Source organism: Schistocerca piceifrons, chromosome 9 (assembly GCF_021461385.2).
Source record: "Schistocerca piceifrons isolate TAMUIC-IGC-003096 chromosome 9, iqSchPice1.1, whole genome shotgun sequence".
Classification (NCBI taxonomy): domain Eukaryota; kingdom Metazoa; phylum Arthropoda; class Insecta; order Orthoptera; family Acrididae; genus Schistocerca; species Schistocerca piceifrons.
In genome coordinates this window covers 172435021-172579199 of record NC_060146.1, presented here as the reverse complement: position 1 = coordinate 172579199, position 144179 = coordinate 172435021, and positions in this window count along the sequence as shown.

Here is a 144179-nt window from a genome sequence, read left to right as displayed (position 1 = left end):
CACCTTCTACATTAAATATAGATATTTTGGTATTGCTAGTGTTTATTCTGAATCCGCAGATGAAACTTCAATTTAATGGCAATTACCGCAGAAAAAAATTGAAAGGGAGTTCTGGTATTCAAATGCATACCCCGCTAAGCAAACAGCTGAGCTACCTTTTTAAATTTCTTTTGTTTCCAATTAAACATAAAGAAAGAAAAAAATATGTAAGCACGAAGTCAAATGTAGCGTTCGTAGTAGAATACAGTGTGACATAAAGTGAAACGTGGATAATCGAATATTACAGGCACTGGAATCAAATGCTCTGATTGATTTCTTGATTTACCTGTAGGAAAATCCTCCATAACACCACAACCTGTAAAAATAATACGATAAACGTGTAATCTCAATCATCGTTAAATATTTCGTTCTCATCGTCTATAAACGCGCAAAGGATTATGTAAATCATTTGCTCCAAGTGTTTGTCTTCTTCGCCACACATTCTGAACACGATAACAAAAGTTTGAAAAAAGACGATTTTTTCCAGTGATACCTCTACTATCATCTACAAAAAACTACGAAGCCTGCATACATTTCCTGTCAGAGAGGTCACATTTCGTAGTAACTGACGGAAAGTCATCGAGTAAAACAGAAGTGATTTCTGGAGATAGTGTTATAGGCCCTTTCAAATGGCTCTGAGCACTATGCGACTTAACATCTGAGGTCATCAGTCCTCTAGAACTTAGAACTACTTAAACCTAACTAACCTAAGGACATCACACACATCCATGCCCGAAGCAGGATTCGAACCTGCAACCGTAGCGGTCGGTCGGTTCCAAACTGAAGCGCCTAGAACCGCTCGGCCCCACTGGCCGGCTTATAGGCCCTTTTCTGTTCCTTATCTATATAAACGATTTGGGAGACGATCTCAGCAGCCGTCTTCGGTTGTTTGCAGATGACGCTGTCGTTTATCGACTAATAAAGTCATCAGAAGATCAAAACAAACTGCAAAACGATTTAGAAAAAATATCTGAATGGTGCAAAAAGTGGCAGTTGACCCTGAATAACGAAAAGTGTGAGGTCATCCACATGAGAGCTAAAAGGAAATCGTTAAACTTCGGTTACACGATAAATCAGTCTAAAAGCCGTAAATTCGACTAAATACCTAGGTATTACAATTACGAACAACTTAAATTGGAAGGAACACACGGAAAATGTTGTGGGGAAGGCTAACCAAAGACTGCGTTTTTTTGGCAGGACACTTAGAAAATGTAACAGACCTACTAAGGAGACTGCCTACTCTGTGCTTGTACGTCATCTTTTAGAATACTGCTGCGCGGTGTGGGATCCTTACCAGATAGGAATGACGGAGTACATCGAAAAAGTTCAAAGAAAGGCAACACGTTTTGTATTATCGCGAAATATGGGAGAGAGTGTCACAGAAATGATACAGGATTCGGGCTGGCAATCGTTAGAAGAAAGGCGTTTTTCGTTGCGACGGAATCTTCTCACGAAAATTCAATCACCAACTTTCTTTTCCGAATGCGAAAATATTTTGTTGACACCGACCTACATAGCGAGGAACGATCACCACGATAAAATTAGGGAAATCAGAGCTCGTACGGAAAGATATAGGTGTTCATTCTTTCCGCGCGCTATACGGGATTGGAATAGTAGAGACTTGTGAAGGTGGTTCGATGAACCCTTTGCCAGGCACTTAAATGTGATTTGGAGAGTATCCATGTAGATGTAGATGTTGATACCTGACACATGTTTGATACTGCGGAAAATCATAACTGGTGTGACGTACTATTACGTCCGCCGCACATTCCCATTTCCCACAAGCGCCGCAATACACTGAGGTGAAAAAGGTCGTAAGATGCGTCCTAATATTATGTTGGGCCTTTTTTGCCCGGCGTAACTCAGTAACTCGACGAGGCATGGATTCAATGAGTCGCTGGAAGCCTTCTGCAGAAATGTTGAGCCTCCACAGCCGTCCATAATTGCGAAAGTGTTGCCGGGGAAAGGATGTTGTGCATAAGCAGACCTCTCGATTATGTCCCATACATGTTCGACGGGACTCCCTCGTGTTATCCAGAATGTTCTAAACCAATTGTAGCCCAGTGACTCGATGCATTGTCATCCATAGAAGGTCCACTGTTATTTGGGAAAATGAAGCAAGTCCACGAATGGCAGAAAATGGTCTCCATCTAGCCGATCATAACCATTTACAATCAATGATCGGTTCAGTTGAACCAGAGGACCTAGTCCAATTCGTGTACGCACAATGTAAGGCGTGTATATTTCTATTGTCAAACCACAATTTGTGAAAGATGTTTATATTTTATTAATAGGATTAAGTAGGAATGATTAATATTTGTCATGTTGGAAATATTGTTGGCAGGAGAGACCGCACATTGATATAATTTTAAAAAGGGCGGGACAGACCGCGCAGAGATACATTTTAAGAAAAGAGAGGGAAAGACCGCGCATTGATACATTTTGTAATTGTAGCAGGGATTGTCTGCACCAGAAAACATTGTTAGCGGGAGAGATCGCACTTTAGCGTTCGTAGGAAGTCAGTAGTAAGCGAGAAGTGAAGCGAGTCGGTAGCAGGTCTGAAGCGAGAGGTTGAGAGGAGCGGTGTGCCTCCCAGCCACCAGCTATGATTTACAAGAGATTATAAAATGGCTCTGAGCACTATGGGACTCAACTGCTGTGGTCATAAGTCCCCTAGAACTTAGAACTACTTAAACCTAACTAACCTAAGGACATCACACACATCCATGTTCGAGGCAGGATTCGAACCTGCGACCGTAGCGGTCATGCGGTTCCAGACTGTAGCGCCTTTAACCGCTCGGCCACTCCGGTCGGCACAAGAGATTATAAACGGATGTACAGAGACATCAGCTAACTATTATCATAAGAGGAACTAATATTACTGAATTTTTTTTTAACCCAAGACTACTCAAAGTATGTTTTCGCAATGCTAGTTGTAAGATTATTGTAAAAAGTAAGTCCCATTTGAACGTTTTTAAAATCATTTCATTCAGAATATAATTAATTTTTGCCAGCAATATTCCATTATTTATTATAATTCATCCCAAAAATCATCAACGTAAAACTTTGCAAAATTTTATTGTTGTCAAGAAAAAGTTTAACTATAAATTACGTAACTTCAGTCAAATTAATTAAAGAATAACGTCAGTTTTGCTATTAAAGGCTAACGTCAGCTTTGGTCATAAATACAGCCACTTATGACAGCCCACCAGCAGCTAATAGAGTATAGTAAAGCAGAGCAAGTACACTCCTGGAAATTGAAATAAGAACACCGTGAATTCATTGTCCCAGGAAGGGGAAACTTTATTGACACATTCCTGGGGTCAGATACATCACATGATCACACTGACAGAACCACAGGCACATAGACACAGGCAACAGAGCATGCACAATGTCGGCACTAGTACAGTGTATATCCACCTTTCGCAGCAATGCAGGCTGCTATTCTCCCATGGAGACGATCGTAGAGATGCTGGATGTAGTCCTGTGGAACGGCTTGCCATGCCATTTCCACCTGGCGCCTCAGTTGGACCAGCGTTCGTGCTGGACGTGCAGACCGCGTGAGACGACGCTTCATCCAGTCCCAAACATGCTCAATGGGGGACAGATCCGGAGATCTTGCTGGCCAGGGTAGTTGACTTACACCTTCTAGAGCACGTTGGGTGGCACCGCATACATGCGGACGTGCATTGTCCTGTTGGAACAGCAAGTTCCCTTGCGGTCTAGGAATGGTAGAACGATGGGTTCGATGACGGTTTGGATGTACCGTGCACTATTCAGTGTCCCCTCGACGATCACCAGTGGTGTACGGCCAGTGTAGGAGATCGCTCCCCACACCATGATGCCGGGTGTTGGCCCTGTGTGCCTCGGTCGTATGCAGTCCTGATAGTGGCGCTCACCTGCACGGCGCCAAACACGCATACGACCATCATTGGCACCAAGGCAGAAGCGACTCTCATCGCTGAAGACGACACGTCTCCATTCGTCCCTCCATTCACGCCTGTCGCGACACCACTGGAGGCGGGCTGCACGATGTTGGGGCGTGAGCGGAAGACGGCCTAACGGTGTGCGGGACCGTAGCCCAGCTTCATGGAGACGGTTGCGAATGGTCCTCGCCGATACCCCAGGAGCAACAGTGTCTCTAATTTGCTGGGAAGTGGCGGTGCGGTCCCCTACGGCACTGCGTAGGATCCTACGGTCTTGGCGTGCATCCGTGCGTCGCTGCGGTCCGGTCCCAGGTCGACGGGCACGTACACCTTCCGCCGACCACTGGCGACAACATCGATGTACTGTGGAGACCTCACGCCCCACGTGTTGAGCAATTCGGCGGTACGTCCACCCGGCCTCCCGCATGCCCACTATACGCCCTCGCTGAAAGTCCGTCAACTGCACATACGGTTCACGTCCACGCTGTCGCGGCATGCTACCAGTGTTAAAGACTGCGATGGAGCTCCGTATGCCACGGCAAACGGGCTGACACTGACGGCGGCGGTGCACAAATGCTGCGCAGCTAGCGCCATTCGACGGCCAACACCGCGGTTCCTGGTGTGTCCGCTGTGCCGTGCGTGTGATCATTGCTTGTACAGCCCTCTCGCAGTGTCCGGAGCAAGTATGGTGGGTCTGACACACCGGTGTCAATGTGTTCTTTTTTCCATTTCCAGGAGTGTATATTCATATCGCAGTTCGATGTAGCAGTCAGATGGCGATCCAGTAACAGTAAAAAAGGTAAGGAACAGTTTTTGGTTATTGCAGATAACGACTGAGGGCCACGACGACGACACATTCTATGTTTCGTCGAAATAATCAGCAGCAATTAAATTTGTATGGGAAGATTGAGAAAGAGAATAAATTTCAAAGGGAAGATTTCATTTGTTATTATTAAGCAAGAGATAAAAATCCTAAGGGAAGGTTTCAGAGGTTATTGTGGAAGGGAAAGTTGCGTAACAAAAGAGATATAGAGGAGACGGGAAGGTTTCAACAGCGCACATCATTATAGAGCGACGGCGAGCATGCACAGTGGCTTGTGGGTTCGTGGGGTCTGCCACACACTCGAGGCATATCACCTGCTCTTACGAACTGAAATCGGGACTCATCTGACCAGTCCACCGTTTCCCAGTCGTCTACGGTCCAACTGACATCGCCACGAGACCAGGAGAGGTGCTGCAGGCGATGTCGAGCAGTCAGCAGAGGCAATCTCGTCGGTCGACTGCTGCCATAGCCCATTTACGCAAAATTTCGCCGCACTGTCCTAATGAGTTCGTCTGTCGTATACCTAATACGGCAAGAAAGGAAGAATGAATTGATGGATTGTTGGTGTTAATAACACTCATCCTCCTTTACCTCCTCTGCGTTACTGCAGATGACGTGTCGCTGAGCACATTTGTTCTGAGCATGCAGTACACGTGAGGCGCCTAGCTGTTTCCACTGCACTGTGTCGAATACGAAGGTTTTGTTATAGTTCACTAACCTGCCGTCTTCAAGTTGATGTCACCAGCGCAGAAAACAGCACGCAGGTCGTAGGTTCTGTATCTTGAGGCTTAAACTGACTTTTGGCGAGGTTCTGTTCTGAAATAATTTATCACTTCTTTGGGATGCCACTCATGTGTTTTAATATAGCCACAAGAGAAGACTACATGATCTTAATACCATACCTTCTGATACAGTAAAGTACATGATCAAAAAAATGTTTACGAAAATGTATCTTTACACTATTTGTGGCACGTGTCTGTGCCTCATGACTACCGGAGTGAATCTTTCAATACTGAATACTGGCAAACACATCCTGCCACAGACATGACTGTACGTCTCGACTGCCTAATCAAGAGTGACGAACAGGAACTAAAACAAAAACTGGAAGCACATCTTACGACAGACAACATGTCTGTTCTTCTCGACTGACTAATGCAAAGTGACGAACAGCCCGGAGCACTTCGCGCGCCATACCAGAAAAGGCCTGACCCGAACGCTTCCTAAGTTTCTCGTCTACAAATTCGTCAGTCTTTTGTTTTTGATTTAAACTGTTTTTAATAATTCTAAAATGACTGATTGTTAGTCAGCTGTTGAGAGATATTTATATTAAAAAGTGAAGTCATTCCAATGAGTAGTTTAACTAATAATAATAATAGTTATACTATAACGTTTTGGCGCCCTTGCGCCGAACAAAGCAGCCAATCACAGGGCAGTAGCATTATGCAGGCGGTCTTTCTCACGGGAGTGGTACCAAATCTAACATCTGTCACAGGTACCTCACACCACACTTCGCCATCTATATACTTACAATGAAATGAACACCCTGAGCTGCTTACAGGCGTTGACATACGTCTACGGGGATAGATGAAAATGTGTGCTTCCACTGGGACTCGAACCCGAGATCTCCTGCTTACATGGCAGACGCTCTATCCATCTGAGCCACCGAGGATAGCGCGACTGCAGGGATTTACCTCTGGCACGCATCCCGCGAAACCCACATTCTCAACATATTGTCCCGCAGTATATTCGTAGTGCCCCCGCCAATTATACTCATTACTCGCGGCGCGTTGCCGATTTCCGTAAGAATTCGGGCACTGTTTGTGCATTCGCACAGAAGAAGAAGATGGTCAAGTGGCCGGTGAGCCTTAACTACATATATACTAAGAAGGTATCTTTTCTTTCGGACATGTCCGAAGGGACAGATACCATCTTAGTATATATCTATATACTTCTTGCATCTCCACTGCTCTGGGAACAGCTTCTTGGAGCCTAATATGATGGCTGACTAAGCCAGAAATATTACACTACACTGATTTTTGTGGTTATTTCACGCAGTGTTGCTTGTCTCTTAGCACTTAACCCTACGCAAACTCAGCTGCTCTCCGTCGTTAAGTGAAGGCCGTCAATCACTGTGCTGCCCACGGTGAGAGATAATGCCCGAAATTTGGCATTCTCGGCATACTGTTGACATTGTGGATCTCGGAATATTGAGTTCCTCAACGATATCCCAAATGGAATGTCCCAGGAGTCTAGCTCCAACTACCATTTCGCTTTCAAAGTCTGTTAATTGCCGATGTGTGGCCATAAGCACGTCGGAATACTTTTCACACGAATCACCTGAGTACAAACAACAGCTCCGCCTACACACTGCCCTTTCATACCTCGTGTATGCGATGCTACCGCCGTGCTGCAGCTCGCGTTGGTGCTGTTTGTAGGTTTCCACCGTCTGTTGGAGGCCAGACGGTATCGTTTAGTTGGCACGGTTGTGGTTGTTTGTCTTCTTTTCGTGTTGACTGCCGCCACTCGGTTCCGCAAGCGTTGCCTGTCCGCTAGTGGCAGCAGCGGCGGTTATCGATATGTAGACAGTTGCCCTGTCTTTGTGGCGACGTCGTTGTTTTGCCGGCTCGTGTGAGTGTGGCAGTTCGGTTGGGGACTCAGGAGGAGCCAGGTCCGGCAGTGCGAGAACACGTCGGGACCGCTGGCAGAGCGCGTGGACTGCCGGATGGATGGGCTGTGGTCGCGAGGGTGCACGACTTTGCCGTAAAACGGATCCAGCAAGCTTAAGATGAGTGCATTTCAATCCAAGTAGAGAAACCTCCACCATTGTGACATCTCGCGCTTCTCCAGTGACTTGGTTTCGTGTTGCTGCTCGTAGTGTCGCCGAGGCGAAGAGCAGCGAGTGGAGTGCTTGGGGAAGGCGGATCTGATCAGCTTTCCTCGACTTCTTATTACTATTTACTGCGTTCAACTTGTTACAATTTGTTAAGTTCAACCAGAGGTACTTTTTCTAGCCTGGTAGCCGCTAACGCCCCAGTTAGCTGCCCTGTCGGTTAGTGTATGTAACGACAGTGTACGTTTCCTAGCCTTGCCGCTGCTGTCCGGTAAGGCGTGTACTTTTGACAGCTTTCTTGATTGTAGACCGGTTGGGTAGTAATGAGTCCTTTCTCGTTCCGGGCACTCTAAGCACAGTATTCTGGGGGTGTAGTGCGGTCCGCCGGTTCCGGCTTTGGTGTGCTGTTCCATTCTTGCATTTGGTTTAGTAAACGTCAAGCAGCTTCAGCAAGATTATCAGTAGTCATTCGTTAGACTGCCAGTAGTTTGAGTTACCATCTAGTGAAGTGAATCCAATTCTTGGCTGCCTATCTCATCGCTGGCGAAAGTGTTTGTTGCCGGACCTCCTCAGAGGTCGATTCCTGGTGCACCGTCTGGATCAGCTGCTTGTTTTTTAATTAACCTTTGCTATTGTATTCGCTGTTTCACAGCAGGTTTCAAAATTTTCTAATATTATTGGCGTTCCTGGCGAGTAAGGCCTTCAGCCGTGATTCTGGTGATTTGCCTTAAAATTCTAATTTGGTATTTGTATTTACGGAGTAAGCCTTTAAAACCTTATTTACTGCCATTCCTGGCGTCTGATGCCGTCTGCTGTGTTTGTGGCGACTTGCCTTTAATATTTTAAAACCGGTAATTTGTAACTTGCAGGAGTTTTAAATAATTCTTAATTTATTGCCATTCCTGGCGTGTAAGGCCTTCTCTCCAGATCACAGTGGCTTGCTTTTAAAACATTATCTGCTGTATCTGTATTTAATGGTGATTTGCTAAACTGTAATTCACTGAAAACACTATTGTTGACACAGTTGTTTATTCCTTCCTTAATAACGTGTGGTATTTTTTATTTATGGTTGAGTCTGGAATTACTAGTTTAAAATAAATTGTGTGTAACTGTAAAAGGCAACCAATAGTAACTGATTACATCCCCGTCTACAATGGTAACCGAATTCTGCCTTCCCCTGACTACCAGGTTTCATTATATGTGTATATCACTATTCCCCGACTTTTGTTACCTGAGAGTATTACGTCAGCCGCATGCCAAATCTTAAAGAATCGGTTGTTTACTGGGTTCAGAAGCAAAATATAATTACTGAAGAAGAAAGTCACAAGTCAAGATGTACACTTATTTAGGAAACAGTTTTTTTACGAGAAAGCTGTCACTGGGTTTATTTGCAATTATAGCAAATAAAGATTCCATTGGAACTACTGACGGCCGTGGGAGAGCCAGTCCTGACAAAACTCTACCATCTGGTGAGCAAGATGTATGAAACAGGCGAAATACCCTCAGACTTCAAGAAGAATATAATAATTCCAATCCCAAAGAAAGCAGGTGTTGACAGATGTGAAAATTACCGAACTATCAGCTTAATAAGTCACAGTTGCAAAATACTAACACGAATTCTTTACAGACGAATGGAAAAACTAGTAGAAGCCAACCTCGGGGAAGATCAGTTTGGATTCCGTAGAAACACTGGAACACGTGAGGCAATACTGACCTTACGACTTATCTTAGAAGAAAGATTAAGGAAAGGCAAACCTACGTTTCTAGCATTTGTAGACTTAGAGAAAGCTTTTGACAATGTTGACTGGAATACTCTCTTTCAAATTCTAAAGGTGGCAGGCGTAAAATACAGGGAGCGAAAGGCTATTTACAATTTGTACAGAAACCAGATGGCAGTTATAAGAGTCGAGGGACATGAAAGGGAAGCAGTTGTTGGGAAGGGAGTAAGACAGGGTTCTAGCCTCTCCCCGATGTTGTTCAATCTGTATATTGAGCAAGCAGTAAAGGAAACAAAAGAAAAATTCGGAGTAGGTATTAAAATTCATGGAGAAGAAATAAAAACTTTGAGGTTCGCCGATGACATTGTAATTCTGTCAGAGACAGCAAAGGACTTGGAAGAGCAGTTGAATGGAATGGACAGTGTCTTGAAAGGAGGATATAAGATGAACATCAACAAAAGCAAAACAAGGATAATGGAATGTAGTCTAATTAAGTCGGGTGATGCTGCGGGAATTAGATTAGGAAATGAGGCACTTAAAGTAGTAAAGGAGTTTTGCTATTTGGGGAGCAAAATAACTGATGATGGTCGAAGTAGAGAGGATATAAAATGTAGGCTGGCAATGGCAAGGAAAGCATTTCTGAAGAAGAGAAATTTGTTAACATCCAGTATTGATTTAAGTGTCAGGAAGTCATTTCTGAAAGTATTCGTATGGAGTGTAGCCATGTATGGAAGTGAAACATGGACGATAAATAGTTTGGACAAGAAGAGAATAGAAGCTTTCGAAATGTGGTGCTACAGAAGAATGCTGAAGATTAGATGGGTAGATCACATAACTAATGAGGAAGTATTGAATAGGATTGGGGAGAAGAGAAGTTTGTGGCACAACTTGACCAGAAGAAGGGATCGGTTGGTAGGACATGTTCTGAGGCATCAAGGGATCACCAATTTAGTATTGGAGGGCAGCGTGGAGGGTAAAAATCGTAGAGGGAGACCAAGAGATGAATACACTAAGCAGATTCAGAAGGATGTAGGTTGCAGTAGGTACTGGGAGATGAAAAAGCTTGCACAGGATAGAGTAGCATGGAGAGCTGCATCAAACCAGTCTCAGGACTGAAGACCACAACAACAACAACAGCAAATAAAGCAGCCTAAGCTGATGACCGACAGAAATTGGCAATTGCCCATGAAAGGTGGAGGTGTGAGGTTCGAGTCCCGAACCCACACAGTTGTAATCTGCCAGTAGGTTACAAGGTTTCTCTCTTATAGGAAAGATTTCCTTGGGATTTCCAAGCTTCATACTGATGCTCTTTATTTCCGTCGTGTTTTTTCCCCAGAGAGACGTAAAATAAGTGCTTCGAGTATGAAGACCAGCGACATCCAGTGGAGAGGAACAGCTACTCGCGCTACGCCGTCCAGTTAAGCCGCGGCGTGTGCGCACGTGCAGGGGACATGCCACCTGCTGGCGCCAGTCCAGCAGTCACCGGCCAAGGCTGGCGGCACAACTGGCACGCCACTAGCCTACCTGCAGGTGCCCCCCCCCCTCCCCCCTCCCCACTTCTTCTACGTGACCACTTTCATGTGGTGCTGCACGTAACCCCTATACTGCCTAGTTTTCTTCTGATAGTGTGCAGATCTTAATACAACCTGATGTCTCAAACATTATTACCAATGGCCCCGGTTCATCACGTGGCTGTCATATAATGCGCTAGATCTGTGGTCGGCAAACACATTGCTCAAAGGAGCTAAATGTCAACAGTACAATGAATTCTGTTAGCAAAAAGGTGAATGGCCATTCAGATCATGATGCACAAATTTTAACTCTAAAAGACTTTTGTGCTGCAACACATGTCAAATATAGTTATCAACTGTTTAGGAAAGCTGATCCAGTTGCTGTAGAGACCTTTGTAAACCTTATCAAGGAACAACAGTGGCAAGATCTTTATAGCGCTGATACAGTAGACGATAAATATAATGCTTTTCTCAAGACTTTTCTCGTGCTCTTTGAAAGTCGCTTTCTGTTGGAACGTTCAAAACAGGGTACTAGCACAAACAGGCAGCCTGGGTGGCTGACTAGAGGGATAAGAATATCTTGTAGAACAAAGTGGCAATTATATCAAAACGTTAGAAACAGGCAAAATCTAAATGCAGCAACCCATTACAAGCAGTATTGTAAGGTGTTTAAAAATGTTATTAGGAAGGCAAAAAGTATGTGGTATGCAGACAGAATAGCTAAGTCTCAGGATAAAATTAAAACCATATGGTCAGTCGTAAAGGAAGTGGCTGGTCTGCAGAGACAGGTCGATGGTATAGAATCAGTGCGTAGTGGGAATGTCCGTGTTACTGATAAGTCGCATATATGTACAGTACTTAATAATCACGTTCTGAATATAGCAGGTGAACTAAATAGAAACCTAGTCCCAACAGGGAATCATATAGCGCTCTTAGACAAAAGTGTTCCGAGACTGTTACCTGAAATGCTCCTACATGATACTGACAAGACGGAGATTGAGTTAATAATTAAACCACTAAAGACCAAGAACTCTCATGGATATGACGGGGTATCTAGCAGAATACTGAAGTATTGCTCTATGTATGTTAGCCCAGTATTTAGCCATATCTGTAACTTTTCATTTAGGAGTGGTCGGTTTCCTGACCGATTAAAGTACTCGGTAGTGAAGCCACTTTATAAAAAGCGAGACAGGGATAATGTTGACAATTTTAGACCTATTTCTATGCCATCGGTGTTTGCTAAAGTTATCGAGACGGTTGTATATACAAGGTTACTGGAGCATTTAAATTCGCATAATTTGCTGTCAAATGTACAGTTCGGTTTTACAAATGGTTTAACAACTGAAAACGCTATATTCTCTTTTCTCTGTGAGGTTTTGGACGGATTAAATAAAAGATTGCGAACGCTAGGTGTTTTCTTTGATGGCTTTTGACTGTGTTGACCACAAAATATTACTGCAGAAGTTGGACCATTATGGAGTAAGGAGAGTAGCTTACAATTGGTTCGCCTTTTACTTTAAGAACAGAAAGCAGAAGGTAATTCTCCGCAATATTGAGAGTGTTAGTGATGTTCAGTCCCAATGGGGCACTGTTAAGTGGGGCGTTCCCCAAGGGTCGGTGCTGGGGCCAGTGCTGTTTCTTATTTGTGAAAATGATATGCCTTCTAGTACTACAGGTGATTCAAAAATATTTCTGTTTGCTGATGACACCAGCTTGTTAGTGAAGGATCTTGTGTGTAATATTGAAACAGTATCAAATAATGTAGTTCATGAAATAAGTTCGTGGCTTGTGGAAAATAATTTGATGCTAAATCACAGTAAGACTCAGTTTTTACAGTTTCTAACTCACAATTCAACAAGAACCGATATTTTGATCGGACAGAATGGGCATATTATAGGCGAGACGGAACAGTTCAAGTTCCTAGGCGTTCGGTTAGATAGTAAGCCGTTGTGGAAAGCCCATGTCCAGGATCTTGTTCAGAAACTAAATGCTGTTTTATTTACCATTAGAACAGTATCTGAAATAAGTGGCAGCTCAACACGAAAAGTAGTCTACTTCGCATATTTTCATACACTTATATCGTATGGTATTATTTTTTGGGGTAATTCTTCTGATTCAAAGAGGGTATTTTTGGCTCAAAAACGGGCTGTTCGAGCTATATGTGGTGTAAGTTCGAGAACCCCTATTCAATAGTCTGGGAATTCTGACATTGCGACAGTATATATTTTCTTTAATGTCGTTTGTTGTTAGCAATATTAGCCTATTCCCAAGAATTAGCAGCTTTCACTCAGTTAATACTAGGCAGAAATCAAAACTGCATGTGGAATGCACCTCCTTGTCTCTAGTGCAGAAAGGAGTGCAGTATTCTGCTGCATCCATTTCTGCTACCACAAGAACTCAAAAATCTTAGCAGTAGCCCAAACACTTTTAAGTGTAAACTGAAGAGTTTCCTCATGGCTCACTCCTTCTATTCTGTCGAGGAGCTCCTGGAAGAGCTGAAAAATTAAGCAAATTCCAGTGTTACATTGTTGATTTTCTTTATTTAAACTAACGACTTGTCGCCTGAATATGTTTCTTGTATTTCATTTTATCTGTTTCTACTATCGTGTTATAATTTCATGTATTGACTCGTTCCATGACCATGGAGACTTCTCCTTTATATGGTCCCACGGAACAATACATAAATAAATAAATAAAAATAAAATAAAAAGCAGAAAATACGGTGCGGTTGAGAGAGAGTGCGCATGTTGCATGATGACCTGTACACCCTTCCAATGCCACTTCTTCAAAGCAGATTCGCTCAGTCCGAAAACCTATTTGTGTTTGATACTAATAGACTTCTCTTGGCCAGGGATGCCATTTTTTGCCAGTGCTAGTTTGCTTTTGCTGTCCTCCTTGCTCCGTCTGTCGTTGGTTAATTCACTGCCTAACAGCAGAATTTCTTAACTTCATCTGCCTCGTGAACACCATTGCTGTTGTTAAGTTTATTGCTGTTCAGAGTTCAGTTACTTCTCATTACTTTCGCCTTTCTTCGATTCACCCTCAATCCATATTCTGTACCGTCTAGACTGCTCTTTACATTCAGCAAATTGTCTGATACTTCTTCACTTTCACTGAGGACAGCAATGACATCAGCGAATCTTATCTTTGATATCCTTTCACCTTGAATTTTAATTCCACTCTCGCACCACTTGGTATTTTTGAACGCTTTATCAAGATCGATAAATATTATAAACGTGTCTTGATTTTTCTTCATTCTTGCTTCCATTATCAACTGCAATGTCAGAATTGACTCCCTGGTGCCTTTACCTTTCCTAAAGCGAATCTAATCATCTAACTGATCCTCAGTTTTCATGTCCATTATTCTGCATATTAATACCATGGAAGTAATTGATTGACGTACCCGCCAGGTTAGCCGAGACCGCTAATGTGCTGATTTCTGGTCTCGGGTAGCGGCGCCGGCCCCTGATCGAATCAGCCCGGTGGATTATCGACGTCGGTCGGTGTGCCAGCCACCCTAGACGAGGTTTTTAGGCGGTTTTCCACATCCCGCTAGGTGAATTCCGGGCTGCTTCCCACGTTCCGCCTCAGACATCTTAACACGTTCGCCCTCTTCCATGGATTACGCTAGATGCAGACAGCTGGGGTACACTAATTCTGTCCCAGAGGGTACGGGATGGCGGCAGGAAGGGCATCCTACAACCCCATAAAACTAACCTTGCCACATCTGATCCTAGCTGTGCCGACCTGCGAAACTGTGGGACAAGACATTACCAAAAGAAAGAATGAAGGAAGGAACTAATTGACTGAAGTCTTTATGTGTCTCCTACCATCTTCTCTCTTCTTTTTGTCAGCTTGTTCCTTACCATATTTTCTTTGCCAGTTCTTGTGAGTACTTCTTCATTCCTCATGTTATTAGTGCACCTAATTTCCAAATTCTTCTGTAGCATCCCATGTCAGACGCTAGATTGTCTCCTTTTCTGGTGTTCCCAGAGTTCGGGCTTCACTTCCATACATTTGAGTATTATAAACGTCCATTCTAATCATGATGATGTTTGGTTTGTCTCGCGCTCAACTGCGCGGTCATCAGCGCCCGTAAAAAGTCCCAATTTTCACACAGTCCAACTTTTCACATTCGAATCTAACCATTGTCACGAATGATGATATGAAAGAATGAGGAGAACACAAACACCCAGTCCCCAGGCAGAGAAAATCCCTAAACCGGCCAAAATTGAAATGGGGACCCTACGATCCAGAGGCAGTAACACCAGCCACTAGAACAAAAACTGCGAACAACGTCCATTCTGAGAGGTTTGTTCTGTATGTTAAGCCCGTTGGTTGATATTCGTAATATATTTCTGTTGCCCAAGAATACCCGCTTCTTCTCTGTAGGGGTGCTTTTTATTTCATCTTTGCTTTGTCTGACATTTTTGTAGCTATCAGAATTCCTCAACTTCAACTACTTGATGATCAACAGTTTTGATGCCGGAGTCTGAAGCTAATCTCATTACGCTGTTCCTCAATACTTTTTGTGTTTTCTCGGGTTACTTCAATCAATATTGTACACTGAAGCGCCAAAGAATCTGCTGTAGGAATGTATACTCAAATGCAGAGATATGTAAACAGGCAGAATACGGAACTGTTGTCGGCAACGCCTATATAAGACAGCAAGTGTCTGGCACAGTTGTAGATCGGTTACCGCTGCTACAATGGCAGGTTATCAAGATTTAAGTGAGTTTTATCGTGGTGTTATAGTCAGCGCACGAGCGATGGGACATAGCATATCAGAGGTGTCGATGAAGTGGGGATTTTCGCGTACGACCAATTCATAAGTGTACCGTGAATATCATGGGTCCGGTAAAACATGAAATCTTCGACATCGCTGTAGCCGGAGAAAGATCCCGTAAGAACAGAGCCAACAACGGCTGAAGAGAATCGTTCAACGTGACAGAAGTGCAACCCTTCCGCAAATTGCTGCAGATTTCAATGCTGGGCCATCAACAAGTGTTAGCTGACGAACCATTCAACGAAACATAATTGATATGGGCTTTCGGCGCCGAAGGCCCACTCGTGTACCCTTGATGACTGCACACCAGCAGGGAACTATTCAAGCTGGTGGAGGCTCTGTAATGGTATGAGAACAGTGCAGTTGGAGTGATATGGGACACCTGATACGTCTAGATACGACTCTGACATGTGACTCGCACGTAAGAATCCTGTTTCATCATCTGCATCCGTTTATGTCCATTGTGCTTTCCTACTGACTTGAGCAAATCGAGCAGAACTGCTATGGCGTAGCTTCAGGAACGCTCTCCTGGGTTTAAACACTTCTGCTGCCACCAAACTCCCCAGACAGGAACATTATTGAACATACATGGGACGCCTTGCAACGTGCTGTTCAGAAGTGATCTCCACCCCCTCGTACTCTTCCGGATTTACTGACTGCCCTGCAGGAATCATGGTGTCAATTCCCTCCAGCACTATTTCAGACATCAGTAGAGTCCATACCACGGTGTGTTGCGGCACTTGTGCATGCTCGCGGGGGCCCTACACGATGTAAGCAGTTTCTTTGGCTCCTCAGTGTAAGTCAACACGTCCTGTAATTTTTCTGCACTTTCATTCAGGGTAGCAATGAATCAGAGAATGTTATCGTTCATAGCCTTTCACCCTGAATCTTAATTACGCTCTTCAACTTTTCACCTATTTCCGTCATTGCTTGTTCAACGTGTGGACTACTCATTAGGGGCGGAAGTCAGTTTTCCTGCGTTACAGACTTTCTGACCCCACGTCTGAAACTTTCAGCGATTTGGAAAAAGAATAACGACATATTTTACATATCTACATAAGTAGCCAACATACTTGTGATGTGTAATGTATGCACAGTAAATACCAAATGCACGCTTCGCAATGTTATTGTTGTTTTTCTTGTTGTTGTTCAGTCCTGCGACTGGTTTGATGCAGCTCTCCATGCTGCTCTATTCTGTGCAAGCTTCTTCATCTCCCAGTACCTACTGCAGCCTACATCCTTCTGAATCTGCGTAGTGTATTCATCTCTTGGTCTCCCTCTACGATTTTTACCCTCCACGCTGTCCTCCAATAATAAATTAGTCATCCCTTGATGCCTCAGACCATGTCCTACCAACCGATCCCTTCTTCTAGTTGTGCCACAAACTCCTCTTCTCCCCAATTCTATTCAATACCACCTCATTAGTTATGTGATCTACCCATCTAATCTTCAGCATTCTTCTGTAGCACCACATTTCGAAAGCTTCTATTCTCTTCTTGTCCAAACTATTTATCGTCCATGTTTCACTTCCATACATGGCTACACTCCATACACAAACTTTCAGAAACGACTTCCTGATACTTAAATCAATAATCAATGTTAACAAATTTCTCTTCTTCAGAACTGATTTCCTTGTCATTGCCAGTCTATATTTTATATCCTCTCTACTTCGACCATTATCAGTTTTTTTGCTCCCCAAATAGCAAAACTCCTTAACTACTGTAAGCGTCTCATTTCCTCCCTCAGCATCACCCGACTTAATTCGACTACATTCCATTATCCTCGTTTTGATTTTGTTCATGTTCATCTTCGATCCTCCTTTCAAGACACTGTCCATTCCGTTCAGCTGCTCTTGCAGGTCCTTTGCTGTCCCTGACAAAATTACAATGTCATCGGTGAACGTCAAAGTTTTTATTTCTTCTCCACGAATCTTCTCCCTGAATTTTTCTTTTGTTTCCTTTACTGCTTGCTCAATATACAGATTGAATAGCATCGGGGAGAGGCTACAACCCTGTCTCACTCCCTTCCCAACCTCTGCTTCCCTTTCATGTCCCTCGACTCTTATAACTGCATCTGCTTTCTGTACAAATTGTAAATAGCCTTTCGCTCCCTGTATTTTACCCCCGCCACTTTCAGTATTTGAAAGTCAGTATTGCAGTCAACATTGTCAAAAGCTTTCTATAAGTCTACAATTGCTAGAAACGTGGGTTTGCCTTTTCTTAATCTTTCTTCTAAGATAAATCGTAGGGTTAGCATTGCCTCACGTGTTCCAATATTTCTACGGAATCCAAACTGATCTTCCCCGAGGTCGGCTTCTACCAGTTTTTCCATTCGTCTGTAAAGAATTCGCGTTAGTATTTTGCAGCCATGACTTATTAAACTGATAGTTCGGTAATTTTCACGTCTGTCAACACTTGCTTTCTTTGGGATTGGAATTATAATATTGTTCTTGAAGTCTGAGAATATTTCGCCTGTCTCATACATTTTGCTCACCAGATGGTAGAGTTTTGTACAAACCCTCTATATAATCCTTACACCTTTCTGCTTCCCTTCTTTGCTTAGAACTGGGTTTCCATCTGAGCTCTTGAAATCATACAAGTGGTTCTTTTTTCTCCAAAGGTCTCTTTAATGTTCCTGTAGGCAGTATCTATCTTACCCCTGGTGAGATAAGCCTCTACATCCTTACATTTGTCCTCTAGCCATCCCTGCTTAGCCATTTTGCACTTCCTGTCGATCTCATTTTTGAGACGTTTGTATTCATTTTTGCATGCTTCATTTACTGCATCTTTATATTTTCTCTTTTCATCAATTAAATTCAATATTTCTTCTGTTACCCAAGGATTTCTACTAGCCCTCGTCTTTTTACCTACTTGATCCTCTGCTGCATTCACTATTTCATTTCTCAAAGCTACCCATTCTTCTTCTACTGTATTTCTTTCCCCCATTCCTGTCAATTGTTCTCTTATGCTCTCCCTGAAACTCTGTACAACCCCTGGTTTAGTCAGTTTATCCAGGTCCCATCTCCTTAAATTCCCACCTTTCTGTAGTTTCTTCAGTTTTAATCTACAGTTAATAACCAATAGATGTGGTCAGAGTTCACATCTGCCCCTGGAAATGTCTTACAATTTAAAACCTGGTTCCTAAATCTCTGTCTTACCATTATATAATCTATCTGATACCTTCTAGTATCTCCAGGATTCTTCCATATGTACAACCTTCTTTAATGATTCTTGAACTAAGTGTTAGCTACGATTAATTTATGCTCTGTGCAAAATTCTACAAGGCGGCTTCCTCTTTCATTTCTTAGCCCCAATCCATATTCATCTACTACGTTTCCTTATTTCCCTTTTCCTACTATCGAATTCCAGTCACACATGACTATTAAATTTTCGTCTTCCTTCACTATCTGAATAATATCTTTTATCTCGTCATACATTTCATCAATTTCTTCGTCATTTGCAAAGCTAGTTGGCAGATAAACTTGTACTTCTGCAGTAGGCGTGGGCTTCGTATCTATCTTGGCCACAATAATACGTTCACTATGCTGTTTATAGTAGCTAACCCGCACTCCTATTTTTTTATTCATTATTAAACCTACTCCTGCATTACCCCTATTTGATTTTGTATTTATAACCCTGTATTCACCTGACCAAAAGTCCTGTTCCTCCTGCCACCGAACTTCACTAATTCCCACTATATCTAACTTTAACCTATCCATTTCCCTTTTTAAATTTTCTAACCTACCTGCCCGATTAAGGGATCTGACATTCCACGCTGCGATCCGTAGAACGCCAGATTTCTTTCTCCTGATAACGACGTCCTCTTGAGTAGTCCCCGCCCGGAGATCCGAATGGGGGACTATTTTACCGCCGGAATATTTTACCCAAGAGGACGCCATCATCATTTAATCATACAGTAAAGCTGCATGTACTCGGGAAAAATTACGGCTGTAGATTCCCCTTTCTTTCAGCCTTTCGCAGTACCACAACAGCAAGGCCGTTTTGGTTAGTGTTACAAGGCCAGATCAGTCAATCATCCAGACTGTTGCCCCTGCAACTACTGAAAAACGGGGAGGGGGCGGGGCTTCGCAATATCACAGAAACAAAATGGTATTCGTGTGTGAAGCCTGAGTACGAGGGATAATCCGAAGGTAAGATTTGTCATTGTTTGCACACGGAAACTTCAGTGTCAAAAACGAATTCGCCATGTCATCATAATCCTTGACATTTGTCGTAGCACGCAATCAGTTTGAAGAAGACACCCTGGTAAACGTCAGTACGCTGCGATAAAATGGTCGTATAGCTTGCTCCATCTCAGCGCTGGTTTGAAAGTGACGCCCAAAGAGTGTGGCTTTCGATGCAGGGAAAGTCCGATGGGGCAAGATCGCGGCTGTAGGCTGGGTGATCCATTCTCTCCCATCCAAACCAATGAATCTGATGTCTGGGCCTTGCTGTGACTGGTTTTGAGTTATCGTCCGAGAGCACAACACCTTCACTGAAGAACCCTCGTCACTTTCGTCGAATGGCGGACCTGCCTTTGGAGAGGGAGTCATACTAGTATGCGGCGTTGATGGTTCCTTACTGGAGCAAATAATGGAGAATCTCACCTTTCACGTGACAGAACACTGTGGCCATAACATTTCCTGCGGTAGGTGACACTTGGATGTTTTGCATCGCTGGTGAACTGGGATGCGTCCACGTCATTGAAGCGGTCTTGATTTCTGGGGTAAACTGGTGCATCCATGTCTCATTGCCTCTGACGATTCTGAACACGAACTAATTTCCCTCTCACACGTACCGCATCAAGAGACCGAGACTGATTCCCATTGATGCACTCCTGTGATTCGGGGTCATGTTTCCCTGCACCAGTGTTGCAACAATCATGTAACACGTGAACGGCCTGAGCACGGCCAATACATATTTTGGACGCCACGACTGACACCGTTACGCACCAGCCCCAGCCCGCCAACATCATGTCCTGTACTCTACCAATGTTGTTTTCATTCGTGGATGTGGAGGGACACCAGATACGACCTTGATCCTCCACACCTTGCATCCTTCTCTGATCATGCCTCACTAGCAACCAATCATTTGAAGAGACATGACCTCTTCACCGGCATGAGGATGCAGAATGCAATGAAAACCGCTGCATTAAAGAAAGGTAACGTGTATCCACAAGACATGTGGCCTGTTATTGAAGAAGTGTCATGATGATCTCCCCATTGGCAGAAAATTCCGGAATAGTCTCCCATTCGGATCTCCGGGAGGGGACTGCCAAGGGGGACTTTACCATGAGAAAAAGATTGAATAATCAACGGAAGGATAACGTTCTACGAGTCGGGTGTGGAATGTCAGAAACTTGAACGTGGTAGGGGAAACTAGAAAATCTGAAAGGGGAAATGCAAAGGCTCAATCTAAATATAGGAGGGGTCAGTGAAGTGAAGTGGAAAGTAGACAAGGATTTCTGGTCAGATGAGTAAAGGGTAATATCTACAGCAACAGAAAATGGTGTAACTAGAGTAGGATTCGTTATGAATAGGTAGGGCAGTGAGTGTGTTTCTGTGAACAGTTCAGTGAGAGGGACGTTCTAATCAGAATTGTCAGCAAACCAACACCGACAACGATAGTTCAGGTATACATACCGACGTTGCAAACTGAAGATGAAGAGATGGAGAAAGTGTATGAGGATATTGAAAGGGTAATACAGTATGTAAGAGGGTATAAAAACCTAATAGTCTTTTGGGCACTCGAAAGCAGTTCAAGGGGAAGGAGAAGAAGAAAAGGTTACAGGAGAGTATGGGCTTGGGACAACGAATGACAGAGAAGAAAGAGTTCAGTAACAAGTTTCAGCTAGTAACAGCTAATAACCTGTTCAAGAATCACAAGAGGAGGAGGTATACTTGGAAAAGGCCGGGTGATACGCGAAGATTTCAGTTAGATTACATCATGGTCAGACAGAGATTCCGAAATCAGATACTGGATTGTAAGGCGTACCCAGGAGCAGATATAGACTCAGATCACAATATAATAGTGATGAAGAGTAGGCTGAAGTTTAAGACATTACGCAATACGGAAAGAAGTGGGATACGGAAGCAAGGAATGATGAGATACGCTTGAAGTTCCCTAAGGCTACAGATACATCAATAAGGAATAGCTCAGTAGGCAGTACAGTTGAAGAGGAATGGACATCTCTAAAAAGGGTCATCATAGAAGTTGGGAAGAAAAACATAGGTACAAAGGAGGTAACTGCGACGACACCATGGATAACAGAACAAACAATTCAGTCGACTGATGACAGGAAGAAGTACAAAAATGTTACGGGAAACTCAGAAATACAGAAATACAAGTCGCTCAGGAACGAAATAAACAGGAGGTGCATGGGGACTAAGACGAAATGGCTGCAGGAAAAATGTGAAAACATCGCAAAAGATATAATTGTTGGAAGGACAGACTCAGCATACAGGAAAGTCAAAACAACCTTCGGTGACATTAAAAGCGAGGGTGACAACATTAAGAGTGCAACGGGAATTCCACTGTTAACTGCAGAGGAGAGAGAGGATAGGTGGAAAGAATACATTGAAAGCCTCTATGAGGGTGAAGATTTGTCTGATGTGATAGAAGAAGAAACAGGAGTCGATTTAGAAGATAGGAGATCCAGTATTAGAAGCAGAATTTAAAAGAGCTTTGGAGGAGTTAAGGTCAAATAAGGCAGAAGGGATACATAACATTCCATTAGAATTTCTAAAATCACTGGGGGAAGGGGCAACAAAACGGATATTCACGTTGGTATGTAGAATGTATGAGTGTGGCGACATACCATCTGACTTTCGGAAAAGCTTCATCCACAGAATTCCGAAGACGGCAAGAGCTAACAACTGCGAGAATCATCGCACAATCAGCTTAACAGCTCATGCATCCAAGTCGTTTACAAGAATAATATCCAGAAGAATGGAAAAGAAAATTGAGGATGCGCTAGGTGACGATCAGTTTGGCTTTAGGAAAAGTAAAGGGACGAGAGAGGCAATTATGGCGTTGCGGTTAATAATTGAAGCGAGAATAAAGATAAACCAAGACACGTTCATAGGTTTTGTCGACCTGGAAAAAGCGTCTGACAATGTAAAATGGTGCAAGATGTTCGAAATTCTGAAAAAGCAGGGGTAAGCTATAGGGAGAGACCGATCATATACATTATTTACAAGAGCCAAGAGGGAATAATAAGAGTGGACGACCAAGAACGAGGTGCTCGTATTAAAAGGGGTGTAAGACAAGGATGTACCCTTTCGCCCCTACTGTTTGTTCAGTCTGTACATCGAGGAAGCAATGATAGAAAATAATAGAAAGGTTCAGGTGTGGAATTAAAATTCAAGGTGAAATGATACGATTCGCTCAAGATATTGCTATCCTGAGTGAAAGTGGAGAAGAATTACATGATCTGCTGAACGAAATCAAGAGTCTGATGAGCACACAGTATGGACTGCGAGTAAATCGAAGGAAGACGAAGGTAATGAGAAGTAGTAGAAATGAGAACAGCGAGAAACTTAACACCAGGATTGATGGTTACGAAGTAGATGAAGTTAAGGAATTCTGTTACCTAGGCAGTAAAATAACGAATGACGGACGGAGCAAGGAGAGCATCTAAAGCAGACTAGCACAGGCAAAAAGGGCATTTCGGGCGAGCACAAGTCTTGTAATATCAAATACCGGTCTTAATTCGAGGAAGAAATTTCTGAGACTGTATGTCTGGAGTACAGAATTGTGTGATAGTGAAACATGGGCTGTGGGAAAACTGGAACAGAAGAGAATCGAAGCATTTGAGATGTGCTGCTGCAGACGAATGTTGAAAATTAGGTGGACTGATAACGTAGGGAATGAGGAGGCTCTACGCAGTATCGGAGAGGAAAGGAATATGTGGAAAACACTGATAAGGAGAAGGGTCAGGATGATAAGACATCTGTTAAGACATGGGGGAAATGACTTCTATGGTACTAGAGGAAGCAGTAGAGGGCAAAAACTGTAGAGGAAGACAGAGATTGGAACACATCCAGCAAATAATTGAGGACGTAGGTTGGAAGTGCTACTCTGAGATGGAGAGGTTAGCACAGGAAAGGAATTCGTGGCGGGCCGCATCAAACCAGTCTGAAGAGTGATGAAAAAGAAAAACACCTCTTCGCCATACATGGTCTATGGACGTTCATGGATAAGAGACACAGTAGTCCCACATGCCGATTCATTCCAAACAACAGCAAAAACTTCGATTGGTGACCACGTTGGCAGTACACGTCCGTCTGCTAACGTGATGTGTGCTCGAATGACCCCTGGTACACCGGTCTGCTACTGCTGCTCTCCCTTCTTCAGTGCTCTGCAGATGAGTCGTTCATCCCCCGCTGATGACCATTCCGTCATTGAACCAGCAACCGGTGTGGATTCATGGGGCATTTGTGTAACCCGGTGTACCATCTTCTCTTTCAAAATCAATGACGAAAGATACATTCGGAACGCATCTTATACCTCGATCTGCGCTGGGAAGCTGCAACACTGCGTTACAATCTTCTTAATGTGAATTTATTTTCTTTTACTTTCCCCTCTCATTACCTCCACTTCGTTTTCTGTAAAATCTGTATATTCGCATGATCTCTCGAGCTCTGTGCTTTTCCTTTTCCGACTTCCTTTTAGCTTGATATGCAAGCAATCTCCTTCCTAGGACTAACTTCTATTTATATGCATAGCACCTATTACCTTGTAGGATAACGTGTATTATTACTTGACTTACCCATGATTATTCCCCTCCTCTTCTTCTATACTTAACTGTTTCACTATTAGCTGAAAGAAATTTCAAATGAAACCAGGTAACTATTAAAGAGAAGGCGGCAGTTTCAGTCAAAGCATAATGGGATTAAGAATATACTCGCTATGAATCGAACAAGACGCCTCGGAGCTGCCAGTGGTTTGTCATACGGGTCTGAGACATGGACTTTTAAAGCAAAGGCCACTGAAAATCAGAAAGCTCTTCAGTGGGAAATGAAGAAATTCACGATTGGAATAGATGAGAGGGACAGGAAAGCTATCAAAATATCAGGGAACAGAGTGAATAGAAGTTATGGTGATCGGAGTGAGTAATTGGAGTTACGGCAGGACATGAAGCCAAACGAATACATGCTACATGGACCTGGCAAGCTGTTTGCTGGGTTCCCAGGGGTCAGAAAAGACACAGGTGTCGACATAACGGAAGGCACACGGCGGACGATATGAGGTGACATTCAGGAGAGGCGTGCAATTTTATTTCTGGTCGTCAACACATAGAAAAGTCTACGCAAGACTTGTACCCAGTAGTGGCTATGAAATGGCCAGTGGGGATAGTGATGCCAATGCGTCTATTAGATTGTATAGCACAACATGAAGAGTACTTTATTTATTTAATCGTATGGCTAGGGCTCCCCCGTCGGTTAGGTCGTTCGCCAGGTGTCGGTCTTTCAATTTGACGCCACTTCGGCGGCCTGCAGTCGATGGGGATGAGAGGATGATGATGATGATGATGACAGCACAGCACCCAGTCCTTTGGAGGAGAAAATTCCCCGACCCAGCCCGGAATGGAACCCGGGTCCAGAGGATTGACAATCCGTCACACTGACCATTCAACTATCGGGGGGCGGACATGAAGAGCACTAAGCAAACTGAACAAAATAATGGTTTAGTTACTAGTTATGTAAGAGTAAACGAGAGGACTCTAAAAGCAAGTTATCCCTAATGACAGGCCAAGTAAGTTTTATTAGATGTTGCTCTATACTACTAAGCGACAGAGGTACACGTCATAATTTCTCAGCGTAGTCTCTGTAAAAAAGCAATCGCAATATTCCCACAGGAATTGTACTAAACCGTGTAGTTCAACTCTGGAGTAGTCTCCAGCTGCCGCTCCGTTTCGCCCCCTGGCTATGATGCAACTGTTATCAGTACCTCAGCAGAACTGTGCCTGCTGAAAATTAAGCACACATACTCTAATCAGACAATGTGACACATTTTTGTACATGACTGTAGCGACTGCAAATGGCCATAACTAATTAACACAAGGCGAAACAGCGATACGAATTACAGTAAACATGCCGGTTGGTCAAATTGATTCCGTATTTTTAGATTTCCAGAAGGCTTTCGACACCGTTCCTCACAAACGTCTTCTAACCAAACTGCGTGCCTATGGAAAATCGCCTCAGTTGTGCCACTGGATTCGCGATTTCCTGTCAGAAAGGTCACAGTTCCTAGTAAGAGACGGAAAGCCATCGAGTAAAGCAGAAATAGTATCCGGCGGGACCCAAGGAAGTGTTATAGGCCCTCTATTGTTCCTGAGCTATGTTAACGACATAGGAGACGATCTTAGTAGCCGTCTTTGATTGTTTTCAGATGATGCTGTCATTTACTGTCTTGCAAAGTCATCAGAAGACCAAAACGAATTGCAAAATGATTTAGATAAGATATTTGTGTGGTGCGAAAAGTGGAAATTGACTCTGAATAAAGAAAAGTGTGAAGTTATTCAAATGAGTACTAAAATAAATCAGCTAAATTTCGAAAATTTGTCTTTTTAAAATTCAGTCTTGATCACACCACGTATGTTACAAAACATGTTCTTGTCACATACATGGTGTGATCAAGACTGAATTTTAAAAAGAAAAATTTTAAAAGTTTTTGATCACTGTTCTAAAAATGTTTATTAAAATAGATAATTTCGATTACGCGATAAGTCACACAAATCTGAAGGCTATAAACTGAACTAAATACTTAGGGATTACAATTACAATCACCCTAAATTGGAACGATCACATAGATAATGTTGTGGGTAGAGCCAACCAAAGATTGCGAGCCGGCCGCGGTGGTCTCGCGGTTCTAGGCGCGCAGTCCGGAACCGTGCGACTGCTACGGTCGCAGGTTCGAATCCTGCCTCGGGCATGGATGTGTGTGATGTCCTTAGTTAGGTTTAAGTAGTTCTAAGTTCTAGGGGACTAATGACCACAGCGGTTGAGTCCCATAGTGCTCAGAGCCATTTGAGCCAAAGATTGCGATTCATTGGCAAAACACTTAGAAGGTTTAACAGGTCTACTAAAGAGAATGCTTACACCACGCTTGACCGCCCTATTCTGGAGTATTGCTGTGCGGTGTTGAATCCGCATCAGATGAGACTGACAGATGACATCGATAAAGTACAAAGAAGGGTAGCTCGTTTTGTATTATCGCGAAGTAGAGGAGATAGTGCCACAGACATGATACGAGAATTGGAGTGGCAATCATTGAAACAAAGGCGTTTTCCGTTGCGATGGGATCTTCTCATCAAATTTCAATCACCAATTTTCTCCTCCGATTGCGAAAACATTCTGTTGCCACCCACGCACATAGGGAGAAATGATCATCACGATAAAATAAGAGTCGGCCCCAGTGGCCGAGCGGTTGTAGGCGCTTCAGTGCGGAACCGCGCTGCTGCTACGGTCACAGGTTCGAATCCTGCCTCGGGCATGGATATGTGTGACGTTCTTAGGTTAGTTAGGTTTACGTAGTTCCAAGTCTAGAGGACTGATGACCTTAGATGTTAAGTCCCATAGTGCTTAGAGCCATTTGAACGATAAAATAAGAGCAATCAGGGCTTCCACAGAAAAATTTAAGTGCTCGTTTTTCCTCCTGTGCGCCGTTCGAGATTGGAACGGTAGCGAGACCGCTTGAAGGTGGTTCATTGAACCCTCTGCCAGGCACTTTATTGTGAGTAGCAGAATAATCACGTAGATATAGATGTAAACGTTGATGTAAATGTTATAATTAAACAGTGTTCCAAGAGCTGCAGTGCGGGCTGTATGCATCGCAGGGTGCTGAAACATCGTAAGTGTTTTCGTTAATCAGTGTGATAGCGAAGTACGCTGAAAAATAATAGTTCCACTTTCCACCACCAGGTCAAGATATGGCGCTGTAAACAGTCAGAATGTGAAATGTTTTCTGTTTTGACGTCAGTATGCTGTTTGTTGATTGGCGGCGCGTGTTGATTTCTTTTGTGGAGTGATTGTTGGTGAAAAGCGTTCAAGTTCACCGTACAGAACGCCGTGGCTATTGAGAAGAAAGGCCGTGCGCTGCTGGTGAAGTTGTTATATCGGAATGATAACAATAGCAGCGCTGCATCGCGGTAATATCTCCGAGAGAAAGAAACGCCTTAACAACAAATAGGTTAAGGAATATGATCAAGATATTTGAAGAAACAGGTGAATTAGATGGTCAGTGGGGAGATAGTAGGCCCGCCGTCCCCGTGGCAGTTATCGATGAAGTTGCTGTGGCTATAACGGATCGTGTTGCACATGCCTCAAAACCTGCAGCCAGTGTTCGAGCTGTGTCACGGGAATTGTTTCAGCCCTGGTCAACAGTTCCAAACATTTTTCGGCGCATTTCACACTGGTATCCTTAGAAGAGTCAGGCTACAACGCCATGACTTCGCCATTCGATTTTTGGCTAGCATGGAAGTGGACGACTTTATGAATATTCTTCAGACAGACGAGCCGCATTTCACTCTAAACAGAGTCATGAATGCACAGAATTGTCAGACATGGGATTCCATTCCGCCGCTTGTGCAGGAACATCTACCGCACTCATCTTATATCACTGTGTGGTGTGGTTTCACAAGCTCCTCTATTTTCGGTCCAGATTTCTTCGAGGAGACGATACCTTGTGGAGCTGTTAGGTATAGAGTGACATCTGCACGTTATAAGGACCTCCATGTGCAACACTTGATTCGAGCTTTGGAAGAACGCACCTGCGTCCACACCACTATTTTCATGTAAGACGGGGTGACACCATACGTAGCTTGCCAGGTGAAAGATTTGCTTCGCGGAACCTTCGGTAACGACTACATCACATTACAAAAAGTGTGGACTTTCAGATCCTCAGACTTAAATCCTGAGCTAATAGTTAACATCGAAACGGATACTGGGACTTATGAACACAGGGCTATCGTAGCGAGATTGAATATTGTAACCCCTAAATCCTCCAAAAATAAACGAAAAATAAAGTTATTAAAAGAAGCAGATAAAAATTCTCTTGACGCGTCCCTGAGAGACAACCTCCACTCCTTCCAAATTAACAGTGTGAGTGTAGACCAGATGTGGCTCGGACTCAAAGAAGTAGTATCGCAGCAATTAGGAGATTTGTACCAAGTAAACAACGGATCTGATCTTCCTTGGTACTCAAAACACAACACTGTTGCAGAAACAGCGAAACAAACATGCCAAATTTAAACAGACGCAAAATCCTCAAGATCTTTTACACAACTCGAAATTAGGGGCGGACTTCAATGCGAGATGCTTGCAATAGTTTCCACAACGAAAGTTTGTCTCGAAACCAGGCAGAAAATCTTGAGATATTCTGGTCGTATGTGAAGTATGTTAGCGGTAAGATAGTGCCTTCTCTGTGTTATAACAATGGAAATACTATCGACGACAGTGCTGGCAAAGCACATTTACTAAACACAACCTTTAGAAATTCGTTCACCAAAGAAAACGAAATAAATATTCCAGAATTCGAATCAAGAACAGCTGTAAACATGAATAACGTAGAAGTAAATATCCTCGGAGTAGTGAAGCAACTTAACTCACTTTGAAACCTTCCCATCTCCTCTATATCGCTCTCGTTACGCAACAACCGTCTCCTCTATATCTCTTTTGTTACGCAACCTTCCCTTCTACAATAACCTGTGAAACCTTCCCTTAGGATTTCTATCTCTTGCTTAATAATAAGAAATGAAATCTTCCCTTTGAAATTTATTCCCTTTCTCAATCTTCGCATACAAATTTAATTGCTGCTTATTAAAAGTAATTTTCTGATTATTTCGATGAAACATAGAGTGTGTCGTCGTCGTGGCCCTCAGTCGTTACCTGCAATAACCTAAAACTGTTCCTTACCTTTTTTACTGTTACTGGATCACCATCTGACTGCTACATCGAACAGCGACATGAATATACTTACTCTGGTTTACTATACTCTATTAGCTGCTGGTGAGCTTTCATAATAAGTGGCTTAGTACCAAAGGTGACGTTATTCTTTAACAGCAAAGCTGACGTTATTCTTTAATTAATTTGACTGAAGTTACGTAATTCATAGTGAAACATTTTCTTGACAACAATAAAATTTTGCAAAGTTTTACGTTGATGGTTTCTGGGATGGATTATAATCAGAAATGCAATATTGCTGGCAAAATTAATTATATTCTGAGTTAAATGATTTTACAAACGTTCAAATGGGACTTACTTTTTACAATAATCTTACAACTAGCACTGCGCAAACATACCTTCAGTAGTCTTGAGTTTCGCAAAGAAAATAATTCAATAATATTAGTTCCTTTAGTTAACTGATGTCTCTGTACATTCGTTTATAATCTCTTGTAAATCATAGCTGGTGGCTGGCAGACACACCACTCCTCTCAACCTCTCGCTTCAGACCTGCTACCGACTCGCTTCACTTCTCGCTTATTACTGACTTCCTACGAACGCTAAAGTGCGGTCTCTCCTGCCAACAATGCTTTCTGGTGCAGACAATCCCTGCTACCATTACAAAATGTATCAATGCGCGGTCTTTCCCGCTCTTTTCTTAAAATGTATCCATACGCGGTCTCTCCCGCCCTTTTTGAAATTATATCAATGTGCGGTCTCTCCTGCCAACAGTATTTCCAACATGACAAATATTAATCAGTCCTACTTAATCCTGTTAATAAAATATAAACATCTTTCATAAATTGATTTGACAGTAGAAAATAGAAATATACACGTCTTACAACTTAACAAAAGCAAGTCTTCTGGTCCAGACAATACCCCAGTTCTGTTCCTCTCAGACTACGCTGATACGAGGGTAAGTCAATTAGTATCCGCAATGTTATACTTTTGTTAATTTTAGTAGTGCTTTCATTTTACGTTGATGACGCATTATTTATTTATTGGTTGTTATATCTTTGCAATTATCAAGCTGCTAGGTTAGATTCGTTATCGCTGCCGTGCTGTTAATCATGGCTGCTCCGATGAGCAACGTTCAGTGGTCCTTTTTTTGCGGTCGGGAGGCGTATCAGGGGCCGAAATTCATCGAAGGCTTTCAGTACAGTACGGGAACATTGTTTTGCTAGAACGGAGTGTCTATGAGTGGATTGAAAAATTCCAAGATGGTCACACAAGAATTACGCATGTTGAAGGAGAATGGCGACAGTTTACCGCCACAAATGAAGGAACCATTGAACGTTCACGTGAAATGATTCTCTTACACGATTAACTATTGACGAAGTGGCGCATCGTCTGCAAATTAGTCACGGTTCTGCCTACGAAATCATCCAAAACAGACTCGGGTTTCATAAAGTTTGTGCAAGTTGGGTCCCAAAACAACTCCCACAGTTGCATAAACAAACGCGCTTGGACATCTGCAAAGAACATTTGCATCGCTATGGTAACGAAGGGCACAACTTCTTAGACAGGATCATTACTGGTGACGAAACATGAATCCATCATTACGAGCCGGAGAGTAATTAGCAGAGCATGGAACGGAAAAATCCAAATTCGCCATGCAAGAGAAAGTTCACGACCCAACTGCCTACAGGAAAACTGATGCTTACGGTTTTTTGGGACGCACAAGGTCCAGTACTGGAACATTATGGGGAAAGGGGCACAACAATAAACTGTGTACGTTACAGTGAGATGCTGACTGCCAGGCTAAAGCCTGCAATTCGAAGCAAACGCCGAGGATTGCTGTCAAAAGGTGGTGTGTTGTTGCACGACAATGGCCGTCCGCATACTGCTGCCCATACTGCTGAAACGCACCAGAAACTCAAGTTTGAAGTACTTGATCATCTTCCATATAGTCCCGATCTTGGCCCTTGTGACTATCACTTGTGTGGTCCACTCAAACATGCATTAAGAGGCCATCGATTTCCTTCGGACGAAGCTGTGAAAGAAGCGGTGCATTCCTGGCTCACAGCTCAACCGAGAACCTTCTTTTATGACGGCATCAGGAAGCTTGTACAACGATGGACCAAGTGCGTTGGAACGCAAGGAAACAATGTCGAGAAATTATGTTCCTGTAAGTTTCCCATTTGATTACAATAAAATTTTGTAGCTACTTTCCGGATAATAATTGAATTACCCTCGTACAATAGCTCCATACTTAATCGTATACAACCGTTCGCACGATGAAAGATCAATACCCAAAGACTGGAAAGTTGCACAGGTCACACCAATATTCAAGAAAGATAGACAGAGTAATCCACTAAATTACAGGCCATTATTATTAAGATCGATATGCAGCAGTATTTTTTAACATATATTGTGTTCGAACATTATAAATTACCTCGAAGAAAACGATCTTTTCACACCCAGTCAACAGATTTACAAAACATCGTTCTTGTGAAACACAACTAGCTCTTTACTCACACGAAGTGTTCAGTGCTATTTACAAGGGATTTCAAATTGATTCCGTATTTCTAGATTTCCAGAAGGCTTTTGACTCTGTACCACGTAACCGGCATGTAGTCACACTGCGTGCTTACGGAATATCGTCTCGTCTGTCAGAGAGGTCACAGTTCGTACTAATTCACGGAAAGTCATCGAGTAAAGCAGAAGTGATTTCTGACGTTCCCCAAGGTAGTGTTATAGGCCCTTGGCTGTTCCTCATCTGCTGTTGTCATTGTGGTCTTCAGTCCTGAGACTGGTTTGATGCAGCTCTCCATGCTACTCTATCCTGTGCAAGCTTCTTCATCTCCCAGTACCTACTGCAGCCTACATCCTTCTGAATCTGTTTAGTGTATTCATCTCTTGGTCTCCCTCTCCGATTTTTACCCTCCACGCTGCCCTCCAATACTAAATTTGTGATCCCTTGATGCCTCAGAACATGACCGACCAACCGATCCCTTCTTCTAGTCAAGTCGTGCCACAAACTTCTTTTCTCCCGAATCCTATTCAATACCTCCTCATTAGTTATATGATCTACCCATCTAATCTTCAGCATTCTTCTGTAGCACCACATTTCGAAAGCTTCTATTCTCTTCTTGTCCAAATTAGTTATCATCAATGTTTCACTTCCATACATGGCTACACTCCATACAAATACTTTCAGAAACGACTTCCTGACACTTAAATCTATACTCGATGTTAACACATTTCTCTTCTTCAGAAACGATTTCCTTGCCATTGCCAGTCCACATTTTATATCCTCTCTACTTCGACCATCATCAGTTATTTTGCTCCCCAAATAGCAAAACTCCTTTACTACTTTAAGTGTCTCATTTCTTAATCTAATTCCCGCAGCATCACCCGAGTTAATTCGACTACATTCCATTATCCTCGTTTTGCCTTTGTTGATGTTCATCTTATACCCTCCTTTGATGACACTGTCCATTCCGTTCAACAGCTCTTCCAAGTCCTTTGCTGTCTCTGACAGAATTACAATGTCATCGACAAACCTTAAAGATTTTATTTCTTTTCCATGGATTATAATTCCTACTCCGAATATTTCTTTTGTTTCCTTCATTGCTTGCTCAATACACAGATTGAATAACATCGGGGATAGGCTACAACCCTGTCTCACTCTCTTCCCAACCACTGCTTCAATTCGTGTCCCTCGACTGTTATAACTGCCATCTGGTTTCTGTACAAATTGTAAATAGCCTAACGTTCCCTGTATTTTACCCCTGCCACCTTTAGACTTTGAAAGAGAGTATTCCAGTCAACATTGTCAAAAGCTTTCTCTAAGTCTACAGATGCTAGAAACGTAGGTTCGCCTTTCCTTAATCTAGCTTCTAAGATAAGTCGTTGGGCCAGTATGCCCCACGTGTTCCAATATTTCTACGGAATCCAAACTGACCTTCCCCGAGGTCGGCTTCTACTAGTTTTTCCATTCGTCTGTAAAGAATTCGCCTTAGTATTTTGCATCGGTGACTTATTAAACTGATTGTTCATCTGTCAGCACCTGCTTTCTTTGGGATTGGAATTATTATGGTCTTCTTGAAGTCTGAGGGTATTTCGCTTGTCTCATACATCTTGCTCACCAGATGGTAGAGTTTTGTCAGGACTGTCTCTCCCAAGGTCATCAGTAGTTCTAATGGAATGTTGTCTATTCCGGGGCCTTGTTTCGACTCAGGTCTTTCATTGGTCTGTCAAACTCTTCATGCAGTGTCGTATCTCCCATTTCATCTTCATCCTCTTCCATTTCCATAATATTGTCCTCAATTACATCGCCCTTATATAGACCCTGTATATACTCCTTCCACCTTTCTGCTTTCCCTTCTTTGCTTAGAACTGGGTTTCCATCTGAGCTCTTGATATTCATGCAAGTGGTTCTCTTTTCTCCAAAGGTCCCTTTAACTTTTCTACGCAGTATCTATCTTACCCCTAGTGAGATAAGATTCTACGTCCTTAGATTTGTCCTCTAGCCATTCCTGCTTAGCCATTTTGCACTTCCTGTCAATCTCATTTTTGAGACGTTTGTATTCCTTTTTACCTGCTTCATTTACTGCATTTTTATATTTTTTCCTTTCATCAATTAAATTCGGCATCTTCTGTTACCCAAGGATTTCTACTACCCCTCGTCTTTTTACCTACTAGATCCTCTGCTGCCTTCACTACTTCATCTCTCAAAGCTATCCAATCTTCTTCTACTGTATTTCTTTCCCCCATTCCTGTCAATTGTTCCCTTATGCTCTCCCTGAAACTCTGTACAAACTCTGGTTTTGTGAGTTTATCCAGGTCCCATCTCCTTAAATTCCCACCTTTTTGCAGTTTCTTCAGTTTTAATCTACAGTTCATAACCAACAGATTGTGGTCAGAGTCCACATCTGCCCCTGGGAATGTCTTACAATTTAAGACCTGGTTGCTAAATCTCTGTCTTACCATTATATAATCCATCTGAAATCTGTCAGTATCTCCAGGCTTCTTCCATGTATACAACCTTCTTTTATGATTCTTGAACCAAGTGTTAGCTTTGATTAAGTTATGCTCTGTGCAAAATTCTATCAGGCGGCTTCCTCTTTCATTTCTTTGCCCCAATCCATATTCACCTACTACGTTTACTTCTCTCCCTTTTCCTACTACCGAATTCCAGTCACCCATGACTATTAAATTTTCGTGTCCCTTCACTATCTGAATAATTTCTTTTATTTCATCATACATTTCTTCAATTTCTTCGTCATCTGCAGAGCTAGTTGGCATATAAACTTGTACTACTGTAGTAGGCGTGGGCTTCGTGTCCATCTTGGGCACAATAATGTGTTCACTATGATGTTTGTAGTAGCTTACCCGCACTCCTATTTTTTTATTCACTACTAAACCAACTCCTGCATTACACCTATTTGATTTTGTATTTATAACCCTGTATTCGCCTGACCAAAAGTCCTGTTCCTCCTGCCAGCGAACTTCACTAATTCCTACTATATCAAACTTTAACCTCTCCATTTCCCTTTTTAAATTTTCTAACCTACCTGCCCGATTAAGGGATCTGACATTCCACGCTCCGATCCGTAGAACGCCAGTTTTCTTTCTCCTGATAATGGCCTCCTCTTGAGTAGTCCCCGCCCGGAGATCCGAATGGGGGACTATTTTACCCCCGGAAATTTTACCCAGGAGGACGCCATCATCAGTTAACCATACAGTAAAGCTGCATGTCCTCGGAAAAAATTGCGGCTGTAGTTTCCCCTTGCTTTCAGCCGTTCACAGTACCAGCACAGCAAGGCCGTTTTGGTTAGTGTTACAAGGCCAGATCAGTCAATCATCCAGACTGTTGCCCCTGCAACTACTGAAAAGGCTGCTGCCCCTCTTCAGGAACCACACGTTTGTCTGGCCTCTCAACAGATACCCCTCCGTTGTGGTTGCACCTACGGTACGGCTATCTGTATCTCTGAAGCACGCAAGCCTCCCCACCAACGGCAAGGTCCATGTTTCTTGGGGGGCGGGGGTTCCTCATCTATATAAGCGATTTAGGAGACAATACGGACAGCCGTCTTCGCCAGCGTTTATCGACTAGTAAAGTCATCAGAAGATCAAAATGAATTGCAAAACGATATAGTAAAGATATCTGTATGGTGCGAAAATTGGCAAGTGGCCCTGAATATCGAAAAATGTTAGGTCATCCTCATGAGGGCTAAAAGAAATACGTTAAACTTCGGTTACAAGGTTAAATCAGTCTAATCTAAGGGCCATTATTTCGCCTAAATACGTTGGAATTATAATTATGAAGAACTTAAATGGAAGGAACACACACAAAACGTTGTGAGGAGGGCTAATCAAAGGATGATTTTTATTGGCAGGACATTTGGAAAATGTAACAGACCTACTAAAGAGACTGCCTAACTACGTTTATCCTCCCTCTATTGCAATACTGCTGCGCGCTGTGGGATCCTTACCTGACAGATTTAACGGAGTATATCTAGGAAGTTCAAAGAAGGGCAGAACGTTTTGCATTATCGGGAAATATGGGAGGGAGTGACACAGGCATAATACAGTTTTTGGTGTGGACATCATTAAAACAAAGGTGTTTCGTGTTGCGGTGGTATGTTCTCACGGAATTTCAATCACCAACTTCCTTATCCGAATACGAAAACATTTTGTTGATGTGGGCCTAATTAGGGAGAAACGATCATCATAATAAAATATGGGAAAGCAGAGCTCACACATAAAGATATTAGTGTTCGTTTTTTCCGCGCGTCGTTCGAGACTGAAACAGAATTATTGTGAAGTGGTTCGGTGAACCCTCTGCCAGGCACGTAAATGTGATTTGCAGAGTATCCATGTAGATATAGGACTCTTTCTGATCAGAAATATAGCATACGGTGACATATCGCGCTGATTACACCGGATATGAGCGAGAAACTGTCGACCTTGCGGTGTTACGAATGAAGCATGTTGCCGAGACCAGACCATGTTGAACACATGTTATAACTTGACACCATATCCTAAGAAACGCGCCATAACCACAGTTCCCATGTGTTTGATCGTTCCTTCCGTTTCCTGCGCCCACACCTCTGTCTAACTGCTTTCAACGTCGTATTTTCACCTGGTGGCAGAAAGTGGAACTACTATTTCTTTTTTTTTTTTGTAGTATACTCCATGAGCGCACCGATTAATGAACATATGTACGATATTTCAGCGTTCTGCGATGTATACAACCTGCACTACAGCACTCACAACAGCTTCAGTTCAATTATAACCAACCGGTATAAGAGAAGTCAATACTTAATAAGTGCCTTATATGGTTCTCCTTGTCACCAGGACAACATGTAATCAATAGTCGGTTTCGCACCATACGGTCTGACGCATGTACAAAACCCGACGAGAGCATAATTAAAATGGAACTATTTTTGGCAAAGGTGGTCTTTTACACAGCCACTACAAACAAACCAATGAGTGTCATGTGGGGAGGTCTGGAACGCCAAGAGTAGGAAACAACGTCCTAATGTCTCGTACCTTGTACAGCTGATCCAAGGGTTGTCAAATTGTTGATCTGCAAACTTGTGAACCTCCTTACTCCAATATCGAGGCGCACCATCAAACTGAAGTACGTAATTGCTGGCGAAATGTTTTCTGCTTGTAACGTCGAAAATTAACACTTGGTTCAAGAATCATAAAAGAAGGTTGTATACCTGGAAGAATCCTGGAGATACTAAAACGTATCAGATAGATTATATAATGGTAAGACAGAGATTTAGGAACCAGGTTTTAAATTGTAAGACATTTCCAGGGACCGATGTGGACTCTGACCACAATTTATTGGTTGTGAACTGCAGATTGAAACTGAAGAAACTGCAAAAAGGTGGGAATTTAAGGAGTTGGGACCTGGATACACTGAGAGAACCAAAGGTTGTAGAGAGTTTCAGGGAAAGCATAAGGGAACAATTGACAGGAATTGGGGAAATAAATACAGTAGAAGAAGAATGGGTAGCGCTGAGGGATGAAGTAGTGAAGGCAGCAGACGATCAAGTAGGTAAAAAGACGAGGGCTAATAGAAATCCTTGGGTAACAGAAGAAATAATGAATTTAACTGATGAAAGGAGAAAATATAAAAATGCAGTAAATGAAGCAGGCAAAAAGGAATACAAACGTCTCAAAAATGAGATCGACAGGAAGTGCAAAATGGCTAAACAGGGATGGCTAGAGGACAAATGTAAGGATGTAGAGGCTTGTGTCACTAGGGGTAAGATAGATACTGCCTACAGGAAAATTAAAGAGACCTTTGGAGAGAAGAGAACCACTTGTATGAATATCAAGAGCTCAGATGGAAACCCAGTTCTAAGCAAAGAAGGGAAGGCAGAAAGGTGGAAGGAGTATGTAGAGGGTTTATACAAGGGCGATGTGCTTGAGGACAATATTATGGAAATGGAAGAGGATGTAGATGAAGACGAAATGGGAGATAAGATACTGCGTGAAGAGTTTGACAGAGCACTGAAAGACCTGAGTCGAAACAAGGCCCCGGGAGTAGACAACATTCCATTAGAACTACTGATGGCCTTGGGAGAGCCAGTCCTGACAAAACTCTACCATCTGGTGAGCAAGATGTATGAGACAGGCGAAATACCCTCAGACTTCAAGAAGTATATAATAATTCCCATCCCAAAGAAAGCAGGTGTTGACAGATGTGAAAATTACCGAACTATCAGTTTAATAAGTCACAGCTGCAAAATACTAACCCGAATTCTATACAGACGAATGGAAAAACTGGTAGAAGCGGACCTCGGGGAAGATCAGTTTGGATTCCGCAGAAATGTTGGAACACGTGAGGCAATACTAACCTTACGACTTATCTTAGAAGAAAGGTTAAGGAAAGGCAAACCTACGTTTCTGGCATTTGTAGACTTAGAGAAAGCTTTTGACAATGTTAACTGGAATACTCTCTTTCAAATTCTGAAGGTGGTAGGGGTGAAATACATGGAGCGAAAGGCTATTTACAATTTGTACAGAAACCAGATGGCAGTTATAAGAGTCGAGGGGCATGAAAGGGAAGCAGTGGTTGGGAAAGGAGTGAGACAGGGTTGTAGCCTCTCCCCGATGTTATTCAATCTGTATATTGAGCAAGCAGTAAAGGAAGCAAAAGAAAAATTCGGAGTAGGTATTAAAATTCATGGAGAAGCAGTAAAAACTTTGAGGTTCGCCGATGACATTGTAATTCTGTCAGAGACAGCAAAGGACTTGGAAGAGCAGTTGAACGGAATGGACAGTGTGTTGAAAGGAGGATATAAGATGAACATCAACAAAGGCAAAACGAGGATAATGGAATGTAGTCAATTTAATCGGGTGATGCTGAGGGAATTAGATTAGGAAATGAGACACTTAAAGTAGTAAAGGAGTTTTGCTATTTAGGGAGTAAAATAACTGATGATGGTCGAAGTACAGAGGATATAAAATGTAGACTGGCAATGGCAAGGAAATCGTTTCTGAAGAAGAGAAATTTGTTAACGTCGGGTATAGACTTAAGTGTCAGGAAGTCGTTTCTGAAAGTATTTGTATGGAGTGTAGCCATGTATGGAAGTGAAACATGGACGATAACTAGTTTGGACAAGAAGAGAATAGAAGCTTTCGAAATGTGGTGCTACAGAAGAATGCTGAAGATTAGATGCGTAGATCATATAACTAATGAGGTGTTGAATAGGATTGGGGAGAAGAGAAGTTTGTGGCACAACTTGACTAGAAGAAGGGATCGGTTGGTAGGACATGTTTTGAGGCATCAAGGGATCACAAATTTAGCATTGGAGGGCAGCGTGGAGGGTAAAAATCGTAGAGGGAGACCAAGAGATGAATACACTAAGCAGATTCAGAAGGATGTAGGTTGCAGTAGGTACTGGGAGATGAAGAAGCTTGCACAGGATAGAGTAGCATGGAGAGCTGCATCAAACCAGTCTCAGGACTGAAGACCACAACAACAACAATGTCGAAAATGCATATCCTCCAAATTCCATCTATTGTACCTGAAGATATGACATTTCTGTGTCTATACATATTGTAATTATTTTACAATATACAGGGTGATTCAAAAAGAATACCACAACTTTAAAAATGTGTATTTAATGAAAGAAACATAATATAAACTTCTGTTATACATCATTACAAAGAGTATTTAAAAAGGTTTTTTTCACTCAAATCAAGTTCAGAGATGTTCAATATGGCCCCCTCCAGACACTCGAGCACTATCAACCCGATACTCCAACTCGTTCCACACTCTCTGTAGCATATCAGGCGTAACAGTTTGGATAGCTGCTGTTATTTCTCGTTTCAAATCATCAATGGTGGCTGGGAGAGGTGGCCGAAACACCATATCCTTAACATACCCCCATAAGAAAAAATCGCAGGGGGTAAGATCAGGGCTTCTTGGAGGCCAGTGATGAAGTGCTCTGTCACGGGCTGCCTGGCAGCCGATCCATCGCCTCGGGTAGTTGACGTTCAGGTTTCATAACTAACCTTTTTCGTAGGACTCTCCATACAGTTGATTGTAGAATTTGCAGCTCTCTGCTAGCTCTGCGAGTCGATTTTCCTGGGCTGCGAACAAATGCTTGCTGGATGCGTGCTACATTTTCATCACTCGTTCTCGGCCGTCCAGAACTTTTCCCTTTGCACAAACACCCATTGTCTGTAAACTGTTTATACCAACGTTTAATACACCACCTATCAGGAGGTTTAACACCGTACTTCGTTCGAAATGCACGCTGAACAACTGTCGTCGATTCACTTCTGCCGTACTCAATAACACAAAAAGCTTTCTGTTGAGCGGTCGCCATCTTAGCATCAACTGACGCTGACGCCTAGTCAACAGCGCCTCAAGCGAAACAGATTTAATTGTATTCCTTTTCTTGTCGGCGGCGGTCGTCGAAATTTCAACATCTTCAATAGTCTTATATACAGTTTGTTTTGAACGGCGTCTCCATCGCCTTCTATACATCTTGGCAGCGTTCAATGCAGTTGCGTGTGCGGCAGCAGCAGCGCGAATGGCGCTAAGGCGCTTATCGCTCGCTTATATAAATCTGTTGCTGCACACGCATTGCTAGATGGACCTTCAGTGTTTTGTGGGTGCAGATTGAATTTCAGCATTGATTTGAATGACACATTTTCGCATGGTAATGGCTGGTTAACAGTAGCAGTTGCACGTGGTGGGAGTGGTGTTCCAAACGTGTCTGGATTGGAGAATTTCGTCGACAGAGACATCATAGCCTACAAAACATATCATATTACTGAAAATGCTAATAAAGACTTCGGCAAATCATCATATATGTCTCCTTCTCCTTTTGTCCTGTATACCCGTAAGAGAGCTAAAATTAATGTAAATGATTCTACAGAACTTTCGCAGATAAAATACGAGGATATATCCCTCAAAATTTATGTTTCAGAAAACCAGATGGTAAATTAGCCCTAACAAACCAGGAAAACTGTCAAGTATTGGCTCAATATTTTTCTAACCTACTAAATTGCCCAGAACCATTTTAAGGTTTCCCAAAGAAATCAGTGCCAACGCTCAACCGGATTCATTACCACCAACACAGGAAGAAATCAAATGTCACATTAAAAACTTAAAAAATAATAGAACATCTGGCGAAGATGGCATTGTTGCAGAGCTATTAAAAAACCTAGGACCAAAGACGTTGCAAGAGCTCACAAAAATAATAACAAAAATATGGGAAACAGAAAAATTACCAGAGGATTGGAAATGTGCCCTTATTCACCCGTTACATAAAAAAGGAGACAGAACAAATGTCAATAACTACAGGAGAATCTCACTTTTACAAGTCACCTACAAAATTCTCTCAACATGCCTGCTGAAAAGAACACAAGAGCAGCTGGATCGCCAAATTGGTGATTATCAAGCAGGCTTCCGCCCTGGTCGCTCATGCATAGAACAAATATTTAATTTAAAGACAATATTAAAACACAAAGCAATTAGAACTGCCCCCATAATTTGTACATTTGTAGATTTTAAGAAAGCCTATGACTCAATTGACCGGCAATCTTTGTTTAACATTTTAGAGGAACTTGGACTTGACTCCAAAACACTAAGGCTTATCAAAGAATCACTGACAGACACTGTATCTAAAGTTAAATTCAGGGGAGAAATCTCTGAACCTTTTCTCATAAAAACTGGAGTACGTCAAGGTGACGGGCTATCTCCACTTCTGTTTAATATAGTCCTGGATAAAGTCATTAAGGAATGGGAAAAAGAATTAAAAATCAATCCTACTGGAAACCAATCCATCTTGGTAGAACCAAAGACAACGTGGAGATATCTTGTTTAGCATTCGCGGACGACTTGGCCTTACTTGCAGATGATGAAGAAATCGCCACCAAACAAATAGAGATCCTTAAGGAATGCGCGGATAAAGTAGGTTTACAAATTTCGTTTCAAAAGACAGAATTGTTCTATACGAAATTCCATATACACAGTTTGAACACAAAATATGGAAAAATAAATAGAGTAAAACATTTTAAATACCTAGGTGAAATTTTGGAGCCAACCGGAGGAGAGAAAGTTGCACAGAAGATCAGACAACAGAAAATGAAGAGAGCATATGGTATGACACATGAAATATACAATAAAAAATGCATCTCCTCGAACACAAAAATCAGACACTACTGCGCAGTAATTAAGCCAGCAGCACTATATGCTAGTGAAACGCTCACACTCCACACAAAATGTGATTTAGAAAAAATACTAAAAGAAGAACGCAAAATTATGAGAAAGATTTTAGGTGCAAAATTAACAGAAGAAGGATACCGGATACAATCAAGAAGAACCACAGAAACTATATCAAACCTGGCAGCAGACATAAGAAGGCGACGATTAAAATTTTATGGACATGTCACTAGACTTCCCCCCACACGACTCACCAACAGAATTCTCACTTACATAGAAAAAGTCAAACAACAACACCATGGATTAGCCAAGTAAAATTAGATTTACAAAAAGCAAATATTGAACTTAAAGATGTCAAAGATAGAAAAACTTTTAGAAATAAGGTGGAAAAGTGGATTGTATTGTCGGAGAAGGAAGCACTAAAGAGACCAGGAACAAAATGGACAGAAGAAAGAAAAAGAAAACATGGAGAACGAATGAAAGAAGTATGGAAGAAACGACGTCAGAAAGCTTTGCGTGATCCTTTTGGGTCCATTCGCGATAAGTAATTAAGTATATATATATGGTGTTACAAAAATGTACGGCCAAACTTTCAGGAAACATTCCTCACACACAAATAAAGAAAAGATGTTATGTGGACATGTGTCCGGAAACGCTTAATTGCCATGTTAGAGCTGATTTTAGTCTCGTCAGTATGTTCTTCCACCTACTTTCAATGGAGCACGTTACCATGATTTCATACGGGATACTCTACCTGTGCTGCTAGAACATGTGCCTTTACAAGTACGACACAACATGTGGTTCATGCACGATGGAGCTCCTGCACATTTCAGTCGAAGTGTTCGTACGCTTCTCAACAACAGATTCGGTGACCGATGGATTGGTAGAGGCGGACCAATTCCATGGCCTCCACGCTCTCCTGACATCAACCCTCTCGACTTTCATTTATGGGGGCATTTCAAAGCTCTTGTCTACGCAGCCCCGGTACCAAATGTAGAGACTCTTCGTGCTCGTATTGTGGACGGCTGTGGTATAATACACCATTCTCCAGGGCTGCATCAGCGCATCAGGGACTCCATGCGACGGAGGGTGGATGCATATATCCTCGCTAACGGAGGACATTTTGGACATTTCTTGTAACGCAGTGTTTGAAGTCACGCTGGTACGTTCTGTTGCTGTGAGTTTCCATTCCATGATTAATGTGATTTGAAGAGAAGTAATAAAATGAGCTTTAACACGGAAAGTAAGCGTTTCCGGACACATGTCCACACAACATATTTTCTTTCTTTGTGTGTGAGGAATGTTTCCTGAAAGTTTGGCCGTATCTTTTTGTAACACCCTGTATATATATATATATATATGGCAGCATGTGATTGCGCTCGACTTGCTATGATAGTTTCTGGCACGGTGTCGCGGACGGGAAACATTAGTTGGCACACATCAAGAGCCCGTTTCGCCTGGTGACCGTGTCGAGAAGAAGGCGAGCCAACATCCAGCTTCTGCAACAGCGACGGCCGACAATGAGTGACTGTCGCCACCTCCTCGATCGACGACTTCAAACCTTCAATCAACCAACAAGGAAGACTGAAAGCACGTAAAGTTTTAGAACTGTATGGCAGACCTTAGCTTTTCAAACTGTTCCATTTGCATCACTAAAATACAGCAACGTAGCATGAAACTTTGTAGCTCATTGTCCCAATTGCATTACCAAGCAAGATCCCTTCCTTTTCCGAAGTGAACCCGAGTGTCGAAATCAAACGCCTACGTTAAAGTAATATCATTCCATTTCACTGCTTTAATTTCAAAGTTCAGTTAAAGTATTCATAACCGGCTACAATAACCAAACAGAACTATATTTAGATTACACAAGCACAAATTAAGACTGCGAGTTTTGTTACTATATTTTAGCTTACCTGTGACTGCAGCTCAGCTTGGTACGTACTAAATTTTACTATTGTTAATTGTTCAAAATCATTTAATTCAAGTTCAAAGTTAAATCTCTTATTTCTAAGTTGCGTAGACTCAAGTTGCTTTTGAGATGATTGTTGAGATAGCCCAAGACTAACCTTATTTTATTTAATTTCGTAGTGCTTCAGAAACAAAGTTCACTATTAATTTCAGCCACTAAATTAACTTTCAAGTTTCCGGTTTTATTAATTCTTTTGCTAAATTAAGTCAGAGTGAAGCGAAATTTATTACTTCTGACAAACATTCAGTTTTCACACAACACGTGTCAACGTTCAGTTGCCACGCTTTTACTGCTAATTACATGTGCATTAACCTTTCTCTTTCAGTTATTATAGTAGTTGTACATACGACTGGCGACCGTAATTTTCCCCAAACTTCAATTATCTAATTAACGCCAGTTAATTGTTAACGTAACGACCGCGCGTTTACTTTCTTTATTAACTTTACAGTTTTTCAAAATTAATTTCCACCAATTTCATTTGCATTTTTCCTTTCATTTAAATGTAACCCTTCCTCTCTCTTTACCGACAGATTAACTTCGGTGATATTGCTTTTCCCAAATTTCTATTAGGTACACACGGTTTTTCACTGTCATTAAGGTCGATAAGTAAGGGGGAGGTTACATGCTCTTAGATGACGAGAACGAAAACTGCGAAATTCTAATACGCAGAATGCCATCTGTGTAACTGGACTCGCATTCGGGAGGACGACGGTTCAATCCCGTCTCCGGCCATCCTGATTTAGGTTTTCCGTGATTTTCCTAAATCGTTTCAGACAAATGCCGGGATGGTTCCTTTGAAAGGGCACGGCCGATTTCCTTCCCAATCCTTCCCTAACGCGAGCTTGCGCTCCGTCTCTAATGAACTCGTTGTTGACGGGACGTTAAACACTACCCACCACCACCACCTTCTGTGTAGTATCCGCCATTTTCTCTTACAACATGGAACTCTCGACTTCAGCGGCCGCTAGGCGGTCAATAATATTACGCAATAATATTGTGCAATATTATTCACTTTCTCCTTGCACTATTCAGAAATACTGTCAATTACAATGTCAATATCGAAGTAGCTGCGTGTGATTTGGAATGTTGGACGATAGAGATGCTGTTGTGATAATTATTCTACTTTGTTGCAAGCAGAAAAAAAAGGTGGTTGAAAAACTCGTTCGAGGAGCGTCAACGATTACTCACGAAAACTTGTCGAGAGAACTGAGATTGAACGAAAGAAAAAGATTATCATAACTTTTTGTTTGTTGATTGTCTAGCGACTGACACATTACTGAAAACGGTTCTCCCCATACATTGGCGTCACCATGCATGGCACGTGCACCTTCCTCACCCCCTATTCACGCCTCCTCCCTCGGATAAATTTCTGCGGACCCCGATATCATCATAAAATAAAATAATACAACGAGGAAGCGGTTCCACGCAGTCACTACTTACTTGTTACACTACGGTACCTTGATAATGGCAATTCTTTCGAAGACTTGAAATTTACAAGATCAGTTTCAGCTTATAGCATTTGAGACAGTTACGGAAAGGTGTTATGCAACAATACGAGCGCTAAAGGATTAGATTCGAGTAAGTAACGTACAAACAGAGATAAATATTTATACAGGGTGTTAAAAAAAGTGTCGAATACATTGACAGGTGGTAGTACTCATCGAAACAAGAAAAATGAGTCCTATAAACATGGGCCCGGAAACTCGTACTTTCCGAGATAAACACGTGTTTATAGGCAGGGCTGCGCGACGCATGGTTGTGGATTGTAGCACAGTCGTTGTATTGGCGCTCCGTGACTTGTGTCGGCAGGGTATTATGATGTTTTATTCACAGTCCTCTACCCACCATTATGTGGTCTGCAGTCAGTTGTGTGGTTCGAGTCGTGTTGTAGGCTACGTTAGTTTTCGTCGTATGTGTGTGCCTTATTACAAACTTCTTTCAAACCTGGGAACGTATCACGATATTTTACCTTCTTCCAAACGCGGATTCACTTACGTATTTACTGTAGTTCCCATGTTTGTACAAATGGTGAAGTACATTTACATTTTCTCTCTTACACATAGTCAGCGCGCATTCAGAAAATGTCATTCTTGTGAAACACAACTAGCTCTTTATACTCATGAAGTAATGAGTGCTATCGACAGGGGATGTCGAATTGATTCCATAGTTTTAGATTTCCAGAAGGCTTCCGACACCGTTCCTCACAAGCGTCTTCTAACCAAACTGCGTGCCTATGGGATATCGCCTCAATTGTGCGACTGGATTCGTGATTTCCTGTCAGAAAGGTCACAGTTAGTAGTGAGAGACGGAAAGTCATCGAGTAAAACAGAAGTAATATCCAGAGTTCCCCAAGGAAGTGTTATAGGCCATCTGTTGTTCCTGATCTATATTAACAGTATAGGTGACATGAAGATGATGCTGTCATTTACTGTCTTGTACAGTCATCAGATGACCAAAACGAATTGCAAAATGATTTAGATATCTGTGTGGTGCGAAAAGTGGCAATTGACCCTGAATAAAGGAAAGTGTGAAGTTATTCACATGAATACTAAAAGAAATTCGCTAAATTTCTATTACGCGATAAGTCACACAAATCTGAAGGCTGTAAATTCAGCTAAATACTTAGGGATTACAATTACAAATAACCTAAATTGGAACGATCACATAGATAATATTGTGGGCAGAGCAAATCAAAAGATGCGATTCATTGGCAGAACACAAAAGGTGCAACAGGTCTACTAAAGAGACTGCTTACACCACGCTTGTCCGCCCTATTCTGGAGTATTGCTGTGCGGTGTGGGATCCGCATCAGGTGGGACTGACGGATGACATCGAAAAAGTACAAAGAAGGGTAGCTCGTTTTGTATTATCGCGAAGTAGGGGAGATAGTGTCACAGACATGATATGTGAATTGGAGTGGCAATCATTGAAACACAGCCGTTTTTCATTGTGACGGGGTCTGCTCATGAAGTTTCAATCACCAGTTTTCACCTCCGATTGCGAAAACATTCTGTTCGCACCCACCTCCATAGGGAGAAATGATCATCACGATAAGAGAAATTTAAGTGCTCGTTTATCCCGCGTGCCGTTTGGGAGTGGAACGGTAGAGACAGCTTGGAGGTGGTTCATTGAACCCTCTGCCAGGCACTTTATTGTGAACAGCAGAGTAATCACGTAGATGTAGATGTAAATGTTAGCAATGGCGGATGTAATGTCCTGCTATGGCTTAGCAAAAGGACGTACCCTGTGAACCCGTACCCGCTAAGCTGAAAAATATCCACAGTGCAAAGTCCCCTCTGATAAAGTGTTCGGTAGAACTTTCCAGCGTCCTAGGGAAGCGGGCGTCCTTGCACCTCGGAATACTGACAGTGGAAGGCCCCCGACAGTCCACACGCCTGACATGGAGGAGCGTGTGCTACGTTCGGTGGAAGAAATGCCTGGGACCAGTGTGCAACGATTAGCTGGGGGGGGGGGGGGGAGAGGGGGTTCTTCATGAACAATTGCTGTACGCATATCATCCACAACGCGTTGAGGCTCTATGACCACAGGGTCATCAAGGCACACGGTGGTTCTGTCTATGGCTGTTGCAGAAGTGTGCCACAGATGACATTGTATTTTCCAATGCAGCAGGGTTCACAAAAGATGATATTGCGAATTTCCATAACTAACATGAATGGGCAGATGTAAATCCCCAGGCAATTCAGGAAACATTGCATCGACACTGATTCTCAATGTATGGGCAGGCGCACTAGGCAATAGATTAATAGGGCCATACGCGCTACCACAAAGGTTAATAGGGGCGCACTGTCTGGACTTTCTCATTAATGTATTGTCTACTTTGCTGGACGTTGTGCCTTCGCAACAAAAAATAAAAATGTGGTTGATGCATGATGGTGCACCAGCACACCAATGTAAGCGAACATCTGACGCAGACCGTCGAAGGGAGAGGGCGGGAGGGGGGGGGGGGGGGTGATATCTTGGCCTGCTCATTCCCCAGACAGTGCCGCAGACTTTTGGTTATGGGGACACTTAAAGGATTGGTCTACGCCACGCCAGTCGACACTGCAGGGCAGAGTCTTCAGAGCCTGCCAGCATATACAACAACCGGATGTACACATGTACACTCAAAGGGTGCGTAGTTCTTTACGCCGGAGGGCAGAGGCGTGCATTGTCATGAATGGACGCCGCGTTGAACACCTCCTGTAGACACGCGTTTACCGCAGAAAGTATCCATTTCTGGACCCGTGTTTACTGGACTTATCTCAGAAAGTATGCATTTCCGGACCCATACTCATTTGAGACTTATCTCACAAAATAGATTAAGGAAATGCAAACCTACGTTTCTAGCGTTTGTAGACTTAGAGAAAGCTTTTCACAATGTTGACTTGAATACTCTGTTTCAAATTCTGAAGGTGGTAGGGGTAAAATACAGGGAGCGAAAGGCTATTTACAATTTGTACAGAAACCAGATGGCAGTTATAAGAGTCGAGGGGAATGAAAGGGAAGCAGTGGTTGGGAAGGGAGTAAGACAGGGTTGTAGCCTATTCCAGATGTTATTCAATCTGTTTATTGAGCAAGCAGTAAAGGAAACAAAAGAAAAATTCGGAGTAGGAATTAAAATCGATGGAGAAGAAATTAAAACTTTGAGGTTCGCCGATGACAGAGACAGCAAAGGACCTGGAAGAGCAGCTGAACGGAATGGACAGTGCCTCGAAAGGAGGATATAAGATCAACATCAACAAAAGCAAAACAAGGATAATGGAATGTAGTCGAATTAAGTCGGGTGATGCTGAGGGAATTAGATTAGGAAATGAGACACTTAAAGTAGTAAAGGAGTTTTTCTATTCGGGGAGCAAAATAACTGATGATGGTCGAAGTAGAGAGGATATAAATTGTAGACTGACAATGCCAAGGAAAGCGTTTCTAAACAAGAGGAATGTATTAACATCGATTATAGATTTAAGTGTCAGAAAGTCTTTTCTGAATGTATTTGTAAGGAGTGTAGCCATGTATGGATGTGAAACGTGGTCGATAAATAGTTTAGACAAGAAGAGAATAGAAGCTTTCGAATTGTGGTGCTACAGAAGAATGCGGAAGATTAGATGGGTAGATCACATACGTAATGAGGAGGTATTGAATAGAATTGGAGAGAAGAGAAATTTGTAGCACAACTTGATTAGAAGAAGGGATCGGATAGTAGGCATATTACGAGGCATAAAGGGATCACCAATTTAGTACTGGAGGGCAGCACAGAGAGTAAAAATCGTAGAGGAAGACCAAGAGATGAATACACTAAACAGATTCAGAAGGATGTAGGTTGCAGTAGGTACTGGGAGATGAAGAAGCTTGCACAGGATAGAGTAGCATGGAGAGCTGCATCAAACCAGTCTCTGGACTGAAGACCTCAACAACAACAACAACAACAACTTATTTGACTTATTTTTCTTGTTCCGATGAGTACTACGATCAAAGTATTTGACATTTGTTTTTGAACACCCTCTATGTTGTTATTGTTCTTATTGTTGCCTTCGGTCTAAAGACTGGTTCGATGCAGCTCTCTTTGCTGTTCTGTCTTGTGCAAGTCTCTTCATCTCCGAATAAGTACTGAAAACTACATCTTTCTGAATCTGGTTATAATATTCATTCATTGCTGTCCCACTACCACTTTTACCACCCACACTTCCCTCCAGTACTGTACTGGTGATCTCTTGATTTCTGAGAATGTTTCCTCACAACCGATCCCTTCTTTTGGTCAAGTTTTGTCACGAATTCTTTGTCTGCCCAGTTCTATTCAGTAGCTCCTCATTAGTTACGTGATCTGCCCATCTAATCTTCAGCATCCTTCTGTAACACCACATCGTTAACGCAGGATTTTAGAACATATATTGTGTTCGAACATTATGAATTACCTCGAAGAAAACACAGTCAACATGGGTTTAGAAAACATCGTTCTTGTGAAACACAACTATCTCTTTATTCACATCAAGTGTTGAGAGCTATTGACAAGGGATTATGAGATATATTCCGTATTCCTGTACTTCCGGAAGTCTTTTTGACACTGTCCCACACAAGCGGCTCGTAGTGAAATTGCATGGTTCAAATGGCTCTGAGCACTATGGGACTCAACTGCTGAGGTCATTAGTCCCCTAGAACTTAGACCTAGTTAAACCTAACTAACCTAAGGACATCACAAACATCCATGCCAGAGGCAGGATTCGAACCTGCGACCGTAGCGGTTTTGCGGTTCCAGACTGCAGCGCCTTTAACCGCACGGCCACTTCGGCCGGCTGAAATTGCATGCTTATGGAATATCGTCTCAGTTATGTGACTGGATTTGTGATTTCCTGTCAGAGAGGTCACAGTTCGTAGTAACTGACGGAAAACCATCGAGTAAAACAGAAGTGATTTCTGGCGTTCCACAAGGTAGTGTTACAGGCCCCTTGCTGTTCGTTATCTATATAAACGATTTTAGAGACAATCAGAGGAGGCGCCTTCGGTTGTTTGCAGATGACGCAGTCGTTTATCGACTAATAAAGTCATCAGAAGACCAAAACAAACCGCAAAACGATTTAGAAAAGATATCTGAATGCTGCTAAAGTGGCAGTTGACCCTAAATAACGAAAATCGTGAGGTCATCCACATGAGTCTTAAAAGGAACTCGTTAAACTTCGGTTACAAGATAAATCAGTCTAATCTAAAAGCCGTAAATTCAACTAAATACCTACGTATTACAATAACGAAGAACTTAAATTGGAAGGAACTCATGGAAAATTTTGTGGGGAAGGCTAACCAAACACTATGTATTATTGGCAGGACACTTACAAAATGTAACAGACCTACTAAGGAGACTGCCTACACTACGCTTGTCCGTCCTCTTTTAGAATACTCCTGCGCAGTGTGGGATCCTTGCCAGATGGGACTGACGGAGTACATCGAAAAATTTCGAAGAAAGGCAGCACGTTTTGTATTATCGCGAAATATGGGAGAGAGTGTCACAGAAATGATACAGGATTTGGGCTGGAAATAGTTGAAAGGCGTTTTTCATTGCGACTGAATCTTCTCACGAAATTCCAATCGCCAGCTTTCTCCTCCGAATGCGAAAATATTTTGTTGTCACCGGCCTACATAGGGAGGAACTATCACCAAGATAAAATAAGGGAAATCAGAGTTCGTACGGAAAGATTCAGGTGTTCGTTCTTTCCGCGCGCTATGCGAGATTGGAATAATAGAGAATTGTGAAGGTGGTTCATCTTCCAGGCACTTAAACGTCATTTCCAGAGTATCGATGCAGATGTAGATTTCGAAAGCTTCTAGTCCCTTTTTTTATCGAAACTGTTTATAGTCCATGTTTCACTTCTGTACGTGACTGCAGTCAAGAAAAATAACTTCGAAAAGGACTCCATTTATGAAATGGCTCTGAGCACTATGGGACTTAACTTCTGAGGTCATCAGAACTTTGAACTACTTAAACCTAACTAAGCTAAGGACATCACACACATCCATGCCCGAGGCAGTATTCGAACCTGCGACCGTAGCAGTCGCGCAGTTCCAGACTGAAGCGCCTAGAACCGCTCGGCCACACCGGCCAGCTCCTTTTATCACCCTGCGTACTGTACATAATTAGATTTGTACGTAAGCGTCGGAGCTCGAATGCTACTGGCACTTGTCTGGTGTTTTTGAAACTTCGGGGATGTTCCACGTCGCAGCTAGGGTGTGGAAGGCTAGCATTATCATAAGCTGTCGATGATATAGCACTACTGGGCTGTTCCTCCTCGTCTGTAAATAAGATTGGGACTCGGAAGCTCGGTATCTTTGGCTGCTGGCGAGACAAGAAGCGCCGACGTCGTTTAGAGAGCGAATGACCTCCGAGAGGTTGCGAAATGTGAGAGCTCTGCTGTCGGGGGCGATAAAGGCAGGAGAGGCCGAGATAAGCCCAGCAGAGCAGGCAGCGCACGAACCGGGCTGGCTTTCGGTCGGGCGGAGCAACCAGCACTCAAAATGGAGAGCTGGAGGCCCGACGATGGAGCACCGCGTGGTGCGAAACGCGGAGGTTGCGTCCGAGTCTGGAAAACACAGCACAGAGCACATAAAGTTCTTCTTTTATTTCATTAATTTAATTTTTTAATCCTGTGTCATCTTTTCGTATCTCTACCGAAACGCGAAAAAAGTCGTAACAGTCCTTGAACATGAAAGTTTTCTATATACAAGGTGGTCCATTCATAGCGACCGGGCCAAATATCTCACGAAATAAGCGTCAAACGAAAAAACTACAAAGAACGAAACTCTAGCTTGAAGGAGGAAACCAGATGGCGCTATGGTTGGCCAGCTAGATGGCGCTGCCATAGGTCAAACGGATATCAACTCCTTTTTTTTAAGTAGGGACCCCCATTTTTATTACATATTACGTAAAGAAATATGAATATTTTAGTTGGACCACTTTTTTCGCTTTGTGATGGATCGTGCTGTAATAGTCACAAAGGTATAAGTACGTGGTATCCCGTAACATTCCGCCAGTGCGGACGGTATTTGCTTCGTGATACATTACCCGTGTTAAAATGGACCGTTTACCAATTGCGGAAAAGATCGATATCGTGTTGATCTATGGCTATTGTGATCAAAATGCCCTACGGGCATGTACTATGTATGCTGCTCAGTATCCTGGACGACACATCCAAGTGTCCGGACCGTTCGCGCCGGATAGTTACGTTATTTAAGGAAACAGGAAGTGTTCAGCCACATGTGAAACGTCTCCCACGACCTGCAACAAACGATGATGCCCTGCCTGCGACAAGTGGAACATCAGCGACCTTGGCGGGTTAATGTACGTTGCGGCATTATGCAAGGAAGGATAATTGGCCCCCATTTTATCGATGCCAATCTAAATGGCGCAATTTATGCTGATTTCCTACGTAATGTTACTACAAGATGTATCACTGCATGACAGAATGGCGATGTACTTCCTACATGATGGATGTCCGGCACATAGCCACGGGCCGGCCTGGGTGGACGAGCGGTACTAGGCGCTACAGTCTGGAACCTCGTGACCGCTACGGTCGCAGGTTCGAATCCTGCCTCGGGCATGGATCTGTGTGATGTCCTTAGGTTAGTTAGGTTTAAGTAGTTCAAAGTTCTAGGGGACTGAAGACCACAGAAGTTAAGTCCCATAGTCCTTAGGGCCATTTGAACCATTTGAACATAGCCACGGGTCGTAACACATCTGAAATGTAACGTCCACTATTCAAAGTGCCGTCAATGCGAAGAAGAGGTAACCAATGGCACCCCATACCATCACGACGGATGATAACCAATATGGCGATGACGAACACACGCTTCCAATGAACGTTCACCACGATGTCACCAAACACGGATGCGACCATGAGGGTGCTGTAAACAGGACCTGGATTCATCCGAAAAAATGACGTTTTGCCATTTGTGCAACCAGGTTCATCGTTGAGTACACCATCGCAGGCGCTCCTCTCTGTGATGCAGCGTCAAGGTCAACCGCAGCCACAGTCTCAGAGCTGATAGTCCATGCTGCTGCAAACGTCGTCGAACTGTTCGGGCAGATGGTTGTTGTCTTGCAAACGTCTCCATCTGTTGACTCAGGGATCGAGACGTGGCTGCACGATCCGTTACAACCATGCGGATATGATGCCTGTCATCTCGACTGCCGTTGGGATCCAGCAGGGCGTTTCGTATTACCCTCCTGAACCCACCTATTTCATATTCTGCTAACAGTCATTGGATCTCGACCAATGCGACCAGCAATGTCGCGATACGATAAACCGCAATCGGGATAGGCTACGATCCGACCTTTATCAAAGTCGGAAACGTGATGGTACACATTTCTCCTCCTTACACGAGGCACCACAACAAAGTTTCACCAGGCAACGACGGCCAACTGCTGTTTGTGTATGAGAAATCGGTAGGAAACTTTCCTCATGTCAGCACGTTGTAGGTGTCGCCACCGGCACCAACCTTGTGTGAATCCTCTGAAAAGCTAATCATTTGCATATCACAGCATCTTCTTCCTGTCGGTTAAATTACGCGTCTGTAGCACGTCATCTTCGTGGTGTAGTAATTTTAATGGCCAGTAGTGTAGTATGCCGGCAACTTACCATTGTTTAACTCCTTATAGAATAACAGCTATCTGTGCTGCGCTGAGGACCTGATAACAATGTGTGCAGCCGCAGACGCTAATAAGCGTTCTTTGTCTCTGGTAACATTACTCATACTTTTAACACAGCCGAAAAATTGTGGGTGGCGCGCTTACTTTTTTTAGTTTCTGTACAAGCAGGTGAAACAGGGCTTATTAAAATTACTGGAATTTGTACAAAAACTAAAAATGTCAGGTCACTACCCAGAATTTTTCCACTGTGTTGAAAGTGTTACCAGCGACGAGCAACGTCACAACTTACTAGCGGTTGCTTCTGCTCACGATGTTATCGTTTCTTCAGCGCAGCCGAGATGGCTGTTTTTCTAAGTGCTGGCAGGAGTCCAACACTGGTAAGTTGCTACTGTAGGTCTACTACACTGGTATCATAAATTAAAGTAACAAAACCGGTGTTTCCCCATCCTGTATCTAATTCGTGTTATAATCATACAAACTATCAGTCAGATGTCCATACAATCGTGCTCTGCACGGAAGATGGCATTCCGGTCAACGGGCAACCACACGAACGATGACGTCAGGGCACATATCAAGCGGGGTAGTGTTTGCGGGACAGTTCCACATCCATAATCGTTGTGTGCACATTGACAGACGGTGCAGTATGGGATAGAGAAGATGCTTACCAGGCTATGCGGTGGAGGGCCATAGAAAGGAAGGAAACGGAACAGTCGTAAACTGATTCGACCCGACGGCTTCATGTGAATCGTTCCGTTGTTCCTCGGATGTGGCGACGGTGTATAAGAGAACGAAACTGTATCCGGAAGACCAAGTGTGACTTCAGAAGAGACGACCGTTATTCGGCTGTAAGGGCACGGCGGTACCGCCTTAGTACTGCACGGCAAATGGCATGTGAGCTCGCAGCAGCAACTGGACGTGTTGTATCGACGCCAACGGCCTTGCCGCAGTGGTGACACTGGTTCCCGTCAGATCACCGAAATTAAGCGCTATCGGTCTGGGCTAGCACTTGGATGGGTGACCATCCGGTCTGCCGAGCGCTGTTGGCAAGCGGGGTGCACTCTGCCCTTGTGAGGCAAAACTGAGGAGCTACTTGGCTGAGAAGTACCGGCTCCGGTCTCGGAAACTGACATACGGCCGGGAGAGCGGTGTGCTGACCACATGCCCCTCCATATCCGCATCCGATGACGCCTCTGGCTGAGGATCGGTACCGTTGGGCCTTCATGTCCATGCGGGAGTAGTTTTTTAGTTTTAGGTGAGCAGAAGCCTTCGGCAGAGTGGCGTTTATTGCGGATACCTGCTGTATACGTCTGACGCGTCTTCACATTTAAAAGATTCTGCTCATTCTTTCTTAATTGTATCATAAAATGTATGCAACTTTTTGCGCGCCGTTTCGTTATCAATATTAAAATTTGCACCAAGGTTAAAAAGATTCTTCCGATGTCTGTTTAGAGTTAATTCTCGTTCCCTGTCAATTTTGTTTTCAATCTCTCCGAATACGTATGTGAACTGTAGTGGCAAAAAAATGTTACCTAGGATCAAGTGAAGATTAGAAGCTTCTCTATTTATCTTTCGTTTTATTAGCTTCTCGAATTTATAAGCTTCACTTTTACGTTTCACTATTTGTGTTGCGTTTGTTATACAGGCTACTAAAATTGCCACTAAGCCAACAGGAAGTAGAAAAAGAACTAAGCATTTTAAAAACAAGTTGCCGTCGGAACAGATATACGTGTAAGGAGGTGATGAATATTTATAATAAGAAGAAGAGGCAAGTGAAACAAACAGAAGGAAGTCAAGTCGCAGTTAAGAGGAACAACAAGAAAAAAATACGTGGCTCTCACTTACAGTGGAAGAATTACAAAAAATGGTTCAAATGGCTCTGAGCACTACGGGACTTAACTTCTGAGGTCATCAGTCCCCTAGAACTTCGAACTACTTAAACCTAACTAACCTAAGGACATCACACACATCCATGCCCGAGGCAGGATTCGAACCTGCGACCATAGCGGTCGTGCGGTTCCAGACTGTAGCGTCTAGAAGCGCTCGGTCACCCCGGCCGGCGAAAAATTACACATACGATTGAAAGATGCTTTCGTAAATCCGACGTTAAAATAGGGTTCGGCACAAATAAATTGAAGCTCCGGCACAAAATATGTAATAGTAGGAATAAATTTCACGATTCAGTTGTACATAAGACCAAATGTGATGACTGCCGTGAACAATACATAGGGCAGACAAGTAGGAACTACGAAAACAGATTTAGGGAGCTCACTTAGACTACTCTCAAATCAGCGTTTGCGGTGCATACGGCTGCCTTAAAGCATTCACTCACGAACATTGAAGAAAACTTAGACATCCTACATAGAGCTCATAAGGGACGTTTTCTTAACATTTTGGAAGAAATTGAAATATTCACCCACAAAAAGAAAGATCCGGATTTAATCCTTAACGAGCAAAGCCAGTTCAATCATAAAGCCTATTTTAGTATTTATGATGACTTACTGAGATGATCAGTGTTGCGTATGGAAGTCCAAGCCGAAGGATGAGAAATGGTGTTCGGTGAATAAGCTGGAAGATGCGTGCAGCCTCTAGCGTCGTTGACGGGGCCCTCCTGCAGTGCCCTCTTACCCACGGCGATGGACATGAGACGACTGAACGGCTCGCGGCACAACAACGAAATAGCGGGAACCACGGAAGCAGACCATGGAGGAAAACAAGTCTACACCACCGCCATGCATATAGAAATCGCCCTTTGTTTTAGATCGTAAAAAAACGATAATATTATTGTGTATTTTAATTTTGAGAAGTACTGATTTTATCCTTGACAACTACAGATATTAACTACGTATTTTTAGAGATAAAGCTAAATTAGAAAATTCTACTTACTACAGCATGTGCATATGTAATGTAACAAATGTACCAGACGCCACCTGTCGGTAATAGTTTTATAATTAATATAAATGTGCATTTTGCCAAGCAGTTAAATGTGACGCAGCTTATGAATGTTGCTGTGAGTGGACGGGTTGCTCCTGTAACCGAAATTGCAGGTACATTCTGGTACATTTGATGATCTGATAGGATGAAAAAGGTTTGCATTTGTGAAATAGTCAATTAGTACCATTGTCGTTTCAGATCTGAAGATGGTTCTAGAGGAACCGAAACCGGCCATGCGCATAAACATTTTTGCAATCAAGACGGATTATAAGTAACATTGTATAATCTTTGACTAAACAAAACCTAACTGAACTGAACTGAGACTGGTCTGAATACAACACGCATTTTATATTAAATGAGCAAATGAAGTAAAACAATTATCTAGCCCTGATCAAAATTTCCACTTACTTCGTGTCAATAACATTGTTGCAAATTTCTAGGAGCCACAACAGCAAACAGCAGGCAGGCAACGGCTAACCTAGATATTTATTCTAAATAAAATTTCTAATCGCTGCGTACCACACGTGGTAATGCGTAATGATAAACAGTGGGATGGGGAAGCTAACTGTTCCTACGAAATGATATTCCAAGACAACGATTTTAGAATGAAGTATGTACTCAGAAAGAGAGAGAGGAAAATTTCGCTTGATTTTCACACGCAACATAGGTCTGAACAACAATATGTTCAACAAAGTGAAGAATGATTTAAAGAGGGTACAATAACAATAGAAAATTTTTGTAAAAAATAAAGCAGCTTAATCAATTAATATGTTAATGCATGACTCAGAGAAGTAGCGTGGTCCTTCTCTCAGCTCTGATGAAGAGGACAAAGTTAACTAGCTTCCAATAATCATTTCTACAAATTAGAAGTGCAGTGCTGCAGTCTTACCTCAAATTTCTTCTCTTAAAAAAATAACAAAATTATTCAAAATTTATGTTCCTTTCACTTTCCAATATACAGGGTGGTCCATTGCTATTGACCGGGCCAAATATCTCACGAAATAAGCGTCAAACGAAAAAACTACAAAGATCGAAACTCGTCTAGCTTGAAGGGAGAAACCAAATGCGCTATGGTTGGCCCGTTAGATGGCGCTGCCATAGGTCAAACGGGTATCAACTGCGCTTTTTTTTTAATTGGAACCCCCATTTCATTACATATTCGTGTAATATGTAAAGAAATATGAATGTTTTAGTTGAACCACTTTAGATGGCGCTGTTATGTCGTCCAGGATACCGAGCAGCATACATAGCACACGCCCGTTGGGCATTTTAATCATAATAGCCATGCATTAACACGATATCGACCTTTTCCGCAATTGGTAAACGGTCCATTTTAACACGGGTAATGTATCACGAAGCAAATACCGTCCTCACTGGCGGAATGTTACGTGATACCACGTACTTACACGTTTGTGACTATTACAGCGCCATCTATCATAAAGCGAAAAAGTACGTGGTATCACGTAACATTCCGCCAGTGCGGACGGTATTTGCTTCGTGATACATTACCCGTGTTAAAATGGACCGTTTACCAATTGCGGAAAAGGTCGATACCGTGTTAATGTATGGCTATTATGATTAACATGCCCAACGGGCGTGTGCTTTGTATGTTGCTCGGTATCCTGGACGACATCATCCAAGTGTCCGGACCGTTCGCCGGATAGTTACGTCATTTAAGGAAACAGGAAGTGTTCAGCCACATGTGAAACGTCAACCACGACCTGCAACAAATGATGATGCCCAAGTAGGTGTTTCAGCTGCTGTCGGGGCTAAACCGCACTTCAGTAGCAGACAAATTACACGAGAATCGGGATCTAAAAACGTCGGTGTTCAGAATGCTACATCAACATCGATTGCACCCGTACCATATTCCTATGCATCAGGAATTGCATGGCGACGACTTTGAACGTCGTGTACAGTTGTGCCACTGGGCACAAGAGAAATTACGGGACGGTGACAGATTTTTTGCACGCGTTCTGTTTAGCAACAAAGCGTCATTCACCAACAGCGGTAACGTAAACCGGCATAATATGCACTATTGGGCAACAGAAAATGCACGATGTCTGCGACAAGTGGAACATCAGCGACCTTGGCGGGTTAATGTATGGTGCGGCATTATGGGAGTAAGGATAATTGGCCCCCCATTTTATCGATGGCAATCTAAATGGTGCAATGTATGGTAATTTCCTACGTAATGTTCTACCGATGTTACTACAAGATTTTACACTGCATGACGGAATGGCGATGTACCTGCAACATGATGGATGTCCGGCACATAGCTCGCGTGCGGTTGAAGCGGTATTGAATAGCATATTTCATGACAGGTGGATTGGTCGTCGAAGCACCATACCATAGCCCGCACGTTCACCGGATCTGACGTCCCCGGATTTCTTTCTATAGGGAAAGTTGAAGGATATTTGCTATCGTGATCCACCGACAACGCCTGACAACATGCGTCAGCGCATTGTCAATGCATGTGCGAACATTACAGAAGGCGAACTACTCGCTGTTGAGACGAATGTCGTTACACGTATTGCCAAATGCACTGAGGTTGACGGACATCATTTTGAGCATTTATTGCATTAATGTGGTATTGACAGGTAATCACGCAGTCACAGAAATGATAAGATCACAAAGGTACATGTATCACATTGGAACAGCCGAAATAAAATGTTCAAACGCATCTACGTTCTGTATTTTAATTTAGGAAACGTACCTGTACCAACTGTTCGTCTAAAATTGTGAGCCATATGTTCGTTACTATTACAGCGGCATCTATCACAAAACGGAAAAAGTGGTCCAACTAAAATATTCATGTTTCTTTACGTACTACACGAATATGTAATAAAAAATGGGGGTTCCTATTTAAAAAAACGCAATTGATATTTGTTTGACCTATGGCAGCGCCATCTAGCGGGCCAACCATAGTGCCATCTCGTTTCCCCCTTCCAGCTAGACAAGTTTCGTTCTTTGTAGTTTTTTCGTTTGATGCTTATTTCGAGAGATATTTGGCCCGGTCACTACCAATGGACAACCCTGCAGTGTCACCAAATTCTGTATCTTAATAATAAATATGTTCTGAGAAAAAAACTGTGGGACTTTACTTATTGAACGACCCTCGTAGGTTCTGACTGTGTGCGAATGATGGACGTAACTGTGTATGCTGTATACTTGGTGAAGTGCCGATTCCGGAGTGCAGTTCAACCCATGACACACAGGCCCCTCTCCGGATTTCATGGCTACAACTCACGGTGACATTTGCTGTTTTTGCAGGATAAAACAGCTGCTACATTGCACACTCTATTACCCAGTGCTACTGCCAGGACGTATGGCGTCTACGATGCTACATGGTTTACGCAGTGTGTATTAACTGTCCTGGATAATAAGATCTCTCGAGAACCGAACATGTATGGGACACGATGAAAGGGGAACTTAATTTTCTCCAGGGACGGCAAGAACGACTGTTGAATTCTGGCAAAAGGCGCAAGGCGCTTGGGGCAGTCTGTTCACTATAGTGTTCGGCACGCTTAAGATCGTTTGCAAGCGAGAATCCACACCTGCGCCGCAGCCACAGGCGTATTCCATGGGCACTGATGTGACTGGGCACATTTTACTGTGACATGTGTGTCTCACGTGGACAGAATTTGCTATTATACACTCCCACAATGAACAACCTGAGCGGTCTGTGAGATGATCTTGTTCTTCAGGGTTTTGCATTCTTCCCGTGCAGTGTGTACACTTGGGAAACGCACGAGGTAATGCTTTCATCTACAGGGTACATCAGAACGACTCCCCTATTTTCTTCTAGATTTCCAGAAGGCGCTCCTCGCAAGCGGCTTGTAATCAAATTGGGTCCCTAAGGATTATCTACATCTACGCCTAAATACATGTTCCACAAGTCATCGTACGGCGCGTGGCTGAGGGTATCCTGAACCACCACTAGCCATTTCCTTTCCTCTTCCACTCGCAAATAGAGTTAGGGAAAAATGACCATGTTCCTCCGTATGACCCCTAATTTCTCATATCTTATCTCTTTGGTCTTTACATGAAATATATAATGTTCTGTAGTCAGCTTCAAATGCCGATTGTTTACATTTTCTCACAAGTGTTTCCCGAAAAGAACTTCGCTCTCAAAAATGGCTCTGAGCACTATGGGACTTAACATCTCAGGTCATCAGTCCCCTAGAGCTTAGAACCACTTAAATCTATCCAACCTAAGGACATCACACCCATCCATGCCCGAAGCAGGATTCGAACCTGTGACCGTAGCAGTCGCGCGGTTCTAGCCTGAAGCGCTTAGAACCGCATGGCCACCGCGGTCGGCACTTCGCTCTCCTTTCAACGTTTCCCATCTGAGTATCCAGACCATCTCCGTAACACTTGCATGCTGTTCGAACCTATCGGTAACAAATTTAGCAGCCCGCTGTTGAACTGCTCCCATGTCTTCCTTTAATCCGATCTGTCGCGGATCGCAAACACTGGAGCAGTGCTGAGGAATAGGTCGCACCAGCGTCCTATATGCTGTCTACTTTACAGGTGAACCACACGTTCCCAAAATTCTGCCAGTAAACGGAAGCCTAACACTCCCCTTGCCTACTCTAGTCCTCACACGCTCGTTGCACTTCACACCGCTTTGCAATGTCAAGAACAGACATTTAAACGACGTGGCTGTGTCAGCCAGCATACTACTACAGCTGTAACCGAACACTTCGGGTTTGTTTGTCCTTAGTAGGACCTTGAGAGTGGTATGTTGGACCCCACACCCCTCCATAACTGCATCAACTTACATTTTTCTACACTTAGAGCTTGCTGCCATTCATCATAACGACTAGAAAATTTGTTTAAATCATGTTGTACGCTCCTACAGTTCGCTCTCATTTAAGTATATGGCCGAAAGAGTCAACGTTTAGGAATTGTGAAACGAACCCTGTCGTCCAGGACCGGGTGCCACAAAGGGTGCAGATTCCCCACGAGATGGGAAAACTCACAGCCGTCTATTGTCTATTGAGGTCTAAGCGCTGTAGGGTGCGAGTGAGACAGACGAGAACCTGCATCATAGGGAAACCGAGTAGAAGCCATCTGTGGCCAAGGAGACGTAGCAGTGTGAAATATGGCAGACCTAAGATCGGCCATAAAGGAAAACATTTATGGAAACTATTTAATTCTGTAGTAATTCAGGGAATTGAGCCACAGTAATTTTAATATGCCATCCTCCATAAATTTTCATGGTGATCCCAATAAAACTTGAATATTCGTCATATCTATAATAGTTTAGGATTTACTGTTAAATGTTTTTCGTTCCAGTCTTTGATCACAACATCAAATCTCTTGACTACGACCGGTTTGAGTCCGTGATGACCATCCTCAGATCGTTTCTACACCGTGTCCTAAAGTGATAAGACCATAATGGCATGGTCAAAACATATAAATATAGTGAGCAGAGCATCATGACAAAGTTCTAAAATAAGGTATAGAACTATGTGACGATGCTGTGCTATATTTATATGTTTTGACGATGCCATAATGGCCTTGTCATTTTAGGACATGGTGTAGAAAAGGTCTGAGGATGGTCATTACGGACTGAAACCGGTCATCGTCAAAAGAATTGATATTGTGATCAAAGACTGAAATTAAAAAAAAAATTTACAGTATTGGATCATTGTACGTATACGCGACTATGTCGCAGCTGGTGATTTACTGTTAAAGTGAAATTAACAAGTTTTGTAACAAAGACCTGAATGCTAAAATCTGAACGCTTTTGTCGATCTTAACGATGGACATTTCATATAGAAGCGCATCATTAAACTGACAAACGTCGTAAATATCAACTCTGTAAATTTATTTGTTTAAAGATATAGTAAATTTAAATTATCAGTATTTTCAGTTAAGCATCAGGTCATCATTTCCTCCACACAAAACACATTGAACGATGACCCCATGACACCTTATTGAATCATTCGGTAATAGAATATTTGTTGTAAAGTTTAGTGCATAATAGTTACTTTTGGTCTTTATTTATTTATCAGAAAGCACACTTGTGCAAGTCTACTGGCCGTGACATTTAAAGCTAGGAAGGAAATTGTACTGGATTTATGTAAACGAATTTAACGTTTATTATGTAATGGATATTATTGTTACTTTATTTAGAACGTGGAAGTGGTCAAGCTTTGATTATTTAAATATGTTAAAATGCAAAGTAATGTAGAATAAGGTGTAGCCAATCAGATGGACGGCTTCAGGAAAGGGAACTGCCCTAGTCAGCTGAGCGAGGATATTCGGTGCGCGGGAAACGCGGCCGGGGACGTGCAAAGCGAGTGCTGGTGCAGACGCGAAAGCGGACAGATCGGCTGGAGACACCAGTGGGTACAGTATGGTTGGGAACGCGAAAGCGGACGGTCAGTCTTTAGGCAGCTAGGGAGTGAAACGACTGAGAAAATTTCGCGTTGTGAGGTATCGCGGGACTTAGTCTCTGAGCGGGGAGCAGCCGCGCGCCTGGTGAGAACTCTAACTTTTCGCATAGTTAACGAGCTGGAGTATCGAACTTTTATTTCGCGATCAGATTGTGAATGATCGAACTGTGTCAAATGGATATGCGCTCGACTGTAACAGTATAAAAACGACCACTTTCGCTATTAGTTTGCGTTCTGAATAAACATTATTCTAACCAAATTGCGACTGTGTGGCCTACATCATTTATGGGTCGTTAATTTAGTTCCTGATATTATTATTACTGTTACTATATGTTATATTAACTTTGTATTTCGCACACATGCCATCAGCCAGACAATTTAACCAAAGGGTCACAATTGTCTAATTTAGGACGCGTAATGCGACACGTGTGGTTCAACCCCTAGACTGAGCTAGGACAATTCGACGAAGAGGAGCCGCATGTGAGCCCGAACGTCTTTGGGATGTCAGCTCGAACACTCAATGTCGACACCTTCCCATGCACCACAGTATCGTCATCAGACAATAGCAAATTACTGCCCATCCTAGCCGCCAAATCATTTATGTATAAAGAAAATAATAGCGGACTTATCACAAGTCCCTGGGGCACTCCAGACGCTAGCATTGTCTTTGATGAACACTCGCCGTCGAGAACAACATAGTGGGTCCTGTTACTTAAGAAATCACATATCTGGCAACCTATCCCATATGCCCGTACCTTCCAGAAATACGTCATCTGCATGTGACTATCATCCACAGTTCCCGATATTAACGATATTGGTCTGTAATTTTTCGGGTCTGTTCTTTTAATATTCTTGTATATAACTTTCTTCCAGTCGCTTGGGGCTGTGCACTGGGCGATAGATTCGCGATAAATCAAGGCGAAGTAAGAGGCCAATGCCGCGGACTACTCTTTGTAAAACCGAAATGTGATTCTATCCAGACATAGCGACTTATTTGTTTTCAGCTCTTTCACTTGTATGAGAAACAGAAGTGATAGTTGGGATTCCCAAGGAACTATTACAGCCACCCAGCTGTTCCTAATCTATACAAACGATTTAGGAGACAGTCTGAGCAGCCCTCGTATATTGTATGGAGATGATGTGTCGTTTATCGCAAAGTACAATCGATCAGGACACTTGCAATGTGATTTACGTAATATATCTGTATGGTGTGAAGAGGCATTCGAGTCTAAACAACTTAAACTGTGAGGTCATCCACATAACTTCTTAAAGGAGTCCTTTAAATCCCACAAATTTAAAGGTTCTAGATTCAACTAAATATCTAGGTATTACAATTACCAACAACTTAAACTGGAAGTGGAACTTTAACATTGAAAATTTGCGGGGGGAGGCGAACCAAAGTCTGCTATTACTGGCAAGCCACTTAGAAGAGACCCTACACTACGCTTATTCGTCCTCTTCTGGAATGTTGCTACACGATGTGGCATCTTACCAGATACGATAGAAAAAGATCAAAAAGAGATGGTTCGTTTTGTATTACCACAAAATGGGAGAGACTGTGTGACGGATGTGACATGAGACCCGGCGTGAAATCATTAAAAGGAAGGCGGTTTTCGTTGCGACGAGATCTTTTCACGAAACGTCAACCACCAAATTTCTGCTCCGATTTTGTTGGCTACCACTGGGAGAGCGAACGTCCTTGCTGGGGTGGTAACACCGGTTCCCGTCAGATCACCGAAGTTAAGCGCTGTTGGGCTCGGCGAGCACTTGGTGGCTAGAGGGGGGAGGGGGTGTCACCGTCCGGGTGTTGTTGGCAAGTGGGGTTCACTCAGCCCTTGTGAGGCAAACTAAGGAGCCACTTGACTGAGATGTTAGCAGCATCAGTTACGTAAACTGAGAACAGCTGACAGAGTGGTATGTTAACCACATGCGCCTCCATATCTGTATCCTGTGGCGAGTAACACCTGAGGATGACACGGCGGCCGGTCGGTACCGATGAGCCATCGAGGCCTGTTCGGACAGACTTTGTTTTTAACACGGGGAGAAATAAAATAAGAGACATCTGAGCTTGCACTGAAAGATTTGTGTGTTCTCTTTTACCACATGTTATTCGAGACTGGAACGCTCTAGAAATATGTTGGAGAAATTTGTACTATCATCCATAATTTTTGTAAACTTTATTTGGGCTTTCTCTTCGTCTCATTCCATATTTCTGTCAGCTACTGTCTGTACTATACTGCAGCAGTTCTCTCTACGTATGAGCCAGGCATATCATGCAAAAATCACTTTCAAGTTTTGCACACAGATATAAAAAGAGTTTTGTTAAACCTAAAAATTACTTTTAGATTAATGCTTGTAAAGCATGCAGTGTGGAATTTCACACAATTAAAGCATACCAATAATTTTGATGTATCGAACTGTATCGTGTTTATAATTACGACATGCTAATACTGGTTCCACACCTCAATCGGTAAAAACGGAACCGTTATAGGATCACATTCTCGTCCACCTGCCTGTTACTCCGTGTAGTAATACCCCCTTTTGCTCACCAACGGGAAGACGTATAGAGTTGAAATTTATGCCACATACCGAGGTGTATGGTCCCTTGGTGTTACAGAACACGTTAAGCTTCTACGTCAATGCATTCAAAAGATATGGCGATACAGGTAACATATTTTGATACTCGAAAACTGACTCATCGAAAACTGTAAGGTTCCAGATAAAGGTTCCCATCCACAGTTTATTTTTGCCTCCTAGAACCCTCTAAAATCTACAATGTTTTCCGTATATAGGAGAAAAATAAACTGCAGGTGGATACCGTCGTCCACTGAGGCAACAGAGCATTGTATTCTTAGGAGGTGGGGCCTGTCTATGCAGCAGCTAGGTCTGCCTTGTTCACTAGCGATCGGGGCGATCAGTCGTGATCACTGAGTAACAAACAACATTATCAGACGATCTGCCTACGATTTGTCAGCTTACAAAGTCGCGATCCCTGCCGAAGGGATGGCCTTAGTAGCACCCGCAGCCGCCTACAGCATAGTTCCATGGAGTTCCCGGACATGGGTTATTACACTCGATCTGTTCCTCAAGACACACTCTACAGTCCCTCAGGTTTTATCGCAACATTTCTAGGACATCCTGTATACACACACAGCACGAGCCAACACCACCTGGTTAGCACACTGGACTCGCATTCGGAAGGACGACGGTTCAATCCCGCGTCCGGCCATCCTGATTTAGGTTTTCCGTGATTTCCCTAAATCTCTCCAGGCAAATGCCGGGATGGTTCCTTTGAAAGGACACGGCCGACTTCCTTCCCCATCCTTCCCTAATCCTATGAGACCGATAACCTCGCTGTTTGGACTCTTCCCCCAAACAACCAACCAACCAACACCAACAGTGCATATACAGCGTTTGGAGAGATTATCCTCATTCATTGGTCGGTACAGTTATTTACAGTATTATATATCAAGACCTCCGCAGTCAGTAGTTACTTTACATTTATTTGTACTCGCCATTTCTCCCACATTCATTACCAAGAATCTACAGAAGTGCCTACATGTTGCACAAGCAGTAGCTGCCTCACATAAATTATCAACAAGTATAACTACCATAACAAAGTTATACACATAAACGACGGAAACTTTATGTTTGACAACTCCCATTATTCATTAGTACTGTAGTCTCTTAAATACTAACCCCAAACAGTTTTCTTGATTAATTACAAACTTATTCTTAAGTAAATGCCATTCAAGCCCAAGGGCCCCCTACCTCTAGTATTTTTTTTTTACTCTCTTCATGCCTTAAGCACAGATATTTTTTACAACTGATCGTCAGCTGGGGTTTGTCCCTTTGCATCACTGATGGTCTGCCTCTCTACAATCTCACTGGCATATGGTTGATATGATTCTGTTTAGCATCTGCTAACTTTAATATAGATGAAACTGATTAAAGACGCAACTGACTTCTCACTGACAATGTTAATACAATTAAGGAATGAACTGACCTTCATATAATTTTTGGCATTCAGTCTGGTACCGTGCCACATGAAAGACATCTCAGTGCTACTGCTTCATGGCGGCATCTGTTCACATAATCTCATACACTCTTCCAGTATTAGGCCTGTAAATCCATCTTAAATCTCCTCCTACGTTTTCTTTGAGTAACTCTTAATTAGGACATACATCGTGGTGCGCATATGCCCAATCCACTGCAGTCAAACTTTATTCCCCTCACAGACAACAGATCTAATAACGTATTGTAGTGTAACGACGTAAGTTTTTGTATAAATGATTTTCTTTTGACATATGACCATGTGCAGACTTCGTCACCTACGTCAGTTACAACACACTTCAAAATTATTTAAATTCTTTTTAAATTGTCTCTGAATGGTTCTTGAACGAAACTGTAATTAAAACATCATCATTTGAGTCGTATGCGCAGAATTTCGTCACTCAGTCCAATTGGTTTGCGCAAACTTTTTCAATTTAGATGTCGTTTGTTTCTCCTCAGAAATTATATTAATGCCAGTGATCTGCTGTAATAAATATTAGAACCACACTGAATAAACTTTTGAGATTCAAACTCGCGATGGACGTTGTCAAAAATTAATAATCTTGTCAAATAAATTATTAATTCATTCACATAATTCTTCATAAATAAATTCTCGGAACACGTATTTCGACTTTAGTAGCATCCACTAGTTTATTATCTTCCTACATATAGACGTGAACCTGAGCCTTGACAAGACAGGACTGAACATTTACATCGTGATTAAACTTTCTATGACGTCATTGTTGTACAAACATTACAAATTCTCAATTATTTAATTTTTAGAAGCACGACGCAACAACTCAGTTTCAGTATCTTCTGTTGCTCTTTGGCTGTCGACCCGCGACGTATAGTGGCCAGCAATTTTCTTTCTGGTCCCGGCAGCGAAGATGCTGTCTCCGTTCGTTGCGCCACCCTCTCCGTACATGAAACATAAAAAATAAATACAAAACTTTAGATAATTCAAAGATATTACAAATGTTACAAAAATGCATAAACAAAACAATAAATTAAACTTATATCCACCTGCAAACTGGGCTGACACTAGTGGATGGGTGACGCTTCAAGTTCGCGTCCCACTACAATATACATTATAAACCATTCTTTAAGGTTTCTCTCAGCATTGGTTGCTTATATATTTGCTACAATATGCGTTAACACCCCAACTTAGATTAGTGCCACTACATATTCCCACCCTTCCTTTACATGCACTACGTTCAGCGCTTAAATATTCACCCTTGTAATAATTTTTTCATAATGCGAGGCCCCAGACATAATATATTTCTTTAAAGTCACTACCGCCATTAGACTGTGTTACATTTACACGATCATGATTTCGGCTTCAAAGTGCCATTATCAAGTGTTTTAAGTGTTATACAGTGCCTAAGATGGCATACTGTCGTATTTAAAATACACTGTTAGACACATTGTCTGAGGGTCGATATTTCTGGTAAAGCCTACTGCTTTGTTTTTCACTTAAAACACTTGATAATGGCACTTTGAAGCCGAAATCATGATCGTGTAAAAGTAACACTGCAAATAAACAACAGTCTAATGGTGGTACTGACTTTAAAGAAATTCACCCTTGTGTTTCTGACAAATATGTCTCATAACCTGACTTTCTACTCTCATAAACCTTTAAATATTCACTTGGACATACAAACTCTTTCTCAAAAGCTCCCTTAAACTTGAACGTGGATGCAAAGTTATCTGTTTGTTTAGTAACTAGAGGCTGAACTACAGGGACTTCCACTGAGTTGATAACCTTACATTTCTTTAGCATTTTGTTATTCTCTTCATTTAACTTAAGAATAAGCGAATACAATTTAGTCTTAAATTTGCAATAATTCTCCTGACGTCGCTGGATACGTCTACTTGATTTTCATCAGTCACAGGCTGACTTTACGAATTTACGTGTCAAACTCATATCTTACAATTACATGACTTGCTACATGATTTCCTAATTTAGAAATATTTCGATGGCTTTAAAAAAGTAATGCAACATGCCTTTTTCTTCTAAAAGCACGTTGATTTTATTCAGCTTTCTGGTACACCTTATTATTCCGCCTCTCTTTTGGCTACAAAATCGTATTCTTCAATATAATCTTCGTTCCATTCGACGGCCTCACGTCATCTTATTGAGAGGGTCTGGTACAACACTATTCGTCGACACTGGAGCCAACGTCGTGCTGCATCAACAACCTCCCTATCATCCACTTACTGCTCCCACGGAGTCCACCCTTGGCTGGGCCAAACAAATGGAAGTCAGAAGGTACGGCATCCGGGCTGTTGGATGGATAAGGAAGAATGGTGCAGTGAAGTTTCGTGAGCTGCTCTCGGGTGCGCGGACTTGTGTGAAGCTCTGCGTTGTCATGGAAAAGCAGTAGTTTGTTTCTTCTACCTTCTGAGGGTAGCACTAGACACTTCAGAGTCGATATTTGCACCATGAGGTAGAACATCAAACAAATTGCACCCTTCAGAGTCGTAGAAGACCGTCGCCATGATTGAACGTTTTCTTCGGTGCAGAAGTGGTGTGGCGCCACTCCATAGAGATACGGCAGGTTTGCGCGACCTTGCTGCCATGATGGCAGACGCCTCGTCCAACGACTCGCCGTGCTTTTGTGCAGTTCCAGGTCTCCGTAGACATTCCGCAAGCGCCTATGAAATGAAATTCAACGACAGCTCACTGCTTGGTATGCACCTCCGTTGCAGACATCATCTTCAAGGCTACGTGTCCAAGATGCTACTCCAGGCGGGTGTAAACTGAATGTGCGCAACGGAAAATAATAAACGTAAAATGAAGATTCGGCCCTGTCTGAGTACCCCCTGGACCAGATCTTAGGACCTCTTAATGTACTTTAACATATAAATTACAACCTAAACATAAATGAATGATTAAGGCAACTAATACTACTAAATGATAAGCGTTGTTCTTGCTTATACAGGTTGAGTCGCGTAAGACGTAACAAAAAAATGGTTCAAATGGCTCTGAGCACTATGGGACTCAACTTCTGAGGTCATTAGCTAGGTTAGGGTTAGGTTAGTGATGTTTAACGTCCCGTCGACAACGAGGTCATTAGAGACGGAGCGCAAGCTCGGGTTAGGGAAGGATGGGGAAGGACATCGTGCACTTTCAAAGGAACCATCCCGGCATTTGTCTGAAACGATTTAGGGAAATCACGGAAAACCTAAAGCAGGATGGTTGGAGACGGGATTGAACCGTCGTCCTCCCGAATGCGAGTCCAGTGTGCTAACTACTGCGCCACCTCGCTCGGTGAGGTCATTAGTCCCCTAGAACTTAGAACTAGTTAAACCTAACTAACCTAAGGACATCACAAACATCCATGCCCGAGGCAGGATTCGAACCTGCGACCGTAGCGGTCTTGCGGTTCCAGACTGCAGCGCCTTTAACCGCACGGCCACTTCGGCCGGCAAGACGTAACACCCCCATTATTCTGGGGGCGATTGCACGTATCGACAAGCGGTGTCGGCCAAATCATAGCCGACTATGGGGCACACACTTTGGGACATGCACAATAATCACAACGTTTATATTGACCGAGATAATGAGCCCAGTACATGTTTTTTAAATGGGACGCTATACTTTTTTTACCATCAAAAAAATGGCTCTGAGCACTATGGGACTTAACATCTAAGGTCATCAGTCCCCTAGAACTTAGAACTACTTAAACCTAACTAACCTAAGGACAGCACACAACACCCAGTCATCACGAGGCAGAGAAAATCCCTGACCCCGCCGGGAATCGAACCCGGGAACACTTTTACCATCATTCGAACGCTCTGTAAAAGACGCGTATAGTGATATAACGCATGTTGCTATTGTGATTCAAACTTCGCTTAAAAGATGCTGGGAAATATTGTACGGTTGAAGGTCGAGGCGGTCGGAAGCGGCTGCAGACTGTAAACACGCCTCGCGCGACCCGCAGGCCGAGATGCCGTGCTCTATGCAGCACGCACGGTCTACGCTACGAAGGTAAATCCGCATCCGCCCTCTTTTAAACAAAGTTTGAATGACAATAGCAACATGCGGTACATGTCTTTTACAGAGCGTTCGAATGATGGTAAAAAAAAGTATAGTGTCCCATTTAAAAGCCGGCCGTGGTGACCGTGCGGTTCTAGGCGCTCCAGTGCGGAGCCGCGCTGCTGCTACGGTCGCAGGTTCGAATCCTGCCTCGGGCATGGGTGTGTGTGATGTCCTTAGGTTAGTTAGGTTTAAGTAGTTCTAAGTTCTAGGGGACTGATGACCACAGCTGTTGAGTCCCATAGTGCTCAGAGCCATTTGAACCATTTGAACCCATTTAAAAAAACATGTACTGGCCTCATTATCTCGGTCAATATAAACGTTGTGATTATTGTGCATGTACCAACGTATGTGCCCCATAGTGCGCTATGATTCGCCGAAAACCGCATGCCGATACGTGCAATCGCCTCCAGAATAATGGGGGTGTTACGTCTTACGCGACTCACACTGTATATTTATTGTAGATTAAAAAGAACTTTATATTACAGAGTTTACATTTCCTAAGTAAAATTACTAATCAACTGCCCAACTCTGTCCCTTATTACGACTGCGCGATCTAATATCAATAACGCGAAATGACTGATATCATCTGCGTACCAAACACTAGAAGACACTACTTTCAAAGATGATCTACGGTGGTGTGGAACCTCAGTGGAAATGAACTAACGTGATAACAGCTGTTTGGCTTTTATAGCCCTAATACGCCGAAGCAATTTTCTATACCACCATATGTACTGTGTCCGGTGCACCGAAGTGATGGTTCTCGTACTCGTCTGCGACGATGGAAGAACTCCAGCGACAAAATAAACTCTTTCAAACACTAGGACGACAGAAGGCGGTCGTCTGACTAATATACTCCAATATTGTCTTCTCCTCTCTGTGTTCTACAGGTGAGAAACGCGAACTCCCAGCCACAAGGACGGAGTTCAGCTAACGCCTCAACGTAAGTATAGGCAAAAGAGGTGCTTTCAATTACTGAACGCTGCGTACTCAGCGACTTCCAACCTGGAGGTGAAGTCCAGAATCGTATATGTTCGCAACAGTACAGTGCCTACCTGTTCTAACTCTAAACTCTCCTGAGACCAAAGACAGCAAGTCCGTCCGTACTAATAAAGCTGATACTGGGCGACCATCACACACGGGCGCTCACAACGGAAGGCCACGTCCCTCCACCGCTGGCTTCCCAGCAAGGCTCGGTTCCCGAAGCCACGGAATATTCTCCCTCTCTACAGATTCTTCTGAACGCCATTCAACCATATTTTAGTCTTTTCTCGTCCAGCGCGGAAAGTTTGCGAGGAAAAACTTTTACTCGTACACTGGTACGCTTCTGAGTAAAAATCCTTGCAAATAACCCAGCCTGCGTGATTTCCGAGGTTCCGCTTCTTCGTTCCTTCACCTGCGTCAAAGATTTTTGTAGTTTCCGAATTATAATCCTTTGGGTTCGGCTACAAACCGGCCGGTCGCGACTCTATTGTGCTCCAGCGCCTATGTGCTACGACGTCCGTCTTGTTATTTCCTGTGTTTTAAGCACGACCAACACACCTGTATGGGCCTTCCACCCAGGGCTTGACTCACGCCTGCCGTTTGATTTCCACTGTCATTCCCACCTCTTCTAGTATAGGCAATCATTCATTACGCCGTTTTTATAATAAAGACACTCCGTCACCTTGAAACGTCCCCTTAGAACAATTTATACAGGACTGTGCTTAAACTGACATACAATTTTTAGCGCAACGCAATCTGACTTTCAATAATCCCTACAAAAGAATGGGCCCTGACTAACATTAAACTATACCTTTCACAAATCACTTACCTCACAAAAATCTTCGCTCCTCAAGCTACTGCAATACAGCGAGCGCCACTACTGCCAGCTAAATAAAAGATTCAAACTACGGAAGGCACTAACTACTGATAGGAATAGTTAGCAAATGAAAGATATTAATAGAGAACAAACAATGTATTTACCTCAATAGTCATAATATATATAGCAGTTCATGACAAATTACAAAACTCCGCCATCTCTCTCCCCACATCCATCACTGCTGGCGGCTCACCTCCAACTGCGCAACGCTACGCGCTGTTCACATCCAGCTGCCGCTGTCCAACACTACAATGGCAGACAACAATGCAAACTAGACACAGACTGCACACAGCACAGCCAGTGATTTTTATACAGAGGTGGCGTTACCAATAAAAAAACCTAAACAGCCTACTTACAACCTTTCATGCAATAAGAGCAACAGCGGTTTCCAGTGGAACACATCGTGTTTCCTGCAACATATTTTTCACAGCGATGAAACGCAGAATTTCCCCCATTTTGGACCTTAGCGGCCATCTCAAAGCGAACAGGTCCCGTCCTTTTAAATGTATACCTCCCCTTGTGATTCGTGAACACAGTATTCGCTATTACTAGCCTCTGTACGAGCCCTAATTTCCCTTACACTATGTCATCAAAAGTATCCGGACACCTGGCTGAAAATAACTTACACGTTAATCGAATTCAATATGGTGTTGGTCCCTGATGAAAGCTTCCACTCTCGCAGGCATACTTTCAATCAAGTGACGGAAGGTTTCTTGGGGAATAGCAGTCCATTCTTCACAGAGTGCTGCACTAAGGAGAGATATCGACATCAGTCACTGACCCTGACACGAAGTCGGCGTTCCAAAACATACCAAACGTGTTCTGTAGGATTCAGGTCAGGAATCTGTGCAGGTCAGTCCATTACAGGGATGTCTTGTCGTGTAACCGCAAAATGCTTCCCGAACAACAGCTTTAAAACCAGACCAGCGTTCCATACTTTACAGAGATGAACAGTACATCGTCCGCGTTTCAGTTCCTTATGAGACTACACTCCAGACAAATACTTTCAGGAAAGGCTATCCAAAAATGCTCCTGGCGAAGACGATGGAGGTAATCGTCGAAAGCTCGACGTTTCACCCTGAAATGACGCAGCAAGAAGGTTTTTTGCAAGAGTGTCGTTACGACAGACTTCCATCTCATTTAAATTTTATGTTCAGTGTTAATATACTTCTCTTCTTCAGAACAACGTTTCTTGCCATTCCTAGTTTTATGTCCTCTCTACTTAGTTCATCACCCCCTATTTTGTTGCCCAGACAACAAAATTCATCTGTTGCCTTTAGTGTCTCGTTCCGTATTCTAATTCGACGAGCGTCGGCTACATGCCAATACCCTGGTTGAGTTTCGTCGACGTTCGTCTTAAAACCTCTTTCCAAAACACTATGAACTCCGTTCAGTTTCTCTTCCAGTTCCTTTGTCATTTACACTGTCACTAGCAACTCTTCAATTTTTTATTACTTCTCTCTGTCCAATTCCCTATGCAAATTTGTTCTATTAGTTTCATTTATTGTTTCAACGGTTTACAGATCGAATATCATTTTGCAGAGGCAAAAACTGTTTCATTCTCATCTCAACTGCTGCCTTTCTTTCATATTTATCGACTCATAAAACTGATTAGAGACAACCTCGGGAAGATCAGTTTGGATTCCATAGAAATGTTGGAACACGTGAGGCATTACTGACACTACGACGTATCTTAGAAAATACATTAAGGAATAGCAAACCTACGTTTCTAACATTCGTAGACATAGGGAAAGCTTTTGACAATGTTGACTGGAATACTCTCTTTCCAATTCTGAAGGTGGCAGGGGTAAAAAACAGGGAGCGAAAGGTTATTTACAATTTGTACAGAAACCAGATGGCAGTTATAAGAGTCGAAGGGCATGAAAGGGAAGCGGTGGTTGGGAAGGGAGTGAGACAGGGTTGTTGCCTATCCCCGATGTTATTCAATCTGTATACTGAGCAAGCAGTAAAGGAAATCAAAGAATAATTCGGAGAAGGAATTAAAATCCATGGAGAAGAAATTAAAACTTTGAGGTTTGCCGATGACATTGTAATTCTGTCAGAGACAGCAAAGGACTTGGAAGAGCAGTTGAATGCAATGGACAGTGTCTTGAAAGGAGGATATAAGATGAACATCAACAATAGCAAAATGATGATAATGGAATGAAGTCGAATTAAGTCGGGTGATGCTGAGGGAATTAGATTAGGAAATGAGACACTTAAAGCAGTAGAAGAGTTTTGTTGCTATTTGGGAGCAAAATAACTGACGATGGTCGAAGTAGAGAAGATATAAAATGTAGACTGGCAATGGCAAGGAAAGCGTTTCTGAAGAAGAGAAATTTGTTAACATCGAGTATAGGTTTAAGTGTCAGGAAGTCGTTTCTGAATGTATTTACATGGAGTGTAGCCATGTATTCAAGTGAAGCATGGACGCTAAATAGTTTAGACAAGAGAATATGAGCTTTCGAAATGTGGTGATACAGAAGAATGCTGAAGATTAGAAGGGTAGATCACATAACTAATGAGGAGGTATTGAATAGAATTGGGGAGAAGAGAAATTTGTTGCACAACTTGACTAGAAGAAGGGATCGGTTGGTAGGACATGTTCTTAGGCATCAAGGGATTACCAATTTAGTATTGGAGGGCAACGTGGAGGGTAAAAATCGTAGAGGGAGGCCAAGAGATGAATACACTAAACAGATTCAGAAGGATGTAGGTTACAATAGGTACGTGGAGATGAAGAAGCTTGCACAGGATAGAGTAGCATTGAGAGCTACATTAAACCAGTCTCTGGACTGAACACCACAACAACAAAACTGTAGTCTGCTTTCTGAAAATGTTGAAAATAACCTTCGCTCTCTGTTTTATCAATGCTGCTATCAGAGTTCTGAACGTAGCATTCCAGTCAACAATGTCAAAAGATAGCTTACGACGGAGAAATCACTCATTCTCGGATCCAGGTTATCGATTTCGTAGACAGAACTTCATCTAGAGTTTCGTACATTCAGGAAAATTAGCTGGTGGGAGCTAATGAGACGACACGCTGCCAAAACTGAGTTTTATCGACACACTATGTGTGGAGGAAGTTACATACTTGTTTACTGGTCGTGCTTGCGTACAGTTTACACAGCATACACCAACAGAAGGAATGGTAGATTACATTGCTTTCTGCGAATGGTCTCACTCAGTTTCAAAAAGACACGGCATTCAGTTCTGAACATCTAAAGGTACTACACCAATGACAAGTGTTGACACATGATGAGAAAATAACTAGAGTGGCAATTTCATAATATTTAGGTGTTAGTATCGATGAGAACTTTAACTAAAAAAACATTTTCGAACTGTTAAAATAATTTAGTTCAGGTAAATTTGGTCTTCCATCAATCATCAAATCGGGGATCGAGAAACCTGTAGATCATGCGCCGACCTCACAATGCTCCTCCATAGGCGGCGATCTTGTGCACTTTGGATCCAGTTGTCACGGACTCCTAGTTGGCAGAGGCGCAGAGGTTTTCCTGTAGCCCATCCTCCCATCGCTTACTGGGTCTTTCGGTTGGACGGTTGCCATAAAGTCTTCCCATAAGTACGGCTTTTGCCCGAGAGGTGTCTGGTCTCCTAGCAATGTGGCCATCAAAGCTTATTCTCTGCGCTTTCAGTTTTTGAACGATGTTCGGTTGCCTCATCAGCTCATACAATTGTTGGTTTTTTTCTACGAGCTCCCTTCCTGGACAGGTCCAAAGATCCTTCTCATAATTTTTCTTTCGAAGACCCAACAAGTTTTCTTCATCCTTCTTTGTCGTGCTTAGGGCTTCTGTCCCATACAACAATACTGCCACTATCACGGCATTGTATGCTTTAAATTTGGTCTTAATTGACAGATTCTTGGATGATATTATCTGCTTTTGACTGAAATAAGTTTTAGACCCATTCGCAATACGTTGGTTTATTTCCTGTTGTAAATAATTTTGCTTGTAGAACCATGTACCAAGGTGTTTTCTTTTTTTTCGTGATGAGTTACCCCAAACATTCCATACAACATTAGTGAAACGTGTTATCTTACTTTCTCTTTCCCCAGGGTTCGCATTGACTGGAAGAGCAAATGTGAGGTAAAAAACCTCACATTTGCTCTTCCAGTCATTGAAAACGCTGGGGAAAGGAAGTAAGTTAACAAATTTCGCGTATATTCATTCAGTAATGTTGTATGGAGTGTTTGGTGTAACTCATCACGAAAAAAGAATGTCTTCATTGTTCAAAAAAGTAAGAATAATCTAGGGTGCCCACTCACAATCATCTTTTACACATGTGTTTTAAGGAGGTAGGTATTTTGACTACTACCTCACAGTATATTTATTCCCTCCACGAAATTTGTTGAAAATAATCCACCACAGTTCAAAAGGAACAATCTTGTAAATAATGACAATATCAGTAGAACAAGAGACATTCATTACTCCACATTAAGATTGTCTTTTGGCACAAAAAGGAGTGCACAATACTGCCACCAAACTGTGATCACTTATCCAGTGATATAAAATGCTTAATAGCTAAGTTAAACTTGAAAGCAAATTGAAAAAAATTTCTCATCGGCAATTCCTTCTGTCCTGTAGAAGCATTTCTATTTTCAATGTTATTTTCCTCTGTAATGGAAGTCGTGAGAATCTGGAGATCGGGTTTTACAAAGATGGCACTGCCATATTGACCATGAGGTCTTTCAGCCACCAATTTCATTCCTGGAATCTTAGGGCGTCGTTGATGAATGTCTCTGTGTTTCTTGGACGTATAATAGATCCATTTGTGTGTGTAACAGGTAGTGTAATAGCCCTTCTTAACACGTTGATAAACCTTCAATGTTTACAGAGATAATTGAAATGCTTGGCTCTGGTTCGAGCCTTTCCCGATTGTTGGATACCACCTTGCTCATCTTGAATCAGAAGACCCACGCACTACATGGGTGTCAGCCAGCAGTACCAGGGCTCCAGTCAAGCAAAAGCCTTCTCATTCAACTGAAAGCCTCACTGAACCACCTTCGAACTTCAGTGTCAACTCATGGCGTTCCAGATCCAGCCACCTTGCACGGTGGACGATCCCGACCGAAAGCTCCCATCAGGTCACGAAGAAAGCTGGTCAGTATGGAAGATCCTCAACAGGCTGCGTTCTGGAGTTGGACGAACCAAGACCAACTTGAAAAAGTGGTGATTTGCAAGCGACTCCACAGCATGTGAATGTGGTGAAGAACGGACAATGAGCCATTTTGTCTGTAGCCTATGCCCAACGCCATGCTCGCCACAGAATGTCATCGGTGCCAACAAGGAAGCGTGCGGATTTCCTGGGTACTGGTCACGCCGCATTTAATTGTAATTGTACCACGTTTTGGAACATTTTGTATAGCTTGTAAGCTGTAGTGTGTGTTTCTGACGCGATTAAATAAATTTCTATTTTTTTTATTAATAAAATTGCAGCCAAATAGCCATATACAGTTACTTTGCTTAACATTTTACATTTACAGTTTACATTTTTGCATATTCATTTATCGATTTCACTCTTTTACTGCACAGTTCTATGTGATATCGTTCACAGGCTTCGTTATACAGTTCACATACACATGTTGCGGTTGGGTCGTGATAAGTTTTGTTTTTGCAGATTAGATGATGAAAGCCGTGAATAGAAAGTCTAGTTACGACATGTCGCAGCTCGAAGTTTGGTGCTGTCCATGAGCGGTTTGTCATTGCTTCGATGCCATAGAACTCCGGCCAATATTTTTTCTCGTTTGTCTTCCATGATCTTCAGTTGCTTTCTGGAAGCCCTCGTGTGTGGCATCATACATCGAAGTTTGATGTCTTCAGTTAGGAATGTCTCTCTCGCTAGTAGGTACACTAGTCTACATCTTGTTGTCTTTGAGAGACATAGTGCTCTTTTTAGATAAGTAGATTTTACCTTTTCTAGTGTTTCTAGATTTTTTTCTGTCACATGGTCCCATATAACCTCCTTCCCATAGGCCAGGATTGGCAAGATTTTTGCGTTGAATAATTTCATGGCTGTTTCTAGACTGAGTAGGTGGATGTTTTTGATGTCCTGTATTGCTATTATTGCTTGGGCTGTACGTCCTGTTTTATGTTTTGTGAAGCATTTGGCTGTTGGTTGCATTGTCACCCCTAAGTATTTGAAGTCTGATGAGATTTTTATTTTTTGCCCTCCGATGCTGGTTTCCGCATTCTTGGGTGTTTTGCCTCCTTTTCTGAAAATTACCATTTGTGTCTTTGTTATGTTTATGTGTAGTTTGTGTTCACTGCAACATTTGTCTATTTTCTCAATGATTTTCTGCAGCTTCTGTATATCTGTTGAACCTACGGCTATGTCGTCAGCGTATGCATATACATACACATCTTCTTCATTTTCTCCAATTCGGAGTGCTTCTTCAGTGGCAAGAATGTACAGCAAAGGGCTCATTGGATCATCCTGTAAGACTCCGTTCGACTGCAGAACGGGGTTCGAAAAAGAGAGGTTGTCTGACATTGTGATTAAGTTGTATTCGAGGATTGATTTGATTATTCTTGCACATACGCTATCTTCTCCCATTGTGTTTTCCAGTTTTCGGACTATGAGATCTCTTTCCAGTAGGTCAAAGGCTTTGGTAAAGTCTATGAACACTGTTTAGAACATTTGTTTCTTTTGTAGCGCTTCGTCGATGTTGTTTAGAAGCCTCACTGCCGTAAGTGTTGATCTTCCAGATCTGAAACCCATTTGTCGTTCTGGGAAATGACTGACCTCAGAGGCTTTCATTTTTTGTGTAATTATCTTTGAAAACATCTTGAATAGAGTGTTTTCCAGGGCTATGCCTCTGTACTTGTTTGAGTCCGTTGGGTCTCCTCTAACTTTGTAGAGAACTTTTATTGTCGAGTGTCCTCATTGTGTCGGAATTCTTCCAAGTTCCAGGCATTTGTTAAATAGTTTGATCCATACCTGTTGGAGGGCCACTTTTGCATCTTTTATATGTTCATTATATAATCGGGTCCTGCTGATTTATTGTTCTTCAGTGCTTTTATTGCTTCTTTTACATATTATTCATTTAGAGGTTCCCATATACTGTCTTTTTCCTTCTATTTTTGTAATGTATGGAAACTCACGAGTGTATTAAATTTTAAATGGTCAGCATGTGGCCGTATTTAGATACGAATGTGCAACGTGAATGTAAAATCACTCGTTTCATATCATTACCATTAATCGTAAGAATGATCCATGGAACCCTAATCTAAATTTAAAAAAATAAAGATGGTCTTTGGGTGCTTCAGCATGCCGTGTGGTGCAGCTGGGCATGGCTGTTGGCTGTAGGCGCTGGCAGTGCATTTCGGTGATGCTCCATTTATTTTTCTGGTGTTTCAAGTACATATTACTCATACACGATATTGCACGCGGTGACGTCACTAAACAAATACCGTGGTGACTAAGGTAAAGGTCGGTAGTGCGTGTACTGCCAAGCTTGCTCACGCGCTGACTCAGAAGACGACCGAACGGTCCTCACTACTGGATGCAACAATATTGCGGTCGGCTAATACCTTAAGTAAAGTTCTTTCAAATAGCTTTTCGTACGCTGTATTTCGTCATTCCTCTGTGGCCTACTCAAGACCACGCGCTCACGTGGATGGCTGTCTACTTATAACTCTTCCACCCGTGATTACCAATTTCTTACGGTATCTCCCACTCACATTTTGTAGCTTTCACTATTGAATTTATTAGGTAATTGTGTGATTTGTGAACTTGTGTATCAACTGTATTATGTTGATTTCGATCACGTTTTTGTTTTGAATTTTGGTACTCCTGTTGCTATGGGTTTATTTATCGATTGTAATTTTTTATTTATTTGAAAATGGTTCAAATGGCTCTGAGCACTATGGGACTTAACGTCTGAGGTCATCAGTCCCCTAGAACTTAGAACTACTTAAACCTAACTAACCTAAGGACATCACACACATCCATGCCCGAGGCAGGATTCGAACCTGCGACCGTAGCGGTCGCGCGGTTCCAGACTGTAGCGCCTAGAACCGCTCGGCCACTTCGGCCGGCTTTTATTTATTTAACTTGGCCTTAAGAAAGGCCTATGTACAACAGATGACATCATTTGCTTGTACTTTGCAGAAAGTATCCTCCAGAAACTGCCTTCTTCGGAAACTGGCGGGATCGAACTGGGGTACACATCCATAAACATTAAGAACAACAGCTCTTGCATTATGCTATTCTACAGGAGAGTACGCTAGCCCAGTGTGGTACAATTCTGTACATGCAAAGCAGGTTGTTGTAGCCTTAAATGACAGCTGTAGGATTGTCACAGGCTGCCTAAGACCAACCCCCACGGACAAAGTTCAATGTCTCGCTGGGATTGCTCCATGTGACATCAGAAGAGAGGTCGCCGCCGACATGGAGAGGCATAAATCAAATACAGTGACCTCACATCCACTCTTTGGACATCAACCTGTCAAGCCAAGACTGAGGTCCAGGAAGAGGTTCCTAACAACTTCACAGCCCTTAGAACAGGCCCGTCCAGACTGTGCCCCTGGGGCGCTAGCGCCCGCGATCGCCCGCGGCCAGCGCCCCGGGCGAATTCGTATGTTGCTGCAGTGGCCGAGCCGTTTCGCTTAGCTGGCCGTGCAGACCACCCGCCGCGCCTCTCGACCTTATACCATTATAAGACACAACCACGGATTTGGATATTTTTCTAGCCGAGGAAAACGTGTCAAAGGGTTTGAAATGGGAAACAACGGATGGAGCCCCTGCGGTACGAGGGATACGCACTGGATTCCTGGGTTAAGTCAGGTCAAAAATGGCTTTTCCTTATTCGCGGCAGTCCATTGTCTGATATACCAGGACGCACTCTGTGTGAAGATTTTCAACATAAAAAATGTCATCGACACAAACGGTTATTTATCTTCGATCGCATGTAGTCACACATCTCCAATTTAAAGAATTTCTGTCTGATATCGAAGCGGAATACTCGGACATCCCCTACTACACCGAAGTAAGATGGCTGAGCAGAGGAAAGGTGCTTCAGCGGTTTTTCTCCTTGAGGGGTGAAATAAATACCTTTTTGAAATGAAACGACGTCCAGAACAAATACTTTCTGATCCTAAGTGGATGGCGAATTTGGATTTTTTGAGTGACCTTACTGGTTATTTAAATACTTTGAACATTTCACTCCAAGGAGAAAGTGACTCTGTTGCTGATATAGTGCAGACGATACAAGCATTTAAAAGAAACTTATTTTGTGGGGAAAACAGTTGCGTGAGAAGAATTATGGACACTTTCCTCCACTATAGAGTGTTAAAGAAGATGTGGATTTTTCAGATTATGTTCAAATCATTTGCGAATTACAAGAACAGTTTTAAAACAGATTTTTGGAGATAAATAAGTCAACGGGCCTTATATATATATTTGGTTTCCCGTTTTCCCTTCGGGCAGAGGACGTCTCACAAGTGCTTCAACTAGAGCTGACTCACCTGCAGTGCGATATCCGCCTGAAGAACCGCTTTCTTATGTGTAAAACATTGGATGACTTTTACAGATGTTTCCACGAGAGAAATATCCTCTTTTGCGCATTCACGCGGCCAAATTTCTCTCAATGTTTGGTTCTACGTATATTTGCGAGCGCTTTTTCTCTCTTTTAAAGCTTGCTAAAACTAAGAACCGTTCATTACTTGGCGATAAAAATTTGACTAATTCTTTAAGGTTATCAGTCTCACGGAATATTGTACCAAAACTAGACAAAATCGTTTCCTCGAAAAAGAAAAACGTGTAAAATGTTAATTGTCTTCTTTAACAATGTCGATAGTAAGAACTAAAGAGTTTTATAACCGTAATTCTGTTTTTAATAAGTTTTCAAACTTGGTCAGTTAAAGTTATTACGTTGTTGTTGTTGTGGTCCTCAGTCCCGAGACTGGTTTGATGCAGCTCTCCATGCTACTCTATCCTGTGCAAGCTTCTTCATCTCCCAGTACCTACTGCAACCTACGTCCTTCTGAATCTGTTTAGTGTATTCATCTCTTGGTCTCCCTCTACGATTTTTACCCTCCACGCTGCCCTCCAATGCTAAATTTGTGATCCCTTGGTGCCTCAAAACATGTCCTACCAACCGATCCCTTCTTCTAGTCAAGTTGTGCCACAAACTTCTCTTCTCCCCAATCCTATTCCATACCTCCTCATTAGTTACGTGATCTACCCACCTTATCTTCAGCACTCTTCTGTAGCACCAGATTTCGAAAGCTTCTATTCTCTTCTTGTCCAAACTGGTTATCGTCCATGTTTCATTTCCATACATGGCTACACTCCATACAAAAACTTTCAGAAACGACTTCCTGACACTTAAATCTATACTCGATGTTAACAAATTTCTCTTCTTCAGAAACGATTTCCTTGCCATTGTCAGTCTACATTTTATATCCTCTCTACTTTGACCATCATCAGTTATTTTACTCCCTAAATAGCAAAACTCCTTTACTACTTTAAGTGTCTCATTTCCTAATCTAATCCCCTCAGCATCACCCGACTTGACTACATTCCATTATCCTCGTTTTGCTTTTGGTGATGTTCATCTTATATCCTCCTTTCAAGACACTGTCCATTCCGTTCAACTGCTCTTCCAAGTCCTTTGCTGTCTCTGACAGAATTACAATGTCATCGGGAACCTCAAAGTTTTTATTTCTTCTCCATGCATTTTAATACCTACTCCGAATTTTTCTTTTGTTTCCTTCACTGCTTGCTACAGATTGAATAACGTCGGGGAGAGGCTACAACCCTGTCTCACTCCCTTCCCAATCACTGCTTCCCTTTCATGCCCCTCGACTCTTATAACTTCCATTTGATTTGTGTAAAAATTGTAAATAGCCTTTCGCTCCCTGTATTTTACCTCTGCCACTTTCAGAATTTGAAAGAGAGTATTCCAGTCAGCACTGTCAAAAGCTTTCTCTAAGTCTACAAATGCTAGAAACGTAGGTTTGCCTTTCCTTAATCTAGCTTCTAAAATCTTTGGGATAAACCTTTCTTATTTTTCGACATAGTCTCCTTTTAGGCTTATACACTTCATCCAATGCTGTTCTAATTTGTTGATCCCTTCCGAATAATAAGAATTGTCCAAGTCTGCAAAATAGCTATTAGTTGCTGCAATCACCTCTTCATTTGAATAAAATCTTTGTGCCGCCAGCCATTTCTTCACATTGGGGAACAAATAGTAGTCCGAGGGGGCCAAGTCTGGAGAACAGAGGGGATGTGAAACGAATTGGAATAATATTTCCATTAATTTTGCGACTGCAACAATGAGGTGCGTGCTGGTGCATTGTCGTGACGGAAAAGGACTTTTTTGCGTCCAATCACCGGCGTTTTTCTTGCAGCTCGCTCTTCAAAGGGTCCAATAACGATGAATAATATCCACCTGTAATAGTTTTACCCTTTTCCAGGTAGTTGATGAGGATTATCCCCTGCGATTCCCAAAATATTGTTTTTTCGGTGCAGATTCTCCCTTGGTAACCTATTTTTTAGATTGTTGTTTGGTCTCAAGAGTATAGTAATGTATCCATGCTTCATCCAAAGTGACGAAACGACGCTTAAAGTCCTGCGGATTCTTCCTGAACAGCTGAAAATCAATATTTTGCATAAATATTTCACATGAGAAAGTTATCCGCAAGATGCGTTCCGCTGTTGCTCATGTTTGACCGAAAACGGAATCGTGTAAAGTGTTGCAAGGATAAGTACCCGTTCATTCGAGATGCCCACAGCACTAACAATGCATCTTAACTCTTCTGTCATCCACCACCATATCATGGATTTTATCAATGATTTCTGGAGTCGTAACCTCCACAGGGCGTCCAGAACGTTCAGCATCACTTGTGTCCATATAGCCACTCCGAAAATTTTGAAACCACTTATAAACTGTTCTAATCGAAGGTGCAGAGTCACCGCAATGTTTATCAAGCTTCTCCTTAGTCTCCTGAGGCGTCTTGCCTTTGATAAAGTAATGTTTAATCACCACACGAAATTCATCTTCGGCCATTTTTTGACAATCACTCGACTTCCTTGATTCACACGAATGCCAAACACAAGGAAATAGACCAACTGGCTGAAACTTGGTGTGCGTTCTTTCCAAAGATGCTACTAACTAAACATGACCTCGATACGCACCGGTGGGGCCATCTCTTCGACTTTGCACGAACTTTTCAAACGCCCCTCGTACGTACCAACCCAATATTTGCTACATCCTGTGCAAGCCTCTTCATCTCCTAGTACCTACTGCAACATACATCCTTCTGTAGTTGTTTAGTGTATTCATCTCTTGGTCTTCCTCTACGATTATTACCCTTCATGCTGCCCTCCAGTACTAAATTGATGATCCCTTGATGCTTCAGAACATGCCCTACCAATCGATCCCTTCTTCTAGTCAAGTTGTGCCACAAATTTCTCTTCTCTCCTATTCTCTTCAATACCTCCTCATTAGTTATGTGATCTACCCATCTAATCTTCAGCAGTCTTCTGTAGCACATCATTTCGAAAGCCTCCATTCTCTTCATGTCTAAACTATTTATCGTCCACGTTTCACTCCCATTCATGGCTACACTCCATACAAATACTTTCAGAAACGACTTCTTGACAAATCTATACTCGACGTTAACAAAGTTCTCTTCTTCAGAAACGCTTTCCTTACCATTGCCAGTCTACATTTTATATTCTCTCTACTTCGACCATCATCAGTTATTTTGCCCCCCCAAACAGCAAAACTCATCTACCACTTTAAGTGTCTCATTGCCTAATCTAATTTCCGCAGCATCACCCCATTTAATTCGACTACATTCCGTTATCCTCGTTTTGCTTTTGTTGATGTTCATCTTATATCCTCCTTTCAAGACAGTGTCCATTCCGTTCAACTGCTCTTCCAGGTCCTTTGGTGTCTCTGAGAGAATTACACCGTCATCGGCGAACCTCAAAGTTTTTATTTCTTCTCTATGGATTTTAATTCCTACTCAGAATTTTTCTTTTATCTCCTTTACTGCTTGCTCAATATACAGATTGAATAACGGTGGGGAGAGGCTACAACCCTGTCTCACTCCCTTCGCAAGTTGAAATGCATACCACATACTAACGACTAAGGTCCCTTGGCAATGTAAAAAGTTTGCAATTCTATGCTGATGTATTCAGAGGATTTAGACATTTACGCCATATTTTGATATTCCCAAGTTCATTCATTAAATCCTATAGTGTACTTACATTTGACATAGACTCATAAAATTTGGCAGAAAGCAAGGTTACACAGTGCAGGTAAAGTGGGAAAAAACAAATACCGTCCGAACAAGATTCGAAGGCCCAGCTGTACTGACTGGCCGCCGTTGTAATCCTCAGCCAGTAGGCGTTACCGTTTGCGAATGCAGAGGGGCATGTGGTCAGCACAGCGCTCTCCCAGCAGTTGTCAGTTTTCGTAACCGGTGCCTCTACTTGTCAATCAAGTGGCTCCTCAGTTGGCCTCACAAGGGCCGAGTGCTCCCCACTTGCCAACAGCACTCGGCAGACCTGGAAGGCGACTTATCCACGTGCTAGCCAAACCCGACAGCACTTAACTTCATTGATCTGTGGGGAAATGGTGTTCCCACTGTGGGAAGACCATTGGCACAAATAAAGGAAAAAATTCGAAAAGTTGTTAATTTGTAATTATATCACAAGAACGAAATTTTTTTTATCTTGTCCGAATGTGTTAAGACTGTTTTTTCTCAGGAACGCATAGACATGTCAATTGAAATTTATGTCACATAATGAAGTCCACAGTCCACTCACGAAGTAAGAAATGTAAGTTTCTACCTCATTGCAGTCAAAATATACGGCCATTTATGTCACATATCTTGTCAATATCGATAACAGGCAAGAAACGTCCAAATTATTTATTCCTGGGATGGATGAACTATCTATACAGATAACTAAGTTTGTATGGAAACATTATGATTTTTTTAAAAATATTTTTATCGTCTACTGATTTTAAGCCATGAAAACCATCTTAGCCATCAACGATGATGAGAAGTTGTAAGGTACCGCTTATTTGCAGATAAGAACGCATTTTATTTCCAGTTTTGCTATTTCACATGCATGACGTGAATCTATCAGTGCTGCAGCACGTACTGAGTAAGGAGCGGGTGGTAGGTTCCCATGCTGGCTAACAGAGGCGGTTGGTTATCCGGCGCTTTTAGACTCACTGGGTTGACGCGCCGATGCAGGAATAGCTTGTGACGTCACCAAAGAGATACGTAAGGGAAGCACATTTATTGTGGAGCGAATTAAGTGATTATTAATAATTATTTGGTACCAAAACTTGGTTTCTCCCACTCATCTAGTCTGCACTTACATGGGTACTCTGCAAATCAAATTTGAGTGCCTGGCAGAGGGTTCATTGAACCATCTTCAGAATAATTCTCTATTATTTCTATCTTGTACAGCACATGCACAAATCAAACACTCATATCTCTTTGCGCGATGTGATTTCCCGTATTTTATTATGGTGTTCGTTTCTCCCTATGTAGGCCGGCGCCAGCAAAATATTTTCGCATTAGGAGGAGAAACTTGTGATTTAAATTTCGTGAGAAGATTCCGCCGCAACGAAACTCGCTGTTGTTTTAATGATGTCCACCCCAAATCCTCTATCATTTCAGTGACACTCTCCCCCCTATTTTGCGATAATACGAAACGTGCTGCCCTTCCTTGACTTCGTCGATGTATTCCGTCAATCACGTCTGGTAAGGATCCCACACCGCGCAGCTGTATTCTAAAAGAGGACGGACAAGCGTAGTGCAGCCAGTCTCTCTAGTAGATCTGTTACATTTTCTAAGTGTCCTGCCAATAAAACGCAGTCTTTGGTTAGGCTTCCCCACAACATTTTCTACGTGTTCATTCCAATTTAAGTTGTCCGTAATTGTAATTCCTACCTATTTAGTTGAATTAACGGCCTTTAGATTTGACTGATTTATCGTGTAACCGAAGTTTAACGCATTCCTTTTAGCAATCATGTGGATTACCTCACACTTTTCGTTATTCAGGGTCAATTGCCAATTTTATCACATTACAGATATCTTTTCTACATCGTTTTGCAATTGGTTTGATCTTCTGATGACTTTACTAATCAATAAACGACAGCGTCATTTGCAAACAACCTACGACGGCTGCCCAGATGGTCTCCTAAATCGTTTGTAAAGATGAGAAACGGCAAAGGGCCTACAACCCTACGTTGGATAACGCCAGAAATCACTTCCGTTTGACTCGATGACTCTGCATCAGTTACTACGAACTGTGACCTCTGACAAGAAATCACGAATCCAGTCACATAACTGAGACGATACTCCATAAGCACGCAATTTCACTACAAGTCACTTGTGTGGTACAGTGTCAAAAGCCATTTGGAAATCTAGAAGTACGGAATCAATTTGGAGTCCCTCACTGAACACTTCATGTGAGTAAATAGCTAGTTGTGTGTGACAAGAACGATGTTTTCCAGGGCTGTGTAGACAGTTGTCTTCGAGGTAATGCATTAAGGAAAGTCCACAGGCCATAAATACTTTCTTTCAGCAATTTTACAATGCCAAGATACGTTGATATTAATAAATAAATGAATAACTTTGACATAACTGGAGATGTGCGATCTATCTGTACCGACTGTACGCTCAAGTTACAGACTGCGCGCCGTAGTCGGCAGAAGCCGGTAGGACGCCTTTTGATCTAGTCATGCAGTAGACCATGCTCGCGTACCGTTAATAGTTAGCTTAGAATCAGTGTGAACACGTTCATTTTACGGTGTTTCTTAAATAAGTGCACCATAATGACATCCCATGTAGGAATTATTTCCACAAGAAACTTCTTCCCACTTCATTACGTAAAACATAGACAATAATATTGCACTTTCAGAATTCGCCGGCGGTGCTACGGCTCTGCAAGGGGACACAGAACTATGAGGGGCGATTGAAAAGTCCGTCCAAAAATAAAAACTACATACGTGTTTCGGGTAAACCTTTATTATTTTTCGAGATAGCCTCCTTTTAGACTTACACACTTCGTGCAACGCTGTTATTATTTGTTGATCCTTTCCGAATAATAGGAATTGTCCAAGTCTGCAAAATAACTATTAGTTGCTGCAATCAGCTCCTCGTTTGAATAAAATCTTTGTCCTGCCAGCCATTTCTTCAAATTGGGGAACAAGAAGTAGTCAGAAGGAGTCAAGTCTGGAGAATAGGGGGGATGTGAAACGAGTTGGAATCCTGTTTCCATTAATTTTGCGACCACAACTGCTGAGGTGTGTGCTGGTGCATTGTCGTGGTCGAAAGGACTTTTTCACGGTCCAATCGCAGGCGTTTTTCTAGCAGCTCGATTTTCAAACGGTCCTATAACGATGAATAATACGCACCTGTAACAGTTTTACCCTTTTACAGATAGTCGATGAGGATTATCCCTTGAGGATCCCAAAAGACGGTCGCCATAACCTTTCCGGCCGAAGGAATGGTGCAGATTCTCCCTTGGTAAGCCATTGTTTAGACTGTTGTTTGGTCTCAGGAGTATAGTAATGTATCCATGTTTCATCCACAGTGACGAAACCATGCTGAAAGTCCTGCGTATTCTTCCTGAATCCTTGCAACACTTCACACGATTCCGTTTCTGGTCAAACGTGAGCAATCGCGGGACCCAATTTTGCGGATAGCTTTCCAACCGATTTCTCACACACAAACAGCGGTTGACCGGCGTTGCCTGGTGAAACGTGGCGTCATGTAAGGAGGAGAAATGCGTACCATCACGTTTCCAACTTTGATAAAGGTCGGATTGTAGCCTATCGCGATTGCAGTTTATCGTATCGCGACATTGCTGCTCGCGTTGGTCGACATCCAATGACTTTTAGCAGAATATGGAATAGGTGGGTTCAGGAGGGTAATACGGAACGCCGTGCTGGATCCCAACGGCCTCGTATCTCTAGCAGTCGAGATGACAGGCATCTTATCTGCATGGCTGTAACGGATCGTGCAGTCACGTCTCGATCCCTAAGTCAACAGATGGGGACGTTTGCAAGACAACAACCATCTGCACGAACAGTTCGACGACGTTTGCAGCAGCATGGACTATCAGCTCGGAGACCATGGCTGCGGTTACCCTTGACGCTGCACCACAGACAGGAGTGCCTGCGATGGTGTACTCAACGACGAACCTGGGTGCACGAATGGCAAAACGTCTTTTTTCGGATGAATCCAGGTTCTGTTTACAGCTTCATGATGGTCTCATCCGTGTTTGGCGACATCTCGGTGAACGCACATTGGAAGCATTTATTCGTCGTCGCCATACTGGCGTATCACCCGGCGTGATGGTATGGGGTGCCATTGGTTACACGTCTCGGTCAACTCTTGTTCGCATTGACGGCACTTTGAACGGTGGACGTTACATTTCAGATGTGTTACGACCCGTGGCTCTACATTCGATCACTGCGAAACCCTACATTTCAGCAAGATAATGAACGACTGCATGTTGCAGGTCCTGTACGGGCCTTTCTGGATACAGAAAATGTTCGACTGCTGCCCTGGCCAGCACACTCTCCAGATCTCTCACCAACTGAGAACGTTCGGTCAATGGTGGCCGAGCAACTGGCTCGTCACAATACGCCAGTCACTACTGTTGATGAACTGTGGTATCGTGTTGAAGCTACATGGGCAGCTGTACCTGTACACGCCATCCAAGCTCTGTTTGAATCAGTGCCGAGGCGTATCAAAGCCGTTATTACGGCCATAGGTCGTTGTTCTGGGTACTGATTTCTCAAGATCTATGCATCCAAATTGCGTCAAAATGTAATCACATGTCAGTTATAATATATTTGTCCAATGAATACCCGTTTATAATCTGCATTTCTTCTTTGTGTAGCAACTTTAATGGCCAGTAGTGTACATCAAAACGACCACAAACTGCGAGAAAATGTTCTTCAAAATATTCCCCAACAGTAACAAAATGCTTCCCGAACAACAGCTTGAACACAATCAGCGCTTTCTTCACCACACGAGCGTTCCACACTTTACAGGGCTGAACAGTACATCGTCCGCGCTTCAGTTTCTTATAGGACTACACTCCAGACAAATGCGTACAGGAAAGGCTATTCAAAATTGCTCCTCGCAGAGACGATAGAGGTAATCGCCGAAAGCTTTACCCTGAAATGACGCAGCAAGAATGTTTTGTGCAACAGTGTCGTCACGAAAGAATTCGTTCTCATTTAAATTTCATATTCAGTATTAATATACTTCTCTTTTTCGGAACAACTTTTCTTACCAGTCCTAGTTTTATGTCCTCTCTACCTAGTTCATCACCCCCTATTTTGTTGCCCAGACAACGAAATTCATCTGCTGTCTTCAGTGTCTCATTCCGTATTCTAATTCGACGAGCGTCGGCTACATGCCAATACCCTGGTTGAGTTTCGTTGATGTTCGTCTTAAAACCTCTTTCCAAGACACTGTGAATTTCGTTGAACTTCTCTTCCTGTTCCTTTGTCGTCACTGACAATTACGGTGTCACTAGCAACCCTACAAACTTTTTACTACTTCTCTCTGTTCAATTCCCTATGCAAATTTGTTCTGTTGGTTTCATTTATTGTTTCATCAGTTAACAGATCGAATATCATTTTGCAGAGGCTAAAACTTTCTTTCATATATGAACTGCTGCCTTTCTTTCATATTTATCGACTCATAAAATTGATACAAGCCTTCGTCGGTGAAGATCAGTTTGGTTTTCGTAGAAATGTTGGAACACGTGAGGCAATACTGACCCTTCGACTTATCTTAGAAGATTAAGGAAAGACAAACCTACGTTTCTAGCATTTGTTGACTTAGAGAAATCTTTTGACAATGTACACTGGAATACTCTCAAATTCTGAAGGTGGCAGAGGTAAAATACAGGTGGCGAAAGGCTATTTACAATTTGTACAAAAACTAGATGGCAGTTATAAGAGCTGAGGGGCAAGAAAGGGAAGCGGTGCTTGGGAAGGGAGTGTAACAGAGTTCTTGCCTATCCCAATGTTATTCAATCTGTATATTGAGTAAGCAATAAAGGAAATCAGAGAAAAATTTGGAGGAGGAATTAAAATTCATGGAGAACAAATAAAAACTTTGAGGTTCGCCGATGACATTGTCATTCTGTCAGAGACAGCAAAGGACTTGGAAGAGCAGTTGAACGGAATGGACAGTGTCTTGAAAGGAGGATATAAGATGAACATCAACAAAAGCAAAATGAGGATAATGGAATGTAATCGAATTAAGTCGGGTGATGCTGAGGGAATTAGATTAGGAAATGAGACACTTAAAGTAGTAAAGGAGTTTTGCTATTTGGGGAGCAAAATAACTGATGATGGTCGAAGTAGAGAGGATATAAAATGTAGACTGGCAATGGCAAGGAAAGCGTTTCTGAAGAAGAGAAATTTATTAACATCGAGTACAGATTTAAGTGTCAGGAAATCGTTTCTGAGAGAACTTGTCTGGAGTGTAGCCATGTATGGAAATGAAACATGGACGATAAATAGTTTAGACAAGAAGAGAATGCAAGCTTTCGAAATGTGGTGCCACAGAAGAATGCTGAAGATTAGATAGGTAGATCACATAACTAATGAGGAGGTATTGAACAGAATTGGGGAGAAGAGGAGTATGTGGCACAACTTGACAAAAAGAAGGGACCGGTTGGTAGGACATGTTCTGAGGCATCAAGGGATCACAAATTTAGCATTGGAGGGCAGCGTGGAGGGTAAAAATCGTAGAGGGAGACCAAGAGATGAATACCCTAAACAGATTCAGAAGGATGTAGGTTGCAGTAAGTACTGGGAGATGGAGAAGCTTGCACAGGATAGAGAAGCATGGAGAGCTGCATCAAACCAGTCTCAGGACTGAAGACAGCAACAACAATGGGAAGACCTGATGGCACCTGTCCAATAGGAAGACCCAGGAAGCGATGGGAAGAGGAGCTACAGAAAGATCTCTGCCAACTAGGATTCCGTGACAACTGTATCCAAAGTGCACAAGATCGCCGTCTATGGAGGAGCATTGTGAGGTCGGCGCATGATCTACAGAGTCCTCGATCGCCGATTTGATGACTGATGGAAGAGGAAATGTGCTTCAACTAAATTATTTTAGCAGTTCGAAATGTTTTTTTTAGTTACAGTTCTCATCGATAATGACACCTAAATATTATGAAATTACCACTCTAGTTATTTTCTCATCAACACTTGTCATTAGTGTAGTACCTTTAGATGTTCAGAACTGAATGCCGTGTCTTTTTGAAATGGAATGAGACCATTGGCAGAAAGCAATGATACTTACCATTCCTTCTGTTGGTGTATGGTGTGTAAACTGTGCGCAGGCATGACCAGTAAACATCTAACTTCCTCTACTCATAGCGTGTCGATTAAACTCAGTTTTGGCTGCGTGTCCTCTCTTTAGTTCGCACTAGCTAATTTCCCTGAATGTACGGATCTCTGACTGAAGTTCTTCGTAGGAAATGGATAACTTGGATCCGAGAACGTTCAGAACTCTAACAGCATTGGCAGTATTGAGAGCATTGGTAAAACAAAGAGCGAACGGTTATTTTTAACATTTTCAGAAAGCAGACTGCAGTTTTGTTGTTGTTGTGGTCTTCAGTCCAGAGACTGGTTTGATGTAGCACTCCATGCTTCTTCATCTCCAAGTATCTATTGCAACCTACATCCTTCTGAATCTGCTTAGTGTATTCATCTCTTGGTCTCCCTCTACGATTTTTACCATCTACGCTGACCTCCAATGCTATATTGGTGACCCCTTGATGCCTCAGAACATATCCTACCAACCGATCCCTTCTTCTAGTCAAGTTGTGCCACAAATTTCTCTTCTCCCCTATTCCATTCAATTCCTCCTCATTACTTATGTGATCTACCCATCTAATCTTCAGCATTCTTCTGCAGCACCACATTTCGAAAGCACCTATTCTCTTCTTGTCTAAACTATTTATCGCACATGCTTCACTACCATACATGGCTATACTCCATACAGATACTTTCAGAAATGACTTCCTGACACTTAAATCCATACTCGATGTTAACAGATTTCTCTTCTTCTTGTATTCCTTTTTGCCTGCTTCATTTACTGCGTCTTTATATTTTCTCCTTTCATCAATTAAATTCAATTTTTCTTCTGTTACCCAAGGATTTCTACTAGCCCTCGTCTTTTTACCTTCTTGTTCCTCTGCTGCCTTCACTACTTCATCCCTCAGAGCTACCCATTCTTCTTCTACTGTATTTCTTTCCCCCGTTCCCGTCAGTAGTTCCCTTATGCTCTCCCTGAAACTCTGTACAACCTCTGGTTTAGTCAGTTTATCGAGGTCCCATCTCCTTAAATTCCCGCCTTTTTGCGGTTTCTTCAGTTTTAATCTACAGTTCATAACCAATAGATTGTGGTCGACATCTTCCCCTGGAATTGTCTTACAATTTAAAACCTGGTTCCTAAATCTCTGTCTTACCATTATATAATCTATCTGATACCTTCTAGTATCTCCAGGCTTCTTCCACGTATACAACATTCTTTTATGCTTCTTGAACCAAGTGTTAGCTATGATTAAGTTATGCTCTGGGCAAAATTCTACCAGACGGCTTCCTCTTTCATTTCTCTCCCCCAGTCCATATTCACCCACTATGTTTCCTTCCCTCCCTTTTCCTACTCTCGAATTCCAGTCACCCATGACTATTAAATTTTCGTCTCCCTTCACTATCTGAATAATTTCTTTTATCTAATCATACATTTCATCAATTTCTTCATCATCTGCACAGCTAGTTGGCATATAAACTTGTATTACTGTAGTAGGCATGGGCTTCGTGTCTATATTGGCCACAATAATGCGTTCACTCTGCTGTTTGTAGTAGCTTACCCGCATTCCTACTTTTTTAGTCATTATTAAACCTACTCCTGCATTACCCCTATTTGATTTTGTATTTATAACCCTGTATTCACCTGACCAAAAGTCTTGTTCCTCCTGCCACCGAACGTCACTAATTCCCACTATATCTAACTTCAACCTATCCATTTTCCTTTTTAAATTATCTAACCTACCTGCCTCGGGCATGGATGTGTGTGATGTCCTTAGGTTAGTTAGGTTTAAGTGGTTCTTAGTTCTAGGGTACTGATGACCTTAGAACTTAAGTCCCATAGTGCTCAGAGCCATTTCAACCATTTTGTCCTGTAGAAGCATTTCTATTTTCAATATTATTTAGCTCTCTGATGGAAGTCGTGAGAATCTGGAGATCGGGTTTGACAAAGACGGCACTGCCATACTGACCATGAGGTCTTTCATCTACCAATTTCATTCCTGGAATCTTAGGTCGTCGTTGATGAATGTCTCTGTGTTTCTTGCACGTATAATAGATCGCATTTGTGTGTGTAACAGGTAGTGTAATAGCCCTTTTTAACACGTTGATAAACCTTCAATGTTTACAGAGATGATTGTAATGCTTGGTTCTGGTTCGAGCCTTTCCCGATTGTTGGATACCACCTTGCTCATCTTGAATCAGAAGACCCACGCACTACACGGGTGTCAGCCAGCAGTACCAGGGCTCCAGTCAAGCAAAAGCCTTCTCATTCAACTGAAAGCCTCACTGAACCACCTTCGAACTTTAGAGTCAACTCATGGCGTTCCAGATCCAGCCACCTTGCAGGGTGGACGGTCCCGACCGAAAGCCTCCCATCAGGTCACGAAGAAAGCTGGTCAGTATGGAAGCCCCTTAACAGGCTGCGTTTTGGAGTTGGAAGAACTAAGACCGACTTGAAAAAGTGGGGATTTGCATGCGACTCCGCGGCATGTGGTGAAAAACAGACAATGAGTCATCTTGTCTGCAGCCTATGGCCAATGTCATGCTCGCCACAGAATGTCATAGATGCCAACAAGGAAGCATGCGAAGTTGCTGCATACTGGTTACGCCGCATTTATTTGCAATTGCAATGCTTATAGTACCGTGTTTTGGAACATTTTGTATAACTTGCAAGCTATAGTGTGTGTTCCTGACACGATTAAATAAACTTCTACTTTTGCAATGTATGGAAACTCAAAAGTGTATTAAATTTTAAATCGTCAGCATGTAGCCATATTTAGATATGAATGTGTAATGTGAATGTAAAATCACTTGTTTCACATCATTACCATTAATAGTACGAATGACCCATGGAACGCAAATCTAAATTTAAAAAAATGTAAAGTTACGTATTCTGATGGAAGATGGTCTTTCGGTGCGTAAGCATGGCGTGTAGTAGAGCTGGGCATGGATGTTTGCTGAAGGCACTGGCAGTGCATTTCGGTGGTGATCCATTTATTTTCCCGGTGTTTCAAATATACAGGGTGGACCATTGGTCGTGACCGGGCCAAATATCTCACGACATAAGCGTCAAACGAAAAAAACTACAAAGAACGAAACTCGTCTAGCTTGAAGGGGGAAACCAGATGGCGCTATGGTTGGCCCGCTAGATGGCGCTGCCATGGGTCAAACGGATATCAACTGCGTTTTTTTAAATAGGAACCCTCATTTTTTATCACATATTCGTGTAGTACGTAAAGAAATATGAGTGTTTTAGTTGGACCACTTTTTGCGCTTTGTGATAGATGGCGCTGTAATAGTCACAAACATAAGGCTGACAATTTTAGACGAACGGTTGGTAACAGGTAGGCTTTTTTTTAAATTCAAATACAGAACGTAGGCATGTTTGAACATTTTATTTCGGTTGTTCCAATGTGATACATGTACCTTTGTGAACTTGATGTTTCTGAGAACGCATGCTGTTACAGCGTGATTAACTGTAAATACCACATTAATGCAATAAATCCTCAAAATAATGTCCGTCAACCTCAGTGCATTTGGCAATACGTGTAACGACATTCCTCTCAACAGCGAGTAGTTCGGTTTCCGTAATGTTCGCACATGCACTGACAATACGCTGACGTATGTTATCAGGCGTTGTCGGTGGGTCACGATACTAAATATCCTTCAATTTTCCCCACAGAAAGAAATCCGTGGACGTCAGATCCGGTGAACGTGCGGGCCACGGTATGGTGCTTCGAAGACCAATCCACATGTCATGAAATATGCTATTCAATACCGCTTCAACCGCACGCGAGCTATGTTCCGGACAGCCATCATGTTGGAAGTACATCGCCATTCTGTCATGCAGTGGAACATCTTGTAGTAACACCTGTAGAACATTACGTAGGAAATCAGCATACATTGCACCATTTAGATTGCCATCGATAAAATGGGGGCCAATTATGCTTCCATAATGCCGCACCATACATTAACCCGCCAAGGTCGCTGATGTTCCACTTGTCACAGCCATCGTGGATCTTCCGTTGCCCAATAGTGCATATTACGCCAGTTTACGTTACCGCTGTTGCTGAATGACGCTTCGTCGATAAATAGAATGCGTGCAAAAAATCTGTCATTATCCCGCAATTTCTCTTGTGCCCAGAGGCAGAACTATACACGACGTTCAAAGTCGTCGCCATGCAATTCCTGGTGCATAGAAATATGGTACGGGTGAAATCGATGTTGATGTAGCATTCTCAAACACTGACGTTTTTGAGATTCCCGATTCTCGCGCAGTTTGTCTGCTACTGATGTGCGGATTAGCCACGACAGCAGCTAAAATACCTACTTGGGCATCACCATTTGGTGCGGGTCGTGACTGACGTTTCACATGTGGCTGAACACTTCCTGTTTCCTTAAATAACGTAACTATCCCGCGAACGATCTAGACACTTGGATGATGTCGTCCAGGATACCGAGCAGCATACATAGCACACGCCCGTTGGGCATTTTGATCACAACAGCCATATATTAACACGATATCGACCTTTTCCGCAATCCATTTTAACACGGGTAATGTATCACGACGCAAATACCGTCCGCAGTGGCGGAATGTTACGTGATACCACGTACTTATACGTTTGTGACTATTACAGCGCCATCTATCACAAAGCGAAAAAAGTGGCCCTACTAAAACATTCATATTTCCTTACGTACTACTCGAATATGTAATAAAAATGGGGGTTCCTATTTTTTAAAACGCAGTTGACATCCGTTTGACCTATGGCAGCGCCATCTAGCGGGCCAACCATAGCGTCATCTGGTTTCCCCCTTCAAGCTAGACAAGTTTCGTTGTTTGTAGGTTCTTCGTTTGACGCTTATTTCGTGAGATATTTGGCCCGGTCACTATCAATGGAACACCCTGTACATTACTCATCCACGATACTGCACGCGGTGACGTCACTAAACCAATACTGTGGTGACTAAGGTAAAGGTCAATAGTACGTGTACTATCAAGCTTGCTCACGCGTTGACTCAGAAGCCGACCGAACGGTCCCCACTACTGGGTGCAATAGTATTGTGGTCGATTAATACTTAAGTAATGTTTATTCAAATAGCTTTTCGTATCCTATATTTGGCTTCGCTACAAGATTTCGTCATTCCTCTGTGGTCTACTCGAGACCACGTTCAGACGTGGATGGCTGTCTACTAATAACTCTTCCACCGGTGATTACCAATTTCTTACGGTATCTCTCGCTCACATTTTGTAGCTTTCTTTATTAATTTTAGCAGGTGATTGTTTGTTTGATTTGTGAACTTTTGTATCAACTATATTATGTTGATGCAGAAGTAGGTCGCGTTTTTGTTGTGTATTTTGGTACTCCCGTTGCTATACGTTTATTTATAGGTTGTCAGTTTTGATTTAGTTAACTTTGGCCTTAAGAAAGACCTATGCACAACAGATGATATCATTTAGTTGTACTTTGTCGAAAGTATCCTCCAGAAACGTCCTTCTTCGGAAACTGGCGGGATCGAACTGGGGTACACATCCACAAACATTAAGAACAACAGCTCTTGCATTATGCTATTCTGCAGGACAGTACGCTAGCCCAGTGTGGTACAATTCTGTACATGCAAAGCGGGTTGTTGTAGACTTAAATGACAGCTGTAGGACTGTTACAGGCTGCCTGAGACCAACCCCCACGGACAAAGTTCAATGTCTCGCTAGGATTGCTCCATGTGACATCAGAAGAGAGGTCGCCGCTAACACCGAGAGGCATAAATCAAATACAGTGACCTCACATCCACTCTTTGGACATCAACGTGCCAAGCCAAGACTGAAGTCCAGGAAGAGGTTTCTAACAACTTCACAGCCCTTAGAAGGATCAGCTGCGGCTACCCGAAGCCATTCGAACCATTTGAACCTGCCACCTGGAGGCATCGAGAAGTGGGTCATCTGGAAGTCCGTGAACAGACTACGGGCCGAAGTCGCAAAATGCCAAATGCCAGCACAACACTGTGCGAATGCGGTGAGTTGCAGACAATCCGGCATCTCTTCAAATGTAACTTATGCCCAGCCAGCTGTAGCATGAAGGACTTAACGTCTGCAGCACCCAATGCTACCAAAGTTGCCAAATTCTGGAGGAATACTGTATAGTTTCCTTTGTGTGTATTGTATATGTGTTCATTTTAGTGTACCTCTGACACGAATAAAGAAAGTAGATTTTTGATTTGTTGTTCAGTGTTGCTGTTTACATTTAGTTTACCTGTTGTCATTTGGAGATACTGAGAGGAGCTGTGAACGCTATAAAATGGAATGTCAAGTGGAGAAATTTGAATACTTTCGACATTCTTCTGTTTGAGTGCGATAAATGTGACGGTAGAGGGGTGAACCAGTAACATATACAAAAACAGAAACAATGTCTGATGGGATACCGCAATCACTGGTTATACAGTGTTACTTATAATCCGCCTGGATTGCAAAAATGTTTATTCACATGACCGGTTTCGGTTCTTCTAGAACCATCTTCAGATGTGCAATCTCGGTTACAGGGGTAACCCGTCCACACACAGCAACCTTCACTTGTTGCGTCACGTGATGTGACATTTAGTCTTCTTCATTCTTTCAGTTCTTCTTTACTAGCCCGCCAGTCGCGAATAGTTTTGTCTGTGTGATTTTTAATGTGACGCAGCATGTGAAGTTTTTTGCGTGTGGACGGTTTTCTCCTGTAATCGAAATTGTAGATCTGAAGATGGTTCTAGAAGCACCGAAGCCGTTCATGTGAATAAACATTTTTGCAATCAAGACGGTTTATAAGTTACAATGTAGAAACATATGCGCCATGTCTGGAGATAATGCCGTCGGACAGAGCACGGGAAGAAAATATGTTTAGTTTTAAGGAGGATCGTTTTGTCATTAGTGTCTCGACGTCCGCAAGACTTTAGGGATTTGATGAGGATCGTGTAAACGCTTTAATCCACAATGATTCACGTTAGTGTACTCGAGAATTGGCACATGTGATAAACTGAGATAATTCCACCACCGTGCGACATTTGCATGCAATGGGGAAGGTTCGAAAGTATGGTGTATGGGTATCGTATGCCCTAAAGCAATGTACTGTAACAACAACCAGCGCGCGTGGCCATGTGCATCTCTACTTGCTCTTCATCAATTTGTTCTTTAACAACACCTACCATTCCTTCCCTTTATCGTTACTGGTGACGAGAAATGGTATCTTTTTGCTAACATAAGAATAAGAAAGGAATGGTTGAGCCCAAAGAAAGCAGCAACGCCCTGTACAAAGACCTGCGCGCATCCACAAAACAATGCAATGCATGTGGTGGAACAACGACAGTGTGGTATATTACGAATCGCTTCTCCGAGATATAGCCATCATTACTGATGTCAACATAGGCGTCTTGCAGGCAGTCCAAGAAGAACGACCAAGGAGACTGCGTGAAATTACTCCACAATAAAGACCGCCAGCGTTCTGCTAGACTGACGTAAAAACGCTATACAGGAGTTGGGTAGAAAAGTCATTTCGCTACCACCATGTTCAACTGATCTTGCGCTCACAGATTTTTCACTTTTTCCGCTCTCTGTCGAACAGCCTTGCCGGCCGCTGTGACCGAGCGGTTCTAAGCGCTTCTGTCCGGAACCACGGTGCTGCCACGGTCGCAGGTTCGAATCCTGCCTTGGGCATGGATGTGTGAGATGTCCTTAGTTAGGTTTAAGTATTTCTAAGTCTAGGGGACTAATGACCTCAGACGTTAAGTCCCATAGTGCTTAGAGCCATTTGAATCATTTCGAACAGCCTTCTAGGAACTGCCTTTACGGATGAAAGTGCGCTCTTAACATGGCTCGACTTGTTCTTCGCCTCAAGACCACGTGATTTCTACAGTCGCGGAATCAGAAAATTACCCCAGCGCTGGCAAACTGCTGTAAATAATAAAAGAGAATATATTATTGATGACTCCCCGTTATATGTATCGGTTATGTTTATTAAACTTATCGGAAAACGCTTCAGTCTTTACGAGGGGCGTTTGGAAAGTCCGTGCAAAAATAAAAACTACTTACATGTTTGGGGTAAACCTTTAGTATTTTTCGACATAGTCTCCTTTTAGACTTATACGTTTCATCCAACGTTGTTCTAATTTTTTGATCCCTTCCGAATAATAGGAATTGTCCAAGTCTGCAAAATAGCTATTAGTTGCTGCAATCACCTCTTCGTTTGAATAAAATTTGTGTCCCGCCTGCCATTTCTTCACATTGGGGAACAAATAGTAGTCCAAGGGAGCCAAGTCTGGAGAATAGGGGGTGGGGGGTGGGGGGGGGGTGTGAAACGAGTTGGAGTCCTATTTCCATTAATTTTGCGACCACACCATCTGAGGTGCGTGCTGGTGCATTATCGTGATGGAAAAGGACTTTTTTGCGGTCCAACCGCCGGCGTTTTTCTTGCAGTTCGGTTTTCAAACGGTCCAATAACGATGAATAATATCCACCTGTAACAGTTTTACCCTTTTCCAGGTAGTTGATGAGGATTATCACATGCGATTCCCAAAAGACAGTGGCCATAACACTTTTTGGTGCAGATTCTCCCTTGGTAACCCATTGTTTAGAGTGTTGTTTGATCTCAGTAGTATAGTAATGTATCCACGTTTCATCCACAGTGACGAAACGACGCTTAAAGTCCTGCAGATTATTCCTGAACAGCTGAAAACCATCCTTGCAACACTTCACACGATTCCGTTTTTGGTCGAACGTGAGCAATCGCGGAACCCATCTTGCGGATAGCTTTCTCATGTCCAAATGTTTATGCAAAATATTATGTACCCGTTCATTCGAGATGCCCACAGCACTAGCAATCTCACGCGTCTTAACTCTTCTGTCATCCATCACCATATCATGGATTTTGTCAATGATTTATGGAGTCGTAACCTCCACAGGGCGTCCAGAACGTTCAGCATCACTTGTGCCCATATGGCGACTCCGAAAATTTTGAAACCAGTTATAAACTGTTCTAATCGAAGGTGCAGAGTCACCGTAATGCTTATGAAGCGTCTCTTTAGTCTCCTGAGGCATTTTGTCTTTCATAAAGTAATATTTAATCACCAAACGAAGATCTTTTTCGTCCATTTTTTGACCATCACTCGATTACCTTGATTCACACGAATGCCAAACACAAAGAAATAGACCAATATGGCTGAAACTTGGTGTGTGTTCTTTCCAAAGATGCTACTAACTAAACATGATCTCGATACGCGCCGGTAGTGCCATCTCTTGGAGTTTAAACGAACTTTTCAAACGGCCCTCGTATGTTCCAACCCAATACTTGCTACATAACAGTTTTCTCACACATTGCTTCCCAGAAGAGGCAGACAATTCTGAGCTCGCGTCGATTGTGTCGAAACACTTCGCTCAAGTATGCTTGGTTAATCCCTGGACATGGCTTATTTGCCAAAGGGACCGAATACCTAACTGAGGAGTGTCGGCATATGTATGACGCTATGTAACAAATACCTCGCTAAACGTCGTAGGGGCTAATCGTACACCCTCTGCTTTACGCCCAGCAACTGAATTTCCTGATAAATTTTCCTTTCCAAGTGATCCTGCAGTCGAAATTTTGCAAATTAAACATGAAATAAAAGTTGGCTGGTTAATAAATGTGATAAATGGTGAAACCTCTCTGATTAATAATGGTAATAATGGTAGCCTGCATCAAAGTTTCAGTGTCAACAAAAAGAAAAAAAAAAAAAAAAAAAAGAAAGTGGTTGAAATGGCTCTGAGCACTATGGGACTTAACTTATGAGGTCACCAGTCCCCTAAAACTTAGAACTACGTAAACCTAACTAACCTAAGGACATCACACACATCCATGCCCGAGGCAGGGTTCGAACCTGCGACTGTAGCGCCTAGAAACCACTCGGCCACCCCGGCCGGCTCAGTGTCAACAAATTGATGATTTAGTAATCTAATCAGCATACAGTAAAATGGAATGCAGGACCTACAGAAGTATGCAAATACACCACAAATTAATTAAGTTCTAAGGTCAGACAGGATTGTGTAAATGCTAAAGGAGTGCTAGAACATTCACATAGCTCAACTGATCATCAAAAATTCACCTATCACGAAGTCCCGTACTGCTGTTCCTTAATCACTGGTTAACTTAAATATAGTTAGAGTCCAGTAATAGGATGAAGAGCTCTAGTACTCTCATGCGATCGCATAGTGTGTCAGGATACCGCCTAGCAGATCTCAAAAGCAGCTGAAATGAAAAATCCTTAGCTGAACATCGTCAGACTCTCTCTCTCCCGACTGTCTACCGGTTTGTAAGTTCAGAGTAGCGAATGTTGAGAGTATCGAGTGGCCACTTGCTGCCTAAAATCTGTCACCCTACAAGCTCAAATCAACCCGAACACACACTATCAAGCTATCTCCTCGCTGGCTCTAAACACAATGACCACGAGTGACCGTTCGCTTCCCCTTTTATGCTTTTTCTAAACCTGGCTACGTAAAATGAAAATGGACCAGCATTTACAAATATATGCAATTTAAAGCTACTTTTTACGTACTGAAAGAAGTGCCTTGCTTGGGCATGAAAAGAGCCTTCTTGTTAGAGAAAATTACACAAATGGAGCATCCTCCAGTAAACCTACATTAAAAGATGCGAATGATTTAAAAGATCAGTAAGTGCACTTTCTCGCGTCAAGAAAGACCGTTTCAACAGCGATGGGAGTATTTACCATTCTTACACCCTTGCTCCTACAAGAAATTTTCGTTGTATCGCGATTAAAAAATGAGATTTACAATTCCATGTCCATCGCTTTTGTTCGATAATCGCATGATCAGGACACTCAGTTGGGAATGACTCTCGTCATAGATCAGTGACTTTTGACCGCAAAACATCAATAAGTTACTTACACCGTGGTAGTGTGAGCGAATTAATACTAAAAAAAGAGCCAACATGAAGTTCAGACCATTTGGACATTGTACAATGCGGTTGCAGTTCTATTGAAGTCGGGCATCCATGAGAATATTAATTTACACTTCTGATTGATTAATAACATGGAAACAAGGTATTTCCTGTATTTCCGCTAAATGAAACACTGTTACATTAAATAGGTAATTATTCAGTAAGCAGACTATAGGTGAGAAACTTACATTATGATTTTGCTCAACGAAACGACAGACAAGAGAGCAAGTCAGTCTCCACGAGACAAGTGAAAAATTCTAGCGTCTTCTTGCTAAAGAAAAATTAAAAGTCATGTGATACGCACTACTGGCGTAAGGTTGCTTGAGAGTGGAAGGACCGGGCCAAATAAGGGATGAAAATCATTCGTATCAAGGTTTTTGCTAACACTTGTCAGCAAAATAATTGTATTAATCAGGCCAACAGCACACTGACATTAAGACAAAAGTGTTAATTTAAATAATATTACTTAAAAACTACTGATAATCGATGAAGAATTTATCAAATATTTCAGTGAGATCAAATAAAAGGTTACAGTATTAACTGACGTACTTGCTCTCAACTCTCCAAAAGCCATTCATGAAAAGATGAAATGTGAACATTTAAATTTAAAACCAAAGTTATTCACTTTCCAAAAAGTATACAAATTTTGCGTGCCACTGGATACTGTTGTTGAAATACTTACAGCCTAATTTTAATAATAATATTCCAGCAGTTGAAGTTACATAAGTCTTCAAAGGTTCTGAGTAAACAGTCTTCAGATAGTCCACAAACATTTCGCTAATGTGTGACTAAAATACAACAAACAGTTGGGGTTTCTCTAAAAAGGTGTTCATTAAAAAGGAACAAAAACAATTAAAGCTGTTTGATGTGAAACCATCACGCTTTGGGCAATGTGGTCCGGATGAACGGATCCGAAATTACTTAGGATCGGCCCGATACGCTGCTCACAGCACTCCTTTTCTAAGCAACCACTGGGTACACGCCGCAAGGCACAAATATACAATGATAGCCTCATGAACAGAGAAGTGACTTAAGTAAAACGAGTAAAACCTTAAAGTCATAAGACTACACGCTGTATGACATTCACTGCCCAACAGATAGTACTGCAGCGGAAAAAACCAAATACAACACTATACTGCGCCGCGTGCTACACTGGCACAACGTGTATAACCAAATATGCTATTACGTAGCAGTAAATGTTACGCCCTGGGAGGATTTAAGTAAATTGACCGTGAGTTACCTAACGGATTTGGATTATCAAATGGTTCAAATGGCTCTGAGCACCATCGGACTTAACATCTGTGGTCATTAGTCCCCTAGAACTTAGAACTACTTAAATCTAACTAACCTAAGGACATCACACACATCCATGCCCGAGGCAGGATTCGAATATGCGACCGTAGCGGTCTCGCAGTTCCTGACTGAAGCGCCTAGAACCGCACGGCCACACCGGCCGGCTTGGATTATTGAACCTGAATTTAATATAACAGGAGAAACCATAAAGCTAAAGATTGAAATCTGGAAAATTGATCAAGTAACCAAGTTTACTTAAATGAAATAAAATACGGTCGCCAGCCTAATTAGGCATACTAATGTGAAACATTACTTTTAAGAATCAGTATTGAATTTTGGTAAAGGAAAGCTACGATTACTTCTTTCCCAGAGAAATGCAGTGAACTCTACCATAACCAGACAAGTAGTACAGTGATGCTAGCAGCTATAAATAGTATATGCAAGTTCTCACAGAAACCGTTAACGGCTTATTTCTTCTCAATAGTAATTACTTTGTTATACATGAATTATGTGATCACCAAAAGTTATGAAAGTCAGTACTAAACCAGAAATTGGACATGGACTTCGTCCTATTTCAACAGTTACTTTCTAAATAGTAGAAATATAATTAAAAGTCACTTTCAATACGATTTTTACACTCATTAAGAAGTAATACTGTTTCTATTATTATGGATAAAGCAATTACTGTAACTTTATATTTCATAGGCAAAGACTTAGGTGGAGCCCTCAAACTGTCTTTCCAATTTTTACTACACAAAACACACAAAATTCAAAATTAACTTCAACTGCAATTAATATATTCATTATTCAAGCAGCTTTATTCATTGTAAGCGACTCAAAATAGCAGACCCTTAAACTGTCCGGTATCATGAAACATACTAAACACACTTTTCTGAGACAATTTGTAAGATGCAAATTTTGGTATTATTCTTTCACTAATTCACTCACCTTTCAGGACTTTCAAAACAGTTTATGCCAGTGATTTTTCTTACAGGTTCTCAAGTATGACTTTAAATGCATTTTACTCTAACTAACCTCAAAATAACGTGCTTCCTTTCGTCATTAGCACAACCAGTAATTTTCACTTACAGAATTAAATGCAGTTAATCTTTGAAGAAGAAATACTTCGAATTAGAAACAAATCAAACATAATGGAGATTATCATAAATGCAATACTAACTACCTCCCTTGATTTCTATGAAACCCACAGTATTTCTATATACCTTGTTGCATTCAGGATTAAGCAACACCAACAATCGCTTATTGTCAGTTGATTTTCACATACAGGGTACTCGGATGTTAGTAATTATGTGTGGTATGATGAGAGGAACCAATTCTAGGATCGGGCCCACAGTTTAACATAATTTGCCTTATTATTGCAAATTAAACAACACTTAAATGTACTGGTTCGTACTTTGACATAAATTTGATCTCTTAGATTTGATGAAGTGATGGCGCAATATTCTCTGGATGTAATTTGCTCTACTATCTTCTTCTTGGCGACGATACTTCCAACATTAGAGCCTTTCTCAATGATAGAGCACCATTTTAGAGCCGTACACACATCCGAAGCCTTTCCCATGCTACCCTCGCCACTTGTGCTGTCCACACACTTGCGGCTCAGACCAGAGCAGACTGTCCAGTAGCTAGCTGCCGACTGACTGTCTTCTCCCACTTGGCGCCCAGACTGAGCGCCCTATACACCTTTTAGCTGGCGCCAACCAATTTTTGGCGCGCACCAACTCACTTCCGTTGTAAATGGGAAATACTGTTGCTTTTCATTTTATACAATGCAAGTCCCTAGGTATGAACTAGCTTGTACATAGTTGTAAACAAACATCTTTTAAAAAATCTTTATGTTTAAATACATTAACATGTCAACACAAAAGCCACATATTTATACTATAACATTTTCCTGCAATTAATACAAAGAATTTAAATAGTAAAGAGAAAACATTTTACACAGCTTTCCACTTCATTACAATAGCTCAAAGACATTACATAGTGAAAATTACGTACTTGACATTGATCAGAATTAATCAGTACAAAATATTTACGGAATTAATTATGGTGTTACAGCTGGAGGCCTAGAAAGAACAGCAGTGATAACAGGCTACAAGACTAGCTAACTGACAAATGCAACGTCTCCCCGCATACACCTGATGGTAAAGAAGTCCTATGGCCAACCGACATTTAGCTTAAAATCACGGCACGAAGCGGAAACGGTAAAAACTTAACCGTCACGCGGGACGGAAAACAAAGGTGAAAGGAAGACGAATGGTTGGCTGATGAACCTCATCTACGATCTATGTAAACACCAGCTTGGCTCGGAAGTATAACCCACCAAAATACATGCAACAAGATTTGCCCCGGTAAGATGCATAAGTTTGTGTGCTCCAAATAACTAAGGAAACTGACTTGGTGATTTAGTGCACAACATACCAGGATAGAAAAAATGCTGTGAACGTGCTGAATAATGAGGCATTAAACATTAAAGCAATTTACAAACCTTAATAATTTAAAACACATTCAGATCATGACTATGAACAATGACCAAAAGGAATCTATTGTGTTTTGATACGAGAGACACGCTGCTCAAGTGGCCTGGTCAGACAGAGGGCACGGAACAACAACAACAACAACAACAACAGGAGGCTGAACAATTTCCGATATAGGAGCAGCAGGGCACAAACACGCGCTTGAAGTGAACCAACCTCTATTATCCCGCTCACAGCGGGACGCAATACAACCCTTTACGAATCCCGCGTGGTCTCTGCACCGAAGCACCGATCTAAAAGTAGCTCACCCAGCATCCAAAGCCGCTGTGCCGTGACAAACAGTGGAAAAACCTGGAGCCTCCAGGAGATGTCTGGATGATGACGACTGCTTGCCTCCAGACCTGGCCGGCCAAAAGAATAACGTGTCCACACCCGTTTCCCGTCCACGTCTCTCGCGTCCAGAAGATAATCAGACCGACTCGAAAGCCACACGGGCCGCAGAACAAACAACCGGGCCGTTGCCTCGAGGACCTGCGTTGCCCGTGCTGCTTCAGCGACTACCTGTTCCGGAAAACCCATAGAGTAAATATCTCTGGAGTGAGCATTGCGTTCTGCGCATGTTGTCAACATTAAACCAGGATTGTCACGTGATTTCGGGACTTCGCTGTGCATGTGTGCTTTCCGCAGCGTTTGAAGTTTATAATATCAAGAGTTTTTGCTGTGTTTCACCGTTTGTTGATAAAGTAATAGCGATGGTGAATTACTGTTGTTACTACGGATGCAAAGAAAAATATGTGAAAGGAGGAATAGCAACTTTTCATGGGTACATACCATGTAGCTCTAATTATAGTCATCATATTAGTAAGAGACACTGTATATGTTTAAAAGTTTCGAGACGCATTATAATTAAGGCTTGATTCTGTAGACCTATTGTTCTACGATTTTATGACTATGTAACAGATATTGCGGCTCGTACAAAAGCTTACAACCATCGCTTCCTCTCGTAAATTTGCTAGTGGAACAGGAATGAGAATGGTTAGTTGTTTCAGCAAATACTATCCTCTACGCATTTATCAGTGACTTGTCGATTATGTATATAGATTACTCAGTCTACTATTTATGTAATAAACTGGGAGGAAGCACGTAAATTTCGTTGAATAAATACTTCAAAATGACACCAGTAGGAAAAATTGTGCTTTAGGTCGCAAAAACGAGAAAATAAATACGCAGAAGTAGCAGAAAAAGGGACGAATTAGCAGGGATATAATCGCTAATGTGTGGCGAATTCGCTGTCAAGTCGTTTTGCACGATTATTACTGCAAAAATGTACGTCAGGCTCTGTTTTACTATAAAGTGCCGTATCATACCGAAAACTACCAAAAATCGAGTGCATCTGAACTGTGACACCTATCGCAAAGTAGCAGAATGCATCACTTGCCCTTAAAAGTTACGTAGCTGGCTTATTCCCGGTATGAAATGGATACTGTTAAAATGTCTGCGCAACATATATAAATAATCCACGACGCTTACGAAAAGAATCCGTCTGTAGTAGGGATGTAGTGACATTCGAAATATACAGGGCGCTATTCGGACAAACACACGACGTCCCGAGAACACGTGACCAGGCCGGCAATGTATGTTGACAGCACAAGATCTGTTCTGCGCATGTGAATGCTCACTCCAGAGATATTTACTCCATGGGAAAACCCGGTGTCAACGGCAATGGCGGCAAACATGCGACGCCCCTTTCACACCAAAGATTGCGCTCCTAGAGACGTGGCAGGCCCCCACAACCGCGCGAGTGGTCGACTGTGAAGAGAGCGGACGAATTGAATAGCTGGGCGGCGGCCATTAGAGTGGTAAACTGACGCGCGGAGTTCGAATGTTTATACATCGCTTTTGGTTATAAAATGCCTTCCCTTGAGTTAGGTCACAAACAAAATGCCTCATTTAAATACGTTACTACAATATACTTTTTAATTTATGAACAAATAGCAACTAGTCACTGTTCATGAATTTATGTTACGTACTACATGGAATCTGTCGTAGCTGAAAGTTATGTGCTGGACCCCTAGCATTTTTCGTAGTTCATTTACGATAGATGTACGCAAAATGCATCAAAATACTCGAAGTTTTGCCCACTATATTAATAGATATTTTCTGACTCTACCTTGCTTTAGATTTTATGACGAGAAGTGCGTTATATATGGCATAGTCCTTCGGCAACTCACGACCAAATTATCAAGTTTCAACCTAACCTAGACCATGAAAACACTACCCATCAGCCAACTTCTTCAAAATGATCAGAACATATAAAATGGTATTCTGTCGGTCGGAAATCTTGCCTCCTGACAGCGTGTAACCATTTTTGTAACAGTTTTGAGAAAGGAAACCTGCAAATAGATGCACAATATGCTAATATCGTGTTATATTTATTAAGCAAGTGCACCGACATACAAAACAACTTAAAATATCCATACACATGTCAAACGTATCGTTCCTTTCTCGAATTTATTTGTACAATTAATCGCTGCAGAACTCTTCACCATTGTACTTCTTTTGATTGGAACGTACAGACAGTAGAATTACGAGTAACAGATACTGTATGTACGGCTCAACAAATACACAACGTTGAACCAGGGTCTTCATAAACAACAATACTACACAACACATCAGATTACAACCACTATAATGGCGTCCGGGCGAAGGTTCAAATTATCCCGCGACTGCAGCGCCATCAGTGAGTCTAGTTATTTGTTACAAGGTCTTTGAGACGTGGAGTGAACTATCGGCCGCGCTACGGTTATCGTGTTAGTATCATCTTAGGATACAAAATGAAGTCTCTTATTTCTGAAAATTCTCAAGTTCTTTGTGCATGAGAGGCACACGTCTGTTAAATTTATTTTCTTGAAGTAAAAAGTAACTTTTGTATCCCGCCCGGATAGGCGGCGTGTGGATCTGCTCCTGTGAACTGCTCCTGCAAAATAGGCCGAGAAAGAAGGACGTGAGTAGGAGCAGGAAAAACGTGAAATACTTCGGTACTGCGTGTAAGTTAAAAGCACCTTTACTACAGGAAGAATATAAATACATAAATTGTTACTTATATACACTCCTGGAAATTGAAATAAGAACACCGTGAATTCATTGTCCCAGGAAGGGGAAACTTTATTGACACATTCCTGGGGTCAGATACATCACATGATCACACTGACAGAACCACAGGCACATAGACACAGGCAACAGAGCATGCACAATGTCGGCACTAGTACAGTGTATATCCACCTTTCGCAGCAATGCAGGCTGCTATTCTCCCATGGAGACGATCGTAGAGATGCTGGATGTAGTCCTGTGCAACGGCTTGCCATGCCATTTCCACCTGGCGCCTCAGTTGGACCAGCGTTCGTGCTGGACGTGCAGACCGTGTGAGACGACGCTTCATCCAGTCCCAAACATGCTCAATGGGGGACAGATCCGGAGATCTTGCTGGCCAGGGTAGTTGACTTACACCTTCTAGAGCACGTTGGGTGGCACGGGATACATGCGGACGTGCATTGTCCTGTTGGAACAGCAAGTTCCCTTGCCGGTCTAGGAATGGTAGAACGATAGGTTCGATGACGGTTTGGATGTACCGTGCACTATTCAGTGTCCTCTCGACGATCACCGGTGGTGTACGGCCAGTGTAGGAGATCGCTCCCCACACCATGATGCCGGGTGTTGGCCCTGTGTGCCTCGGTCGTATGCAGTCCTGATTGTGGCGCTCACCTGCACGGCGCCAAACACGCATACGACCATCATTGGCACCAAGGCAGAAGCGACTCTCATCGCTGAAGACGACACGTCTCCATTCGGCCCTCCATTCACGCCTGTCGCGACACCACTGGAGGCGGGCTGCACGATGTTGGGGCGTGAGCGGAAGACGGCCTAACGGTGTGCGGGACCGTAGCCCAGCTTCATGGAGACGGTTGCGAATGGTCCTCGCCGATACCCCAGGAGCAACAGTGTCCCTAATTTGCTGGGAAGTGGCGGTGCGGTCCCCTACGGCACTGCGTAGGATCCTACGGTCTTGGCGTGCATCCGTGCGTCGCTGCGGTCCGGTCCCAGGTCGACGGGCACGTGCGCCTTCCGCCGACCACTGGCGACAACATCGATGTACTGTGGAGACCTCACGCCCCACGTGTTGAGCAATTCGGCGGTACGTCCACCCGGCCTCCCGCATGCCCACTATACGCCCTCGCTCAAAGTCCGTCAACTGCACATACGGTTCACGTCCACGCTGTCGCGGCATGCTACCAGTGTTAAAGACTGCGGTGGAGCTCCGTATGCCACGGCAAACTGGCTGACACTGACGGCGGCGGTGCACAAATGCTGCGCAGCTAGCGCCATTCGACGGCCAACACCGCGGTTCCTGGTGTGTCCGCTGTGCCGTGCGTGTGATCATTGCTTGTACAGCCCTCTCGCAGCGTCCGGAGCAAGTATGGTGGGTCTGACACACCGGTGTCAATGTGTTCTTTTTTCCATTTCCAGGAGTGTATATGCTGAGATGACCACGTAGGTGCGAAGCCGTACATCAGCCAAAGCTAATATCGACTAGAAGTTGCAAAGGCGAAATCTCTGGTGGCTCGCCCAGTATGCAATAGAAGCACTCCTGCTAGGTCGTCTGCTCGTGATCAAATGGGCAGAATCTGGAGCGGCGGTCGTAGAGCTGCACAGCGCCGGATGGAGGGCCTGTCGTCGGCGAAGATCTTCCGCTCTCGTAGTGCCAACCTTAGAACGGCCACCTACGCTGTGGCATCGTAGCTATCGATACCACAGTAATATTACTCACTATCCCTCTCAGACCACACAAAATGTTTTAAACATAATAGTTTGGTCACAAGTAAACAAAAATTATGTGAGCAAGCACCCAACACAGACATCGCCTGGTCATATGACGAGTCTTTTTGACCACCTCTAGTCATTAGTACCATCGGAATCTACATACATTGTACCACTTACACCTGACTTACAGCTTTATTGTTGCCCAGCTGAGTGATTAATTAGTTAAGCGATAATGAATCTATAAACTATGGATACAGCATATCGAAAAATCGTACGGTATGCATGCAGGAAAAGCTGTGCTGACATATTAGCATGATTTACAATAATTAAATCATGATATACGAGGGTTGGAACTTTAATAGTGGCAACTATTTATTTACAGCTCGTACAAAATAGATACGTGTTTCAAAGTTTTACTCACCTTCAAAGTAGTCACCAGCATTGGTATAACACGTTGCCAAGGATGTGGAAGTCGTAGGATACTCTTAGCGAATTTTTAGCCGTTCTGAAGCGAATCCCGTGAAGTGTTTCCTTCAGTTTAGAAATCGAGTTGAACTCACGGAGGCTTAAGTCAGGGGAGTGCAGTAGGTTGTTAGTACTTAGCAGCCCCATTAGTCAAACAAGTCAGTAACAGCTTACACTGTACGTGCTTGAGCATTGTCCTGCAAAATGATGGTCAGGTCCTGCAGAAAGTGTCATCACTTCTGTCTGTATGCTGTTCGTTTTTGGAACACAATGTACGACCAGCTTAGAAGTAATGAAACTTTGTTCAGGACCTGGTCATTTTGCAGGAAAATGCCCAAGCACGTACAATCCAAGCTGTTACTGATTTGTTTGACTGATGGGGCTGTTAAGTGCTATACCACCTACTGCACTCCCCTGACTTAAGCCCTCGTAAGTTCAACTCGATTTCTAAAATGAAGGAAACACTTCACTGCATTCGTTTCAGAACTGCTGCAAATTCGTTCGGCAATAGACCGCGCCGCTCGAACTGTCAACACAACTGCTAAGAGTATCCTACAACTTCCACTTCGCTGGCAACGGGTTATACGGAGTGCTGGTGACTGCTTTGAAGGTCAGTAAAACTTTGAAACACGTAACTATTTTATACGAACAGTAAATAAATAGTCGCCACTATTAAAGTTACAACCCTCGTATAACAGAGGTTGAGTAATAATATGGAAATACCTACATCTCGTACATTAGCGTGCTTAATGCAAAACCGTCGGCAGTCAAACCAGTTTACAGTCATTCTGGAATGAATAAACACAAGCCCTGTATGGTTTAAATGGAATCTTGAATCATTCTTTCTGCAAAATATGCAAACGACTATAGAAGCATAACGACTATAGACGCGCGGCTCTCCCCGTCGGAAGTTCGAGTCCTCCCTTGGACAAGGGTGTGTGTGTATTGTCCATAGCGTAAGTTAGTTTAAGCTAGTTTAAGTAGTGTGTAAGCCTAGGGACCGATGACCTCAGCAGTTTGGTCCCATAACACCTTACCACAAAAAAGTATGTTTGTATTTAATTGTATTGCCCATTATCTTTATGTTTTATACTTCTTATAGAGCACATTTTATTGTGTTTTATGTATATCTTTATTTAAACACTTGTAAGAAGCATAAAATTATGTACACTGCCATACGCTAAATAAATAAATAACTACTTGCAACGCACTGAGGACATCGCAATGGTGCCGTTCGTGGTCAGACACAGCAGTAAAACCTGCGTGTTTCGCTAGCATCTGCATTTGCGTTCGAGCTTCCTTTTCTCACAGTGTTCCATATTTTTGTGCAACCCCTGTAACTCAGTCTGTAGAATAGTTAGCGCTGTGGGACCTTCACTGACAATAGCCGGTGTCCTCGGTCTAACACCGTGACTATAAATGTCGCCCGAAACGTTCACTAGATATCAGTTTTAAAGTTTTCGGTAATATTGTTAATATCCTGCGCCTACATAACTCCCGTAGTTTTTACAATGTTAGTGTTATTATTATCATTATATTAATACGTGAACGCGAACGACTAGAGGGCTTTACAAGGTGGTTAAGTTCTCACGATCGGTGCGCGCCTGCGTAACATCCTGGCGGCCGACCCAACAGAGGGCGCTGTTCATTGATCTGTCTCTTTTTCAGCTGTCATATAGACATTTTATCTTTCATAAGCGATTTATAGGTTACTACAGGCAATGTATTAACTATATTAATTGTTGACCGTAAATTCACTATAAAAGGGTCGGACCTATTCTCTTCATACATTTCCTTTTAATAATTTTATATGGGTAACTGTAATGGTCATTTAATGTATCACAATTGGTTTCTATGATATTTGTCAATTTTTAAAAGTCTGCTACATGTGTTTTATCTAATGTGTTTTTATCAGATTGTTTTTTGCGTAAATGATAACTACAACTAAGTCCACAGTAGCGACATCTAGGGAGGATGTAGGCAAACAGATTTCTGGTAGCTACTGTACTTCAGTAGCCAGTTGTAATAATGACTGTGTGGACGATGTGGCCTACTCTACTACACCTTACTTAAGATGTATGTGACGATGCTGTGCTGATTATATTTATACGTTTTGACGATGCCATTATGGCCTTATCACTTTAGGACATGGTGTAAAAAAGGTAAGTTTTACCGTATTTCATCTGTACATTTCCCTGGTTGTATGACAGTATATTGTGATGCATATTCCTCACCCGCTCGTATCCCCGATCCTCTCCCACCCCCGCCCGCTACCGCGCCTGTATTCCCACGTCCCACCCAGTCTCCATCTCTCCACCCTCCTTACTCTCTCCCAAGGTGGCTTCCACCAGCTCCCCCTCCCTGATGATGTCCTCCTCCCCTGCATTTACCCCTCCTATCAACTTTGATCCTCCCCCCCCCACCTCCTGCGTCCTTTCCTTTAGGCACCCTCCCTCCCCCCCCTTTCCCTTCCCTACTCTTTCCTTTCCCCCCTCCCTCCTACCCTCTCTCCCGGGCTTCCCCTCCCCCTTCCTCCCTCCCCCTCTCTCCTTTGCCCATGGCATCTCTGCTCTCCCCTCTCCCATTTCCCCTTCCTCCTCCTCCACCTCCTCTCTTGGCAGGTCCCCGGACTCGTACACGCTCAGTGAACATTCGCGCGCCGGAGATCATCGCCATCAGTGTTTAGTGTGTGTGCATCGTTTTGTGTTTCGTGCAGTTACAACTCAACTGTTCACACGTTCCGTCGCCATTCTCCGTGTTTTGTGCGCCGTGTCTCCAAGTGTTAGTGTTTTTTTCATCCAACGTGAACGGCTTCTTGTTTACTGTTTTTTTTTATCTCCATTTTTTGCACGCCGTTTTTTGTATTGTATATATCACCTCTCTGTCCTGTTTATTGTTCCACTTAAGGCTGAAGAGCAGCGTACTATGCTGCTGACAGCCCGCCTGTATAGGTGTTTAAAATTACAATAAAGGAAAAAAAAAGATGCATATTGTTGTATTATGTTGAAAGACACACTGCTCACTACGTGTATATATGTGTATATTACAGATCTGAGGATGGTCATTACGGACTGAAACCGCTCATCGTCTAAAGAATTGATATTGTGACCAAAGACAGGAATAAAAAACATTTTGACAGTGTTGGGTCACTGTTCGTATACGCGACTATGTGCAGTTGGTGAAATCGAAGAATTATTTCAATAATACATGGCTCAGTAATGTGGCTAAAATTTCAGACACTTTAAGAAACATGACATTTGTTACACAGATAGACGCAACTGGAGAAATTTCGACCACAGGCGATACTACACTGAAGAGTCAAAGAAACTGGTACACCCGTCTGGTATCGTGTAGGGGTCCCGCGAGCACACAGAAGCGCCGCAACGCGACTAATGTCTGAAGTAGTGCTGGAGGAAACTGACACCATGAATCCTGCAGGGCTGTCCATAAATCTGTAATATTATGAGAGGGGGTGGAGATCTCTTCTGAACAGCACGTTCAAAGGCATTCCAGATATGCTCAATAATGTTCATGTCTGGGGAGTTTGGTGGCCAGCGGAAGTTCAAATGGTTCAAATGGCTCTGAGCACTATGGGACTTAACTACTGAGGTCATCAGTCCCCTAGAACTTAGAACTACTTAAACCTAACTAACCTAAGGACATCACACACATCCATGCCCGAGGCAGGATTCGAACCTGCGACCGTAGTGGTCACGCGGTTCCAAACTGACGCGCCTAGAACCGCACGCCCACACCGGCCGGCGCCAGCGGAAGTGTTTAAACTCAGAAGAGCGTTACTGGAGCCAACCTGTATCAATTTTGGACGTGTGGGATGTCGCACTGTCCTGTTGTAATTGCCCTAGTCCCTCGGAATGCGCAATGGATATGAATGGGTGCAGGTGATCAGACAGAATACTTACGTACGTGTCACCTGTCAGAGTTGTCGCTAGATGTAACAGGGGCTACATAATCACTCCAACTGCAGACGTTCCACACCATTACAGAGCCTCCACCAGCTGGAACCGCCCCCTGCTGACATGCAGTGTCTAAATACCCGTACACGTCCGTCTGCTGGATAAATTCGAGTCGGTGTTGACGGGCCCAGGTGAGGCGTAAAGTCATCAGGAGTACACGAATTGCCGTCGGCTCCGAAAGCCCATGTCGATGATGTTTCGTTGAATGGTTCACACGCTGACACTTGTTGATGACCCAGCATTGAAGCCTGTAGCTATTTGTGGAGGGGCTGCACTTCTGTCATGTTGAACGATTCTCTTCAGTCGTCGTTGGTCCCGTTCATGCAGGATCTTTTTCCAGCCGCAGCGATGTCGGAGATTTCATGTCTTACCAGATTCCTGATATCCGCAGTACACTCGTGAAATGATCGTTCGGGAAAATCCCACTTCATCGCTTCCTCTGAGATGCTGTGTCCCATCGCTCGTGCGCCGACTATAACACCACGTACAAACTCACTTAAATATTGATAACCTGCCATTATAGCGGCAGTAACCGATCTAACAACTGCGTCAGACACTTGTTGTCTTAAATAGGCGTTACCTATCGCAGCGCCGTATTCTGCCACTTTACATATCTCTGTGTTTTAATACGCATGCCTATACTACACTGCTGGCCATTAAAATTGCTACACCAAGAAGAAATGCAGATGATAAACGGGTATTCATTGGACAAATATATTATACCAGAATTGATATGTGACTAAATTTTCACGCAGTTTGCGTGCATAGATCCTGAGAAATCAGTACCCAGAACAACCACCTCTGGCCACAATAACGGCCTAGATGCACCTGGACATTGAGTCAAACAAGGATGGCGTATACAGGTACAGCTGGCCATGCAGCTTCAACACGATACCACAGTTCATCAAGAGTAGTGACTGGTGTATTGTGACGAGCCATTTGCTCGGCCACCATTGACCAGACGTTTTCAGTTGGTGAGAGATCTAGAGAATGTGCTGGCCAGGGCTGCAGTCGAACATTTTCTGTATCCAGAAAGGCCCGTACAGGACCTGCAACATGCGGTCGTGCATTATCCTGCCGAAATTTAAGGTTTCGCAGGGATCTAATGAAGGCTAGAGCCACGGGTCGTAACACATCTGAAATGTAACGTCCACTGTTCAAAATGCCTTCAATGCGAACAAGAGGTGACCGAACATGTAACCAATGGTACCTTATACCATCACGCCGGGTGATACACCTGTATGGCGATGACGAATACACGCTTCCGATAAGCGTTCACCGCGATGTCGCCAAACACGGATGCGACCATCACGATGCTGTAAACAGAACCTGGATTCATGCGAAAAAATGAAGTTTTGCTCCTGTCTGTGATGCAGCGTGAAGGGTAACCGCAGCCATGGTCTTCGAGCTGATAGTCCATGCTGCTGCAAACGTAGTCGAACTGTTCGAGCAGATGGTTGTTGTCTTGCAAACGTCCCCATCTCTTGACTCATGGATCGAGACGTGGCTGCACGAAGCGGCACAGCCATGCGGATAAGATGCCCGTCATCTCGACTGCTACTGATACGAGGCCGTTGGGATCGAGCACGGCGTTCCGTATTAGCCTCCTGAACCCAGAGATTCTATAGTCTACTACCAGTCATTGGATCTCGACCAACGCGAGCAGCAATGTCGCGACACGATAAACTGCAATCGCGATAGGTTACAATCCGACCCTTATCAAAGTCGGAAACATGATGGTACGCATTTCTCCTCTTTACACGAGGCATCACAACAACGTTTGTGTATGACAAATCGGTTGGAAACTTTCCTCATGTCAGCACGTTGTAGGTGTCGCCACCGGCGCCAACCTTGTGTGAATGCTCTGTAAAGCTAATCATTTGCATATCGCAGCATCTTCTTCGTTCGGTTAAATTTCGCGTCTGTAGCACGTCATCTTCGTGGTGTAGCAATTTTAATGGCCAGTAGTGCAGTTTTTTTTGGCGCTTTAGTGTAATTTTTTAAACGATCATGCACGTTCCATGATGTCGTGGTCGACATGGTATTTTTCTGTATATAGATTTCTGTAACTTACTAAGTGAATTCGTAGTATTCTGCTCTGCACGTTGCGAAGTCATTTTTGACGGGCACCCTGTTGCCGACAAAGCTAACCGCCGCCTCTCCCACGCCAGAATTCCAGTATTCCGGGAATTCCAGCGGACCTTTCCCTCCTGTTCACTGGCTTGCCGGAGCGGTCGCTTGGCCGGCCTACAAACAACCGTCCCCTCACGCGTTCGCAGACCACGTCGGCGACAGCGGCCGTAACTTACGCAGCGTCCATGTGGCGCTACTACTCCACCCACATAGCCACGTGGCTCACAAAGCGGCCGCGCCTTTTCCTCGTTACCGATTTCGTTCAGTGTGGTATATGCAGACCTAGGCCAGAAATTTGAAGCGATAGATGTGAGAGCTCCAGATGGCCAAGCGATAAAAAAAAAAAAAATAAAAAAAAAAGTTGGCCACGTGCGAGTAGGATGCCCACACTGAGGTTTCCATACACAGTTATGGGTGTAGACAGTTCATCCATTCTTGTAATCGAGAATCTCTGCGATTTTTTGCCTGTTACCGTCACTCGCAAGATATCGCTCCCATTGATTCCAACGCTTTCGAGAATGTTTTAATTTCAACTTTGAAGTCGGATGACAAATGAAAAAAGGAACACTTTTTCGTGTGATGTAATTACAAATTAACAATTTTATGTTTTTTTCTCGCTTTACTTGTGCGGTGGAAGCTCGTTTCTTGCCATTTCATGGTTTTACCTCAACGAGAACCACACTAGAGGTTTGTAAGTGTCAAAATGTGGCACATAAATGGCCGTATCTTTTGGATGCATTGACTTAGTAGCTAATTTTGTGTTGGCAGAAGAGCCAACGCCGTGTTACTAGTGGAGGCCGAGATGCACGCGTTTTAGCTCACGCAGGCTGGCGTGAGGAGGGAAGAACTATACTGACGTGAGGTCTGGCACATGACAAGGAATGAGAATTCAGAAAGCGGACGTAATTAGTTTGATACTTAACTTTAATCCATTAATGATGAACGTCGCTCTTGACGGTATATGATTCACAATATTATCTGTTCAGAATACATTTTTGAAGTAATTCTAGTAACAGAATATGGCGCCTTGCTAGGTCGTAGCAAATGACGTGGCTGAAGGCTATGCTAAACTGTCGTCTCGGCAAATGAGAGCGTATGTAGACAGTGAACCACCGCTAGCAAAGTCGGCTGTACAACTGGGGCGAGTGCCAGGGAGTCTCTCTAGACTAGACCTCCCGTGTGGCGGCGCTCGGTCTGCAATCACTGACAGTGGCGACACGCGGGTCCGACGTATACTAACGGACCGCGGCCGATTTAAGGGCTACCACCTAGCAAGTGTGGTGTCTGGCGGTGACACCACAGCTAACATATATTATATCGCCAAGGGACTACGCACCTCAGTGTGTGACATAAATTCCAACTTGAAGCGTCCTGAGAAAAAAAGGTATTTAACAGTCGGATTGAGAGACAGACGGACATCGATGTGATCGTATAAGAGTTACGATTTTACCGATTTAGGCACGGAATAGCATTTTTGGTGCTGGTCTGGCGAGGCGAAGACAGTTAGTTTACCGCTGTTTCGAGACAGCGGTTGCCGCAGTGGGAAGTGTACACAACGGTAAACCGAGGGTAGGTTCATCGAGTCCTTGTGTGGTTTCAACAACTTTCAGTTTTTACGTTACTTAATACTGCAAATAAACTGACATACAGTATACGGTATACTCTGTTTATTAATATTTCCGTAAGAGGCATGAAAAGGGAAGCCGAAGGAAAATTTGGGACTGCAAACAAATTATGAGGAGGGGATTGTGAGACATACACGAGAACTTCGTATAAAAAAATTAGATACTTCTATTCTTTTACAGTTCATGATTCACACTTGGTGGGATAACATTTATCGTAAAAAAGGGACTACAGTAATTTTCTCGACATCTTATACACGTTCTAGACGCCACATTTTTACAATTTCATAGTTGTTTTAAGATTTCCAATCAACAACTGATTTTGTTTACATTCGTAGAAGATCGTCTCCTGTCTTACAGTTTGGCAGTAAACAACGAGTGACGCATTATTTCGCCAAATATTGGTGAGGATAGCTGGCGATATTCATGCAGTCTTCCGGGGATGTGACTTCTTTGGCTCTCTCGATGAGAAAAGAGCAGTTTTGAAAGTTTCTGATCAAATTCTAAAGCCGACGGTAAAAACCGACATCGTGTGGATGCATTAGGGGTGTGAATTTTATTTTATTTTGTTGGGTCGGGGAGAAGTCACCTTAATACTGCACGATGCCATGCGTTCTTCTTTTTGAAAAAAAAGTGTGTGTGAAATGTTATGGGACTTAACTGCTAAGGACATCAGTCCCTAAGCTTACACACTACTTAACCTAAATTATCCTAAGGACAAACACACACACTCATGCCCGAGGGAGGACTCGTACCTCCGCCGGGACCAGCCGCACAGTCCAAGACCGATCGGCTAACCCCGCGCGGCCTTTTGAAAATTCTCATGGTATGACTTGTTCTGCACATATGGTTTAATCACATCAAATATAACGTATTGATAATTATCTCCGAGTATTGCAGAGAGAGTATTGCAAAAATGAATTAAAAAAAAGATCTCCATATGGGGGATCGAATCAAAGAGCATCAGATAACGGGTCTGTAATGTTTCCGTTGCGACAACCGCTGCCTGCAAACTACGGTAACATAAATGGCTCGTGCTGTGCCGGACCCGCGCGAGAAATACTATCTCTTTTTAATCGCCTGGCCATCTGGTGCTCCCAACTACTCTCACATTCATTTCCGGCCAAGCCCTGCTTATGGCATGAGTTTCACAAGCTGCGACATGGTCGCGATTAAAACAGTGACACGAATACAGAATAAATTTCCTTTGCTTTAGGTGTAAGGTCACAAATTTTTTGTCATCAGACTAATCGGTCTAAAGACCAAAGCCGGTAGTCGGATGACAATATACACTCCTGGAAATTGAAATAAGAACACCGTGAATTGATTGTCCCAGGAAGGGGAAACTTTATTGACACATTCCTGGGGTCAGATACATCACATGATCACACTGACAGAAACACAGGCACATAGACACAGGCAACAGAGCATGCACAATGTCGGCACTAGTACAGTGTATATCCACCTTTCGCAGCAATGCAGGCTGCTATTCTCCCATGGAGACGATCGTAGAGATGCTGGATGTAGTCCTGTGGAACGGCTTGCCATGCCATTTCCACCTGGCGCCTCAGTTGGACCAGCGTTCGTGCTGGACGTGCAGACCGCGTGAGACGACGCTTCATCCAGTCGCAAACATGCTCAATGGGGGACAGATCCGGAGATCTTGCTGGCCAGGGTAGTTGACTTACACCTTCTAGAGCACGTTGGGTGGCTCGGGATACATGCGGACGTGCATTGTCCTGTTGGAACAGCAAGTTCCCTTGCCGGTCTAGGAATGGTAGAACGATGGGTTCGATGACGGTTTGGATGTACCGTGCACTATTCAGTGTCCCCCCGACGATCACCAGTGGTGTAAGGCCAGTGTAGGAGATCGCTCCCCACACCATGATGCCGGGTATGGCCCTGTGTGCCTCGGTCGTATGCAGTCCTGATTGTGGCGCTCACCTGCACGGCGCCAAACACGCATACGACCATCATTGGCACCAAGGCAGAAGCGACTCTCATCGCTGAAGACGACACGTCTCCATTCGTCCCTCCATTCACGCCTGTCGCGACACCACTGGAGGCGGGCTGCACGATGTTGGGGCGTGAGCGGAAGACGGCCTAACGGTGTGCGGGACCGTAGCCCAGCTTCATGGAGACGGTTGCGAATGGTCCTCGCCGATACCCCAGGAGCAACAGTGTCCCTAATTTGCTGGGAAGTGGCGGTGCGGTCCCCTACGGCACTGCGTAGGATCCTACGGTCTTGGCGTGCATCCGTGCGTCGCTGCGGTCCGGTCCCAGGTCGACGGGCACGTGCACCTTCCGCCGACCACTGGCGACAACATCGATGTACTGTGGAGACCTCACGCCCCACGTGTTGAGCAATTCGGCGGTACGTCCACCCGGCCTCCCGCATGCCCACTATACGCCCTCGCTCAAAGTCCGTCAACTGCACATACGGTTCACGTCCACGCTGTCGCGGCATGCTACCAGTGTTAAAGACTGCGATGGAGCTCCGTATGCCACGGCAAACTGGCTGACACTGACGGCGGCGGTGCACAAATGCTGCGCAGCTAGCGCCATTCGACGGCCAACACCGCGGTTCCTGGTGTGTCCGCTGTGCCGTGCGTGTGATCATTGCTTGTACAGCCCTCTCGCAGTGTCCGGAGCAAGTATGGTGGGTCTGACACACCGGTGTCAATGTGTTCTTTTTTCCATTTCCAGGAGTGTATTTATGGCCATAGGCGTAAACTAAAGGGAATTTATGGCATAAGTGACGCGTGGTCGGGTTCCCTTGCCGCTTATTTCATGCTGGTAAGAGATGGCACCAACACGTACTTTGCTTTGTGGTTTGTTTTGAGCGCAAAGCACCTCTTCATCTAAGCAGTGCACACGCCTGATAAACTGAAGAGCCAAAGAATTTGGAACAGCTGCCTAATATCGTGTAGGACCCCCGGGAGTACGCAGAAGTGCCGCAACACGACGCGGCATGTCTGAAGCAGTGCTGGACGGAACTGACACCATGAATCCTGCAGGGCTGTCCGTAAATCCGTCGCAGTACGTGGGGTTGGAGATCTTTTCTGCACGCATGTTGCAAGGAATCCCACATGTGCTCAATAATGTTCATTTCTGGGGAGTTTGGTGGCCAGCGCAAGTGTTTAAACTCGGAAAAATGTTTCTGGAGCCACTCCTCTGTAGCAATTCTGGACGTGTGGGGTGTCGGATTGTCCCACTGGAATTACCCAAGTCCATCTGAATGCACATTGGACATGTATGGATGCAGATGATCAGACGGGATGCTTACGTATGTGTCACCTGACAGAGTCGTATCTAGACGTATCAGGGGTCCTATAACACTTCATCTGCACAGACCCACACCAAACAGACCCTCCACCAGCTTGAATGATACATCGATTCATGAGGTTGTCTCCATACCCGTACACGTCCATCCGGTCGATACAATTTGAAACGAGACTCGTCTGATCAGGCAACATGTTTGCAGTGATCAACAGTCTAATGTCGATGGGTCCAGGTCAGGCGTAAGGCTTTGGTCGTTCAGTCATGAAGGGTACACGAGTGGACCTTCGGCTCCGAAAGACCTTATCGATGAAATTTCGTTGAATGGTTCGCTCGCTGACACTTGTTGATGGCCCAGCAGTGAAATCTGCTTAGGGACCCGTGACCTCAGCAGTTTGGTCCCATAAGATCTTAACACAAATTTCCAATTTTCTCTTCTAAACAGCAAGTTGCAAGACATCCCAGATGTGCTCAATAATGTTCATGTCTGGGGAGTTTGGTGGCCAGCGGAAGTGTTTAAACTCGGAAGAGTCTTCCTGGAGCCACTCTGTAGCAATTCTGGACGTGTGGGGTGTCGCATTGATATTGCCCAACCCCGTCGGAATGCACAATGGACATGAATGGATGCTTACGTACCCGTCATCTATCATAATCGTATCTAGAAGTGTCAGCGGTCCCATAACACCCCCACTGCACACGCCTCGCACCTTTACAGAGTCTCCAACACCTTCAACAGTCCCCTGCTGATATGCAGGGTCCACGGATTCATGAGATTGTCTCCACACCGGTACACGTCCATCAGCTCGATATAATTTGAGACGAGAGTCGACCGACCAGGCAACATGTTTCCAGTCATCAAAACAATCAAATGTCGGTGTTGGCGAGCCAAGTCGAGGCGTAAACCTTTGTGTGATTTGCTAATCAAGGGCTCCGAAAGCCCATATGGATGACGCTACGCTGAATGCTTCGCACGCTGACACTTGTTGATGGCCCAGCGTAGAAATATGCAGCAGTTTGCGAGTGGGTTGCACTTCTGTCACGTTGAACGATTATCTTAAGTCGTCGTTGGTCCCGTTGTTGCAGGATCTTTTCCCGGCCGCAGCGACGTCGGAGACTTGATGTTTTAGCGGATTCCTGATATTCACGGTACACTCGTGAAATGGTCAAATTTGGAAAATTCCGCTACATCGCAGATGCAGTGTCCCGTGCGCCGACTATAACAATACGTCCATAATCACTTAAATATTGACAACCTGCCATTGTAGCTGCCATGACGCATCCAGCAACTGCGCCAGACTCTTGTTGTCTTATATAGGCGTTATCGACCGCAGCGCCGCATTCTGCCTGTTTATGTATATCTCTGTATTTGAATACGCATGCTTAAACTATTTTCTTTGACGCTTCAGTGTATATTCTTATAAAATGAATCATAGTCTATAACCAGTATATAGTATGACTATTGCCAAGACTGCAGAAGGAAAACGACAAGTCAATAACCGGATGGAGAGTTCATAATTTTATGAAAAAAATAAATTGGTCACGCGGCAGATTTGAACGCGAATCTGCCGCTTTACAGTGCAGCTGCGTGACCACACAACCATGACGGCACTGTACTTTGAGTTGGCTTGATAAATTTCCTTTACTTTACGTCTATGGTTACAAATTTATTGTCATCAGACTACCGGTTTCGGTCTGTAATGACCATCTTCAGATCTGTTCTATAAAAACATGTCCAAATGTACTGGAACCGTAGTGGCATTGTCAAAAGCTGAACACTAATCAGCGCATTTGACGATGCCGCTATTGCTCCAGTACATTAGGACATGCTTCTATAAAGCAGATCTGAAGATGGTCATTATAGACCGAAAACGGTTGTCTGATCACAAAAAAATTTGTGGCGATAAGAATTGTAATATACCCTTTTTTTGAAATTTTCTGCCAGATTAAAACTGTGTGCCGGACCGAGACTCGAACTCGGAACCTTTGAATTTCGCGCAAGTGCTCTACCATCTGAGCTACCCAAGCCCGACACACACCCCCTTCTCACATCTTTACTTCCGCCAGTACCTCGTCTCCTACCTTCCAAAGTTTACATAAGTTCTCCTGCGAAACTTCCATAAACTTCTGTAAAGTTTGGAGGGTAGGTGACAAGGTACTGGTGGAAGTAAAGCTGTGAAGACGGGGCGTGTGTCGTGCTTGCGTAACTCAGATAGTACCGACACGGTAGCTCTGCGTGTTCGGTCAGAGGGTTTAGCTACCCTCTGTAATAAATACACTCCTGGAAATGGAAAAAAGAACACATTGACACCGGTGTGTCAGACCCACCATACTTGCTCCGGACACTGCGAGAGGGCTGTACAAGCAAAGATCACACGCACGGCACAGCGGACACACCAGGAACCGCGGTGTTGGCCGTCGAATGGCGCTAGCTGCGCAGCATTTGTGCACCGCCGCCGTCAGTGTCAGCCAGTTTGCCGTGGCATACGGAGCTCCATCGCAGTCTTTAACACTGGTAGCATGCCGCGACGTGAACCGTATGTGCAGTTGACGGACTTTGAGCGAGGGCGTATAGTGGGCATGCGGGAGGCCGGGTGGACGTACCGCCGAATTGCTCAACACGTGGGGCGTGAGGTCTCCACAGTACATCGATGTTGTCGCTAGTGGTCGGCGGAAGGTGCACGTGCCCGTCGACCTGGGACCGGACCGCAGCGACGCACGGATGTACGCCAAGACCGTAGGATCCTACGCAGTGCCGTAGGGGACCGCACCGCCACTTCCCAGCAAATTAGGGACACTGTTGCTCCTGGGGTATCGGCGAGGACCATTCGCAACCGTCTCCATGAAGCTGGGCTACGGTCCCGCACACCGTTAGGCCGTCTTCCGCTCACGCCCCAACATCGTGCAGCCCGCCTCCAGTGGTGTCGCGACAGGCGTGAATGGAGGGACGAATGGAGACGTGTCGTCTTCAGCGATGAGAGTCGCTTCTGTCTTGGTGCCAATGATGGTCGTATGCGTGTTTGGCGCCGTGCAGGTGAGCGCCACAATCAGGACTGCATACGACCGAGGCACACAGAGCCAACACCCGGCATCATGGTGTGGGGAGCGATCTCCTACACTGGCCGTACACCACTGGTGATCGTCGAGGGGACACTGAATAGTGCGCGGTACATCCAAACCGTCATCGAACCCATCGTTCTACCATTCCTAGACCGGCAAGGGAACTTGCTGTTCCAACAGGACAATGCACGTCCGCATGTATCCCGTGCCACCCAACGTGCTCTAGAAGGTGTAAGTCAACTACCCTGGCCAGCAAGATCTCCGGATCTGTCCCCCATTGAGCATGTTTGGGACTGGATGAAGCGTCGTCTCACGCGGTCTGCACGTCCAGCACGAACGCTGGTCCAACTGAGGCGCCAGGTGGAAATGGCATGGCAAGCCGTTCCACAGGACTACATCCAGCTTCTCTACGATCGTCTCCGTGGGAGAATAGCAGCCTGCATTGCTGCGAAAGGTGGATATACACTGTACTAGTGCCGACATTGTACATGCTCTGTTGCCTGTGTCTATGTGCCTGTGGTTCTGTCAGTGTGATCATGTGATGTATCTGACCCCAGGAATGTGTCAATAAAGTTTCCCCTTCCTGGGACAATGAATTCACGGTGTTCTTATTTCAGTGTCCAGGAGTGTACTTGAGTGTACGGGTCAACTCACAACCTGAACGAGTGTCATCGGACGCCCACCACGAACAGATTCAAAGAACAATATAGAACAAAATAAGATCAACAAAAAAAAGATGGTAGAGCACTTGCCCGCAAAAGGCAAAGGTCCCGAGTTCGAGTCTCGGTCCGGCACACAGTTTTAATCTGCCAGGAAGTTTCATATCAGCGCACAGTTCGCTGCAGAGTGAAAATCCCATTCTGGAAATACCCTTTTTTTTTTGTTGCTACTGTCCACAATGGTAAGGTCTTTTCTCAAGATTAGAGAGGTGTAAGATTTACAATAAACTTTTTACTCATCTTTTCTCGCACAGTTGGCTCCAATTATTCAAGTCTAGGGGTCTGATTCTTGAAGCATTCTCACATTTTAGGTTCTCATGGTTCAATTAATCTAAATAATTTTGAAAAATGTCGTTGCAGAATTTTTGTTTTTACGATAATTTATTTTGTCACATTTTCTGCATCACACCTCCTTTTGAATTTTCACATTAACAAATCCGAAATTACTTTGTGTAAGTAGGCTGTTTAGGTTTTTATGTTGGTAACGCCACGTAGCGCTCTATATGAAAATCACTGACTGTGCTGTGTTAAGGCTGTGGTTGGTTTGCATTGTTGGACTATACGCTATTGTAGTGTTGGGCAGCTGGATGTTAACAGCGCGTAGCGTTGCACAGTTGGAGGTGAGTCGCCAGCAGTGGTGGATGTGGGGAGAGAGATGGCGGAGTTTTGAGAGCGGATGATCTGGACGTGTGTCCATCGGAGACAGTAAATTTGGATGTCATGAACTGATATATATATATTATGACTTTTGAACACTATTAAGGTAAATACATTGTTTGTTCTCTATCACAATCTTTCATTTGCTAACTATGCCTATCAGTAGTTAGTGCCTTCAGTAGTTTGAATCTTTTGTTTAGCTGGCAGCAGTGGCGCTCGCTGTATTGCAGTTGTTCGAGTAACGAAGATTTTTGTGAGGTAAGTGATTTGTGAAAGGTGTAGTTTAATGTTAGTCAGGGCCATTCTTTTGTAGGGATTTTTGAAAGTCAGATTGCGTTGCGCTAAAAATATTGTGTGTCAGTTTAGTGAGAATCAGAATAAGCAAACGAGCGAAATGTCTGAGTACGTTCAGTTCTGCTCAGCTGTTTGAAAATAAAATAACGAAAGGGGTTTACCAGCTCTGTAATTCAACAATTTTTCTAAGGGGACGTTTGAATTGTTCGTCCGAAATACAAAAATGCGTCCGATCACCTCAGAGGCATGTGTACAACTACTTCTCTCTGCGGCAATAACAAGATTCCAAAGGGTTTACAGTTTTTCTTGACAAATGAATTTCTATTAGTTTAGATTATTATTTTATAAATGAATCCAGCAACAAACATAATAAACAGTACAGTACAGAAAATTTAAGTGTGCCGAATATTTCGTAATTTCAAATGTTTCTAGAGAACTGTACATTCAGAACTAGTACATATCCATTGCAGCAACGAAAATAAAGCAATTCCATTTCATACATTTTAGGCTGGCATATAACCCATTTTGTATAAAATTATATGAAATTTTTTAGGAAAACAGCTGAGAAAATGTTGACCTGTCCAAAATTCGAAAAATATTACTAGTATCGACTACTGCTGTTAGGAAAAAGTAATACAAGAGAAGGATATCCTTTAACAACGTGACGTAAAGAAAATTTATTCTATTTTTGTGTCACTATTCATTTCTCGACCATGTCGCAGCTTGTGAAATTGGGTTGATGTTCCACATGTTAAGCTCGTAGCTGTCCATGTTTCTATTTTGCTTCTTTTTTCACACTTCAGTACACCTTCTTTCTGTTTCCAAAAAATGGTTCAAATGGCTCTGAGCACTATGGGACTCAACATCTGAGGTCATAAGCCCCCTAGAACTTAGAACTACTTAAACCTATATAACCTAAGGACATCACACACATCCATGCCCGAGGCAGGATTCGAACCTGCGACCGTAGCGGTCGCGCGGTTCCAGACTGAAGGGCCTAGAACCGCTCGGCCACACCGGCCGGCCTGTTCTCACGAGCTATCTTTGTTCAGTTTTTTACTATTCACTGGGCCATTTTACGATTAAATCTGAGGAGGAACAGTGGGGAGTTACCATTATTAGGGCAAGTCTCTATACAACATTCCGAGACTCATCAAAAACTGTGATTAACAACTCTGATATTGTCTCGACAGTCTGGTATCTACCTTACTGTTCCATGCGGTCGTTCCACTTTAAATAGCTCGGTACGCTTGCTCCCAGATATTTTATGTGTGTGACTTCTTCCAATTCTGTTTCTGATTGTTCTGTTCCAAAGCTCTTCACCGTTTATGCGCCAATAAATACAGAAAAACCACCAGGATAACTGCACTTAAAACAGCGCCATTGTTCACAGCCCGTAAAACTGACACGTCTTACGACAGCTTTTGACACTCTTTGTGATCTACGGTTCAGTTGATGCGCACGACCCAGGCCCACGAACATCACTGCTTTAATAGGGAGTCGCTAATTTCTTCGGGCGCCGGCATCCGAAACGGCGTAAACGTCGCCGCGCTATTACGCCAGACCCTCGTAAACAGATGAGAGCCGCTCACATAGCCAGGGAGATGGGACGCCGCTAATCCCGTTTGCCGTGACGCTTCACGCCCCCTGCGCGCGTAGGCAACCCGTCGCGTCGTTTCGTGCATTCCGCGATGCACTGCGCCGTGTTCGCATGCTGTGGGCGGGAGGGCGACGAGAAACTACACAGGCGAACGGTGAAACACTGTTCTTTAAGGGGGTGCACGCAGGCTGGTGACACCTCTCTATAATACTGGGTACCTTTTATCAGAAACTATTTGGAATAAAAATATTTAAAAGCTGCAGCTGCAGCCAGGCACAGTTACTAAACACAGCCTTCCGAAATTCCTTCGCCAAAGAAGACGAAGTAAATATTCCAGAATATGACCCAAGAACAGCTGCGAACGTGAGTACCATACACTATGTGATCAAAGGTAACCGGACACCCCCAAAAACATACGTCTTTCATATTAGGTGCATTGTGCTGCCACCTGCTGCCAGGTACTCCACATCAGTGACTTCAGTAGTCATTAGACATCGTGAGAGAGCAGAATGAGTTACTCCGCGGAACTCACGTACTTAGAATGTGGTCGGGTGTCATTTCTGTCACACGTCTGACTGCGAGATTTCCACACTTATAAACATCCCTAGGTCCACTGTTTCCGATGTGATAGTGAAGTGGAAACGTGAACGGACACGTACAGCCCAAAAGCGTACAACCTCGTCTGTTGATGGAGACCGCCAACATTTGAATAGGGCAGGAATATGTAATAGGCACACGTCTATCCAGACCATCACACAAGAATTCCGAAATGCATCCGGATCCACTGCAGGTACTGTGATAGTTAGGCCGGAGGTGAGAAAACTTGGATTTCATGGTCGAGCGGCTACTCACAAGCCACACAACACGCCAGTAAATGCCAAACAACGCCTCACTTGGTGTAAGGAGCGTAAACATTGGACGATTGAACAGTGGAAAAAACGTTGTGTGGAGTGACGAATCACGGTACACAATGTAGCGATCCGATAGCAGGGTATGGGTGTGGCGAATGCTCTGTGAACGTGTGTAGTGCCGACAGTAAAATTCGGAGGCGGTGATGTTATGGTGTGGTCGTGTTTTTCATGGAGGGGGCTAGGACCCCTTGTTGTTTTGCATGACACTATCACAGGACAGGTGTACACTGATGTATTAAGCACCTTGCTTACCACTGTTGAAGAACAATTCAGGGATGGCGATTGCATCTTTAAACACGATCGAGCCGGCCGGTGTGGCCGAGCGGTTCTAGGCGCTACAGTCTGGAACCGCGCGACCGCTACGGTCGCAGGTTCGAATCCTGCCTTGGGCATGGATGTGTGTGATGTCCTTAGGTTAGTTAGGTTTAAGTAGTTCTTAGTTCTAGGGGACTGATGACCTCAGAAGTTAAGTCCCATAGTGCTCAGAGCCAACACGATCGAGCACCTGTTCATAATGCACGGCCTGTGACGGAGTGGTTACAGGACAATAACATCCCTGTAATGGACTGGCCTGCACAGAGTCCTGACCCGAATCCTATAGAACACCTTTGGGATGTTCTGGAACGCCGACTTCGTGCCAGGCCTCATCGACCGATATCGATACCTCTCCTCAGTACAGCACTCCGTGAAGAAAGGGCTGCCATTCCCCAAGAAAAGTTTCAGCACCTTATTGAACGTATGCCTGCGAGAGTGGAAGCTGTCATCAACGTCGTATTGAATTCCAGCATTACCGATGGAAGGCGCCACGAACTTGTAAGTCATTTTCAGCCAGGTGTCGGATACTTTTGATCATATAGTGTAGAGGTAGACATTCTCACAGTAGTGAAGCACCTTAAATCACTTAATAAAAGCAAGTTTTCCGGTCCACATTGTGTATCAGTTAGGTTGTTTTCATACTATGCTGCTGCAATAGCTCCATAATTAACAATAATATACAACCGCTCGCTCGACGAAAGATCCGTACCCAAAGACTGAAAAGTTGCACAGGTCACACCAATATTCAAGAAAGGCAACAGGAGTAATCCACTAAATTACAGACCCATATCATTAACGTCGATATACAGCAAGATTCTGGAACATAGGTTGTGTTCGAACATTATGAATTACTTCGAAGAGGACGGTGTATTGACACACAGTCAACACTGGTTTAAAAAACATCGTTCGTGAAACACAACTAGCTCTTTACTCACACCAAGTGTTGAGTGCTATTGACAAGGGATTTGAAACAGATTCCGTATTTCTGGATTTCCGGAAGGCTTTTGACACTGTACTACAGAAGCGGCTTGTAGCGAAATTGCGTGCCTAAGCAATATCGTCTCAGTTATGTGACTGGATCCGTGATTTCCTGTCAGAAAGGTCACAGTTGTAGTAATAGACGCAAAGTCATGGAGTAAAAGATAAGTGATTTCTGGCGTGTTATAGGCCCTCTGCTGTTCCCTATCTATGAAAACGATTTAGGAGACAATCTGAGCAGCCGTGTTAGGATGTTTGCAGATGATGCTGTCGTTTATCGTCTAGAAAGTTATCAGAGGATCAAAGCCAACTGCAAAACGGTTTAGAAAAAGGTATCCGTATTGTGCGGGAATTGGAAGTTGACCCTAAATAATAAAAAAGTGTGAGGTCATCCACATGAGTGCCAAAATGAATCCGGTAAACTTCGGTTACGATAAATCAACCAAATCTAAAGGCCACTGATTCTGCTAAATATTTAGGAACTATAATTACGAACAACTTAAACTGGGAAGAACACACAGAAAATTCTGTGGGGAAGGCGAACCGAAGACTGCTATTTACTGGCAGAACACAGTTGGAACAGATCTATCAACGAGAGACTGCCTACACAACGCTTGCCAGTACTCTGTTGGAGCACCAGATAGGATTGACATCGAGAAAGTTGAAAGAAAGGCGACAAGTTTCGTATTACAGAGAAACAGGGTAGAGATTGTCACGGACATGATACAGGATCTGAGGTGGACATCACTAAAACAACGGTGCTCCTCGTTGCAGCGAGATCTTCTAATGAAGTTTAAATCACCAGCTTTCTTCTCTAAATGTGAAGATATTTTGTTGATGCAGCCTTACGTAGGGAGAAACGATCATCATAATAAAATAAGGGAAATCAGAACTCGTACGGAAAGGTAGAGGTGTTCGTTTTTACCGTGCGCTCTTCGAAAGTGGAATAATGGGAAACTATGGTGAAGGTGGTTCGGTGAAGCCCCTGCCAGGGGCTTAAGTGTGATTTGCAGGTACCAATGTTGATGGAAATTTAGATGTGGATATGGCTTTTAGGTTACTCATTGCTTACGGCTTTAACAGAATGACTTGGTTAGTTTTAAGATAATATCATTTTTCTAAATAGTAGACGTCAAAATAAGAATACGTCCACATTTGTCTGTGTACGTAACCCTATAACTTCTTTGATATTTACGAAATAGGAAAACGTCTGCGTTATAACACACAGAATTCTGAGATTAGTGTACGTGTAATTTTGAACAAATTCTATTAAGTAGAAGTTGAGAAAAAGTGCTCTTTATTCTTAAAAAATACAACTTACTGGAAACAGCCATTAAAGATGCAGTTGAATTCCAACTCCATAGATGAGTTGACTGCATCTCATCTTGTAATGTCATTTTTCCTGCTCATCTTCGTTGTCGTGCCCTTGTTTCAAGGTCTCCAGTAGCTGTCTCTTATGCGTTAACGCTTTCTTTATACAAATATTACATTTGTTTCGCTGTGAAACGACCAACAGCTTGTCGCAGACATTTCAGGATGTCGCTCCTTGCAACATTTCCTTCCTCGAACTTCGCCACTGAATCAAAGACACTAAAAGTGCAGTATACTAATTGAAACTACACGGTCTTGGGAATACTGTCTCAGATTACGCTGTTGATGGAGTCGTGGGATTCTACCTCCTGCCATGAAGACATTTCTTCAATACTGTTACATCTGATAAATCTTTCATAGTTTCTTTCAAGACATCCACTATGGCAAAAGGCGTAACTGATTCGCAAATAAATTCCTCGCCATTTTTCTGCGATCTGTTGTGTTTGAATCCTGGAGGACATAGCCCTTTAATGGGTCTGGCGTCTTTTAAACAGAGGTGAAGCAAAACTGCTCATAAAGCTTTTCTCATATCTTCTACGCTATTAACATTTTGCCTGATGGCCACACCGTAAAAATTTTCGATTTTGTCTGTGATAAATTCTGTGAGTCTATTCTTATCATCTAATATTCTGCCATCCTCCAGTTTCTTCCACTTGTATTCAGTTTTCAGTTGTCACAGTCACGTATCCTGTGCACTCTAGTTTAGTGGTAGTTACACTTTCTCTGTATGCTTCTATTTGTCAACTGCTTTGAAGGCTTTCGAATTCCTGTCTCTAAACAACTGACGAGTCTTACCTTCTTCAGTTGTTCAGATTCTTGGAAAATGAGTGAATAAACCAGAAATAAGGTAATAATATGAATGTATTATTATCACTGAAAAAGGGACATTCTACAGACTGTCAATGAAAAAAAAATTGAAAATTTCAAGATTTCGACCGGTAAATGGTCCCTTAAGGGGAGGTTTACTATCTTTTGGTTCAAAAAATCGATTTTTTTAAAATTGCATTTTTGCATCCTTAAAAGTGTTTAGAATCCATCCCTGAAACTGTTTTTCCGAATACGGAACGGAAATGTTTGTCATTCGCGGTTGAACAAAAAAAATTCACCTGCCTGAAATCGGTCCTTTTCACGCACTAGTTTTTTTTTATTTCGGAGGACGAGTTATTGTACCGGTGCTTGGTAGGAAACACACAAAATTCAAATGAAAGTTTGAACGCGTGTGTTTTTTTTTATTTCGGAGGACGAGTTATTGTACCGGTGCTTGGTAGGAAACACACAAAATTCAAATGAAAGTTTGAACGCGTGTGTTTGGAAGTTAGCCCCCAAGCATCTGCATTCTGGTGCGAAGACGGTGGAGATTGCGACTTCCCTGGCAGTGAGCAGCTTCAATAAAGGGTATTCAGCAATGCTGAAGACCATGCCAACGATGGGCGTCGCCCTGGTACTCGGTTCGACGCAGTTCGCCTAGCATTCGGACGACCACCGGATTCAAGCGGCCGAAAACCGCTTGTCACCGGCCGTACGAGCGGCTCTGGAGCAGCGCAAGATGGCCCAGATCGAGCAGAACGCCCTCTGTGAGGAAGAGGAAGGACAAGTTTTTATGGACCCGGAATTACAGATTGAACGTACGTTGCATAATATTGCATTTATATGCAGTCAAAACTTCAAACGCGTTTTTATCGAAATGACTTTTTTTTTTAATCGCGCGTTATGATAACTTCAAATCTACTGAACCGATTGGCATGATTCTTTGTTTCCGACAAAGCTAATTAAATTGTCTAAGAGTTGTACCAATTTTATTCCTATCCATCAACTATAAATATTTTTACTTGGCTGACGAAGTCGAAAAATCGATGAAAGAATCCATATTTTTTTCAAATGGCCGCCATTTTGTTTCCTATGGTCCAAATAACTTAAGCGAGGTACAATTCCTAAAGAATCTTATATACTTCGCTAACGTCAACTCCATTTTCATTTCAGACGAGCCGGATGACCTGTGACAGACCGCGCGTGGAGGTATACATCGAAATTTTGTTTCGTTCCGACGGCACTTCCGTCTTTGCTCTTCGACATTTCCGGTCGAAAAAGTTCCGGTTTGTAGAGGAAATATCAATAAGCATTTTGACCAAATTTGGCATTGATATCTATAACACATCCCGAGAAAAAAAAATTTCTCAAAGATCATGCTTTTTTCGGGCCAAAGATAGTAAACCTCCCCTTAATGAAGGAGGTAAATCACGTGCTTTTAGTTTTAACAGTTTTACTGTGGAAAAAGTCATGATTCACCGCCAAGAGCTAGTAATAAATTCTTCTTTTTTCCAGGCTGCTCCAGTATGATCTTTACACCTTTGATAACTTTTATCACTTTGATCACGTGCGTTTCAGAAATGGGGATGGGTAGAAAGGTGCAGTTTGCAACATGATATTCACTCAAAACTAAAGTTCGATTTTAAATATTTTGTTATATTGCAGGTTAGTTATTGATGAAAATGGTTACCCCAAGCAGATGACGCCATGTGTAGAATGGTTGATGGAGAAAATATCTGACACCAAGCTTCAGAAGACCTTCCGGACACGTTAGAGAAGTAGATCACCATGACGTCGGATCATCAGACAGCAGTGCACGAGGTTCAAGGACACCGAAAGCGTCACGAAGAAGACAGTTCTGGGTGTCCGAGCGTCAGTGCAGAACTGGTGTAACAGGGATTTAGCTTGAGCACGATCCAAATCAATCCGTAAGGCGTCCCAATAACTGCACCAACCACAATGCACAGGGTTTTACGCAAGAGACTCGAGCTTCGTACCCACAAGGTGTAACTGCTGCATGTGCTCAAAACTGATGAGAGGCGAAAGCGAAAAGCATTTGCAGCTGAAATTCGGAGGTGTGTCGTCGATGACCCAGACTATCCGAAAACGCTGGTATTTGTGGACAGAACTTGCTCTCGCGTATCCGGGAAATTAGGTCGACACTGTGTGAGGGTGTGGGGCTCTGAAAAGACATACATTATTAGCATGGAAACTGTGTGTGACTCATGTGATGGATCTTATTTTGGTTTAGCCATAAACTATATGTCAATTAATAAATATCGGAACACTGTGCAGGGCAAAGATGCAATATAAACACACCCTCGCCAAAAGTAGATATGTACGAAAAGAAAGATGAACATATATCTGTATTCTAACGTCTCCGTAAGCTGATATCAAATTGTTCAATCTTTCCAACTATCTGCCTCTTCCTGTCCGTGATTCTGGGTGGACGTATTGCGTGTACGTCAGGCAACAATGTATAAATTTGTGTAAAAGTTTTTATATATTCTGGAAAAGGAGATAGTGTCTTTCATTTCTAAATTGTTCATCCTGAAAATGATAGTTGGATACACCGTAAGCTGCAATCTTCGGATAAAACAGCGAGGTTATTTTTGATTGTATTGTTACGTATCCCCGTGCACTTTGATTTTATATACACTTTAATTGAATGTAAAAGAATGTTATTCATTTGCTTGGTAGTAATAAAATCATGGATTGAACTTTTATGATCTTTGGCTATAATACAGTTTATATTGCATAGCACTTAAAGTAAACCAAATGCTGATTATCCTTGCAAACACAAAAGATAAAATGCAGTTCTCACTACTGGTTTCTGTAGCTGAAAATTTGTGCACTCTGATCTATTATGTGGAGATACGCACAACACTAAAAGATTTAATGCTGTGTATGTATGGTCGTTAATTTGCTAAACTATGTTCTCATAACTCTGATCTGGCTTGTTAGAAATGAAACACTGTATCATTACTGCAACTGATTACGAAATTAGACATGTCTTTCTTTACTTTAGTCCCTGAAATGCACTGAAAATTACTCTTATTACATGCACAGAAGCTACAGTTTGCAATGCTTGTCATACATAAAAGCTGCAGTGGATTTTTTAAATATTTGAACACTATTGATTGCCACGGCTAACACGAGAGCATGAAAGTAAAAATGAAAATGATTTTAATATTATTAGCCACACCAGATTTCAACACAGCCGTCTTTGATCTCACACAAGTAAAATTTTAACTCACTGATTTACGTAAACTATTTACGTCACTAATATTGAACTAGCAGTGCCCATGTCCATCTGAAAATGACATAATGAAATCTGCAATTATCCTCTGTGGTAGCTGAAAGAAATAATTTTAATGTACAATTACCTGCCCGCTTAGTTGTGGGAAAATTGCTTTCATTCAATTGTAGTTTGAATTCGCCGCGGCAGCGACACCCGCGATCGTGGCGGAGCACTGCGTCACAAAAAATGCAAAATTCGCTGAAAAGGGCTAAAAATGTGGGATGGGATACTGGTCAAGCGAGCTACAAATTATTACAAGTATTTTTAACAATTTCTATATTCAAAATTAACATAAAATTCAAGGTACACACCTTTTTTATACATCAGTGCCCAATGGCGTCTTTCTCGACCAAAAAACAAATGACAGCGAATAAGTGTTCGAGAGAGCGTCGTCAAAAGAAAAAACTACGAAGAACGAAACTTGTCTAGCTTCAAGGGGGAAACCAGATAGCGCTATGTTTGTTCCGCTAGATGGCGCTGCCATAGGTCAAACGGATATTCTACGTTTTTTTTAAATAGGAACCCCCATTTTTATTACATATTCGTGTAGTATGTAAAGAAATATGAATGTTTTAGTTGGACCACTTTTTTCGCTTTGTGATAGATCTGTAATAATCACAAACGTATAAGTACGTGGTATCACGTAACATTTCGCCAGTGCGGACGTTATTTGCTTCGTGATACATTACCCGTGTTGAAATGGACCCTTTACCAATTGCGGAAAAGGTCGATATTGTGTTGATGTATGGCTATTGCGATCAAAATGCCCAACGGGCGTGTGCTACGTATGCTGCTCGGTATCCTGGACGACATCATCCAAGTGTCCGGACCGTTCGCCGGATAGTTACGTTATATATATTTGTAATTATCTTTGTCTGCGTCGGTTGCTACACTCTTCGACCACAGACGTTGTTTGAAAAATTGACATGCATAATATTATACAAACATAAAAATGCAAAACGACTATTTCTTTTATACAGAATCCACATAATCATTAACTGTTCATACAGAAACGAAATAGCCGGCCGAAGTGGCCGTGCGGTTAAAGGCGCTGCAGTCTGGAACCGCAAGATCGCTACGGTCGCAGGTTCGAATCCTGCCTCGGCCATGGATGTTTGTGATGTCCTTAGGTTAGTTAGGTTTAACTAGTTCTAAGTTCTAGGGGACTAATGACCTCAGCAGTTGAGTCCCATAGTGCTCAGAGCCATTTGAACCATAGAAACGAAGTATAAGAACACAGATAAATATTTTTTGCATTTATAACACCGATGTTACAAGTGTCTTGCCTGGAGACGTCACAGTATTATACTGTATTCTTTACCACAAAGTTGGACTGTGCATCCTTTTCTTCAAGGAGGAATATGAAAATATCACTCTGTTCATAGGAGAGTTAATATGGTTGGTTCAAATGGCTCTGAGCACTATGGGACTTAACTTCTGAGGTCATCAGTCCCCTAGAACTTAGAACTAATTAAACCTAACTAACCTAAGGACATCACACACATTCATGCCCGAGGCAGAATTCGAACCTGCGACCGTAGCGGTCACGCGGTGCCAGACTGAAGCGCCTAGAACCGCACGGCCACACCGGCCGGCGAGAGTTAATAAATCAATTTAGACTGTTACAGTGGTAATCGTAGCGTGAGACTGTGGAAGTGCGAACTTAGAAGCGTGAATTGTTACTGGTGAATGTATCCGCCCGCCACACGCCTCAAAATAATCCAGGTTATTCACATCTCCTTACCTAAATACCAGTATACAGTCCAAAGGTAAACGTGCCGTGTAGTGTGCTTCGTGTCTGAGTAGTGTAACCATTTCGCTTTTTTTGCAGAGGCGTCAATAAAGTAGACTATTTATCAAGATATGTTGTACCAGTTTGCAATCCCACACCTCTGAGAACAACAACCAGACATCATGCATCAGCGGGATGGTGCCCTTTCTCAGTGAGCCTCCATTGTTAAGCCGTCCTCTCAGCGGACGTGGAAACATACGTGAACGAGGCTCTGGTGACGTCACAGAATGGAATTCGGGGACAACGAGACATACGGGCCCTTCAACGAACTTGTGACGTCACACTAGTCTGGTTGCCCGCCACACTTCGGAAACACTCGGCCCCGTGCTTGGTCCACGGGAAATCAGTATTTAATTGAAAAGGTACCCACCAAGCGTCTTAATTTCGTCGTGTGCTATCCAGAATTTAAACACGCATTCAAGACTTATTAAGCTCGTCTGGAACAGTTACTCGCTTGCTGCCTGCTGGCACTCGTAAGACATGCCGTGTCACGTGCTGTGACGTCGTCTTTCCCGTGGGCCTTGGTGGAATTCCATTACAGAGCGGAGCGTGAAATGAAGACGTGGACAGGAACGTGACCAATACAACACTGATATAAGTACGTAGGCTTCCGCAGCCGGTGTCATAGTGATTAAAATTCTTCTTGGCATTATACCGCGTCATTGCTAAAAACTAACAACAATAATAAACTAAAACCGACGTTTCGGCCGAATTGCAACGGTCTTCCTCAGGGCACGACTGGTTTTGCATGGGGATATGTGCTTCTATTTATTACAGACTATCGATTCTGACGGCACTGTTGTAAAACTTTTAATTGGTCCTCTAATATGATTGGCTAGTCAAGACGTAAGGAAGCAGTCACAGGATCCACGAAATGATAGGTTCCACCACGGATGTAGTCAACAGTCTTAACACTGCAGGTGTTCACAAGTCTCAGAGTATTTTCATACATATCGTAAATAAACTACTAAAAATGCACGCAAAGTCCACAACTTAACTTTTACCCAAACATAAGTTACATAGCAATTGATAAAGTCATAGTATTGTCTCGCTGCCCTCAGCCCCGTAGTGCTACATATTGCTGAAGGAGAGGTTTAGAGTAAGCATGAGTTCTAGCTAGTGTTATTCCTAGGTATTTTGGTGTACTAGATTCAAATTTTGTTGCTTCAGGGAATCATATAACCTGCTTGCCAAATGCCTTTCCGCGATTGATGTCTGAAATACTCCTCTGTGATACAGACAAGGGGGGAGTCAGTAATTAAATCACTGAAGACTATGCTAACAAATTTCTGTTCTTCAGAAACGCTTTTCTTGCCTTTAGCACTCTACATTTTATATATCCTCCCTACTTCTGCCGTGATATTTCGCTATCCTAATAGCAAAACTTATCTACTACTTCAAGTGACTCATTAGCTAATCTAATTCCCTCAGCATCGATTGATGTAATTCGACTGCGGCCCACTATTCTTGTTTTGCTTTTGTTCGTGCTCGTCTGATAACCTCCTTTCAAAACACTTTCCATTCTATTCTACTGCTCTTCCGACTCCTTTCCCGTCTCTAACAGAGACGGTATAGGTAGCGAGGAAAAGTTCCCGATAGTTACAACTTCTCCATGGTCTGAACCAGCTAGTTCTAGTGGCATGTGTTTGTCGATTACTTAAAAAAGAGTCCGTTGTAAATCAGACGTTCAAGGAATATGTATGTGACACTTCGGAGTGCTGTTCTTCGCTTTCATGGAGTCTTAAGTTGGTTTCACTTAAATAATGTTGCACAATTTTGTTGTGTAATATTATTCACCGCTTAAGCGATGTGACATCTAGCGTGGAACACGACTCTATTTTCAAGAACGGCCGCAGGACAGATGCACGCAGTTAAATAATTACGCTGAAGAGCCAAAGAAACTGGTACACCTGCCTAATATCGTGTAGGGCCCCTGCAAGCACGCAGATGTGTCGCAGCACGATGTGGCATGGACTCGAGTAACGTCTGAAGCAGTGCTGGAGGCAATTAACACCACAAATCCTGTAGGGCTGTCCATAAATCCCTAAGAGTACGACGGAGTGGAGATCTCTTCTGAACAGCACGTTGCAAGGCATCCCAGACATGCTCAATAATGTTCAAATCTGAGGAGTTTGGTGACCAACTGAAGTGTTTAAACTCAGAAGAGTGTTCACGGAGCCACCCTGTAACAATTCTGGATGAGTGGGATGTCGGCATTGTTGGGCTGGAACTGCCGAAGTCTGTCGGAATGCGCTACGGACATGAATGGATGCAGGTGATCATACAGAATATTTACATGTCACCTGTCAGAGTCGTATCTAGACGTATCAGGCTTCCCATATCACTCCAATTGCACACGCCCCACACCATTACAGAGCCTCCACCAGCTTGAACAGTCCCCTGCTGACATGCAGGGTCCTTGGATTCATAAGGTTGTATCCATACCCGTACACGTCCATCCGTTAGGTACAATTTGAAACGAGACTCGTCCGATCAGACAACATGTTTCCAGTCATCAACAGGCCAATGTCGGTGTTGACAGGTCCAGGCGAGGCGTCAAGCTTCGTGTCGTGCAGTCATCAAGGTTACACGACTGGCCCTTCGGCTCCGAAAGCCCATATCGCTGATGTTTCGTTGAACGGCTCTCACTCTGACACTTGCTGATGACCCAGCATTGAAATCTGCAGTAATTTGGGGAAGGGTTGCACTTCTGTCAAGTTGAACGATTCTCTTCAGTCATCTTTGGTCCTGTTCTTGCAGTATCTTCCGGCCGCAGCGATGTCGGAGATTTGATATCCACGGTACACTCGTGAAATGGTCGTAGGGGATAATCCCCACTTCATCGCTACCTCCTATGGCTTCGGCGTCGACTATAACACCACGTTCAATCTCACTTACATCTTGATAACCTGCCATTGTAGGAGCAGTAACCGATCTAACTGCGCCAGACGCTTGTTGTCTTATACAGGCGTTGCCGATCGCAGTGCCGTATTCTGCATGTTTACCTATCTCTGTATTTGAATACGCATGCCTATATCAGTTTCTTTGGTGCTTCAGTGTATGTTGTTGCGGTCAGTTTATTGTAGATTTATGGTACATATTTTATGATCAAGAATTACGTTTTTGGAGAACGAAAATCTCCTCTATAAAAGTAAACAGAGTTTCTTCGAAACTCAGCATGCTCTGTTCCTCCATGGGATTTAGAGCGCTGTAGACATCGGCACAGGTTGATGCCATATTCTTTGACTTTAGGAAGGTATTTGACACTCTCCCACTCTGCCGTTGCTGCAAAAAATACGAGCTTATCGATTAGCGGATCACGTTTGCGATTGGATTCAGGATTTCCTTACAGACAGAGCTCAACACGTCGCTCCTAACGA